The sequence below is a fragment of the Trichomycterus rosablanca genome, chromosome 2 (genome assembly GCF_030014385.1).
Source record: "Trichomycterus rosablanca isolate fTriRos1 chromosome 2, fTriRos1.hap1, whole genome shotgun sequence".
NCBI classification, from domain to species: Eukaryota; Metazoa; Chordata; class Actinopteri; order Siluriformes; family Trichomycteridae; genus Trichomycterus; species Trichomycterus rosablanca.
In genome coordinates this window covers 41,087,997-41,209,434 of record NC_085989.1, presented here as the reverse complement: position 1 = coordinate 41,209,434, position 121,438 = coordinate 41,087,997, and the positions used below count along the sequence as shown (strand labels likewise).

Genomic DNA, 121,438 nt, shown 5'->3' with positions numbered 1-121,438 from the left:
TCCAGAAGATTGGTGGCTGTTATAGCTGTGGGAAGAAGGAGGGGTTGAAGGGCAACTGCATTTCATAATAGTTTTGGAATGGGATGCCCATAAAGCTCATGGTCAGGTGTTCACATATATACAGATGTAAGTTTACACTTTACAGTTATGGCCTAATATAAGGTTTAGGTTCTTGCTCAGGGGCCCAACAGTGGCATGTTGGTGGGACTCAAACCAGCAACCTATTTATTACTAGTTCAGTACCTTAACTGACCAAACTTTTAAAATAAGATGTCCTTTTATTATCCCACAGGTCAAAATTTGCATTGTTACAGCAGTAAGACTGGCAAAAGTATAGAAATCTAAAAAATATGTGTACAAAAAAAATATATATACAGTGCCATCAGAGAGTATTCACACCCCTTCACTTCTTCCACATTTTGTTACGTTACAGACATATTTGAAAACCGATTTGAGTATAGTTTTCTTTTTAAAAATCTACATGAAATAGCCCATAATGACAAAGTGAAAACATGTTTTCAGACATTTTTGTAAATTTATTACAAATGTAAACATTTAAACATAATAGGTACATCAGTATTCACACCCATGGCTTAATATTTTGTTGAAGCACCTTTGGCAGCAATCACAGCCTCAAGTCTTCTTGGGTATGTCTGTACAAGCTTGGCACAAAAAAAAGGTTTTTGGGCATTTTCTCCCATTCTTCTCTGCAGATCCTCTCAAGCTCAGTCAGGTTGAATGGGCAGCGTCTGTAGACAGCCATTTTTAGGTCTTTCCAGAGATGTTCAATTGGATTCAAGTCCGGGCTCTGGCTGGGCCACTCAAGGACATTCTATTTTGGTTTCATCAGACCAGAGAATTTTGATTCCTCTGGTCTGAGAATCCTTAAGCGGGCTGCCACATGCCTTTTAGTGAGGAGTGGCTTCCATCTGGCCACTCTACCATAAAGTCCTGATTGGTGGAGTGTGTTAGCAATGGTTGACCTACTGGATGGTTGTCCTATCTCCACAAGGGAACACTGGAGCTCTGCCTTAGTGACCATTGGGTTCTTGGTCACCTCTTTGACCAAGGCCCTTCTTCCCCCGATTACTCAGTTTAGTCGGGCGGCCAGATCTAGGGAGGGTTCTGGTGGTTCCAAACTTCTTCCAATTCCGAATAATGGAGACTACAGTGCTTTTCGGGACCTTCAATGCTGCCGAAATTTTTTTGTATCCTTCCCCAGATTTGTGCCTTGACACAATCCGGTCTCGGAGGTCTAAAGACAATTCCTCTGACTTCATTGCTTGGTTTCTGCTCTACACTGTCAACTGTGAGACCTTTTATAGACAAGTGTGTGCCAGTCCAAATTATGTTCAATCAACTGAATTTACCACAGGTGGTCTCCAATCAAGTTGTAGAAGCATCTCAGGGATGATCAGTGTAAACTGGATGCACCTGAGCTCAATTTTGAGCGTCATAGCAAAGGGTGTAAATACATATGTACCTATTATGTTGAAATGTTTACATTTTTAAAAGATTTATAAAAATGTCTGAAAACATGTTTTCACTTTGTAATTATGGGCTATTTCATGTAGATTTTTTAAAAGAAAACTATACTCAAATCGCATTTCGAATATGTCTGTAACATAAAATGTGGAAAAAGTGAAGGGGTGTGAATACTTTCTGATGGCACTGTAAGTACAACAATACAGTAGACCCTTGAGTTACGAACGGTTTACCATACGAACATTTCGGGTTACGAACGATCTTTTTAAACTTAACGTACGAACAAATTTCGGATTACGAACTGAAATTTGTGAAACACGTGACGTCATGAACAAGTTCACTCCGAGTGTCTCTCTCTATGTATATATATACAATGAGCTAACATTCGGACAGCGGACAGTGTTTTTCCGGTGTTTTCTTTATATTTTGTAAAATTCTATATTAAAATGTCCCCAAAGAATGTGCAGAGAAAGTGTAGTGGTGAGAAAATGAACAAATCCATTACATTTGTTGTTGTATAATTACTCCTGCCAGTAGCTGTCACTGTGTATCGGACAGTGAGTGAGAGAGAAGAAGGAATTTATTTTTTCGTGCAATTTCACCTACAAAATACAACACTATTAAAATAAAGAAGGAAATAATAGAGACATATGAGAGTTATTGTTGTTTCTGGTAGATACATTTTATAAAAAAAAAGAAGAAAAGTTATTATGGTGTATGGTACGTGCGGTACTGAAATGTGGTATGTGTTTTTTATGTACAGTACAGTACTACTGTGTATTGTTGTTTATTATTGTTTATTACAGTAATGTCTATTCTATAATTTAAGATTAATGGAAAATATACTTGTATTTATAACAAAAAATAAATTCTATTTACATTATTTCTTATGGGAAAATAGGTTTAACTAATGAACATTTTGACTTAAGAACATCCCTTCAGAACCAATTAAATTCGTAAGTCAAGGGTCTACTGTATATAAAAAGATATACAAAACGTTACAAAAATATACAAAATTTAACAAACATCACAATCAGCAAGTAATGCATGTTTCAGTGAGTTTTTACCTCAACTGTACATTTTCAAAAAGTCTCCAAACTTTTTGAAATGGTCATTTTTAGTCTTGTGCAAAGCCACAATAATGATTTAAACTAACTAAAGGTGGAGAGGAAACAAACAGAAATGCAATGCAACTGTAGAGAAGTAGTTTTTTTTCTGGGCCACATACAGATGTCATTTGTTAGTAAACCATAAGAGTGGAGTTAAATGTTGTTATGGGTACCATGAAACCATTAATTGAGGTTAAAAAACACCAAATGTCCATAGAAGATGATGCTTTAAAGTGCAACTTTTGAATTATAAATATTATTGTAAAAGTCATTCCGTATGGCTTTATGCCGTAAAGATGTACAGAAGAATATCTGTTTTTAAATTCCAGCTAGGCTATCTATTCCATTACGATTTATATTTACGATTTAGAATTTCAGTAGCAGCGAGTTATACCTTTTCATTACCTTCCAATACAAATAGGTTGCTGTTGAGTTGTAGCAAGCAGTAGCGCACTCAATCCTTAGATGTTTTTTTCCAGACTTCAAACCAACCAAGTACCTCACCAACACCACTCGACTATCATGCTTGATACATGTCGAATGATTTAACACAGAACAAACCATGCTTTTACTTTCATTTTCACAGATTCTGCTGATAGCAGCTTACTTGTTATTACATGTATTGTGCCATACATGTTAAAGCAGAAGTGCCTAATTTGGTTGTTTAATGCACTGATTTCCCTAAAATGACTTACAAATAGTCATTAAATTTTACCAAGCAAATTTTAAGATGTTGGATTACTACAACCCCAAATCAGAAAACGTTGGGACAGCATGGAAAACACAGGGTTTCTTACATTTACTTTATTTGATTGCAGACAGGATGAACCTGAGATATTTCATGTTTTGTCTGCTCAACATTTCATTTATTAATAAACATCCATTCCTGCATTTCAGGCCTGCAACACATTCCAAAAAAAGTTGGGACAGTAAAGCATTTACCATGTAATGTAATGTTGCCATTCCTTTTCACTACACGTGAAAGACGTTTTGGCACCGAGGAGACCAAGTGAATTAGTGTTTCAGGTTTAATTTTGTCCCATTCTTCCTGCAAACACGTCTTAAGATGTGCAACAGTACGGGGTCGTCGTTGTTGCATTCTTCATTTCAAAATTCTCCACACATTCTCTACTGGGGACAGGTCAGGAGTGCAAGCAGGCCAGTCCAGTACCCGTACCCTCTTCTTCTGCAGCCATGCCTTTGTAATGTGTGCAGCATGTGGTTTTGCACTGTCTTGTTGAAAAATGCATGAACGTCCCTGGAAAAGATGACGTCTTGAAGGCAGCAGATGTTGCTCTAAGATCTCAATGTACTTTTCTGCATTGATGCTGCCATCACAGAAGTGTTAATGACCTTTACCAAGGGCACTGACAAGACCCCACACCATGACAGACCCTGGCTTCTGGACTTGTCACTGATAACAGTCTGGATGGTCCTTTTTGTCTTTGGTTTGGAGCACCCAGCATCCATATTTTCCAAAAAAGACCTGGAATGCTGATTCATCTGACCACAATACACATTTCCAGTATGTGATGGTCCATCCTAGATGCCTCCGAGCCAGAGAGGTTGATGCCGCTTCTGGACATGGTTAACATAAGGCTTCTTTTTTGCACAGTAAAGTTTTAAGTGGCATTTGTGCATGTAACTCTGTATTGTAGTGCTTGATAAAGGTTTGCCAAAGTAATCCCTCACCCATGTGGATCTATCAGCTATTGTTGAGTGGCGGTTCTTGATGCAGTGCCGTCTGAGGGATCGAAGATCACGGGTGTTCAGCTTAAGCTTGCACACTAATATTCTACCCGATTCATTCAATTGTTTAAAGATATTATGCACTGTAGAGGGAGAAATATGCAAATCCCTTCCAATCTTTCTTTGACGTACATTGTTTTTAAACATGTCAATAATTCACGTATTTGTTGACAAACTGGAGATCCTCTGATCATCTTTGCTCATCAAAGACTCAGCCTTTCCTGGATGCTGCTTTTGTACCAAACCATGATTACAATCACCTGTTGACATCACCTGTTTGGAATCACATCATTATTTAGTTTTTTTACCTCATTACTATCTCTAAATTGCCTCTGTCCCAACTTTTTTTGGAATGTGTTGCAGGCGTGAAATGCAGTAATGGAGGTGTATTAATACATGAAATGAAGTTGAGCAGATGAAACATGAAATATTTTGGGTTCAAACTGTCTGCAATCAAATAAAAGTCAAAGTAAATGTAAAAAACACTGTATTTTTTATTTTATTTGCATTTTCCATACTGTCCCAACATTTTCTGATTTGGGGTTGTAGATTATTATGCAAAACATGACCAAAAGAACCTGGATATCTGACCATAAGCTTTTTGCACATCTAATTCCAGAACCATGTGCATCAATATACTGTAAATCCCACAGCTTAGTGGCTATAAACTCTTTTGAAAAAACTTTCCACATTGTTATGGAGTGCTGATGACAATGTGTGGCCCTTCAATTACTATGATTTTTAGGGCCATGTACCAATGTTGGATGAAAAAAAGTTGTTGTCCAGTCAGCTTTTTACTTGTTATAAAGCTGTTCAGTGGGTTTGATCTGAGGGTTTTGTGCAGGCCACTGGTCCTCCACAGCAGACTTGTCAAACCATGTCTTTATGGACCTTGCTTTTTCAACCATGCTAGAACAGGAAAAGGCCTTCTCCAAACTATTCCTTCTAGTGCTGGGTGTGGCTGAAACACCTAAACTTAATAAATAGCCCTGGTGTTCACACACATTTAGTGTACGTACACTGTCAATCACGTACACCCATACATGCTGATTGTCTTCCCTGGGACGGTTGGGATCTTCCAGCAACACAATGCGACATGTCAAACGACTAGTAATGTCCGACATTGGTTGGAAAAGCATGACCAAGACTACCAAGTACTACCCTGGCCCTCCCCAGACTTGAACCCAAGTGAGCATCTGTGGTAGGGCTGACTCAATACCACTTTTTTATGTCTGATACCAATACTGAAACTGCAAATGAGTAAGCAAAGATCCCTAACCAGGGATCTTAGTGACTGAGTAGTAAAGTGAGCTAAAGTGTGCTAACCAAGTACCCACATGTATGAAACTGTAAAATAGTGAGTGTTTTAAACCATTCTGTATGTACTATTCATTATAGTAAAGTGATTTTAAAAAGTATTTTGGGGGGGAATTCATTTTATTAATAGACTTTTACAGTGATTAAATGACATGCCTTAGTTTACCAATAAAATACATAAACCAGACAGAAAGTTACAGCAACAGATATGCATTATTATCCCAATGGTCTACTGTTTTCTTTACTAATGATGCACAATTAAAGCTGATCTGTACAGAAACTGCAGGTGCAAAATCATGGTGAGGTGCTCACATACTTTTGGCCGTATGAAATACCTTGCACAGGGTTACAATTAGGCATATTTATAAAGTCATCGCAGGGCTTTGGCTTTCCTCCTTCGTAGGTGCTCGCCAGGCCATTAGCATCATTTAAAAAGCACAAATGAAAATAAATAATTCTGAATAAATTCATTTTTATACCACCAAGGGTTTTAATCATTCTACAGCTGACTGTGTGCTAAATATAACTAAAAGCTGTTTTTTTTTTTGCATTTCCCCCAATTTTCCTCTCAATGTATTTGTATCCAATTACCCAATTGCATTATGCTTCCCCACTACTGAAGTTGACCTCCACTCCTGACTGAGAAGAGCTGTGACTGACACATGCCCCCTCCGACACATGTGCAGTAGCCAACTGTATCTTTTCACCAGCACGAGGCAAGTTCATATGTGGATCAGCTTCGCACACTGACAGTTACATCCTGTTCCCATTATTCTCTATGCAGGTTGCATCAATGAGCCAGCAGAGGTCATAATTGCACCAATTATGAGGAATCCCCTCCGGCGCCCAGCCTGCCAGTAGCTAAAATTTGAACCAACTAGTTTGAGATGTCAACTCTGGTGTGCTAGCGTGTTTTACCGCTGCACCACCTGAGCACCCCTGAAAGCTGTTTAAATGTTAATTGAGTTCTGTTGAGAACATTTTAAAAACATATTCTGTCCCCTTTAGTTTAAATGTCACTGATGAGCAAAGACATGCTTAGGTCTTGATATTGCATCTACCATGGAAGAGTGGACGAAATACCAGGATCTTTATAGGAGATATGGGCGTGTCTGAAAGAAGATCATTTAATACAGTTTAATAATCAATACATTAACAACATCTAACTAATTCCTATCACATGATTCTTTTACAACCTTACTAAAATCAGTTACTTATTAGTAAAAAAAAAAAAAAAAATATTTGACATTTTTTTTGTAATAATCCAGAAGGCTTCTCAGGTCCTGCACACTGGATCTCTCATACTGAACTGCAGCTGCAACGTTGTGGATGTTAAGGATCACCACTGGTTCTGCCGAGGTGCTGGACGTCTGTTTAGGAACAATTAGTAAGAAAACTCAAGTAAGAAAAACGTTATAAAGACATCTTGTGCAACTCTGCTGGACTGATAACAGCTTGAAATATTTCAGGTCTTTCAGACTTATTAAAACTGGTTAAAGTTTAGTGTTAAAACTGCTTTTTTATTATATCTGTGTATGATTTTAAAAATAGAAAATTCACATGGAATTGCAATTAAGAAACCTTAAAAACAAACCCTATAAATGTATACATAGAGTACAAACAGTAAAGGCTGTAGTCGAGACCACCTTCATTAAATCCAAGAAAATTCCAAAGCCACAGAAAGCTAGGGTTAAGTCTATGTGGAATAAATTTTAAGAACAGACTAAGTCCAGACCAAGGCAACTTTAACCATTTCTTGTCAAAATATTTGTTAATAAGGTACATGCATGTATGACTCCTATTGTAGTAGTGCAAAGTTTAATACACCTGCACAGTCTTTCTGATTTGAAACATTTAAAGCAATATTAGCAGTGGTTGAGTGGTTAGCATTTAACTACCACATTTTATTATTTCATAATAAAGCAAATGTCAAAAATAGGTCAAAATCAATAATTAGGGCTGCTCAGGTGGCGCAGCGGTAAAAACACACACCGGAACCAGAGCTGGGATCTCAAATACATCGTATCAAATCTCAGCTCTGCCTGCCATCTAAGGCTGCGCGGCCACATGAACAACGATTGGCCTGTTGTTCATATGGGCGGATGGGGTCTCTCTCTCTCATGACTGGTGCAATTACGACCTCTGCTGGCTGATTGATGGCGCCCGCACAGAGATGAGAAAAGAGTGCTCTCAGGGTGTGTCTCTTCGTAGACAACGCTGAGCTGCACTGCACTCGTCGAAGTGTAGGTGATAAGATGCATATGGCATGCTGCCCATGTGTCGGAGGGGGCTTGCTTCGTTCTCCCCAATCAGAGCTGGGATCGGCATTGGTGGAGAGGAAGCATGACGCAATCAGGCAATTGGACGCGCTAAAAAAGGGAGAAAAAGGGGAGAAAATGTATAGACTATTCTGCTGCATATAAAGGTAAAAATTCTAATTCTTGTTTTTAACACATTCTTGAGGCTGTAAAGTATCACAGGAAGTGTGTTTGGGATGCGTTTTTGTGACAGAACTGTTGCTGTAAGAGTTAGAACTACAGCCTAAGAAGGCGGGCGGATCCAAAAGCTGTATACAAGCAGTCCATTCCTCAATGGGCCAGACGATTTACAGTTGGAACGGGGTCGAAATTTTGAAAACTGCAGACGAAGAAAGCCGGACAAAAAAACGGGTAGAATTATATATATATATATATATATATATATATATATATATATATATATATATATATATATATATATATATATATATATATATATATATGCTTAAACGACAGCTTGGACACAAACTGCAGCTCTTCTATACACACATGCACCCCCACCTGCCACGCCCGTTCACCTGTTGCACTGCAATCACACTCACATTTTCTTCAGGAAATGCACCTCTCTAATTGTACTATTGTACTTTTTTTTTTCTAAATGATCTGGGTTTTTTTTTTTTTTTTAAAGTGTTTCTACATTTTGTCATAGTTATGTACTTATTTATTGAATAAATAAGAGGTTGAATTTGTGCTGAAAAGAAAATATAAAACATGCATACAGTAAAATTATTATACAGTTAAGAATAACGTCCAGTCGCCACTTTTTGATCAGTGGTAGCTCAGCTTTTACCTTTAAAGAAATGTTTAAACCAATGGCCAAGTTTCCATTCATCAGTATGGATAAATGAAATAAACACAACTGTTGTGTTAATACTAATAAATAAAACACAAAACAGCTAAAGTAAAAATGGGAAATAAAGTCAAGTTTTACTGCTTCAGCAGACACAATGATGTAATTTTCTTTATCATTTTTTCAGATTTTTTTCTTCCATGGTGGTCTTCAATTACTCAAAAACTTTTTGATATTTAAAATTAGCCAAACATGACTTTCCTGCTAACCGCACCATAACTACTGATACAGATGACAAAAAAAATCTGCATTTTATGTTTCAGTAGATAACTGATTAAAACAAAGAAATGTTGACATTGTGAGGTTTATCTAGGCTAAAATCTGACAATGCTATCTTTAATTTTATTTCTTGCTATCAAAACCATTTCCATTTGTGTGATTTTATTTTTAACTGGTACTGGACTAGTAGACAAATTCTTCAGGACTGTCTGAAATCAAAGTTCAATGCACTAATTTAATTCAGATTTGTGTGGAGAAAAACTTGTTTCTTATATAAATAAAACAATATAAATGTAATGTAATATAAACAATAAAACAGCTTCCCTTGTGTCAGGTTCTGTTTACTGATCTGAATTTATTCAGTGTGACATAAGCAAAAACAAAGGAAATCTAAAGGAGGCCATTTTTTTTTTTCAACTTGAATCTTTTGTGATTTTTTCCCCCCCCAATTTTTCCCCTAATCTAGTCGTGTCCTGATTATGTCCTCTATACTGATTCGACCCCTTACCGCTGACTAAGGACGCCTCTCAACAGACATACGCCCCCTCCGGCACGTACAGTCAGTACAGACTGCATTTTTCACCTGCATGAGTCGAGTTCATACTCCGACGGGCACTGTGTACGGAGGGCCACACCCCCATCAGCATTATTCCTCAGCCCCGCGCAGGCGCCATCAGGGGCCGCAGTTGCACCAGTTATGAGGACCTATGATCCGACTTTTTACCCCTAACCCTGTAAACAACAGCCAATCGTTGTTTATGCAGCTGCCCAGCCCAGTCGGAAGGCAGAGCTGAGATTCGATACAATGTATTCGAAACCCCAACTCTGGTGTGCTAGTGTACTTTACCGCTGCGCCACCTGAACGGCCCTGATGTGTGATTTAGGTGTTCCCTTTATTTTTGTGTACCATAGCAGTGTTCCTTAAAATTATATTAAAGTGTAAATCCAGTAATGGAAGATTACAGCACTGATTATTTTCTACAGTAAGGCACTTTGGGGACATTGCTAAGCAGTGCAGTGGTTATAAGTCACCTGGAACACTATGTCCATTCAAAACCATATGTTTGTCATTTTAGATGTGTGCATAATAGATGTGATTTTAGATATGATTTCAATGACCCACTCAAATGACTGTTATGAAGAAAAATGAAAGACCTACTGGACTACTGCTAGTGTGAGGAGAATGACATGCAAGTAGAGACGGCGAGAAAAAAAGAAAACACAGAAACACCAATCACCACTTTGAGTCCCTTTTATTGTACACAATAGCTCTTTATTAGCTCAGATTTCCAAATCTCACCATATCATTTACTCAGAATGAATTAATAGCTACAGAGGCACTTGACAAAGATTCATGATTTCAAAAGAAATACAAATACGTGAACTATACAGGTGATCAGCTGTCTTCCCCCTTTACCCCAATTCTATGAGAGGAAACGGAGAAATGTGGAGGAAAGATAACACGCTAGGGTTTCAACTCCAGTCCTGCAGACCTACTACCGTGCAGAGGTTTAAACCTGACCTGACAGGCTTGGTAATCAGCTGATCAGCTAAATTAGGATGGAGGCAGAGAGAGTTTAAATCATGCAGGGTAGTGTGTCTTTAGTTCTGGAGTTGAGAGATCCTGCATTGAGACGTGGCTACAATTCTAGATCAGCTGGTAGTGTTGAGTCAGAACGTTCTACCAGGTATCATTTTCATCTTCATGTAGCCACACCATGTAGAGGAGAGGAAGAGGATGGATTTTGCCTAGAGAATCTGATCATGAACTAAACATCTGTTTGGGCTTTTTTATGGATTGAAGTACTTCTGGTCAGTTGGTATGTTGGTATGCTTAACAGATTCCCTGGACAGTCCAACCCGCCTTTGTCTCCATGGTAGTCTAACCGCGAATCATCTGAAGCAAAAACACAAATCACCACCCATCCCCTTTCCCAGTCATTAAATAAAAGCTAATACCAAATTTTCTGCAATCAGCTTAAAGAAAGACCCACAGAAAATGTTAGGAAGAAAGAAAAGGGCTCTACAAGTAATCAAGAAACACAGATGAAAACTGGAAATCAAAACGTCAATATCAAATGCCCGGTTATAAATAATACACTTAAATCTCTGCATGTGCATTCGCTAATCTACCCCGCCCAACTTCCCAGTTAATGCATTTATTAGTACACTAGGTTAAAATCTCTACTATTTGGTTATTACAGTTCTTCACTTCCACTTTACAGGACACTGCAGTCCCTATACATCTGCATGAGCCCAAGTTTGTGACCCTGTCCATAACCTTTGGAAATAAAATCCTTTACTGAAAATATAGAGTAAGACAGATCTTTAGATTGCTAAAGGGATCGCTGATAGCATTGTATGGCAAAAGTACCCCTTTAAAAGAGTACTCCAGCATTTTCCAACCCAATCTCTATCTACTGTTTATGTGGTGCACCAGAATTTCGACAGGTTTTGCTGCGAAAAAGCTGAAGCAGCATTGATGAATATTTAACAAAACCCTAAAGCCACAATATGTAACTTCTGGGAAATTTCAGATGGAAGTTCCTCTATGAGAGAAATGAAATCGTAAGCAACTTGTTAAAAAAATAAACAAACAAACATTCTGTTCTGGACACTCATCCTGTCCTGAGTGCATTGAAACAATTGGTCAATTTTGTATCTCCAATTCACCTCACTTGTACCACTTGTACGTCTTTGGACACAAGGAGAACATGTAAACTCCACACAGAAAGGACCTGGGCCGCCCCACCTGGAAATCGAACCCAGGACCTTCTTGCTATGAGACGACAGTGCTACCCACCGAGCCGCTTACTCGCTTCCTCACTACATTTAAGTTAACAGTTCTAAGGTTATTATTTGGTAAAGACTAGGGTCGCACAGTCAAGTGGTTTCAAGACTTGCTATATGTTTGTTTGTTTGTTTATTAGGATTTTAACGTCATGTTTTACACTTTGGTTACATTCATGACAGGAACGGTAGTTATTACACAAGGTTATATCAAACACAGTTGTGGACAATTTTGTATCTCCAATTCACCTCACTTGCATGTCTTTGGACTGTGGGAGGAAACCAGAGCGCCCAGAGGACACCCATGCAGACACAGGGAGAACATGCAAACTCCACCCCACCTGCAGATCGAACCCAGGACCTTCTTGCTATGAGGCGACAGTGCTACCCACTTAGCCACCGTGCCACCCGCTTGCTATATGTTGTGGCATAAATCCATTATAAGGTACAAGTCAACCAAACTGGTGCCAAATCCCTCCAAAAAGCTCTGACTTTGTTACTTTTGGCTTTACAGGGGCATTTAAGCTGCATGAACGCCAGTAATGCTACTTCAATATTTTTTACTGCAGCATTAACAAAACACACAAGTAACCAGAACAGATTTTTACTGATTCATTCTGTGGGGGGGGCATGGTGGCTTAGTGGGTAGCACTGTCGCCTTACAGCAAGAAGGTCCTGTGTTCGATCCCCAGACGGGGCGGTCCGGGTCCTTTCTGTGCGGAGTTGCATGTTCTCCCTGTGTCTGCGTGGGTTTCCTCCGACAGTCCAGAAACATGCAGCCAGGTTAATTGGAGACACTGAATTGCCCTATAAGTGAATGGGTGTGTGTATATGTGTGTGTCTGCCCTGCGATGGACTGGCATCCCATCCAGGGTGTTACTGTGTGCCTTGCGCCTACTGAAAAACTGGGATGGGCTCCAGCACCCCCCCCGGATCCTAATTGAATAAGCGGATAAGAAAATGAATTAATGAATGAATGATTCATTCTGTGCAGGAATTTGCATCATTTAACCACAGGGCTTAAACTTCTGTCGCTTAAATGTACAAATATCACTTGTGTTTTGTGTCCATAATTTACTGATGACAGAAATAACATCTGCAGAACAGAGATAGACATTAGGTTGGAACATCTGGACTATTTCTTTAAGTTTTGCTCCCCACCAATTGTTAATATTAAGGCATCTAACACCCTCCCTAAACAGTAAAGTAAGGAGTAATGCTTTAACAAAACTATTTAACTGAAATCAATTGAACGTATCTAGAGGTCTAATTTAAGTGAAACTGTTTACCAAACCAGGACTGTAAAACATGGGTGTCACCTGAGGTGCTAGAAACCAGGAGTGGTTATTGTGCTTGCAGGATTAATTTCATATACACAGATTAATATGTATAAACAGAAATCATTACAGAGGTGCAGCTGGAAGCGCACCACAGTTACACCGAACCTTTCCCACAAGGCTAAAAATCTAAGTGCTACTAAAGAATCGAGATTTACACACAAGTAACTGGATTTGGAAAAACTAAAGAGAAAAATAAAGTTTTAGGGAATGCAGGATGGCTGGAGGAGGGGAGAACAGCATCGTATCAGTTAGTAAAGAGAATGGAAAAAATCTCAGTGTATTAAAACTGAGCTCAGAGGCTATGAACGTCGACCCATTAGCTTTGACGGTTTTAAGTTCACTCACTAAACATTCAGAATAGAGAACCAATCCCGCACTCAAAGCCAAACCAGAAAGAGAAAATGCTGGATGCTGGATTATACACCCCGGTCTAAGTGCATCGCCCCAAGAGGTCGACAGAGTAACCAGCACATAGGAAAACTAGAGTTTGCATACAGAGTTAAATTTAGTTCCCAGAGCTTTAAAAAAAAAATAAATAAAGAAGAAAGTTAGCAGCGTTCATTAAAGAACAGACTGAATGAACTAGACAGGTCTATTGGTCAGGCTGGATGTAAAGACACAGACAAAAAGGTTTGAGCCCTGCATCCCCTCCCTCCCTCTCATACACTCTTTCTATATAGACCCATATTCACAGAAGTGTGTGTATACAGCAAGGGCCTAGTCTCCTAGTCTAGAAGAGAGGGCTCGGCGGGGCGAATTATGGTCGGCCTGGTGGGCGCGCCGGGAGGTCTTCGGCTGCAGGGAGAGAAGAGCGAGACAAGAGTGAGACATTCCCCATAAAAAATGAAAATAGGGAGAAGGAAAGCACACATGAAAGTAAGATCAAGAGATTGGAATAAGAATGAGTGTACTGTTTGTAAAAGATGCTAAAGTGTGCTAATTGTGGAGCAAGTTGAGATATAAAAACAAGGCAGCAGAGAGGATAAGTGACAGCATTAATAACTGAGAGCAAATGAAATGCCTTTATTTGTCATATATACACATGTACAGTACGATGAAATTTGGAAGCTGGGGTCAGAGCCCAGGGTCAGTAATTGTACGACACCCCTGTAGTCAAAAGGGTTGTTTGTTTATTAGGATTTTAACATCATGTTTTACACTTTGGTTACATTCATGACAGGAACGGTAGTTACTCATTACACAAGATTCATCAGTTCACAAGGTTATATCGAACACAGTCATGGACAATTTAGTATCTCCAATTCACCTCACTTGCACGTCTTTGGACTGTGGGAGGAAACCGGAGCACCAGGAAGAAACCCACGTGGACACGGGGAGAACATGCAAACTCCACACAGAAAGAACCCGGACCACCCAACCTGGGGATCTATCCCAGGACCTTCTTGCTGTGAGGCGACAGTGCTACCCACTTAGCCACCGTGCCGCCCCGGCAGATGTAGCCTAGCGGCTAAGGTACTGGACTAGTAATCTAAGGGTCGCAGGTTCAAGCCTCACCACTGCCAGGTTGCCACTTTTGGGCCCATGAGCAAGACTCTTAACCTTCAATTGCTTAGACAGTATACTATCACAGTACTGTAAGTCGCTTTGGATAAAAGCGTCTGCTAAATGCCAAAAATGTAAAAGTGAAAGAGTTGAGGGCCTTGCTAATGGGTTTAAAAGTGGCCACAATGAAAGTGGGGATTCAAAAACCAGGACCTTCTAGCTGAAAGTCTAAAGCTCTACCCAGTTGGCTACCAAAGTCCCCATTTGTATACAACTGTGATAGACCTGTTTGGACTATGACAGATTAGACTGCACTGTGATGGGTTGACCTGAGGTAGATTAAACTGGCACAGACTGGGTTGGACTTTGATGGATTACATTGGGGTGGACTGGACTGGATTTGGTAGACTGAAGGTCTGGATTGAGAAGGACCAGACTTGACTGTAAATGGACTGAACTAGGATAGTTTGTTAGGCATCATCAACCCTAAATGCAACAAAGATGTAAATAAGTAATTACTAAATGCTACAATACAACATAAAAGAAAAGTTGTGTTTCTTTGTAAACAGTGATATATTTTAGCCTAAAGTCGTACTTCATGTGCTATGAATATCATTTATTTTGATCAGCCCTTGAAACAAGGCCCAGAGGAAAAAGTGAGAACAGCTAGAGGTGAAAGTGACAAGACAAAATGTGAGAAAGCAATGACAAAGAGAAAGAAAAGAGAGAGAGAGAGAGAGAGAGAGAGAGAGGTGACTTAGTTGTGACGTTATGGAAAATATGCTGAGAGGAGGTTGTAGAGAGTGGTAATGATTTGCTCATACATAGTAGTGTGAGACAAAGGAATAAGCAGTGATCACACTAGATCCTAGCTGAGATCCTGAAGTGATCAGTCTGTCCTCAATATTTACAGAGCTCTGCAGGATAGAAGTGTTTTAGCAAGAGTATTCAGGGTTCAAAGCTACTCAGTCATAAGCCTAAAAACAACTCATTCAAATATAGTGTATTGTGTGTGTATTTATGTATGATTTTACAGTTTTAATGGAAAATATTCAACTCCTAAAGAAAATAAGGATTTATAACAACACTTTTCTGCAGTGGTAATGGATTTGCTTTAATCAGATTTAACATCTTTATCAGTTGAATGATACAGCAAATAAATGAAGAAAACGAATAGCAGAATATTTAGTTAATACTACCATGTCATGTTTATTTAACTCCTACACAGTATTGCTTAAAACCTACTGCTAGTCTGTATGACCTAAAGTTAGGTTACAACATGATTAAACCATTGGGAACTTAATAATGATCCTTAATGTGCTGAGTGTTCCCAGAGATTCAAGTGTTCAATGTGTGTTGCAACCATGGTAAAAGCTAAGGAGGTGTAACTAAAGCTGACAGAAAGGATCATTTTACTGCACCCAAAAAAGGCAGTGGGTCTAAGAACACTTCCAAGACCTTGAACATTCCTTAAGACATTTTTCAAACTTATGTCCTGGCTGTGGTAAAAAGCCCAAAAAATTTCACTCCAAGGCCACAGTACTCTCATCAGAACAATAAAGTAAAACCTTTGTCTTATTGGATGACCTGATAAAGGCTGGAACAAATGTGTCAGTGGCAACCGTAAGATCACTTAACAAATAAGAACTTCATAGCCAGACTCCATGACGCAAGGTATTTTTGAACTGGAAGGAATGCGGATAGGTCTTCAGAGTTCTGAGACACAGGTCTATGAAGTGACGAATCAAAACTGGAACCGTTTGGCCGTATGTGTCAGCTGTTCCTGGCACAAGAAAGGTGAAACTTATGACCAGAAGAATGCTATCCTATGTGAAACATTTACATTTACATTTTCTGCATTTAGCAGACACTCTTATTCAGAGCGACTTACAGAAATGCTTCCATAGTAAACATTTCATTTCTCTAGTTTAAGTAAACAACAGTCGAAGAACACAAATTTGCTGAAACCCGTTAGAACCAGTGGTTTTTTATGGAAATGGAAAAAAATTGTTAGTAAGTAAGTACAAGTCAGCTTAAGTACTTAATAAAAAGGTGATGAATCGTTTTTTAAAGACAGCAAGAGACTCAGATGTTTGGACAGACAGAGGAAGTTCATTCCACCACTTGGGTGCCAGAACAGAGAAGAGCTTTGATGCTTGTCTTCCTCTAGTCCTGGGTGGAGGATCAAGTCGAGCAAAACTGGTGGCTCGGAGGTTGCGCGGTACAGAGCGGGGTTTGATTAGACCGCGAAGGTAGCTTGAGGCTGGTCCATTTTTGGTTTTGTAGGCGAGCATCAGTGTTTTAAACTGAATGCGTGCAGCTACAGGAAGCCAGTGAAGAGAACGCAGCAGTGGGGTGATGTGGCAGTGTTTGGGCTGGTTAAAAACCAGACGGGCAGCTGCGTTTTGAATGAGCTGCAAGGGTTTAATAGTGGACATAGGAGCACCTTCCAGGAGGGAGTTGCAGTAGTCCAACCGTGAGATTATAAGTGACTGAACCAGAATCTGGGTAGCTTCCCTGGAGAGAAACATGGAGTGATGATGTGGAGATGTTTGCAATCGTGGACGAGTTACTGGCATCATGGATTAACAGAAATACCAAGACCTCCTGAGAAAGAATGCTATGCTTTCTGTGATGAAACTGAAGTTTTTGCACAATTTCAAGTCAAGCTTTGTTTGAAATCAGTCCAGGTATATCCTGGATTGGCCTTTTAAGTCTCCATATTTAAATTGCATAGAAAATCTTTGGTTGGATATAAAGAAAGCAACTGTAGCACAAAAGCAATCAAATGTCCATGAGCTTGAAGCTTGTGCATAAGAGGAACGGATAAAGATTCCACAAGAGAGAGTCAGAAGCTTGTTAGGACTTGCTGAAATCACTTATTAGAGGTTATCAAAGTAAATGGATGTTCCACCAAGTATTGAGACTGAACTTATGTTCTCAGAGCAGCAACAAATCCTCCTTTTCTGTGTACTAAGATGACTTCTGGAATAATTTCATTTAATTCTAAACACACAAACATCATCCTCTAAAAGCCTGAGCTTTGATATTCATGCATTTTTCTTCTTGTTTTACCTCATTTACTGTCTATTACTTTTGCTGCTACTACTAGATGGCAGACAAAAGTGTCTACTAATGAGGACAACAGGTCTAAGTTAAGCAGAACGAGGTATAAGGCATTAAGCCGAAATGTAACGTCCCCATATGTGACTGCAGGGTCTCGGGAGTCTAAACCTTGTAAGGTGAGTGGGGTTGAATATTTCCGTTTGCAGCTGTATATACAGTGTATCACAAAAGTGAATACACCCCTCACATTTCTGCAGATATTTAAGTATATCTTTTTATGGGACAACACTGACAAAATGACACTTTGACGCAATGAAAAGTAGTCTGTGTGCAGCTTATATAACAGTGTAAATTTATTCTTCCCTCAAAATAACTCAATATACAGCCATTAATGTCTAAACCACCGGCAACAAAAGTGAGTACACCCCTAAGAGACTACACCCCTAAATGTCCAAATTGAGCACTGCTTGTCATTTTCCCTCCAAAATGTCATGTGATTTGTTAGTGTTACTAGGTCTCAGGTGTGCATAGGGAGCAGGTGTGTTCAATTTAGTAGTACAGCTCTCACACTCTCTCATACTGGTCACTGAAAGTTCCAACATGGCACCTCATGGCAAAGAACTCTCTGAGGATCTTAAAAGACGAATTGTTGCGCTACATGAAGATGGCCAAGGCTACAAGAAGATTGCCAACACCCTGAAACTGAGCTGCAGCACAGTGGCCAAGATCATCCAGCGTTTTAAAAGAGCAGGGTCCACTCAGAACAGACCTCGCGTTGGTCGTCCAAAGTAGCTGAGTGCACGTGCTCAGCGTCACATCCAACTGCTGTCTTTGAAAGATAGGTGCAGGAGTGCTGTCAGCATTGCTGCAGAGATTGAAAAGGTGGGGGGTCAGCCTGTCAGTGCTCAGACCATACGCCGCACACTACATCAAATTGGTCTGCATGGCTGTCACCCCAGAAGGAAGCCTCTTCTGAAGTCTCTACACAAGAAAGCCCGCAAACAGTTTGCTGAAGACATGTCAACAAAGGACATGGATTACTGGAACCATGTCCTATGGTCTGATGAGACCAAGATTAATTTGTTTGGTTCAGATGGTCTCAAGCATGTGTGGCGGCAATCAGGTGAGGAGTACAAAGATAAGTGTGTCATGCCTACAGTCAAGCATGGTGGTGGGAATGCCATGGTCTGGGGCTGCATGAGTGCAGCAGGTGTTGGGGAGTTACATTTCATTGAGGGACACATGAACTCCAATATGTACTGTGAAATACTGAAGCAGAGCATGATCCCCTCCCTCCGGAAACTGGGTCGCAGGGCAGTGTTCCAGCATGATAATGACCCCAAACACACCTCTAAGACGACCACTGCTTTATTGAAGAGGCTGAGGGTAAAGGTGATGGACTGGCCAAGCATGTCTCCAGACCTAAACCCAATAGAACATCTATGGGGCATCCTCAAGCGGAAGGTGGAGGAGCGCAAAGTCTCGAATATCCGCCAGCTCTGTGATGTCGTCATGGAGGAGTGGAAAAGCATTCCAGTGGCAACCTGTGAAGCTCTGGTAAACTCCATGCCCAGGAGAGTTAAGGCAGTTCTGGGAAATAAAGGTGGCCACACAAAATATTGACACTTCAGGAACTTTCACTAAGGGGTGTACTCACTTTTGTTGCCGGTGGTTTAGACATTAATGGCTGTATATTGAGTTATTTTGAGGGAAGAATAAATTTACACTTTTATATAAGCTGCACACAGACTACTTTTCATTGTGTCAAAGTGTCATTTTGTCAGTGTTGTCCCATGAAAAGATATACTTAAATATCTGCAGAAATGTGAGGGGTGTACTCACTTTTGTGATACACTGTATATATACAGCATTTCTCAGCCTCATACACTAATCGAATATCAATCAAAAGATAGTGTTAAGGTAAAAAGCAGCATCACTCTAAATGCAGTGTGCAAGACTGAGAAATGCAGAGAGGAGGCTCACTAGCCTTTCTCTCTGTGAATGCGTAGAGGTGAGTGTTTACCTTGGCACACCAGGGGGCACACGTGCAGGGCGGGAGGGCACTAGAGGAGGTGCGCTGAACGGATCCATGATGCTGTTGTTAAAGGCGTTTATAGGCTGTCCAGGTCGTGATGGGATAGGTGGGGCACCAAAAGCAGGGGAGGGGTTTAGAGGAGGAGGTCCTGGTGTAGGGCCTCTCACTGCTGGAGGCCTGCTGGGGGGAGGAGCCTGTGCAGGTGGTCTTCGCTGAGGGGTGGGGCTATAGACAAGAGAGAGAGAACACAAATAATTGTAATTATTTTATTGTATTAAAATAACGACCGAGTCCTGTAGCCCTACAGGGAATAGTAAGTGATGCTGACCTGACTTCTGGGATCCAGCTGTCATTAACCGGGGGTGGAACCGGTGTAGAAATGGTGGAGGTGCTGATGTCACCGATGATGGTGAGTGCCTCCTTGAGGGCGTGATACATGCGCAGCATCTCGTCCCTCCTCTGAGCCTGATCGGCTGACTCCTCCATAAGAGTGTTCTGATCGCCTGAGGAGTACAGGTACGCCAGCAGCTCGGAGTGGATGAAGTCCTTAGCCTGTAAAGAGAAAATAAAAATCGTAACATTTTTAAAGATGCTTTGCAAACATAACAGCTCTCTAATAAACACACACACTGTAACATTGTGGACTAATAAAATAAAGAAAAGAACTAACTTTTTTAACCTCCGTTCACTTACTTTAATGGTCAGGACCACTACAGAGCAGGTATTATTTAGGTGGTGGGTCATTCTCAGCACTGCAGTGACACTGACATGGTGGTGGTGTGTTAGTGTGTGTTGTGCTGGCATGAGTGGATCAGACACAGCAACGCTGATGGAGTTTTTAAACACCTCACTGTCACTGCTGGACTGAGAATAGTCCACCAACCAAAAACATATCCAGCCAACAGCGCCCCATGGGCTGCGTCCTGTGACCACTGATGAAGGTCTAGAAGATGACCAACTCAAACAGCAGCAATAGATGAGCGATCGTCTCTGACTTTACATCTACAAGGTGGACCAACTAGGTAGGATTGTCTAATAGAGTGGACAATGAGTGGACACCGTATTTAAAAGCTCCAGCAGCGCTGCTGTGTCTGATCCACTCATACCAGCACAACACACACTAACACACCACCACCATCATGTCAGTGTCACTGAAGTGCTGAGAATGATCCACCACTTAAATAATACCTGCTTTGTTGTGGTCCTGACCATTAAAGAACAGAGTAAAAGGAGGTTAAAAACAGCATGTAGGTGAAACAGATGGACTACAGTCAGTAATTGTAGAGCTACAAAGTGCTTCTATATGGTAAGTGGAGCTGATAAAATAAACAGAATATATTTTTCCAAAATTCTTTTTGTGAATTCTGAAGCCCTCTGCTGCCTGCAAGATGAACTGCAAAAAAAAAAAAAAACGTTTTCATCCAAAATGACTTCATCCATTAATTCATGAAACACCCGATTTTGCCGCTACATGTGAGAAGAAATGACTAACCATACCTAAACCCACACAGAGTTGTGATGTTCATCCTGGTCTGGTTTCTGTTTCTCCACCTTGTCTTTGAAGCTAAATCGGTTTTGGTAAACTAATCCTCTAACCACTTTCAGAAACATGGTAAAAACGCAACAACGTAAATCAGAAGAACCAGATGAATGTTGATCATGTGCATTAAGAGGGCAGAGTTTTGGAAATGAGCAAGCATTTATGTTTCCATGCATGTCATTCTGAAAGCTTACTCAGTCAAACTGAAACTGAAACCGAGCGAATTTGTGCATGCCAGCGGTTGACTGTAAACCATTGTCTGATCTGGCATACACACTATATTGCCAAAAGTATTCGCTCGTCTGCCTTCACACACATATTAACTTGAGTGACATCCCATTCTTAATCCATAGGGTTTAATATGATGCCGATCCCCCCTTTGCAACTATAACAGCTTCAACTCTTCTGGGAAGGCTTTCCATGAGGTTTAGGAGTGTGTTTATGGGAATTTTTGACCATTCTTCCAGAAGCGCATTTGTGAGGTCAGACACTGATGTTGGACGAGAAGCCCTGGCTCGCAGTCTCCGCTCTAATTCATCCCAAAGGTGTTCTATCAGGTTGAGGTCAGGACTCTGTGCAGGCCAGTCAAGTTCTTCCACACCAAACTCGCTCATCCATGTCTTTATGGACCTTGCTTTGTGCACTGGTGCGCAGTCATGTTGGAACAGGAAGGGGCCATCCCCAAACTGTTCTCAGAAAGATAGGAGCATGAAATTGTCCAAAATCTCTTGGTATGCTGAAGCATTAAGAGTTCCTTTCACTGGAACTAAGGGGCCGAGCACAACTCCTGAAAAACAACCCCACACCATAATCCCCCCTCCACCAAACTTTACACTCGGCACAATGCAGTCAGACAAGTACCGTTCTCCTGGCAACCGCCAAACCCAGACTCGTCCATCGGATTGCCAGACAGAGAAGCGTGATTCATCACCACAGAGAACACGTCTCCACTGCTCTAGAGTCCAGTGGCGGCGTGCTTTACACCACTGCATCCGACGCTTTGCATTGCGCTTGGTGATGTAAGTCTTGGATGCAGCTGCTCGGCCATGGAAACCCATTCCATGAAGCTCTACACACTGTTCTTGAGCTAATCTGAAGGCCACATAGTTTGGAGGTCTGTAGCGATTAACTCTGCAGAAAGTTGGTGGTGACCTCTACGCGCTATACGCCTCAGCATTCGCTGACCTCACTCTGTCATTTTACATGGCCTACCACTTCGTGGCTGAGTTGCTGTCGTTCCCAATCACTTCCACTTTGTTATAATACCACTTACAGTCGACTGTGGAATATTTAGTAGTGAGGAAATTTCACGACTGGACTTGTTGCACAGGTGGCATCCTATCACGGTACCATGCTGGAATTCACTGAGCTCCTGAGAGTGACACATTCTTTCACTAATGTTTGTAGAAGCAGTCTGCATGCCTAGGTGCTCGGTTTTATACACCTGTGGCCATGGAAGTGATTGGAACACCTGAATTCAATTATTTGGATGGGTGAGTGAATACTTTTGGCAATATAGTGTATGTGCATAACACATTCATAATAACGGCAATTCACTTACATTATTAATCATCAGGTGCATGATGGTTTTAGGCATGAGGTCTCGGATGGTCTTGTTGACGATGCCGATGTAGGAATCCACCAGATTGCGGATCGTTTCCACCTGCCGCTCCAGCTGAGGGTCCATAGAGAAGGTGTCTACTGGGGCACCTTCATCTTCATCAACCTACACCAAGGACACACACACACACACAATATATGAAATCCAAATCTTAACTGTCATAATGGATTTATTGACATATTTGTTTCTTACATTTATGGCCGAAAATATGTGGACACCTGAGCATGGGCATCAATATGACATAACTCCCACTTTTCAGTTACGCCAGCTTATACTTTTCTAGAAATGTTTCTGTGGGAATTTTTGCATTCTCAGTCAAAAATTTCTTTCTGCGATTAGGCACCAAGGTCTTGCTTAGAATTAGCATTGGCAATTTATTTTTATATTTTAAATGGGGTTGTAATCAGGGCTCTGTGCAGGCTGGGGCTTCCTCCACATTCAACTCATCAAACAAGGGGTCTGTCCGAAAACCTAGTGATCTCTCTACATATACGCATTTTACTTCATCCTACACGAAAAAGGCATGTCTAAATTCTTAAATACCTTAAAATGCTGCCTACTAAGGTGCCTTATTTCTAAGCTATAATCTGACTGAATAATGAGGGAGCATCCGATGCTTCCAGAGCGTTGAAGGCAATCCCAGCATTCAATACAACACAACTTTTCTCACAAAAAATTACAAATATGTCGGACGAATATGGAGTTCTTTTCAAATGTAAATAAATTCTCATAGATATTTAATTTGTATAAAGGTGTACAAGTGTCATTTATTTGCAAATTTGGGCCCGTCAGTAAAAGTTTAACTGTTTTTGGTACGCAGAGGGAGGGTTGCGCCGCTTCAGCCCATTGGATTGAAAGGCCTGAGGCTAACTGTATTATCTTAGCAAGCAAAAACTGTGGTGCTGTCTAAGTAGTGCGTCTAAATATGCCTTATACGTTGTATGAATTGTTAGTATCCAGGGTGTCCAATTGTTTTTGGCCAGTGTTACACAGGTCCCTCTTATGTGCGATTTCAAAACATCTATAATAATTCAATTGTAAAAAACGTAAACACATCATAGTGGTCCTGTTGACAGGTCTTGCTGAACAGCCTAGCTTTGGAAGGTGCACTTTTCAGTGCGCTCTCAGTGCCAGTACCAAGTCCGCACTTGTAATTAATCAGTGGTTCATTTTTACTAACCGCCTTATCCCACTCAGGCTAGAAGTGGGTTCTACATCTGGCAAAGGACAGGAATACACCCTAAACTGGGCACCAATCCAACCTTTACTGAGTTTTACTTGCACTTTGGAGCAGCCAATAAACCCTCTACAAGTTTTATTGCATGTTAGTACAACCCCTGGCAAAAATTATGGAATCACCACTCTTGGAAGATGTTCTGTCAATTGTTTAATTTTGTAGAAAAAAAAAAAATCACAGACATGCCACAAAACTATCATTTTTCAAAATGTCAACCTTCTGGCATTAAGAAACAAAAAAAAAAAGAAACAAATATAATAGTTGTGGTCAGTCACAATTGCTTTTTTTAGATCAAGTAGAGGAAAAAAATATGGAATCACTCAAATCTGAGGAAAAAATTATGGAATCACTCTGTAATTTGCAGTTTAAAAACAAAACATCTGCAGCAGATTAGATTTGCTTATTATTCTTCAGTTTAAAAAGAGTGCTTACACCTCGGAGAGCTGTTGCACAAAGCAGATTGTCATGAATCATGGTTCCAACACAAGATATGTCAGTTGAAACAAATGAGAGGATTATAAAACTCCTTCAAGAAGATAAATCATTGTGGAATGTCGCAAAAGATGTTGGTTGTTCCCAGTAAGCTGTGTTTAAAATCTGGACCAAGTCCAAACAAAATGGGAAGGTTGTAAAAGGGAAGCACTGGTAGACCAAGTAAGACATCAAAGCATCAAGATAGAAAACTTAAAGCAATATGTCTTGAAAACAGAAAATGCACAACAAAACAAATGAGAAACAAGTGGCCGGAAAGTGGAGTCAATGTCTGTGACTGAACTGTAAGAAATCACCTAAAAGAAATGGGATTTACATACAGAAAAGCCAAACAAAAGCCACCATTAACACCTAAAAAGAAAAGAACAAGGTTAAAGTAGGCTAAAGAAAAGCAATCGTGGACTGTGGGTGACTGGATAAAAGTGATCTTCAGTGATGAATCGCGAATCTGCATTGGGCAAGGTGATGATGCTGGAACTTTTGTTTGGTGTCTGTCCAATGAAATTTATGAAGATAACTGCCTAAAGAAAACATGTTAATTTCCACAGTTGTTGATGATATGGGCCTGCATGTCGGGTAAAGGCACAGGGGAGATGGTCTTCAATAAATGCCAAAGTCCACATTGAAATTTTGGACGCTTTTCTTATTCCATCAGTTGAAAGGATGTTTGGTGATGATGACTTCATTTTTCAAGATGATAATGCATCTTGCCATAGGGCAAAGGACGTGAAAACTTTCCTTCAAGAAAACATATAATGTCAATGGCATGGCCTGCAAATAGTCCAGATCTCAATCCATTTGAAAATCTCTGGTGGAAATTGAAGAAAATGGTCAATGACAAGGTTCCAACCTGCAAAGCTGATCTGGCAACAGCAAGAGACAGTTGAAGGCAGATTGATGAAGAATACTGTTTGTCATTAGTTAACTCCATGCCTCAGAGAGTTTAAACCATTATAAAAGCCAGAGGTGGTGCAACAAAGTAATAATGGTGCAGTGTTTTCTAATGATTCCATAATTTTTTCCTCAGATTTGAGTGATTCCATATTTTTTTCCTCTACTTGATCTAAAAAAAAAGCAATTGTGACTGACCACAACTATTATATTTGTTTCTTTTTTTATTGTTTCTTAATGCCAGAGGGTTGACAGTTTGAGAAATGATAGTTTTGTGGCATGTCTGTGATTTATTTTTTTTCTACAAAATTAAACAATTGAAAGAACATCTTCCAAGAGTGGTGATTCCATAATTTTTGCCAGGGGTTGTAGAAAACCCATGCCACAGCAGTAAGAACAGAGGGAAAGACTCCCCTCAAACATTAGCCAGTAATGTCCATATGGACTCTCCACACCAGAAATGCAGACTAGTTGATGCTTGTTGATGCCTTATGAGCAACCCTATGTTGATGCCTTATGAGCAACCCTAAAAGAATATTTCTCTGAGATGGAGGGGGAATACAAAATAAATAATGAAACATGGAGATAGTGCCCGGCTGGTGCAGCGTTAAGTTACACTTGCCTAATGCTGAGATCTAGGGTTTGAATCCCCAGCGGTGCAATCAGCCGTGATTGGCTATGCATGAAAGTAGCAGCCTAGCGGTTAAGGTACTGGACTAGTAATGAAAAGGAAGTTGGTTTAAGCCCCAACACTACCAGGTTGCCACTGTTGGGCCCTTAAGCAAGGCCCTTAAACCTAAAGTGCTTAGATAATATACAGTGGGGTCAAAAAGTATTTAGTCAGCCACTGATTGTGCAGGTTCTCCTACTTAGAAAGATGAGAGAGGTCTGTAATTTTCATCATAGGTACACTTCAACTATGAGAGACAAAATGAGAAAAAAAATCCAGGAAATCACATTGTAGGATTTTTAAAGAATTTATTTGTAAATTATGGTGGAAAACAAGTATTTGGTCAATAACAAACAAGCAAGATTTCTGGCTCTCACAGACCTGTAACTTCTTCTTTAAGAAGCTCTTCTGTCCTCCATGTATTAATGCCACCTGTTTGACCTCGTTATCTGTATAAAAGACACCTGTCCACAGCCTCAAACAGTCAGACTCCAAACTCAACCATGGTTAAGACCAAAGAGCTGTCGAAGGACACCAGGAAGAAAATTGTAGACCTGCACCAGGCTGGGAAGAGTGAATCTACAATAGGCAAGCAGGTTGGTGTGAATAAATCAACTGTGGGAGCAATTGTAAGAAAATGGAAGACATACAAGACCATTGATAATCTCCCTTGGGGTCAAGATCTCATCCCGTGGGGTCAAAATGATCATGAGAACGGTGAGCAAAAATCCCAGAACTACACGGAGGGACCTGATGAATGACCTGCAGAGAGCTGGGACCAAAGTAACAAAGGCTACCATCAGTAACACACTACGCCGAGAGGGACTCAAATCCTGCAGTGTCCCCCTGCTTAAGCCAGTACATGTCCAGGCCTGTCTGATGTTTGCCAGAGAGCATATGGATGATCCAGAAGAGGATTGGGAGAATATCATGTGGTCAGATGAAACCAAAATGGAACTTTTTGGTAAAAACTCAACTCGTCGTGTTTGGAGGAAGAAGAATGCTGAAGAACACCATACCTACTGTGAAGCATGGGGGTGGAAACATCATGCTTTGGGGCTCTTTTTCTGCAAAGGGGACAGGACGACTGATCCGTGTTAAGGGAAGAATGAACGGGGCCATGTATCGTGAGATTTTAAGCCAAAACCTCCCTCCATCAGTGAGAGCATTGAAGATGGAACGTGGCTGGGTCTTCCAGCATGACAATGATCCCAAACACACCACTCGGGCAACGATGGAGTGGCTCCGTAAAAAGCATTTAAAGGTCCTGGAGTGGCCTAGCCAGTCTCCAGACCTCAACCCCATAGAAAATTTGTGAAGTCCATGTTGCCCAGCGACAGCCCCAAAACATCACTGCTCTAGAGGAGATCTGCATGGAGGAATGGGCCAAAATACCAGCTACAGTGTGTGCAAACCTGGTGAAGACTTACAGGAAACGTTTGACCTCTGGCATTGCCAACAAAGGTTATGTTACAAAGTATTGAGTTGAACTTTTGTTATTGACCAAATACTTATTTTCCACCATAATTTACAAAAAAAATCTTTAAAAATCCTACAATGTGATTTCCTGGATTTTTTTTTCTCATTTTGTCTCTCATAGTTGAAGTGTACCTATGATGAAAATTACAGACCTCTCTCATCTTTCTAAGTAGGAGAACCTGCACAATCAGTGGCTGACTAAATACTTTTTGGCCCCACTGTACTGTCACAGTATATTATGGATAAAAGCATCTGCTAAGTGCCAAAAATGTAAATGAAAGAAAGAAGAGGGGGGGGAGGGGGGGGGGGGGGGTGTTCCTGCATTGTGTTGGGTATGTTCTTGCATTGTGTTTGGTATGTTCCTGAATTGCACCGAGTGATTCTGGGGTAATGGGACCCACAGCCACTCTGACCAGGATAATGTGGTAGTAAAAGATAAACCCACCCAGAAACGGGGGGAACTCTGCACAGAAAGAACCAGGACCGCTCCACCTGGGGATCAAACCCAGGACCTTGTTGCTGTGAGGCGACAGTGCTACCCACTGAGCCACTGTGCCGCCTATTTGATACAGATAAATCACTAGGTTGTGGACTGAATCAAGCCTGCAGCTTTATCCATAATGCCACAAAAACTGGAACTCTTGAGGTGTATCTGTGGAAAGAACATACGGGTGCAGTACCTGATCCTTCTCAGGGTAAACACCTGCTCGGAGGAACGAGGCCTTCCAACTGTCCACGTCCTCCGGAGTATCGCACGCCAGGTCGATCTGACGCAGATCTTTATAGACATTTCTGCATGAACAAACACGTGGACATAAGAACACCGATAGCATAAACACACACACAAAACACACACACACACAGTGTGTGCTGAACTGTGCTGGCCGACCTTTGCTCTGTGTTGAAGATACTAAAGGTGTGTTTAGTAGACATGAAACCTTTCTCCACATCTCGGATCTTTAGGTTGTCCAGAGGAAGCATGTATTTTTTCTCCTTCTCCTACAAGAGAGCATAAAAGGGAAAGAGAGATAAGGTGACGCAGTGTGAGGGCGACCACAGAGAAACACACACCTACTTCCTGTGTTTTAAGTAAATAAAGTTCGAAATGAAAAATGAGGCTGGTCTTCACTGTGCGATTTTCGGGGTTTAATTAGATAATTACTCCCCTCCCCACTGCTGGGATCCTGGGTTCGAAGCCAGGGTGTTTCTGCCTTGTGCCTAGAGTTTGACAGTGTTAGCTGGACTAAATGCGACCCTGACCAGGACAAAGTAGTTCATGAAAATGAAATGAATAAACTATTTAAGATTATTTTAACAAATCCTCAGTTATGTTGTGATGTGTACTCAACGCCTGATTAGATTATTCAATACGATTCAAGTCAGACAGAAATAACAATAGCATAACCGCTCCTCACGCAACACTGTTTAAGGGTTTGAAAGTCACACACATTCAACAGGTTAAGGTCAGTAGTAATTAAAATCAGACTTAAATAAGTGTACATCTTACATGCAATACAATGGCATTATTTTTAAAGGGACTGCTATTTTTTTTGCATGTCAGCTTTACCGTAATGTGTTGGTGAACAGAACTGTGAGTGTGACTGATAGCAAAGGTAGAGTTTTTAACAAGGACGTCCAGGAAGTTATTTACTGAAGTCAGATGTAAAGCCATTTAAGGATCACAATTTAAATCACCATTACGGTACTAAACACACAGAGAAATATAAGTGAACTTGAACTTCGCAGAGCAGTACATATGAAGCTCTGCTAGCTACACGTCCAGGACTATAGCAGTCCATGGCTCCATTTTAGGCTTATGTTTGTTTGTTTGTTTATTAGGATTTTAACGTCATGTTTTACACTTTGGTTACATTCATGACAGAAACGGTAGTTACTCATTACACAAGATACATCAGTTCACAAGGTTATATCGAACACAGTCATGGACAATTTAGTATCTCCAATTCACCTCACTTGCACATCTTTGGACTGTGGGAGGAAACCGGAGCACCCGGAGAAACCCACGCAGACACGGGGAGAACATGCAAACTCCACACAGAAAGTACTCGGACCACCCCACCTGGGGATCGAACTCAGGACCTTCTTGCTGTGAGGCGACAGTGCTACCCACTTAGCCACCGTGCCGCCCTAGGCCTATGTAAAATAACAAGGTTGTTTTTGACACTTATACACTGAAAATAACACAAATATAATATAAAAACACTGAAATAAAAAAACTGATCCTCACAATCTCTAAGAACACCGAGCTGTAACACATGTTTAAAAGTGAAACAGGTACACACATACATGTGGAGCTTTCCGAGTGAATCTGACAATTGTTCCACACACATGCAGTTTCGTCTCATATGATAACGTATTACAGCACTGCTCAAGCCGAGCGCTGAACAAAGCAACTGTTCATTGTTAATTTAAAATTAAATAAATACATTTTTAAAAAACACGTTGAGTTTAAGAGAAATGTTGAGTTTAAGGGTACACATTTCCCGACAAAGGGCGTTGAGTTTCAAAGATTTTGAGTTTAGGGGATGTTGAGTTACAAGGTACCAGTGTAGTTTGTTCACACCTGTTTTTGTGGAAGCTGATTAAATAGTGAAATAATGTTGATGTTTTTACTCTGGCTGCTTCTCATTTTTATTGCCTGATTGTAACATCCATTCTTAACAGTAACAGCTTATCAGAGCTGTACAATTTACTGCTTTTATATAAAAGATAAAATTATTATTGAGCAGAATTAAGTTCAGCAAATTGGTCCGGCCCTCCTATCTCAGTTTGTCATGTGTCCCCTTGGACTTTTTAATTGCCCACTATTGGCCTATTGTTGCCAATTTACCTGCTTTAACTGTCCCAACTTTGTGTGTGTGTTACAGCTATCAAATTCAAAATTTACTCATAATACTTACAATTACAAAATGCTATTAAGTTGGTCAGCCAAATATTAACCCCAATTTTTTGGGAAATGGGGTTTGTACAATAATAGACCACCTTTATGCCAACAAACTATTTCTAAGGCTTGTCAGATTAAAAAAAGCCTTTTTTGATTTAAATCTAACCACAAAATTTAGTGTCTGAAGTTTGTCAGCGTAAAAATAAGGGCTGTACAGAAAAGAACCTCATTTTTAAACACAAAGCTGCTGTCCTCTTAACCAGGCCTACGAACATTAAATAATTAAATAAAGCCAGTAAAACTTAGATCTACGCTCCTGAAGTACTAAAGTAAAGGCAGGGAAAAAAATCAAGGCACAGGAATCCACTGCTTTAGAGCGGTATTAACACTGGACCACCAGTGTGGCATGGTGGGCAGGAGGGTGATGGGCGAGAGAGATAGAAAGTATATGTGAGTGAGTGAGTCTTGGTGTGCTATGTAGAAGTGGGGGTTGCCAGCGCTCTGTTAAGCAGAAGCATCTGGAAACATTTATGCACTCACAGAAAGAGACCTAACGGTTACATCACTCAGATGAACACAAAACCTCCCTCCCCCAACACACACACACACGCACGCCACCCCCAGTACGCGTAACCCAGTACGATTTCCTGCAAATTCCAAAGTCAGATCCCGGCTGGAACATCTCAGCCCGCCTGCCACGTCACTCTCGTCCCGCCGTGTACCACCGCTCTGCTCTCTTCGTTCTCTTTTTCTTTATTTCTTTCTGCCTCTGCCACAGAGAAGTGCACAAGGGGACACGGCATGCGCCGTTCTTGGGAAATTCGTGGCGAGGGGCGACGGAAAAAGTCCCGGTCCAGGACTGGGCGACAAACTTCTCTGTACTAACAGCAACTGGTAAGCGAAGAGCATGTGTGCTTTACTTCAGTATGTAGCAACAATCGAAAGCTTGTATGTGCTATTTTAAGTGCAACTGATTGCAAAATACTTGTTTTTATGCATGACTATTATTAGATTATACATAGGGCAAGGATCAGAGATCAGAAGAAAAAAAACTCATTTATGTACAAACAGATTACAAGAATAAATTTAATTTCTAATTTATAATCTTATCTGTGGTACAAGAAGTATTTTATTGGGTTTTTTCCCCCAGCTTAAGTTCAGATTTATGAAAAACACAAACCCATGCTTAGATAAGAGAATCTGGCCTCTGTTGATAAAGTGCGGTGTAGATTCATTAGAACTAAGACAAAAACTAAATCTAATTCTGTTCCAGTCTTGCTAATAGTCATGACCGTTCAGCTTTATCAGTGTGTCTGATTTGAATGTTTACTTTCTTCTTTCCCCCTCCACACTCCAGGCCAGTGACCTGCGGCATAACTGAACCCTCCGTCCATGCATCCCACCCCCCCGCCTGCCCAGTGTTCAGACTACCTGTTCATCATGCTGCAGCTGAACAGTAGTCCGCACATTGGTTAGGCTGGGCCGGGACACACACACACACGAGCGAGAGGATGACTCTACGGATGTTGTATTACGGTGGTTTTGGAGTGGGACATCATGTAAAGTTGATGTGCTATAGCAGGTTTGCAGGTCCTGATAAACTTAACTAGCTCCTTCTGCACCATGCCAAGAACACATTTTCATTTAATTTAACATTAGCAAACTCCTTAATCCAAATAAAGCAGGATACATTTCAAATCACAATGGGTTTAAAGCCATGCACAAGGCCCCAATGTTGGCAGCTTGGCAGTGGTGGAGTGTAAACCTTTAAACTTCATACTAATCTTATCTAAACCAGTGAGAAAGGACTGCCTATATGGTGTAGAGCTTTTTGTAAAGTGACAAAGAACTTTGGGACCACACCGTTATACCACAGGCCTTTTACTACTACAATCCATCTGTTTAGAAATATGTAAGATAATTCCATTCCTGGAGTCCACTTCCCTTGTGACATTTACGCCTTTTATCCAAAGCGACTTACAGTACTGTGACAGTATATTGTCTGAGCAATTGAGGGTTAAGGGCCTTGTTTAAGGGCCCAACAGCGACAACCTGGCAGTAGTGAGGCTTGAACCAGCGACTTTCCGATTACTAGTCCACTACCTTAACCACTAGGTTACAACTGCCCTAGGCTACAACTGTGACATCTCAGACAATCCCTAAAACTTTTTGGCTTTGCACAACATCTGTAACATAGAAAATTAAAGAACATGCAATAATAATTTAGTAATGTTAAAGTGGGGAGGGTGGGGGTGTTGGGGGAAGACTGGACTTATTACATAATATACCTGTATATATTATATACATAATATGGACGCTCAGGTGGCGCAGCAGTAAAACACCAGAGCTGACATTACAAACTCATCGGTTCGAATCTCAGCTCTGCCATCCGCCTGGGCTGGGCACCTACATGAACAACGATTGGCTTGTTGTTCATACAGGGTGGAAGCCAGATAGGGACTCTCTCATGGCTGATGCAATTACGACCTCTGCTGGCTGACAGATGGTGCCTGCACAGAGTCTGGGAATACTGCGTTGATCAGGGTGTGGCTCGAGGAGCGGGGATCAGCATCAGTAGAGAGGAAGGATAAGGCAATCTGGTAACTGGACGCGCTGAAGTCGGCAGAAAAAAATATATATACATAAATAATATGGGTTTCCCAGTGTTTCCCGGCTTTACCCTGGTCAGGGTTGATGGAGAATAAAAAAAAAAACTAATGATACCACAGAACTGTAAAAACAATGTGTTTAAAGTGAAAGCGTCAAAGAGAAAACTGCAAAACAATCCTTTAATTGTTTTGGCTTTGCACAACAGCTGTAATATAGAGGACTTATGACCACACGATATTATTACATGCAATCTTAAGAGGGTAAGGGGGGGGTCTGGAGAGTGTGTCTTGTCCTAATCCTGTCATTTTACATGTGAAAACCTCAATAAACTAATTTAAAAACAAAACCTTGTTTGAGTAGTAATAGTCTACAATACAGCTTATAAGAAATGAGGTCTTGCTAGCAGGACTATATTACATATGGTGTTCATACTGTGTCTTGAATTTTAGGAATTAAGCCTCTCCTGCTTGTAAACACTGCTCATGTGCTTATCAAACTCATGATTAGCATAAAGAAAGCTTAGACACGACAGTTACAATCCAACGACTAAAAAAAAAAACTAAAAATTGAACTTAAAAGGATATAAACCGATCAGCCATAACATTAAAACCACCTCCTTGTTTCTACACACACTGTCTATTTTATCAGCTCCACTTACCATATAGAAGCACTTTGTAGTTCTACAATTACTGACTGCAGTCCATCTGTTTCTCTGAATACTTTGTTAGCCCCCTTTCATGCTGTTCTTCAATGGTCACCACAGAGCAGGTATTATTTGGGTGGTGGATGATTCTCAGCACTGCAGTGACACTGACATGGTGGTGGTGTGTTAGTGTTAGCAGCACTGCTGGAGTTTTTAAACACCTCACTGTCACTGCTGGACTGAGAATAGTCCACCAACCAAAATATCCAGCCACCAGCGCCCCGTGGGCAGCGTCCTGTGAGCACTGATGAAGGTCTAGAAGATGACCAACTCAAACAGCAGCAATAGATGAGCGATCATCTCTGATTTTACATCTACAAGGTGGACCAACTAGGTAGGAATGTCTAATAGAGTGGACAGTGAGTGGACACGGTATTTAAAAACTCCAGCAGCGTTGCTGTGTCTGATCCACTCATACCAGCACAACACACACTAACACACCACCACCATGTCAGTGTCACTGCAGTGCTGAGAATGATCCACCATCTAAATAATACCTACTCTGTAGTGGTCCTGTCGGGGTCCTGACCATTAAAGAACAGGATGAAAGCAGGCTAAAAAAAAGTATGTAGAGAAACAGATGGACTACAGTCAGTAATTGTAGAACTACAAAGTGCTTCTATATGGTAAGTGGAGCTGATAATATGGACAGTAAGTGTAGAAAGAAGGAGGTGGTTATGTTACGGCCGATCGGTGTATATACACACTCAAACTTACATGCACATACACTCACTCACACGCACTTACACATGCACACAACCAACACAGTCTAGTTCCCTGGACTCTGACAACTTCAACACATACAACTACTTAGTGACTGTATTACTTGCAATTTGCACAATATTGCATCTTGCACCTTCTCTGCTGCGAAATGTACTTGTATACAGCTGAAATGACAATGAAGCATCTCTTGAACTCTTGATGGGTGGGTGCTTTGATAATTTTATGGTAATACAAAGCTTTTAAAAATTAAAATTGAGGCATTTCTAGCAGAATTTTAGCAAAGTCAACATGACACACTATTACTATCACACTATCAGCTCTTGGCTCACCACCTGCAATCAACTGACTCACCTCTTCATCCTTGTACCAGGACAGGGACTCGGCCGTCAGGACAAACCAGTACTCCTTGGATCCTCCCTTCATGAAGCTGATGTTAATGGTCAGCCATCCTTTGCGGATCACCTGTGGAGAGGAAATTTAAGCGTGCAATGATCAAAAGGTCATCAGGGCACACTTCTCCACACGAGCACGGCGGTGTGTGAACATGTCTAGCCTGGCAGTGAGAACTGCTCACACTTACCTGTTGAGGAAAGCAGGGCTGAACTGTATGACACACAAGATGAAATCCTAACCTTAACATCTTTATATAGACTATAAAACACACCTACATGTGGAGTGCATTTACATGTGCAAAATGATCAACAGGATTCTGGCAACATTCTGGTTTGGTCTGATTAATTAGATTATAGACTAAAAAGGAAGGAGTTCACGAGTACATCAACAAACAGATTTGTTTCAGTGAAGTGACTCAAATGACTAAATCTGTTACTTTAATAATCAGTGCATGTACACTGACATGACTGGCTATGTCTGAGGGTGAGGGAGTGGTCGAACAGCCTAGTCATTGGAAGATGCACTTATCCGTGTGCTCTCAGTACCAGTGCTCCACATATTGTAATTGTTATTATTTATTTATTAGGATTTTAACGTCATGTTTACACACTATGGTTATATTCATAACAGGACAGGTAATTAGTGGTTACACAAGATTCATCAGTTTAAGTTTTTTTTTTTTTTTTATGTCAAACACAGTCATGGACAATTTTGCGTAAGCCACCATGCCGATATAAAATGCAGCCACATAATGGAAAACGATTGTGCTAGCCTGTTGTACCTTATCAGTATAGGGGTTATTCAAATAACTGTTCAGTTAAAATCCAGAAAATTAGGGGGGGGGAAATCAGAGAAAAAGAGAAATAAAAAAAACAATAAACTCTAATTCACCCCACTTTCATGTCTTTGGACTGTGGGAGGAAACCGAAGCTCCCGGAGGAAAAATAAGATGGCCGGTGCAAGATAAAATCCTGCTGTCTGGTCGAGGAGCGAAAAAAGAGAGTAAAGCGGTCCTTCATATGTGCTGAAACTCTGTGAATGAGTTTGCTGCTGGCCAATATCATGTATTTATTTATTCATTAGGATTTTAACATCATGTTTTACATACTATGGTCACATTCATGACAGGAGAGGTAGTTACTGGTCACAGAAGATTCATCAGTTCACAAGTTGTATCTCTAATTCACCTCACCTGCATTTCTTTAGACTGTGGGAGGAAACCAGAGCTTCCGAAGGAAACCCACACAGAGAGGACCCGGACCGCTCCACCTGGGGATCGAACCCAGGACCTTTTTGCAGTGAGGTGACAATGCTACCCACTGACTGGCTGATATAAAATGCAGCCACATAATGGAGGATGAGTGTGCTTGGCTGTGGCACCTTATCAGTAAGGGGGTTGTTCAACTAGCTGTTCAGCTAAAATCCAGGTGTCTATTAAATTCTTAAAAACTCTACTGGTTTTACTATCATTTAGAACAACAGTTTGTTTGTTTATTAGGATTTTAATGTCATGTTTTTCACTCTTTGGTTACATTCATTTAGTATTTCCAATTCACCTCACTTGCATGTCTTTGGACTGTGGGAGGAAACCGGAGCTCCCGGAGGAAACCCACGCAGACACGAAGAGAACATGCAAACTCCACACAGAAAGGACCCAGACCGCCCCACCTGGGGATCGAATTCAGGACCTTTTTGCTGTGAAGCGACAGTTCTACCCACTTAGCCACATGACTCGTGCCATTTAGAACAACAGAGCATGCATCAATCAGATTAAAGTGCCAAAATCCAATAATGATTATTATTGCACATGTAAACACAATCAATACTGTAAAATGTGTAAAAAGCTAAACTACAAGTGCACACGCTGACTTAGTCTAAGAAAGATCTGCGATGGTCTCATCCTGAAGAAAAAGAGCAAAAAAACAACAACATGCAAAGAGGTCTGTGTCATCAGATTCAACAGAACTTTAAAGGAGTGAAGGTCAGGGGTCGGCGGTGGTGCGTGTTAGAGTGGTCAGTACAAACAAGAATGGACAAAGCTGCTAGCAAGATTACTTGTTATTGATTAATGGATTAGGAGGAAGTGAACATGTTCTATTGTACGTGTTAGAGGTCTAGAACAAACCTATAAGGGAAACAAAGTTAAGCAGAAGTTAAAGTTAAGAGAAGACGGTAGGCATTTGGGTTTCAGTGGAATAAAAGGTGGGAGGGAACTTGGAGAGGAAGGTACAATTCTTGATTAAAAGAGTGAAGTGTGAGAGGAGGAGAGCTAGTGATCCTACAATGTTACTGCTATTAATAAAGGAAGCTGGAAGCTTGATTGGACAGGTTTTGGACAGATTTAAAAATTCACATTCTTCACACTTGGTGCCAAAAAATGAATAAAGCAAAATCCTCAACACCAAATTCTTACTGCTAGACCATTTAACAGCAAATTAAGTCAATGCTGAGGTAGACCACCACCTCTCCCAGCTCTTCCCTTTAAAGGACGAGTTCAGCATAAAATCAAATACACAATTTTTTCTTACCTACAGCAAATACACCGACCAGCCATAAAATTATGACCACTGACAGGTGAAGTGAACAACACTGATTATTTCTTCATCACTGCACCTATTAGTGGGTGGGATATATTAGGCAGCAGGGGAACATTTTATGCTTAAAGTTGATGTGTTAGAAGCAGGAAAATGAACAAGCGTAAGGATTTGAGCGAGTTTGACGAGGGCCAAATTGTGATGGCTAGATGACTGGGTCAGAGCATCTCCAAAACTGCAGCTCTTGTGGGGTGTTCCTGGTCTGCAGTTGTCAGTATCTATCAAAAGTGGTCCAAGGAAGGAACAGTGGTAAACCGGTGACAGGGTCATGGGCAGCCAAGGCTCACTGATGCACGTGGGGAGCGAAGGCTGGCTCGTGTGGTCCGATCCAACAGACGAGCTAGTGTAACTCGAATTGCTGAAGAAGTTAATGCTGGTTCTGATAGAGAGGTGTCAGAATACACAGTGCATCACAGTTTGTTGCTTGTAGGGCAGTAAAATGGGGACAAACACAATATTAGGAAGGTGGTCAAAATGTTATGCCTGATCGATGTATAATCCTTGCACATGTTCTGCTGATAAACTGTATTTGGTTAAAGTGGAAAAATGTGTGTCTTTGATTTCTGGCTGAACCGTTTCTTCAATCCTTCGCTTTCCAAAAAACTTGTGTGAGTCATAGAAGGAAAATATTAGTCAGAACAAGCTCTTCCAAATGAGAAGCAGGAGAGAAGCAGGACACAGAAACGGTTTGCCTTGTTGGAGAAAGGCTTTAAACCCTCTAAACTGGAGCATCAAATGTGGAGGACCCAAAAAGCACAGTAGATAAAGACAAGCAGAGTAATGAAATAAACTCGATGATGGGCTGTATACGTTTTGTGTTATCACGTTGCAGCGCATGGAGATACGGACTTCCTGTTCGAGCACATAGCTGTGGTCAGTCTGGCCCCCATCTGTAAGGATCCACTTTCAGTTTCCGCTCTACACTACACTGACTCATCGTACAGTCCTAACCGAGTACTCATGCTTTACATCTGTTACTGACTTCAACAGTGACCAGGGAATCAACTAAACAAATCACAAGAAATGCACATAAAGTACACAAACACAAACCTTAACAACAAAAAAGATGTCAATTGTTGATGCAGTATTAAAAAGAAGGATGAAGCACGGCTGGACAAACTGATCAGCCGCGCTGGGGCAGTGGTCGGCATTGAACTGGAATCTCTGGTGAGTGTGGCTGAAAGAAGGACACTAAGCAATCTTCACTCCATCATGGACAATGTGAACCACCCCTTGCACACTGTTGTTGTAAAACAGAGGAGTATGTTCAGTGACAGACTTTTGTCACTGAGCTGCTCCACGGACAGATTAAAAAGGTCATTCGTCCCCAGAGCCATTAGGCTCTATAACTCCAGCATTTGTGGACAACGGGTGATCACTAAGGACTGAGTGTATATACATGTATATACAGCGGGGGAAATAAGTATTGAACGCATTAACATTTTTCTCAGTAAATATATTTCTGATGGGGTTATTGACATAACATTTTCACCGGATGTCAGTAACAACCCAAATAATCAACACACACAAAGAAATCATAACAAATAGGTGGTGCAAAAAGGCATGGAAAGCCAAAGCACCAGCTGAAATCTGTCCATATTTAAAAAGCAATCCTGCCCCTATCAGTGCAAATTAATATTAGCTGCTTTAGTCCTAACTGATGGCCTATCAAAACAGTTTCTCATCACCAAGTTGTCACACAAGAAGCATCTGTTGATGGGTAAGAGCAAAGAGCTCTCTCAAGACCTTTGCAACCTTATTGTTGCAAAACATACTGATGGTATTGGTTACAGACGTATTTCTAAACTTCTGAATGTTCCAGTGAGCACCGTTGGAGCCATTATTCGGAAGTGGAAAGAACATCATTTCACCATAAACCGGCCATGACCAGGTGCTCCTCGCAATATTTCTGACAGAGGAGTCAAAACAATAATCAGAAGAGTTGTCCAAGAGTCAAGGACCACTCATGGAGAGCTTCAGAAAGACCTGGAATTAGCAGATACTGTTGTTACAAAGAAACAATGAGTAATGCACTTAACCATCATGGTCTCTATGCACGCTCACCGCGCAAGACTCCATTTCTGAAGAAAAAGCTTGTTTAATGTTTGCTGCACAACATTTGGGCAAGCCTATAAAATACTGGGAAAATATAGTCTGGTCAAATAAGACCAAAATTGAACTCTTTGGGTTTCATAGCACACACCATGTTTGGAGGAGAAATGAAACCCCAATAACACCATACCAACAGTGAAGTTTAGAGGTGGGAACATCATGGTGTGGGGCTGTTTCTCAGCATATGGTACTGGTAGACTTCATTTAATTAAAGAAAGGATGAATGGAGAAATGCACCGAGACATTCTTGATAAGAATCTGCTGCCATCTACCAGGATGCTGAAGATGAAACGAGGGTGGACATTTCAACTAGACAATGATCCCAAACACACAGCCAAGGAAACTCTCAAGTGGTTTCAGAGAAAGAAAATAAAGCTGCTAGAATGTCCTAGTCAATCACCCGACTTGAATCTAATTGAAAATCTATGGAAAGAACTGAAGATCAGAGTTCATAGAAGACACCCCCAAAACCTTCAAGATTTGAAGACAGTTTTTCTGGAAGAACGGGCCAAAAATACACCTGAACAATACATGCAACTACTTTCTCTATACAGAAGGCCTCTTAAAGCTGTCCTTACCAACAAAGGCTTTTTCTTCTATGTATTAAAATAAATTTCAGTAAGTGTGTTCAATACTTTTTCCCTGTGTCATTCCACTTTATTGAACATAACTTAATTTATGGATTTATTTGTTTTGATTTCTTTGTATGTGTGGATTATTTGGGTTGTTACCGACATCCGGAGAAAATTTAATGTCAATAACCCCATCAGAAATATATTTACTGAGAAAAATGTTAATGCGTTCAATACTTATTTCCCCCGCTGTATGTGTACCTAAGTATATTCATACAAATGCATATGTATGCTAATGTACATATAGTTATGGCTATATTGGCCCAATCCAATGTGCAATACTTGTCACTTTATATTTAATATTTAATCTATATTTAACCTGGACCGTGTACTGTATACTTGGAACTGCAACTTCCTGCACTTTTAATTCCATTCGGTTATTTTGTTTATTACACTCAATCCATCCTCATCATTAATAACCGCTCTGTAGCTATGCAGTATATGTAAAACTCAGGTTACACTCAATCTGTCAAAAGTTTTTGTACTTTCTCGAATTTATATTGTTGTAATTTGTCTTCTTTAAAGTGTGTATTTGATTTGATTTAATGTAGAATGCTACTGGGACTCTAATTTCCTTCGGGATCAATAAAGTATCTATCTATCTATCTATCTATCTATCTATCTATCTATCTATCTATCTATCTATCTATCTATCTATCTATCTATCTATCTATCTATCTATCTATCTATCTATCTATCTATCTATCTATCTATCTATCTATCTATCTATCTGTTTAAAATGTTAGTCATTCACCAAAATGAGGTGAAAACCAGGTACAGTTTTAGTTGGTCAGATGGAGGGTCAATAAATGTTAGTCATCAATAATAATACAGTTATGAATTGCAGTCAATCATTTAGAGGTTTATTATTAATATTATTTCTACAGCAGTAAACATTTAAGATGCAATTATTAGTCAGATTTCACTCCTAATCACACATATTGAAACATAATCGACTGCAATACTGGTGAATTAGTATTAAGTTAGACGTGATTAACATTAGAATCAGAATTAGTTCATATCAGAAAAGATCCTCACTTTTGCCAGATAATGTGAACAGACTTGTCATTGTAAATAACTGACTGAAAGATGGGTAGCTGTTAACAACTCTATATAGGCATTGGCTGGCTTTCTAAAAATAATTTATATTTAATAATTTCATCATCATTTTATTAATGTTTTATTGGTAAAAATGTTCTTGCAATAAAAATGTGCATAACTGTTAAAATTTTGCTTAGTAATTTTTTAAGTCGATTAATCTCCATTTAAAATTTTAATCGTGTAACAGCCCTAATATAAACATATATAATTGATTTAAATTATAATATTTTGTTGTAGCTACAGTTTTGTTTCAACAGGGTTTCAGCAGATTTGTATTATTGGACTGTTGTATTTTGTACTAAAGTACGGAAAAGTTTACCGAGGAAACTCTTTTGTAAGTCGCTCTGGATAAGATCATCCTATTTATTAATTTTTTTATTTCTTTACTTTTATGTACTTCTGTAATTACTGACTTTAAATTTTGAGTTCATAATTTGACTAAGAAATGACACGTACCTACAGTGTATCACAAAAGTGAGTACACCCCTCACATTTCTGCAAATATTTCATTATATCTTTTCATGGGACAACACTATAGACATGAAACTTGGATACAACTTAGAGTAGTCAGTGTACAACTTGTATAGCAGTGTAGATTTACTGTCTTCTGAAAATAACTCAACACACAGCCATTAATGTCTAAATGGCTGGCAACATAAGTGAGTACACCCCACAGTGAACATGTCCAAATTGTGCCCAAAGTGTCAATATTTTGTGTGACCACCATTATTATCCAGCACTGCCTTAACCCTCCTGGGCATGGAATTCACCAGAGCTGCACAGGTTGCTACTGGAATCCTCTTCCACTCCTCCATGATGACATCACGGAGCTGGTGGATGTTAGACACCTTGAACTCCTCCACCTTCCACTTGAGGATGCGCCACAGGTGCTCAATTGGGTTTAGTCCATCACCTTTACCTTCAGCTTCCTCAGCAAGGCAGTTGTCATCTTGGAGGTTGTGTTTGGGGTCGTTATCCTGTTGGAAAACTGCCATGAGGCCCAGTTTTCGAAGGGAGGGGATCATGCTCTGTTTCAGAATGTCACAGTACATGTTGGAATTCATGTTTCCCTCAATGAACTGCAGCTCCCCAGTGCCAGCAACACTCATGCAGCCCAAGACCATGATGCTACCACCACCATGCTTGACTGTAGGCAAGATACAGTTGTCTTGGTACTTCTCACCAGGGCGCCGCCACACATGCTGGACACCATCTGAGCCAAACAAGTTTATCTTGGTCTCGTCAGACCACAGGGCATTCCAGTAATCCATGTTCTTGGACTGCTTGTCTTCAGCAAACTGTTTGCGGGCTTTCTTGTGCGTCAGCTTCCTTCTGGGATGACGACCATGCAGACCGAGTTGATGCAGTGTGCGGCGTATGGTCTGAGCACTGACAGGCTGACCTCCCACGTCTTCAACCTCTGCAGCAATGCTGGCAGCACTCATGTGTCTATTTTTTAAAGCCAACCTCTGGATATGACGCCGAACACGTGGACTCAACTTCTTTGGTCGACCCTGGCGAAGCCTGTTCCGAGTGGAACCTGTCCTGGAAAACCGCTGTATGACCTTGGCCACCATGCTGTAGCTCAGTTTCAGGGTGTTAGCAATCTTCTTATAGCCCAGGCCATCTTTGTGGAGAGCAAGAATTCTATTTCTCACATCCTCAGAGAGTTCTTTGCCATGAGGTGCCATGTAGAATATCCAGTGGCCAGTATGAGAGAATTGTACCCAAAACACCAAATTTAACAGCCCTGCTCCCCATTTACACCTGGGACCTTGACACATGACACCAGGGAGGGACAACGACACATTTGGGCACAATTTGGACATGTTCACTGTGGGGTGTACTCACTTATGTTGCCAGCTATTTAGACATTAATGGCTGTGTGTTGAGTTATTTTCAGAAGACAGTAAATCTACACTGCTATACAAGCTGTACACTGACTACTCTAAATTATATCCAAGTTTCATGTCTATAGTGTTGTCCCATGAAAAGATATAATGAAATATTTGCAGAAATGTGAGGGGTGTACTCACTTTTGTGATACACTGTATATAAAACCTTGATTTGATTGATTAAGAGATTCAATTATTAATTACTGTATTTGATTAAGTACATTTTATTCTATTTAAAACATTAATTAAGGACATCTACTAATTTTAAATAACATGAATAAAAACAGTATGATATCAGGTAGATTTATATATGCTAGCATGAGCTTTTGATAAAAACTGTTCTTTTTATTTTAGATTATTTTTAAATAAAATAAGTTTAGAATTATTTTTATTAATATGCAATTATAATGCAGCTCAGATCAGTATTTCATTAATTGTTAATAATTAGTAGTAATTATCTGTAGTAGTTAATCATTCAAGTCATTAAGAGGGATCCCACAATCTCCGTCTCACTGGTAAGTAAACAGAGTAAATAAATCAATAGAAATAAAAGTAAATAAATCAATAGAAATAAAAGTAAATAAATCAATAGAAACAAATAAAGAGACAGAAATTCAGAAACTGAACACACATACATAAGCACAGAGGATCAGACGCACATTATTTCGGCGGGAGGTTTGTCCGTGGTTTGTGATTTAGTCGTTTTGGCCCTCAACCCCTCCCACCCCAAAGCCGATTCCTCCACAAGGCAAACTCGGCGCCCCCTGGAGGAGCTGCCAGAACTCAGCCACTTTACAGGACAAATGAGTGCTCAACATATGTTTTTCCCTTTACCCTGTTAAAAAAACAGCTGACCGAAGTACATACAACAGTACATCACATCAAGTGTATGAACAGTAAATGTTAGTATCATGTTTTTTTATTTCTTCAATTACGGGAACTGTTTGTGGGTTAGTTAGTGCCGCTAATTGAAGGGCACTTTCAAAAGGTGGCTACCGATTACTGATAACCAAGATGCCAATTTGATTTTCCCAGTTCCACCATTCGCTGAATGAGAACCAGAATACCTGTTCCAGGTTGCTTTCGGTTAGTCCAGTGACTCGCTGCAGGATAAAAGAAAAGGCATTAATTCTGAACAGCCTGCCCATGGTGTGTGCTATACGGGAATAAACAAAGGGGCCGATTAGCTAACAGAGCAGTCAGTGCCTCAGTTCTCCTGATTGGCTGAGTCCTGGTGAGCCCTGACTAGGCGGGGCTGGTTTGTGCGGGGTACTTACCAGTATTTCACCCTGCAGTGATGGATATAGGTTGGGGTGGGGTTAGGAGAGGGGGAAATCAGAGGAATTACACAAGACAAGCAAAGCAATAGAGGAAATGGAGAGGCAAAAGAGGAGAAGTGATACGACACGTAGTGGGGTTACAAGACACAAGGACACAGACGAACAGAAAAGATAGAAAACAGAAAAGAGAGAGAGAAAGAGAGAGGTAGATTGACAGAGAGAGAGCAACAGACATGCAATTAGATTTTCTTGAAATACCAAAAACTTTATCATAAATGCAGCTTCATCGTCACAGCCGCAATCCATGCACATTTTTAATTCTTCTAAAAGAAACAAAAGTAGCTTTAGTTTATTAAGGTACAGTCTCACAGGGCCAGCTGTCGTCTCTAACAAGACCTAACGTCTAGAGAAACTAGTGAGGGAAGATAAGTGGCTTAAAGATGGGTGCGATTGAAGTCTTATGAGGATGGGACCAAACTCAACGTCAATTTTCGATGGTCTCACCAAAAAAAAAAAAATTAAAAATGTATTTATTTGCATTTCTAAGTTTATTGTGATTATACCAACAACAGACAAATAGTATTTTTTTACCAGTGCACACAGTATTTTTTTATGAGACTCTACCAAAGTTGGGATGATCACAAAAATGATGCAACTTGATTGGATGATTTTTCAGCTGCTAGCTTAAAGTTGACACATACACGGATCAGCCATAACATTAAAACCACCTCCTTGTTTCTACACTCACTGTCCATTTTATCAGCTCCACTGACCATATAGAAGCACTTTGTAGTTCTACAATTACTGACTGTAGTCCATCTGTTTCTCTGCATGCTTTGTTAGCCCCCTGTCATGCTGTTCTTTAATGGTCAGGACCCCCACAGGACCACTACAGAGTAGGTATTATTTGGGTGGTGGATCATTCTCAGCACTGCAGTGACACTGACATGGTGGTGGTGTGTTAGTGTGTGTTGTGCTGGTATAAGTGGATAAGACACAGCAAAGCTGATGGAGTTTTTAAACACCTCACTGTCACTGCTGGACTGAGCATAGTCCACCAACCAAAAATATCCAGCCAACAGCGTCCCGTAGGGAGCTTCCTCTGACCACTGATGAAGGTCTAGATGATGACCATCTCAAACAGCAGATAGATGAGCGATCGTCTCTTTACATCTACAAGGTGGACCAACTAGGTAGGAGTGTCTAATAGAGCGGACACAATATTTAAAAACTCCAGCAGCGCTGCTGTGTCTGATCCACTCATACCAGCACAACACACACTAACAAAGCTCCACCATGCCATTGTTCCCACGGTGCTGAGAATGAATAATACCCTTATTCACCCCCTGAATAATACCTACTCTGTGGGGGTCCTGACCATTTCTCTACATAAAAAAGTAAGTAGAGAAACAGATGGACTACAGTCAGTAATTGTAGAACTACAAAGTGCTTCTATATGGTAAGTGGAGTTGATAAAATGGACAATGAGTGTAGAAACAAGGAGGTGGTTTTAATGTTATGGCTGATCAGTGTACGTAGGTTAGAAAGGCTCTTTTCTTAAAACCATCTACCAATTAATTTATATTTTTACCCAAGTATTTAGACTCAAATAGACTCAAACCAAATGGTTGAGGAGACCATTAAAGGGTTAAGTATACAACCAGGGCCAGATCATGTGTAGAATAAACAGTTAACTGCGTAGAGACCCAGACAATTAGGGGAACCAGTCTCCATGTTAGGGATCAGAAGCATACCGCCAAGAACCAGGTCTTGAATCTCATGTTTGTGCGTCAACATTGCCATCAGCCTAACAGGGTACTCAACAGACCTGGTATGAGGTAGGAAATTTGGTAATAATTTAATGCTGGTGTAAAATTTATGTGACGTTTCCAGTGTTACAAGGATGAATAGTAGGTGGCAACTCCCACTTTGATTACTACATGTCAATGTAGTGTAGTTCCAAATGGTATAGTTATACACCATGTGGCACAAAGGGTGTGGTTCTAGGGTGTGAACACCAGTGCTGTGCCTCTGTTGCTCGTTAATGAGACTACTGTATACAGCCAGAATGACTAGATGCTTAAAGAACTGAGACTTGCTGGCATGAACAGATAAAGGCTAGAATTTGCAGTACGTTGGCAAAGTCGTCGGAGAGAACGAAATCAAATGGTAAGCCTATTTATTTTAGCACTATCCATACTCAACCTTGGCTTTCCCCAGGTATCCAGTGTTATTAGAAATGACGACTGGCATTGCGAGACAAATCAACTATACTACAACATACTAGGATGCAGACAAACCTAACAAGGTTTTTCTTGGTGCATATTCATGCCTGTTAGGTGTCACATGCTGTTACACAATGCAGTGGTAGCAGTGACCCACAGTCAGTGAAAGCTGGAAGAGGGAAAAGGGGGCACTCATCTGATTTTTCTGCAAACGGAAATACAGCATGCCACTATGCTATGACTTTATATTGTGTTATATAAGCTACAGGACTCAAATACAGCAGTGATGTCTCCCGTGCTTAGAGGGCTTATAGGGTTATGAACAGAACATGGGAGGAATTTCAGGTAGCATAACATGTTTAGAGGAGTTACACAGTTTCTGATCATCATTAGTCAAATGTAGTCGATCAGTCAAGACTCCCATGTTTCTTTTGTTTAGTTTTGCACTGAAACAACAAAAATGCAAACATTATTTAAAGCCACCAGATTTTCATATTTACATTTAAGCTTTTCCCAGCTTACGGTCAGTATTGCTGGACCGGATATTCATCCGTAGAAAATTGCTACTAGCCCATAGCAATCAGTTGCACAAAGAGTGTGGTAAGTGGTAACTTATTGGGATTTCTGTGTGTTTGTGTAATAATTTTTGTTGAATGGATAACAGCTAATTGAATAAGGTTAAGTATTTAATATCTATTGATGTGGCGATTAAGCAGCATTTTATATACACTGATCAGCCATAACATCAAAACCACCTCCTTGTTTCTACACTCACTGTCCAGTTTATCAGCTCCACTTATATAGAAGCACTTTGTAGTTCTACAATTACTGACTGTACTACATCTGTTTCTCTACATACTTTGTTAGCCCCCTTTCATGCTGTTATTCAATGGTCAGGACCACCACAGAGCAGGTATTATTTAGATGGTGGATCATTCTCAGCATTGCAGTGACACTAACATGGTGGTGGTGTGTTAGTGTGTGTTGTGCTGGTATGAGTGGATCAGACACAGCAGCGCTGCTGGAGTTTTTGAACACCTCACTGTCACTGCTGGAATGAGAACCAACCAAAAACATCCAGCCAACAGCGCCCCATGGGCAGCGTTCTGTGACCGCTGATGAAGGTATAGCAGATGACCAACTCAAACAGCAGCAATAGATGAGCGATCGTCTCTGACTTTACATCTCCAAGGTGGACCAACTAGGTAGGAGTGTCTAATAGAGTGGACAGTGAGTGGACACGGTATTTAAAAACTCCAGCAGCACAACACACACTAACACACCATCACCGTGTCATTGTCTCTGCAGTGCTGAGAATGAAACAGATGGACTACAGTCAGTAGTTGTAGGACTACAAATTGCTTCTATATGGTAAGTGGAGCTGATAAAATGGACAGTGAGTGTAGAAACAAGGAGGTGGTTTTAATGTTATGGCTGATCAGTGTGTGTGTGTGTATATATATATATATATATATATATGTTTTACCACATTCTTATGCTTGTCAGGTTCATGGTGGATCTGACTCATAGGTCTAAAGGCAAGAAACACCCCAGACAGGTTGCCAGTCCATCACAGGCCAGACACACACTCATATTTATGGTACTGTTTTGTATCTCCAATAGCCCTGACTGCATGTCTTCGGACTTCTGAGAGAAATCCGGAGCCCTCAGAGGAAACCCACATGAACACAGGGAGAACATTCAAATTACACACAGAAAGGACCCTGGTTAGGCAGCAGGGGAATCAAACCTAGGCTGCCGTGAGGTTACCCCACTGTGCCACCATGCTATAAAGAAGAAATCCTAATGCATATTTTTTCCACAAGGTCATGTGATTAAGGATCGGATAACGGGCAGGAGTAATGAAAGCTTCAGTGCAAAACTAAACACGCAAACGTCACACCTGAAACATGTGTTCAGCTGGACGATTACATTTGGGGTTGAGGTAATGTCATTTGTTCATTTATTCACACCTTTTAGAGGGGTATGGGAGGGGAGGTGGAACAAACTGTAATTTGGGAGTAAGTTCATGGGTTGGGTTTTTTTAAAAATGAAAATAGAATCTTAGTCTGTAGTAAATGGGGTATAGAAGGTACACTGGTGAGAATCTATTATCTAGGTGATAAAGCAAGGGTGAGAACAACATGGGTTCTAAATTGACAAAAATAATTGAAGAGCCCTCAGTGAGTGGAGTGTGTACCTGGTTTGGAATGGGCCTTTTCTTGTTGGCGTTTGTCCTCTGCTGCGCACTGAAAAAAGAAGGTGAAGAGAAAAAGAGAGAAAGAACAAACCCAGACTCATTATTTCACTATTTCAGTTCTCTCTGTACTACAGAAATAAAAGCAAAGTAAACACAGCCTGAGCTAAACCTGCAGTGGTGGATAATGAGCCTGTGAGAAGCGGCACACGGCTGAACAGTATATGGGTGTGTATTTGCCCACCTGTTGTTGCCGTACCCAGGAATGGTACCGTCATCCAGCCTTCGGTAGTCGAGACTGAAATGTGACGTCATGATAATTGTTAAATTGGCTAGTGAGGGCGCTAGTACTACCAGATGCACACGCTGCATGCAGACGAGGGTCACGTGCTGTCGACAAGTGTCAAACCCACTCCACCCTACAGGCAACCACCTAAACTGGTCAGCTGTCTCTCACATACATGCAATTAACATGTTTTAACGAGCTGTGGTTTGCTAGTGGTGACCGACAATCATGCAATGTATTTTGAAGAAATCTTGTTAGCCAACATGCTAATGTTAACACGACTTTCCTACTTTGATCCAGGTCTGGTTAAGAACAAATGCTAACAAATGATTGAGATTTACCCCTTGCTTGTCTTCTCTGTTCACTTCATGACACTGTTCTCATTGAAATTATATAATCCACAGCTAGTTAGCTAGTATATAAAATATACAAGTCATGTAGGGCTGGGCGATACGACTAAAAAACTCATATCTCGATATGCTTTAAAAAAGTAGCGATATACAATACGATACGATATAATGTAAACTTAAAGTACAATGGCAAGTCACTGCTATTTTACTTAAAATAACAGCAGCACCGCAACCCAGATCAACCACACAGCAGCATAAAATCATAACCACTGCTTACCTGAGCTTCTCTTCTTTAAATTGAGACCAAATGTATACTTGTTCCATTACAGATAAAATCCACTTTTTTGTAAATGTTTTCCTTCATGTTTCCAGAATATATAAATTCATATATATATATGCACTATATTGCCAAAAGTATTCACCCACCCATCCAAATCATTGAATTCAGTTGTTCCAATCACTTCCATGGCCACAGGTGTATAAAACCAAGCACCTAGGCATGCAGACTGCTTCTACAAGCATTAGTGAAAGAATGGGTCTCTCTCATGAGCTCAGTGAATTCCAGCGTGGTACCGTAATAGGATGCCACCTGTGCAACAAGTCCAGTCGTGAAATTTCCTCACTACTAAATATTCCACAGTCAACTGTCAGTGGTATTATAACAAAGTGAAAGCGATTGGGAACGACAGCAAATCAGCCACAAAATGATAGCCACTTAAAATTACAGAGCAGGGTCAGCGGATGCTGAGGCACATAGTGCGCAGAGGTTGCCAACTTTCTGCAGTCAATCTCTACAGACCTCCAAACTTCATGTGGCCTTCAGATTAGCTCAAGAACAGTGTGTAGAGAGCTTCATGGAATGGGTTCCCATGGCCGAGCAGCTGCATCCAAGCCTTACAGCACCAAGCGCAATGCAAAGCGTCGGATGCAGTGGTGTAAAGCACGCCGCCACTGGACTCTAGAGCAGTGGAGACGTGTTCTCTGGAGTGACGAATCACGCTTCTCTGTCTGGCAATCCGATGGACGAGTCTGGGTTTGGCGGTTGCCAGGAGAACGGTACTTCTCTGACTGCATTGTGCCGAGTGTAAAGCTTGGTGGAGGGGGGATTATGGTGTGGGGTTGTTTTTCAGGAGTTGGGCTCGGCACCTTAGTTCCAGTGAAAGGAATTCTTAATGCTTCAGCATACCAAGAGATTTTGAACAATTTCATGCTCCCAACTTTGTGAGAACAGTTTGGGGATGGCCCCTTCCTGTTCCAACATGACTGCACACCAGTGCACAAAGAAAAGTCCATAAAGACATGGATGAGCGAGTTTGGTGTGGAAGAACTTGACTGGCCTGCACAGAGTCCTGACCTCAACCTGATAGAACACCTTTGGGATGAATTAGAGCGGAGACTGCGAGCCAGGCCTTCTCGTCCTACATCAGTGTCTGACCTCACAAATGCGCTTCTGGAAGAATGGTTACAAATTCCCATAAACACACTCCTAAACCCTGTGGAAAGCCTTCCCAGAAGAGTTGAAGCTGTTATAGCTGCAAAGGGTGGGCCGACATCATATTAAACCCTATGGATTAAGAATGGGATGTCACTCAGGTTCATACAGTGAGGAAAATAAGTATTTGATCCCCTGCTGATTTTGTAAGTTTACCCCCTTACAAAGACTTGACCAGTCTATAATTTTTATGGAAGGTTTATTTTAACAGAGAGAGACAGAATATCAACAAAAAATCCAGAAAAAAAACATTAAATAAAAGTTATAAATTAATTTGTATTTAATTAAGGGAAATAAGTATTTGATCCCCTATCAACCAGCAAGAATTCTGACCCCCACAGACCGGTTATGTGCCCATGAGGCACACAAATTAGTCCTGTCCCTGTATAAAAGACTCCTGTCACAGAATCAGTTTCTTCCATTCAAATCTCTCGACCACCATGGGCAAGACCAAAGAGCTATCAAAGGACATCAGGGACAAGATTGTAGACCTGCACAAGGCTGGAATGGGCTACAAGACCATCAGCAAGAAGCTTGGTGAGAAAGAGACCACTGTTGGTGCGATAATTCGAAAATGGAAGAAATACAAGATCACAGTCAATCACCCTCACTCTGGAGCTCCATGCAAGATCTCACCTGGTGGGGTAAGAATGATTCTGAGAAAGGTGAGGTCAGTCCAGAATTACACGGGAGGAGCTTGTCAATGATCTCAAGGGAGCTGGGAGCACAGTCACCAAGAAAACCATTAGTAACACACTTTGCCGTAATGGATTGAGATCCTGCAGTGCCCGCAAAGTCCCTTTGCTCAAGAAGGCTCATGTACAGGCCCGTCTGAAGTTTGCCAATGAACACCTGAATTCATTCTCTAAGCTGTCACTTTTACCTCTACAACCAATAAAGAGAGACTTTTTCATTACCAGCTCACCCGAATGATACACATACTGTATATTGCTTTGGATTAGAGGAACAACTGAAATTCCACCCAAAATCTGAACTCGGAAGCTCTGATTGGTTTATACAGCTGTTTATCAAGGCCTGAACCATGACTGAATCTGTGTTACATATGCGCACTGATTCATGGAGTCATTTACGCACAACACAATAATGAAAACAAACGAACCTGATTTGATTACAATGAATAATTAGTTTGAGAAGAGTCGTTCTCTGACTTGTTTTTATTGCTCATGCATGAAAGAGAGTATGCAGCACAGCACTTTTTTGCTCTGTTTGAAACATTCTTAATTGGTAACCTGTGTATCCTAGGCATACTCAATATAACAAATATGGTCATTTTCAGCATTGTGTAAAAAGTAATATCAAATATATCGATATTTGTGATACTCTGCTCAGCCCTACCTCCAACACGTGTCTAATTTGTGCCCACTTTTTAGTACCTGACAGTGTTGGGTTCCCACACAGAGCTGTATCACTTCAAAGAGCCATGCTATGCTCCTTGTGACCGCCACCCCCCTTCACACACACACACATACATACATACTTCGCGCAGGCACCCATGCATTTCCGAGATTCAAACTCACAAGTTCGAACACTCCACAGTGGTGTGCTAGTGCGTTACATTAAATGTATCCACTTTAAAGGCATCCCATAGTTCTGACTGACAGACCAAGTTCCAAAATGGAAATACGCTCATGTCAGTCATTTGTCCGTTTATCACCAGAAGCAATTTTAAGGTATGAATATAAAGCCAGCATAAAACATCCAATACTGGTCAGATACTGGTTTGATGTCACTGCTAAATCACTTAGTAAGCACCTGAGTACTGTGCACTACTCTATTATTACAAGATGCACATTACAAGCCAATAACACCTGCACAATGCACAGTGCTGTTAGTCTGCCATTTTTTCAAGTTGTGTACTAGGCTTTGAGGTCTAGTCCAGACTACATGGATTAGTACCTAACCCTGACACACACAGTCAAAGATCAAGACAAACTTCAACGCAATAAAAGGAAACATTTAAGAGTGTTTATGTACTTGGCAAATCCGATGAAGTCCTCATGGTTTGTGTTAACGTAGGACAGCTCAATGTCAATCAGCAACAGAACCTGAAACAAAGAGGGGGGGAAAAAGATAAGACCATGAGTGCTGTAGAGTTCATCAGCCTGATTACTATTTACTGCATTTAGTGTATGCCTGGATGATCATTTAACATTTCTTTTCACTGTACAGGAAGCAGAGAAACTGTTTCTCTAAACACTGAGTCACATCTCAAATACATTTAAAATGAAACTCTGAATGTAAGCATTCTAACCAAGCTGCAACTACGACCTCAGAGGAAAGAATCTGTGGTAAGTCGTGTGGTGCTGATCTGATCTGGGTAACACAGAATAACAAATATAGCTGCAATCGAAAGTATCCAACCCTCTTTAGGTCATACAGACCTTGCAGTAGGTTTTAAAATCAGAAATAGCCGCTCAGGTGGCGCAGCGGTAAAAAGAAACGCGCTGCAACCAGGGCTGGATTCTGAGAAGCGTGGTATCGAATCCAGCCTTGCTTTACCGGTTCGAAGCTGAGTGGCTATATGAGCAACGATTGGCCAGTTGCTCATGTGGGGGGTGGGACAAAGAACCGGATGTGGGTCTCTCTCTGTCAGAATGCGATTGCGTTCTCTGCCGGCTGATTGGAGGCGCTTACACAGAGATGGGAGAGGGTGCCCTTAGGGTGTGTCTCTCCGCATGCAACGCTAGGTGGCGCCAAACTCGTCAATGTGTGGGTGGCAAAGATGCATCTGGCTGCTGCTCGTGTTTCGGAGGGGATACGGGTTAGCTTCAATCACCTCCGTCAGGGCAGGGTTCGGCATAGACAGAGAGGAAGCACGATGCTAATTGAACAATTGGATGCGCTAAAAAGGGGAGAAAAAGGGGTAAAAAAAAATTTTTATAAAATAATACGTAGGGGTTGAATAGTTGTGATATCGGAGTATTACCAAATTATCCTGCTGCTCTAAAATACTATCATTCACTTTCTTTGGTTATTTGCTGCATTACAGTGAGTAGAGCTTTAGGCCAGCGTTTCCCAACCTTTTTTGCACCACGGACCGGTTTCATATAAGATATAATTTCAAGGACCGACGGGGAAGGGAGAATTTAATAATATTGCTCACAAATGATTTTTTTCGCTGCAACGAGACGCTGCTTCCACCTAGGGGAGACAATAACACCTGAAATTGAAGCAGTGAAAACTGCTTTTTTAGCAATATCTAATAATTTATTCTTTCTGTGCGGCCCGATAATAAATGACCCGGTTGAAGACCATTGCTTTAGGCTATCTATTGGAAGATTGTTGATTCAAATCCAGGCTCTGCAATGCAGCCACTGTTGGGTCCTTGAGCAAGGCCCTTAACCCTATCTGCTCTAGGTGTGCCGTACAATGTTTGACCCTGCCTTTTGACCCCTGCTTCCAAACAAGCTGGGATATCTGAATAAGTCTTCCACTGCTGGGGATCCCTGATATTTTGCAGTCGAGGTGGGTATATTGCTGTTCACACCTCCTCCGACCTTTCCACCCATGCACTCTCAACATGTGCCTCTATCCACCAATCAGGGTCGTTGCCCCATCAACATATTCCAATCATCCCTCACTTTAGGCACTGCCAATTATGCCCACTAGATGGCGCCCAGCCGACCGGTGGCGATGCAGAGTTTCGAACCGAGGAGTTCAGAATCTCAGCGCTGGTGTGCTAGCGGAATATCACGCTGCACCACCTGGGCGCATAAAGGCATCCTTTATTCTTCTATTGCAGTGGTCCCCAGCCACCCGGCCACACAGAAAGAATAAATCATTAGAGATTGCTACAAAAGCAATGAAAACACTGCTTTTATTCCTAACATCCTATCTTTGTGAAGTGAAGCAAAACAAAGTTACAGAGTAGACTGGACATAAGGAACACACTTTGGGTGTTATTGTCTCCCATCACCCCTAGGTGGGAGTGTCTCGTTGCAACGAAAAAAGCTCAGGGTTACCACTGATTTTCCATCACTGGTGGGTAGTATCATTATGCACTTTGTGTTTTTCATTATGCTCGTCGTATCATTTTACAACCCCAAATCAGAAAAAGTTGGGACAGTATGGAAAATGCAAATAAAATAAAAATGCAGTGTTCCTTACATTTACTTAGATTTTTATTTGATTACAGACAGGATGAACCCAAAATATTGTCTGCTCAACTTCATTTCATTTATTAATATACCTCCATTCCTGCATTTTAGGCCTGAAACACATTCCAAAAAAAGTTGGGACGGGGGCAATTTAGGGCTGGTAATAAGGTGAAAAAAATTAATAATGATGTGATTTCAGGTGATTGTAATCATGGTTTGGTACAAAAGCAGCATCAAGGACAGTACGGACAAAAGATGAAAAGGACCATCCAGACTGTTATCAACAAAGTCCAAAAGCCAGGGTCTGTCATGGTATGGGGTCGTGTCAGTGCCTTTGGCAAAGGTCATTTACACTTCTGTGATGGCAGCATTAATGCAGAAAAGTACATTGAGATCTTGATTATCCTAACCCTAACCCTAACCCTAACTATTACAACCCAAATATTCAAACATTTTTAAAAAAAATAGTACACAGCATTAAATTGGTTGTAAGTGTAGTTAAGGCCCTGGACTAGTAATCAGAAGGTCACTAGTTTAAGCCCCACCACCACCCTTGAGTGGGACTTTAATTTCTCAATTCTCTGAAATGCTTTCAGACACAAACTTAAGTACTTTTAAATGAAAGTGTATGTTAAATAAGGTAAATCTACATGTAAGAATGAAAGTATGAATCACCTGGTCCTTGGTCCTGCCCTCTCTCTCTCTGACATACGTCGTGACAATTCTCTCCGTTTCCTCTCGGAGTCTGGGGTAAGAGTTCAGCTGCGAACACAAATGCCACAACACTGCAGACTACAGCATGTACTGTCCACACTAACACACACAAGCAATGCTAGACTATGTGAAAGTGTCACACAACCGAATCAAGCACAAGCGAGTGTTAGTTCTCCAGCCCCACCAAGCAATAAATCATTTTTCATTTGTAATTTTCAAACTGATGTAATCTGTGTGCACACAAGCTTGCATGAACACCAGCACGCCTGCACGCACACAAGTCATGCACCATCAGCTTGCACAGAGTCTTGCAGAGCTGAGAGTGATGACTGTGCTCGATTGGTGTTAGAAAGGTCACACAAATTCACATACAGATGAAAAGAGAAATGAAGGAAGCTGCTAGTTTAAAGCGAGAGCTAGAAACTAGGGCATGAGGAGTACGGTTGGGAGATGTAAAAGCATAAACGAGACAACACTGCACGTCAGCTAGTGGATATATCGTTTCCTGCGCAGTTCAGAAAAATTCAAAGGCAAATAATAAACATACATTACGACGCTCTTGATTACTGGTCATGAACTGCTATATAACATCTATGACATGATGGAGAACAATCTATTCAAACCTTACAGCTGGTTTATACTGTCCACAATGAGTGTAGCACCTCCACGATAGAAAGAGCAGCATAGTACCAGAACTAAAAAGTTAGAGTTATTTAATAAATGCTTGGATGCTGATGGTTTTTGATGTAGCATCTTCTATCAATGTTTTTAAATGTAAATTCATATACATGTTTTACCACCAATTTATCCTATTTCAGGGTCACGTTGGGTCTGGTTTCACCAGAATCCTCAGACGCAATCCACTGAGGGGCCTTGGCCAAGGAGATTCAAGCCCTGGATCCAAGCAGTAGTGGGACAGCATAATGTACTGCTGCACCGTGTAATGTTTGAATGGTTTAAAGGTTATTTTTAGGAAGATTTAGATAATATTGATTATTAGCACTTGGGTGGCACAGAGATGAAATATAATTTGACAGCCCACTACCACTGAGATTCAGTGTTTTAATACACATATACATACACATCTATTTTCAACTAATTCACCTTAAGCCAGTTATTTGACTTTAATATTATTATAATAATTTTTTTCAAATATAAATGCATAGGAAATATTACATGTTCAAAATACACCCATTTAAAAAATATATAAATGTGTGTATATGTATATGTTTATATATAAATATAATTTGTTCTATATATTTGTTCTATATATTTATGTTTGTGTTTTTTAGCCTTTTTTAGACTAATACACCATAACTAATACACCACTAGCACTAATTATTTTATTACTTATTAATTATTTAATTAATATACTTATATAATAAGTTATATAATATATATATATAATAATATATATTTAATACTATATACACCAACTAGGCATAACATTATGACCACTGACAGGTGAAGTGAATAACACTGATTATCTCTTCATCACGGCACCTGTTAGTGGGTGGGACATATTAGGGTGGGACATATCAATATTAGACATATTGATGTTAGAAACAGGAAAAATGGACAAGCGTAAGGATTTGAGCGAGTTTGACAAGGAACAAATTGTGATGGCTAGACGACTGGGTCAGAGCATCTCCAAAACTGCAGCTCTTGTGGGGTGTTCTCGGTCTGCAGTGGTCAGTATCTATCAAAAGTGGTCCAAGGAAGGAACAGTGATGAACAGGCGACCAAGGCACATTGATGCACACGGGGAGCGAAGGCTGGCCCGTGTGGTCCAATCCAACAGACGACCTACTGTCGCTTAAATTGCTGAAGATGTTAATGCTGGTTCTGACAGAAAGGTGTCAGAATACACAGTGCATCACAGTTTGTTGCGTATGGAGCAACAAGTGGGACCGAGACAATATTAGGAAGGTGGTCATAATGTTATGCCTCATCGGTGTTTATATAATTTAATTTTAAGCGGCTTTTTTTTTATAACTAATAAATCTTAAGCCACTAGCACTAACTATTTTATTTTATTGTTATTCATTTATTATTATAATTATTATTATGAGCGTTATTTATAGGAAATATTAGATGGCGTGACAATATTTTAGCTGTATTGTTCACTGATACAAACGGTTTAAATGCAGATGGTATGGGATGCAGTTTCTAAATCTTCCACAAGGTGGTACATGCGCCACTTTGCATCAATGACCAGAAAGAAAACAAGGCTTCAATAAACAAACCTACAAGCCGGGATCAGGTTTCTACTACAATTAATTCCACGTTTTGGAATGGGCAGAAGGAAAGTCAGGCTGGTGCTTTTCTAGTGGAAAACAGTGCTGTCAACTCATCGGGAGGAACTGAGGAGGATCATGGATTGTGACTGGATGAAGAAATGGCTGAACTCAGGACTGCCACAAGCACAGTCCAAACGTAAAAGATGGACATGGCTAAAGGAGGAGCGGGGACTGATCTCATACGGACAGGTGCTGATCAGGTGACAGGGTGGCACAGACAAGCGTGAAGGCGTTGTGAACAAAAACCAGGAGGCCGGGGGCGGGTCCTGTTTCCGATCCCCTCCTGGTATACCTTGTCGGCACACTTCATGACGAGCGTGGTGAGCTCGGTCACCACCATGTCCACGCACTTCAGACTGGGAGCTTTCAGTTTGAGGATCTGCTTTTTCACAATGGCCTCAAACGCCAGGTCAGGGGTGAATAGCCCAGTTCTGAGGGGACGTTCAGAGAGGGACGTCGAGGCATTGGTGGCAAAGGCGAGGCAGGAAAGAGAGAGAGAGACAGAAAGAGCAGAACACGAGGAGGAAAGAAGAAAAGAACTTGTTTAGTTTGTTAATCACTGCTAATCTACAGACACTTAAATCAGTCCAAAAAGGGGCAGGCCGTGGTTTCCACATCCTTACTTGCCATCAAGATTACCCACAAATCCCTCTGTAAGCCAAACATCTTGAATGCATTGCAACACTGTTTTTAATGCACGCTTGTCAACATCCTTTTATTGGGTAAATAGCAGCTGCAGATGTTTAACAGTTTGGTATTGATGTATAAGGTCAAATACACATTACATGCATCATACTATTAAATACGCCAGTCCACTATCAACCAATCGGGCAACTACACAGACATGATTGGGTCGAACAGCCAAGCCAGTTGGAAGATGCACTTATCAGTGTGCTTACAGTGCTGGTCCCAAGCCTGGATAAAAATAAGGAGGGTTGCGTCAGGTAGGGCATCTAACAAAAACCTCGTGCCAAATCAGGTTTGCGGGCCATAATTACTTGCTGTGGCAACCTCGTAATTATGGGACCAGCCAAACAAGCCAAAACAACTAAATTAATCCTGATCAATATAAATATTGGAATGCTTATTCCAAACTATTGGAGAACCAAGACCTTAAATAAAGCCAATCATACAGTACAGCAGTCAAATTTATATTAATACATAAATATTGGAAAATGAAATACCAGATGTATTAGCAGAAGACTATTAACTATTGTAAGGCTATTATAAGACTATTTCCTTTGTGCAGTTAAGGTATTTTGTATCTAATCTACACATCTATAAAGCAATAACTGCTTTTTGAATAACACTAAGGCTGTCCAGCCAAGCAGCCAACAAGCCACATAATTAGCCAGCTATACTGACATTGCAAATCGTTAAAAAAATATTAATGACAAAATATTTACCAGAGAGCAATTGGCAATAAAGTGTTTTTCATGTTTGTAAATTTGGAAACACTTCCGTCCCCCGCCACACTACACACTCTTAAGCCGTTAGGGAAAGTTGAAGAGAATGCATTAAAAACAGTGTTGGAACATGTTAGCAGAAGATGATAAGCCTGCGGTTTGCTCCTTTTGGACCGGAGACGAGCGGGTAACGAGCGGCATTCTCTGTCCGTTCGTCTCGGCCGCACAAGACCAGCACAAAACCCCAACACACGACAGCAGAACCCATACACAGGGCGGTCGGCGGGCTCAGGGGTCACACCGCCACGTCGTACGCAGATCCGGCATAAGCATGAGGTGTATGATGCTGCGCTGTTTTAGATATTCACTTCTGGACCACATGCAATTGATTTCCCTACGTAGTGTTTGGTCTCTGATGGTTGTTTACTGGATCTACAAACCTATAAAGCTAACAAGTCATGAAAGAGTGTCACCCAATATGCGAACACACAGGGTCTGTCCGAAAACCTAGTGATCTCTCTACATAGACACATTTAATGACATTCTACGCGCTCCTGTCTAAATGCTTAGATACCATAAAATGCTGCGTACTGAGGCACCTTATTTCAAAGTTGTAAACTGACTGAATAATAGCAATGAAGGCAATCCCAGCATTCAGTGCGGCACAACTTTTCTCAGAAAAAAATTCCAAATATGCCGGACAAATGCTGAGCAACCGAGTTATTTTCAGATGTAAATAAATTGTCATTGATTTTTAATTTGTATAAAGGTGTACAAACGTAAATTATGCCAAGTTCACACTACACGACGTTCCAAGTCATCAGGTCGCTGTACAGTTCACACTAGGGCTGCACGATATTTCGTTTCAGCATCGTCATCGCGATGTGTGCATGCGCGATAGTCACATCGCAGGACGTGCGATGTTTCTTAATGCAAATTACAGTGTATCACAAAAGTGAGTACACCCCTCACATTTCTGCAAATATTTCATTATATCTTTTCATGGGACAACACTATAGACATGAAACTTGGATATAACTTAGAGTAGTCAGTGTACAGCTTGTATAGCAGTGTAGATTTACTGTCTTCTGAAAATAACTCAACACACAGCCATTAATGTCTAAATGGCTGGCAACATAAGTGAGTACACCCCACAGTGAACATGTCCAAATTGTGCCCAAATGTGTCGTTGTCCCTCCCTGGTGTCATGTGTCAAGGTCCCAGGTGTAAATGGGGAGCAGGGCTGTTAAATTTGGTGTTTTGGGTACAATTCTCTCATACTGGCCACTGGATATTCAATATGGCACCTCATGGCAAAGAACTCTCTGAGGATGTGAGAAATAGAATTGTTGCTCTCCACAAAGATGGCCTGGGCTATAAGAAGATTGCTAACACCCTGAAACTGAGCTACAGCATGGTGGCCAAGGTCATACAGCGGTTTTCCAGGACAGGTTCCACTCGGAACAGGCTTCGCCAGGGTCGACCAAAGAAGTTGAGTCCACGTGTTCGGCGTCATATCCAGAGGTTGGCTTTAAAAAATAGACACATGAGTGCTGCCAGCATTGCTGTAGAGGTTGAAGACGTGGGAGGTCAGCCTGTCAGTGCTCAGACCATACGCCGCACACTGCATCAACTCGGTCTGCATGGTCGTCATCCCAGAAGGAAGCTGACGCACAAGAAAGCCCGCAAACAGTTTGCTGAAGACAAGCAGTCCAAGAACATGGATTACTGGAATGCCCTGTGGTCTGACGAGACCAAGATAAACTTGTTTGGCTCAGATGGTGTCCAGCATGTGTGGCGGCGCCCTGGTGAGAAGTACCAAGACAACTGTATCTTGCCTACAGTCAAGCATGGTGGTGGTAGCATCATGGTCTTGGGCTGCATGAGTGTTGCTGGCACTGGGGAGCTGCAGTTCATTGAGGGAAACATGAATTCCAACATGTACTGTGACATTCTGAAACAGAGCATGATCCCCTCCCTTCGAAAACTGGGCCTCATGGCAGTTTTCCAACAGGATAACGACCCCAAACACAACCTCCAAGATGACAACTGCCTTGCTGAGGAAGCTGAAGGTAAAGGTGATGGACTAAACCCAATTGAGCACCTGTGGCGCATCCTCAAGTGGAAGGTGGAGGAGTTCAAGGTGTCTAACATCCACCAGCTCCGTGATGTCATCATGGAGGAGTGGAAGAGGATTCCAGTAGCAACCTGTGCAGCTCTGGTGAATTCCATGCCCAGGAGGGTTAAGGCAGTGCTGTATAATAATGGTGGTCACACAAAATATTGACACTTTGGGCACAATTTGGACATGTTCACTGTGGGGTGTACTCACTTATGTTGCCAGCCATTTAGACATTAATGGCTGTGTGTTGAGTTACTTTCAGAAGACAGTAAATCTACACTGCTATACAAGTTGTACACTGACTACTCTAAGTTATATCCAAGTTTCATGTCTATAGTGTTGTCCCATGAAAAGATATAATGAAATATTTGCAGAAATGTGAGGGGTGTACTCACTTTTGTGATACACTGTATATGAAATACGTCATGCTACAACTTTTTTGCTGCTTGACACAAAACGAAAATTCACACCGTTCTCATTATCAATGACGGCTCACACGCCTTGTGTACTGAGCAGCAGCCAGTCAGAGGACTCATAGGATCCGAGTTCATTGAGATTTCGGACTCGTGATTCCTGATTCAGTACAAAGATTCGAATCATTAACCCGGTTGATTCAGGAACCGCCCAGCTCTAGTATTGAACAGTCTAATCTGCAGCATTTCACTCCCATTGATAAAAATACGGAACAAAGCGCGTCCCGTATCAGTTCAATACGGAACGCGACGTTTAGTTTTCAAATACGGAACGATTCCGTATTTTGCGGGACGGTTGGCAACCCTAGTCACAGCGCTAACATGTCAATATAACATCTCGATTTGTTTACAGAAAAAGCTGACAAGCCCAAACTTGCTAATAAAAACACTCGTTAAAAATCAATAATTGTTTATTCATGTTTGAAAATAACTTTGTCCGCTTCGTCAGCCATGTTTATTTTTCTGTGAGAGAAGAAATATTGAAGCTTTCTTAGTTTAATGCTCAGTTTCAACCAAGTACAAAGATGTAGCTTGTCATAATCTTTTGTATCCCTTGTAGGCACCACCCTTTTTCACAGATGAGCCCCTTATTTAGAGTAAGATACATACATGCATTATTAATATTATTAATAATGTGGTGAAAATTCCTTCATTCCTTCATTTTTTTAATATCGCAATATATATCGCAGGGGGAAAAAAAAATCGCAATGTCAGTTTTTTCCAATATCGTGCAGCCCTAGTTCACACTACACGACTCTTGTAATCGGGAGTCTTTCAAGTCGGTGTATATTTCACACTACACGACTGATCGGTGATAGGGGGCTTCACACTACACCATCTATCACCAACTGGAATTGCAGACGAGCTTCTCAGGTCTCCCAAACTATGTTTCAGCCTCCCCTGCGTGTCCCCCTCACACCGCATCTTGCGTTCTCACTGGCTGTTCGACACCGCACTCATTGCCAGTTGGGCGACTCATATCCGGATATTTGACACGCTAGATATATTTCTTCAGTCGCCGAGTGCTCGGCGAGCCGCTCGGATCGAGTTGTTGAGTAGTTCACACAGCGACTGAGAGCCGAGTTTCGAAAGCCGAGTTTCGATCACGGAGTTGCTCCCGAGCCGGCAAATCTAGCGCTGACCAGTCGGTGAGTGAAAATCTGGGCAAAAATCATGTAGTGTGAACTTGGCATAATTAGCAAACTCTGTCTCGCTGTCTAAGTAGTGCGTCTAAACAATCTGCCTTAAAAGATTGATGTCTTATTAGAATCCTCTCTACTTAGGCAGGTAGGTGGTAGGCAGCAAATTAGCTCACTAGGTTTTCGGACAGACCCCATATGACTAATGTAATCTATTGATCTGAGTCATAACAGGTAAACATCTCAGACAACTGATTGTAGGTTTGTCCCTTGCACAATCTGATATTATTCCACTCTTGGTAGCTTTACTTAAATTTGGAAATAAAAGCTAATGAAGGCTTTAAGTAACATGGATTTCAATGACTTGTTAGCTTTTAATCTGAAAGAAAAGCTAATAAAACAAGCACACAACAAAAGTGGCATGCTGTAAAAAAGTGGTGTGACCCCTGGCAGAGCGCCCTCCCTGTGTTCGGGCAGGGTGGCACCGCGGTACCTTGTTGGTGCACTGCCTGACTGTGTTGATGAGCTCCTGAATCACCAGATCGATACATTTGAGACAGGGCTCTTTCAGCTTTACAATCTGCTTTTTCACGATAGCTTCGAACGCCAGGTCGGGAGTGAACAGGCCAGTTCTGAGAACATACAGGGTGGGGAGAGACAGACAGACAGCCGGGATGACAAAAACGCACAGATGTGGAGAGCCAGACAGGTAGAATAACCAAAAAAATAAAATAAAAAATAATAAAAATAAATAAATAAATAAAAGCATAAAGACAGACACAGAATAAAAACGCATGGATACGGACAGAAATGAATTGTAAAACAATGCATTAGAGTTAAGACAGTGTTTAGACAGGTCAGAAAAAGATCAGATCATGGTACAAGGCACAAAACAAATACTTGATAGAGTTTCCATCCACACTAACAATCTGAGCATGTTTGAAAATCTGATTTATCAAATATCATGTAACAAACAATCTGAAATCAGAGTAAGGACTGGACTCTGGGGTCTGGATTCCAGGGACTATGATATTTATTTATTTATTAGGATTTTAACATTATGTTTTACACTTTGGTTACATTCATGACAGGAACGGTAGTTACTCATTACACAAGATTCATCAGTACAAGTTTATATCAAACACAGTGATGGACAATTTTGTATCTCCTATTAACCTCACTTGCATGTCTTTGGACTGTGGGAGGAAACCGGAGCACCCAGAGTAAACCCACGCAGACACGGGGAGAACATGCAAACTCCACACAGAAAGGAGGTTACATTCATGACGGGACAGGTAATTACTAGTTACAAAAGATTCATCAGTTCAAGTTTAATGTCAAACACAGTCATGGACAATTTTGTATCTCCAATTCAACTCACTTGCACGTCTTTGGACTGTGGGAGGAAACCGGAGCTCCCGGAGCAAACCCACACATACACAGGGAGAACATGCAAACACCATACAAAAAGGACCCGGATTGCTCTGCCTGGGAATTGAACCCAGGACCTTCTTGCTGTGAGGCGACAGTGCTATTCACTGAGCCACCGTGCCGCCCCCAGGGACTTTGATAAAGGACAGTGACTATTTTGCAGATTGGGTATTGAATTATTGAAGTCCCACCACTGACAACAAACAAAAGGGCATCAACTCTCAATGCTTGGATTGTATCCTGTCTCAATTGCAAACTGACACCCAATCAAATAAAGCCAGCTTGATGTTATTCAATAAGCTATTACATCTCTGTAATACCTGGGCTGTGTTCCAAAAAACACAGGCTTTAAAACCATTGTGACATGAATCAATAATGTCATGACTGCTGACATCCTAGGTATTCACAACCCTGCTGTAGTCGAGCAGTAGCTTGAAGCAGTCCTCAGTACCCAATTACTGAACGTCATGTGATCAGGTGTGTTCGGATTACTGCCGAAACCTGGTTCACTGCCGTTTTTTAATGGTTCTGTGCATGTAAACTCATCACAGATCATACAGTATGTAGGAGCAGAAGCAAAAATGTGAACAACTGATGTTTGTTTGTTTGTTTGATTCTTAACACCATTTCAGGTGCTTTGGCTATTATCATGGCTGAATAAAGTCAAAGTGGGGGTTAATATGTCCGATAAGTAACTGTGAGGGTATAAAGTCGATTTTTTAATTTTAGATTTTAATAGTGTTATTAATTTTTTGGCATTAATTAATGTGTTTAACAGAGGTTCTTGCTTCACAGAGGGGTCAAGTGGGGGCCTGGTCTCCCTTTAGCAGGTATTTATAAGTGAGTTTGGTGTGTCCAATATGGCATCTTGTGTAAATTATTTGTTTATTAGGATTTTAACATGTTTTACACTCTTTGGTTACATTCATGACAGGAACGGTAGTTACTCATTACACAAGGTTCATCAGTTCTCAAGTTTATATCGAACACAGTCATGGACAATTTAGTATCTCCAATTCACTTCATTCTTTGGACTGTGGGAGGAAACCAGAGCACCCGAAGGAAACCCATTTGGACAGAACATGCAAACTCCACACAGAAAGGACCCGGACCGCCCCACCTGGAGATCGAACCCGGGACCTTCCTGCTGTGAGGCGACAGTGCTACCCACTTAGCCACTGTCCCGCCCCGGGGGGTTGATATGTCCATTTAAGTAACTGTGAGGGTATAGTTGATTTTTAAATTTTGATTTAATTTTAGATATTAATAGTGTTATAAATTTTTTGGCATTAATTAATGTGTTTAACAGAGGTTCTTTCTCCACAGAGGGGGCAAGTGGGGGCCTGGTCTCTCTTTAGCGGGTATTTATAATTGTGTTTTGTGTGCCCAATATGGCATCTTGTGTAAATGATTTGTTCCCATCGTTTTTTGGGGTATTGAATTCTAGCAAGTGAGGTAAAAACAAATCCAATTTATAATTGTATTTATAAAATCGAAATGTAGTTTATTAGGGGTAAAGACTTAGAAAGTTCAGAGTCAAATAACAAGAATTTTTTACATACAAAAGAATCAAAAACAGGTGCTCGGGTGGCACAGCGGTCTAACTCCACCACTGAGATCTTGAGCTTTTAAGTTAAAACCCCAGGTGTGCTATTGACCAGCAGGGTGTGTACATGGACACACAATAGACTGTGAATCTGTAGAAAGGCGGGGACAATGGTCAAAGCAGGGCTTCTAGTTACTGCTAGTCGAGGCGACTGCGGCTGATCACGGATGTCAGCACGCGGCTGTCCGCTGGTAATACTGTGCTCTGAGAGACAGCCGTGACAGAGGGGACGCGTGGCAACCATGGCCCTCCTGGATCGAGGGGTGGGCGCATGGGAGAGGGTGGCAGCATTGGCGAGAGAGAGATAGGCTCCAATCAAACATGACTGGACTGGATGAAAAAGTGAGAAATATGTGGATACGTAGAACAAGAAAAAGTGTCAGACTCAGAGACAGACAGACAGTTAGTAGAGGTGAGAGACTGTCAAAATACGTGGTCATGATGAGCAGAAGAAAAAAGAGAGAACTGTATAGGCCTGGTAAACACAAGTGTTCCTATTTAACATAAAACACACAGGACTAGAGTTTCAGGTTAAGCTTTATGCATGTTTAAATGAAATGAATCTTAAGAATGTGGACGGGGCAGAAACTTGCTAATTGAAGATCAGAGATGCAGTGGCAAACAAAGTCTTACTTTTAGACTGAGGCATGATGCAAACTCTATCTAAACTTGTTTTACGACCAGCAATTATTCACTGTTTAACAAATAGTTTGACCCCCTCCCCACATTTAGGGTTTAAATGACTACCTAACAGCTCCATCTTTTCTGATTAAAATAATAGAACTGCATTAACGTTTTCCTGTCAAGCTTAGAATTGCAGTGCACTCTTCCTAGTATACCCCCATATCAAGTCGTATTCATTCTTTCCCCAGCTGTATCTTTAGGAAGAGCCTCAGGGATCAAGAGCCTTTAGGATCTATACCATGTGGCACACTGCACATTGCCAGCCTGGATCTGACTTCTTTCATAAAGTATTGATTAAGCTTGGATTAGTCCTTCATGAATGGTGTCAATCAGTCAGCGTTTATTAGTTTTTAAAACACAGCAGCATGTCTGAAACTTGGCTAATTCAAATGGGTTAAGACTGGATTATACTGGGGTGCTCAGGTGGCACAGCAATGTTTTTATTTATTTATTTATTTATTAGGATTTTAACGTCATGTTTTACACTTTGGTTACATTCATGACAGGAACGGTAGTTACTCATTACACAAGATTCATCAGTTCACAAGTTTAATATCAAACACGGTCATGGACAATTTAGTATCTCCAATTCACCTCACTTGCACGTCTTTGTACTGTCTGAGGAAACCGGAGCTCCTGGAGGAAACCCACGCAGACACAGGGAGAACATGCAAACTCTACACAGAAAGGACCCGGACCGCCCCACCTGGGGATCAAAGCCAGGACCTTCTTGCTGTGAGGCGACAGTGCTACTCACTGAGCCACCGTACCACCCGCGCAGCAATGCAACGTTAAGTGTTTGAACTTGCGTGTTTAGATTTCAGCAGAGCCACCGACCTGGCTGAGCGTCCACACAAACACAACTGGCCGTTGTGTCCAGGTCATGAGGTCTCTTCCTGCTGCAAAATGCAAAAAATATTGGGGAGTGGCCTGGGTTCCTGTGCAATGGGGGGTGGGTATCTGTATGGGAACCCAACCCTCCAATACTGAAAGGTAATCCGGCTCTCCTTGATCACATTGAGGATTGCACAAGCATGACTGGATTGAGATATAAAGGAGGGGGAATACAGAGAAAAAAAAAATAGATTATACAGACCCTAATTAGTGGATTATCTGATAAGATAACTGGAGAACTGGAGAGCATTCTGACTCAAAATTGGCTAGACCTTGCTTAAGTGTTTAATGCCTGGTTTACATTGAACTAACGGAAGATGTGTGTATGTGTGTGTGGTGAAGAAGAAAAGGTGAAGAAGCAGCTGCCAAATGCAGGCTATCAGTGCTGGTCGACTTGCCTGACACCATGGACGTTCTTGATGGCATGACTGATCTCTCGCCGGAGCTCCTTTTCATCAAACACAATCTAAGAGACGAAGAGAGAGGAGAAAAGCAGGAGGGGGAGTCATTTATTTGGTAAATTCAGCATGGTGTGGCACAAGGTAATGCTAGAATGTCTTGAGTTTCTTAATCTGCAACAAATAAAGGTGTGGCTCACATGTCTATGCTAACAATGTTAACACATGTTCGGCTGGCTTTCGGTCACTGATGCGACTCATTTTGGCCTGGCTGATCAAAAGTTTGAGAACAACCCAAAAATTACTTATGTATTGCACATGTAATTACATCACAAAAGTACTCATGTAAATAGTTAGTGATGTGCCAATGTCAGATTTTAGTTTAATAACAAGGCTTTAATAAAAAAATATGCACAACAAATCACCTACATCAAAATAAAAACAATTACTATTCATATTAATACTATTAACAGTTTACTTATTCGACAAAGTAAATTAAGTATGCAGAAAACAATAAGTGTTGCATGTTATGGTTTCAAGCACCTAAAAAATGCCAGCACCAGGTCCGAGATTCTGAACACCCCGGTTCGAATCTCAGCTCTGCTAACAGTCGGCTGGGCGCCACTAGCGGGCACGACTGGCAGTTCCCGCAGCAGACACAATACATTAAAAGACATTAGCCACCGTGTCTGCTGGGTGGGGAAATGACCAGACCAAGTGGGTGGGGACTTCAAATGCTGTACAAGGACCCTGGTTAGCAGACCGAGGCACCCGTGCAATAGCAGGGGTGTAAAAGAAGGGGGTTTGCTAGCAATACACCCTCCTCGAAAGCAATCAGGGATCCACAGCAGCGGAGGACAAATTGACTACACTAAATCAGGAGATAAAGGGAGAAAATGCATACACATGAATAGAAAAAAGAAAACCAGGTGTTCACCTTGACCAGCTCAAAGGGGAAGCGCTCGTGGAAGATGCGGTTGATTCTGGCACCTCCAGACAGCTCCACGGTGTCCACCTGATCCCCTGAACCCTCAATACACTTCTCAAAGTCCACACCGAACTGCTGCACCATCCTGAAAAGTGTCACACAAACAATCATAATTACAGCAACTACATGTAGCTCTTACAATACAAGATTTGTTAGATCAGTGCAGACTATGGATGCAAGTTCTACCAGTTTCTTACATTGTCCCATTACAACATGAAACACACCAGCCAGTTGAACGGTAGAAACAGTTTGTAAGGGCACTCTTGTGGCGCAGCAGTCTAATAAACAAAAGCTGAATGCCATAAATGTAAATGTTAATGAGGGTGGTTAGGGGTCTTAGATCACAGATCAAGTGTAAGCTGTTGGTAATTAATTACAATTACTTTTTCAACCAAAAAATGTCTTACGTTCACAGTAGTACAGGGTGGTATATTGGTTTATTCGGTATACTGGCTTTAATTCCCCGTAGGGTATGGATTTTTTTATATACCACCATACCGTAGCATCGGTGGCTTCAATAGGCAGCAAATTAAATAATATTGTTCACCGCTAAAAGCGCTGTGGAGATTAAGACGAGCTAGACTCGACACTTGAAGGGTACGTGGCACAAAACACGATTCGATTACTTCATTGGGGCTGGTCAATTTTTGGCTTATTTGTCAGTTCTCATTTAATCAGATAATCATTAACCTGCCTGGAATCCTGTACACAATATATGTACTTTGTAGACCAGTCAATTGTGCAATTCATGGTTTCACTGTCAGAAGGGCTGATAGCACCTGGTTAAATCACAATACTGCAAGTAGAGTGACTTCTTTACATTTGGCAACTGTAGTACCATGGCAAATAAAACATTGCTGCCTTTTATCTGTAGCCAAGTGGGGAAATAACTGCAACAACATTGCATGGTCATATTTTTTATCAAGAAACTACCCTGGGAATGTGTACCAGCACATTTAAAAACAGATGCAGTTTAAAAGCTCTTACTCAACAGCAATCAAAACATTTATAAAAAAAGAAATGGTTCTGTCCTGCTAAGACCTTTATTTTACAGACACTGAAATTACAGCATAAAACTCCTGTTAACTCTCCAGGAATGTAGACAATATTTATCAGATATCATTTAAGAGCTAATGTAATTGGCAAGCTGTCAGATCCTAATTGGATGCCAGAGCTTTATTAAATTAAACAAATTGCATTTAGTTAATGCAGGTTCACTTGAAGGGCAAACCAGATACCTCTGTAAATAAGACACCGAAACAGTGTTGGCATCGATAATAAGACAGACTTTGTTTGCTACATGTGTCAAACTACACTGATCAAATTTACATATCAACAATCTAAACCCTTTCTTATTAGATATAGAAATAGATATTTCCCATTGGGCACTTGGGTGGCGCAGCGGTCTAAAGCACTAGCACGCCACTGCAGAGTGTTCAAAATTCAGAATTGGAATCTCAGCAGAGACATCAACGTAGCCGTGCATTCACACAAACAATACACTGTGTTTGAGGGAGGGAAGGACGGACGAGGTCTCTCCATGCTACCGCTGTGATATGTGATCTTCGGGAACGCCTGCACAGTTGAGGGAATTTTCACGTGGAGCTGAGCGTGGCTCTTCATATGTTATACGGCTCTGTGTAGGAACCAAACACTCGCAGGTAATAAGAAGCGGCAGCAGATTGGACACGTGTCAGAAGGGTTGTGTGATGATCTGATCAGTAGGTGTGCAAGTGGTAGCGGATTCACAATTGTGACATTAAAAATGACTTGGATGAAATATAACGCCAGCAGGTAAACACAACATACTGCAGCAGAGCCTTGGTCTTGCGTGTAGGATCATCAGGACGGAAGTTCTTGTACTCCTCGACCTCCTTCTCCAGAGAGAGGAGCTGGGACTGAAGCTTATTGCGTAAGCCTGGCAACGTGTCTCTGATGTGGTTTGTCAGTTGCTGCATAAAAGAAAAGAATAGCGTGTAAGTTAGTGATCGCTTATTAGTAGGGCCCTATTAAATTCACGGTAAAATGTGCTTAATTTCCCAGACCCCGTTTAAAAATTTTTCTTTTTCTTTTTCTTTTTTAAATCACAGATTTCAGGTGCCACATTTCACGGCGCCCAGGTGGCACAGCAGGATATTCCACTAGCACACCAGAGGTGAGATTCTGAACTCCTTGGTTCAAAACTCTGCGTCGACATCGGTCTGTTGGGCGCCATCTGGCGGGCATAATTGGCAGTGCCTGCAGCAGATACTAATTGGCCACCATATCTGCAGGGTGGGGGCCGGACTATGTGTGGGTGGGATTCTCATACGCTGTGTAAGGACCCTGACTGGCGGAAAAGACGCCTGTGCAGAATTCAGGGGCGAGAAGAGGAGGGCCGTGCACGTGTTGGAAGAGGCGTGTACAGTGACGTGATCTCCTCGGATGCAATCGGGTATCCCTCAGCAGCAGAAGACAAACTGACCGCATGCATTAATGCATAAAAAAAAAAAATAACACTCATAAATTAAATGATGTCCGTGTTTTGACATGCCCCCACTGCGTCCACAGAATTGGTTGGGAGTTTTCCAAACTCAGTTACCCGAGTCATGTTTTTAGCTGCTTTACACTTCGACATCTTGGACATTTTGTTTATGAAGTAAAAAATAAACTTTATATCGGGAGCAAAAAACTTTACTGGCTTGTTTTGTTGACTACAGAGAGATGATCACATCTGTAGAGAAGCACACTTCCATTGGTTATGAAATCCACAAAGGGACAAAGGATTTCCATGCTTAAATGATTGCCTTTTGACTGTTCTATACAATCTTATTCTACCTTTTTGAATACAGCAATACTTGAAGTAGCTGGGTGACTTTCTGATTTCTATGAGTGTTTCGGTTAGTCCCGAGAGGAGAACGGGTTAGGCGGTGATTAGTAGATGAGGTTAGACTGGTAGCAGGGGTATTCAGGTACAGCAGGACTAACCTGATTAAGGGTCTTCTGCAGGTGCGGCGTTCCCATTCGCTCAGCCAAGTGTCTATAAGCAGGATGAGACAGGAAGAACTTCCTCTCAGCAGCCAAAGCCACACGGATGTCCTTTCTGCCATCGATGTCCTTCTGACTGCGGTTTACCACGCCGATGTATCCTAAAACCAAGACACACCATCACTTTACCTCTCCAAACATATATTAAAAACCAGTATATTAAAACCAAGTCTGTCTGTTACATAAGGCGCACCTCTGCGCAGTGGTAGGAGTTTGTTCTCCAGGATATCTCGAGCGTCTGTGCCCTCGTCCATCAGGTCCAGTTTAGTAATCACACCGATAGTCCGCAGACCTGCAAAAACACAAACAACCGAGTCAGGAGAGAGAGAAAATGGTAAGTATTGGTTGTGATATTCGTGTAATACTGGTGCCTAAACTATACATTGAATTGCTTTATCCTGGTCATAATACAGAAACACACCCCAGACAGGACGCCAATCCATTGGGAAGAAACCTGACTACCCGGTATCCAGAGAAATCCAAACTGAACCTTGGGAGAATGTTATATTTCTCACCGGCAGTGACTAAAAGGCCAGGACTGAACACAGTTCCTGTAGGACCCATGCTGTTATGTGGTACCCACTCTGCCAGCTGAAAAACGGTGCCATCATTGTGTCATTATAGTTGCTTGTTATTTGAAAAACTTCGGTGCCCATCAGCCCTACTAAACGACATGTGGTCCTAGTGACTGACAGTTTCTGATTTGTTGCCATGTGACAGTCAATTAAAGTAAGTGTGAAGCATATGCTAGACATTCCTGATGAGGATGCCATGACTATGATGGCTGGGAATTTGGCCGTTGTGCCAGTCAGCAGGCATGAACTCTGTACTAGAAGTAAATAGTCTTGGGTAATAAGGCATAGCCACTGTGCTCAACAGCACCCGTCAAAAAGTGTGGACGCCTGTCAGTAACAGCGAGGCGGCCACAATGCCGGTCTGTTAGTAAATGCGATGTGGAAACGGACCTCATCAGTGCTAGAAAAACTGTGGCCACAGCGCTTGTCAGTACAAGTGGAAAAAAAGTGAGCACACTGTCTGTCAGTGCCACCAACAGAGGCATGTTTTTGTGATTGTTATCCTGATTCAGGTGCTGTGTCCTTCTAAATAGAACCCCCAGTCTTAATTGCCAGATTGCGTCATGCTTCCTCTCCACCAATGCCGATCCCCGCTCTGATTAAGGAGAACAAAGCTAACCCACGCCCCCTCCGACACGTGTGCAGCACCTGTGTATCTGTCTGCTCAGTGAAACGGGTGTGGCCTTTATCTGAAAATTCTGATAAACGAGATGTGGCCCTTGTTTAGTCGCAATAAAGAAAACGTGGTCTCAATACTCCAGTCTTGAGCATAAGTCCCATCTCTTAATGCTAAGTTCACACTACACAATGTTATAAAAAAAAAAATATATATATATACAGTGTATCACAAAAGTGAGTACACCCCTCACATTTCTGCAGATATTTAAGTATATCTTTTCATGGGACAACACTGACAAAATGACACTTTGACACAATGAAAAGTAGTCTGTGTGCAGCTTATATAACAGTGTAAATTTATTCTTCCCTCAAAATAACTCAATATACAGCCATTAATGTCTAAACCACCGGCAACAAAAATGAGTACACCCCTAAGAGACTACACCCCTAAATGTCCAAATTGAGCACTGCTTGTCATTTTCCCTCCAAAATGTCATGTGATTTGTTAGTGTTACTAGGTCTCAGGTGTGCATAGGGAGCAGGTGTGTTCAATTTAGTAGTACAGCTCTCACACTCTCTCATACTGGTCACTGAAAGTTCCAACATGGCACCTCATGGCAAAGAACTCTCTGAGGATCTTAAAAGACGAATTGTTGCACTACATGAAGATGGCCAAGGCTACAAGAAGATTGCCAACACCCTGAAACTGAGCTGCAGCACAGTGGCCAAGATCATCCAGCGTTTTAAAAGAGCAGGGTCCACTCAGAACAGACCTCGCGTTGGTCGTCCAAAGAAGCTGAGTGCACGTGCTCAGCGTCACATCCAACTGCTGTCTTTGAAAGATAGGCGCAGGAGTGCTGTCAGCATTGCTGCAGAGATTGAAAAGGTGGGGGGTCAGCCTGTCAGTGCTCAGACCATACGCCGCACACTACATCAAATTGGTCTGCATGGCTGTCACCCCAGAAGGAAGCCTCTTCTGAAGCCTCTACACAAGAAAGCCCGCAAACAGTTTGCTGAAGACATGTCAACAAAGGACATGGATTACTGGAACCATGTCCTATGGTCTGATGAGACCAAGATTAATTTGTTTGGTTCAGATGGTCTCAAGCATGTGTGGCGGCAATCAGGTGAGGAGTACAAAGATAAGTGTGTCATGCCTACAGTCAAGCATGGTGGTGGGAATGCCATGGTCTGGGGCTGCATGAGTGCAGCAGGTGTTGGGGAGTTACATTTCATTGAGGGACACATGAACTCCTATATGTACTGTGAAATACTGAAGCAGAGCATGATCCCCTCCCTCCGGAAACTGGGTTGCAGGGCAGTGTTCCAGCATGATAATGACCCCAAACACACCTCTAAGACGACCACTGCTTTATTGAAGAGGCTGAGGGTAAAGGTGATGTACTGGCCAAGCATGTCTCCAGACCTAAACCCAATAGAACATCTTTGGGGCATCCTCAAGCGGAAGGTGGAGGAGCGCAAAGTCTCGAATATCCGCCAGCTCCGTGATGTCGTCATGGAGGAGTGGAAAAGCATTCCAGTGGCAACCTGTGAAGCTCTGGTAAACTCCATGCCCAGGAGAGTTAAGGCAGTTCTGGGAAATAATGGTGGCCACACAAAATATTGACACTTCAGGAACTTTCACTAAGGGGTGTACTCACTTTTGTTGCCGGTGGTTTAGACATTAATGGCTGTATATTGAGTTATTTTGAGGGAAGAATAAATTTACACTGTTATATAAGCTGCACACAGACTACTTTTCATTGTGTCAAAGTGTCATTTTGTCAGTGTTGTCCCATGAAAAGATATACTTAAATATCTGCAGAAATGTGAGGGGTGTACTCACTTTTGTGATACACTGTATATATATATAGGAGAACGAAGCTAACCCACGACACGTGTGCAGCAATCGTATGCATTTTGTCACCTACACTTTGACGAGTGCAGTGCAGATCAGCACTGTGTACAGAGAGACACACCCTGACAGCACTCTTTTCCTGTCTCTGTGAAGGCGCCATCAATCAGCCAGCAGAGGTCGTAACTGCATTAGTTATGAGAGAGAAACCCTAGCCGACTTTTTATATGCCACCCCTATCTGAATAACAGGCCAATCGTTGTTCATGTGGCCGCTCAGCCCAGCCGGCAGACAGAGATAAGATTCGATACAAAGTATTCGAGATCCCATCTCTGGTGTTCAGCGTGTGTTTTACCGCTGCACCACCTGAGCTTCACTACACAATTTTTAAGAGTTTAGTTCGCTGAACAGTTCTCACTACATAATTTGATCTCTTGTAATCAGGAGTCTTTTATTTATTTATTTATTTATTTATTTATTTATTTATTTGAGTTTTACACCAATTTATACACATAATTCTGTTATTTATGGTATGATCAGTGTTATGTGCAAGTCATTTTGTCCTTGTTTCTATCTGTCCATTTATATTTGAGAGTCTTTTGAGTCTTTGTGGTTTTACACTACATGATTGATCGGTCATGGCGGGTCACACACTACAACATCTATCACTCAGAGAAATCTCAGACGAGCCTGTCCGGTCTCCCATACTATGTTTGTCATGACAAGTGGTATAATGATATCCAAACAAGAAGTAAACGATCAAAGTTGTTTGTGCACTGATATGTAGTGTTAAAGCAAGAAGGAAAAATAAATAAAACTGGGTAAGGGAGTGGATATGGCTATGTGGCCAGCAGGGATCGCCTGTTCTGTAGTGAGTTGGAGGTTAATAAATATGTTTTGCAATGAATTGTTGGTATTACGGTTTGGCATGGACGATAAGATCATAAGTACTGTAAAGCTTGTGTGTGCTCATGTATTCTGATAGAAACTATACTATGCCCCTGCCACATACATTTACAACTTCTCCCCGAGGGTTTACCATCACTCCTTATCTTGCGTTCACAACAATTACAACCTGATTGCAACACTTCACACTACATGATTTTGAGTCACAGACGAGTCCAGATATTTAGCATGCTAAAGTCCGCAAGTGATCGGCGAGCCGCTCGGATCAAGTCATTGAACAGTTCTCATGTAGCGAACGAGAGGCATTTTTTGAGCCCCGAGTAAACGCAGATTTGCCTCCGAGCTGGCACATCTAGCAGCAAAAATCATGTAGTGTGAACTAGGCATAAGTCGACCGGAATAAAGTGCCCTACCCTGTGGGTCCACCTCCTTGGCGATCTTAAGGGCGTCGGAGTTGGCCAAGTCGGTGTTGGCTGGCGTAACAGCCAGAATCAGGCAGCTCTCTTTAGTGATGAACTGCAGAAGCATGTCACGGATCTGGTGCTCAATATCTACTGGCTGATCGCCCACAGCAACCTTGGTCATCCCGGGCAGGTCAATGAGAGTCAGGTTCATTACTGCCAAGATAAGAGAGAGAGACAGAGGGAGGGAAAAAGAACAGTACGTCATAAGCAGAGTGATCACAGTAACAGTGACTTGTATTTGCATGTGTGTTACCATTAGGTGAGTAGACTCTCAGGTTGATGGGTATGGGAGAGATGCCCTTATTCGAACCCGTAATCCTGTCAGTTTCCGCCTCAATCTCCATCCGCACTTCATCAAAGTCCACAAACTTCCTCCCTTTACAATGCAGGAACTCTGCATATTCTAAACACACAAAAAAACACGGGCGTTGTTAAATCGGCACTCATGAGTGGTGCTCAGGTAAACGGTGCATTTTGGAAGCCACGCTCACCTGCTTTGTTGTTGACTAGTTGCAGAATGAGAGGCCTGCGAGTCACGATTCCTGATCCACGGGGCAGAAAATCCCTGCAGAGACACAAAAAACGTTAATACCTTGACACACTGGCCATTTTATTAGAAACAGCATAACACAGTTAGATAGGAGACCCGACCTCCCCCGCTCGGCTCTACAAACAGCATCATGGCTTTTTTTTTTTTTTTTTTTTTTGATGACATGGATACCACAAGGTGCTGAGAACATTCCATTGAGATTTTTGACAATTTTTAGAAGATGACTGCATTATGTAATCAATAAACTCTCCAGGTATCCAACTACTGACTGTACTTCAATTCTTGCTAAAAACATTTCGTCACCTTTCTTTACCTTGTACTTGCACTAGGAGTAGCTTATTAGATGACTACGATTTGCAGTGGTGGTACTGGGCTAGTAATCAGAAGGTCACTGGTTCAAGCGAAGTAGCCAAGGTTGGGCCCCTTGACCCTCAATTGCCTGCAATGTAGCTCCTACAGGTGTAAGTTATTTTGGACTAATCCATCTGCTAAATGCTAAAAATGCAAATGTTGTCTATTAATGGAACAAACACAAGGTCGTAATTATTTGGATAGTGGTACAATCGTGTTGTACAATAGTGTGGGTGGTGCTGGTACTAATGTCACTGCTGGCTTTATAATAGTCCAACATGTGCACACACAGCAGATACAAACAAAAGCCTGGGTGTCACAGTGGTCTAATGTGCTAGCCCACAACCTCTGAGATCTCGACTTTGTATCTCAGGTGTGCTATCGACCAGCCGGGTGTCCACAGAGGTCAAAAGTAGCAGCTGGAGATTGTGCACATCTGTGGCTTTTTTCAGTCAGGACAGAAGTCTGCAGTGGCTGAGGAGGTTACAATTGGAAAACTGGACCAATACCGCCACTGATTGTATAGAGATAAAAAGGCATAGTATTTTTGTGTGTGTGTGTGTGTGTGTGTGTGTGTGTGTGTGTCTGTGATTGGTTATCTGTTAACTGGTCAATGTTTGATAAACGCTGTAGTTCAAAATGGTCATTTAGATTCATTTGCACCAGCTGGCTCTTTATTTGAACTAAAAGCAAAGCTACACATGAGATCTCAGACCACAGATTTGAAGCTCAACCTCAGTGTGCATGGAGCATGCACCAGTTTCTTTCAGAGAAGCGATGTTGTTGAGCAGAAAGACTTTCGGTGTTACGTAAATCATGAACAACTAAACTATTACGAAAGGTGTTGTGTGTGTATGTTAGTTTTTTTTTGTAAAGAAATGATGTGAATATTTTGCATCGTGTGTGTTTAGTTAGCTCTTGTAATGCATTGTTCACTACAGGCTCTGTAAAAAAAACTGTACATTCTGAATGCTGAACTGGTTAATAGACCACTGAAGTGGTGTCGTCATTTTGTAGTACATGCCATGTTGTTATGCCCATATTTGGTAACCTGGGTCTAAGAGAAATTTTGAATGGGGGAAAAATGAATAGAGATTTCGAAAATTGCCTCTCTCGCATCCTGTAGTCATAAAAAATGTTCCAAAGCTGTTACGTTTTGTTTTAAGGAGATTCTTCTGTCTATTATCACTGGATCCTCTGAATTCTGAAGTCGTTAAAGAGTCAAAACATGAATATTGCTACATGTAGACACAAATTGCCATGGTGATGGTGGACGCTGGCGCATTTGGCTGCCGCTACCGTTACCGTATTTTACCGTATTTTACCGTATTTTATTGTATTTTTATCGTTTTTCGTTTTCATCTTTTTACACACCTTGTGGATCTATTTCTTTTAAGTTACTTTTGATACTTTTATTTGTGCTTTTGATACTTTTTGTTCTTTCTACTGTACATCGCGTCTGCGGCCGGTGGTGAACGGTGGATGAGTTTTCCTGGGATCGGCACGATGTTGAACTATTCCGTTGACCAGCTGAGGAAGTTCAACAACTGCACTACTCCATCGTGTATTCCGGTCATCAAACAGCTTGGACTCCTTCGCCGGCCTCGTTATATTCACAGGGGCTCCCGGAGAAAGCTTGTTTATTTTCGAAACGGTAACGCTATTCCATCCTTCTGGTCAGCCGTGCGCACTGTCGCTCCGCAAACACGTCATCAGAGCGCTGCTGCCTTGCACACCAGTAGCGGTGTAGTCTCCATGACAACGCTGTCCACGGAGTGGGATAGGAAACGCGGAGTGGACTTTGCAAATCTCCGTTCTCTTCCTCGTTCCTCACAGCCAACTACACAACAATACCACTTGAAAATGGCATTGCTTAATGTTCGTTCACTCAACACAAAAAGTACTGTACTCAGTGAATTTATATCTGACAGTGAACTAGACTTTTTCTGTCTCACTGAAACTTGGCATAAACCCTTGGATTATTTTACGTTAAATCAGACCACGCCAATGGGATACTCGTATATTGATGAACCTCGTATGGAAGGGCGAGGTGGTGGTGTTGCTGCAGTCTATAGGGATGATATTAAAATAACCACTTTGTCTTTTCCTGCTGCTCTTTCTTTTGAACACCTGGCTTTCAAGTTGTCAGGGTCTACTCCTCTGGTCACTGCTGTAGTTTATCGTCCGCCAAAGCCAAACGCTTCCTTTCTCTCTGATTTTTCAGATTTTTTAACCCAGCTTAGTGCCCTCTCATCCTCTGTACTGCTTATGGGTGATTTTAACATCCATATTGATGACAACAACTGTAAATTTGCCAGGGAATTTTTGGAATTGTTACAGTGTTTTAATTTCACACAACATATACATTTTCCAACTCATAAAAAAGGTCATACTCTTGACCTTGTCTGCTCTACTGGTGTCCTAGTTCATCAGCCGTCCAGCCATGACCTTACTGTCTCTGATCATTTGACAATCATCATGGACATTGAGGTCACTAGGCCCATCACTAGAGCTAAACGTAAAATATCCTTCAGGAATCTTCAATATATCTCTCCCTCTGCTTTCTCAGATTCTCTTGTTAAAAAGATGTCTGTCTGTCCTGTACTGTCTAGTAATTCATCTGATCTTGTCGATTACTATAATGACATACTCGCCTCATGTCTTGATGAGCTGGCTCCTTTGAGAACCAAATTTGTTTCATTTAGTCATTCTGCACCATGGTACACAATTGAGCTTCACCAAATGAAATCCCGTAAACGCCAGCTTGAAAGACTTTATAAGAAAACCGGTCTAACAGTACATTATCAGATTTATTCTGATTATCTTCAACATTACAAAGACGCTCTTACGGCAGCCCGATCCACTTACTATTCCGAACTCATACATGCTGGATCAACAAATCCTAAGACTCTCTTTTCCACAATAAATAAACTTCTCAAACCAGTTGACAATACTACCAATTCCTTTACAGTTGACAAGTGTAACTCTTACCTCTCATTTTTTCAAACAAAAGTTGAGAATATCCACAATTTTCTGACAGTTTCCCCTGTCATCTCTGTTTCTCCGCCTATCTCATCTCAATTTATTACCCAGCCTCTGTCTCAGTTCTCACCTGTGTCTCTTTTGGACCTATCTGAGATCTTAACAGGGATGCGAAGCTCCACTTGTGTTTTGGATCCTGCTCCATCCAAACTTGTTAAGGGTTGTTTTCCAGTTATCTCATCACTTATCACAGAGATAATCAATTCCTCTCTTAGTTCTGGCTCAGTCCCTCAATCACTCAAATTGGCTGCTGTTACTCCCATACTTAAAAAACCTGGACTTGACTCTAACATTATGAGTAACTTTCGGCCCATTTCCAATCTTCCATTTCTGTCGAAAATACTGGAACGTGTTGTTGCCTCACAGCTCAAAGATCACCTAAATTCCAATAATCTATTTGAATCATTTCAGTCTGGTTTCCGCCCCCAGCACAGCACTGAGTCAGCCCTCCTCAAAGTCACAAATGACCTTCTTCTTTCCTCAGACTCTGGACAAATTAATATTCTCGTCCTCCTTGATCTTACTGCAGCTTTTGACACCATTAATCACTCCATTCTTCTGTCCCGCCTTGAATCCTCTGTCAACATCACTGGTACTGCCCTTTTGTGGTTAAGGTCATATCTCATAAACAGACAACAGTTTGTTAATATCAACAATTGTAGTTCTGCCATTGCTCCACTGTCCCAAGGCGTTCCCCAAGGCTCAGTGTTAGGTCCCCTTTTGTTTATTCTTTATATGCTCCCCCTTGGTGACATCATACGTCGGCATGGTTTACATTTCCACTGCTATGCTGATGATATTCAGCTTTACATCTCCTCCAAATCCATTAATACTGAACTTCACTCCACTCTGACAAATTGCATCACTGAAATGAAATTGTGGATGAAAGCTAATTTCCTCAAATTAAACTGTGAAAAATCAGATATGATCATCGTAGGTCCTACAACCCTGGCAAAAACCACAAAAAATTTTCAAATTACCATTGATAATGACACTTTGTCTCCGTCTTCTAACATCCGAAATCTTGGTGTAATTTTTGATAGCAACCTCTCTTTTGACCGCCATGTAAATCACATCACCAAAACTGCTTTCTTTCATCTAAAAAACATAGCACGTCTACGTCCATCACTCTCCTTTTCTGCCGCCGAAACCTTGATTCATGCTTTTATTACATCCAGAATTGATTATTGCAATAGCATCCTTTATGGTACATCTAACAAAATCCTAAAAAAACTTCAGTATATCCAGAATTCAGCTGCTCGCCTCCTTACTCATACTCGCTCCCGTGATCATATTACACCTGTTCTACAAAAACTTCATTGGCTTCCCGTTGCTCAACGCATTCAATTCAAAATTCTTCTATTCACTCACAAAGCTCTCCATAATCAGGCCCCATCCTACCTCACCGACCTGCTCCATCAGCACATTCCCTCCCGTAGCCTTCGCTCTTCTGAGGCTAACCTACTGTCCATACCCTCTAGGACCAAGCACCGGACCTGGGGTGACAGGGCCTTTTCCATAGCTGCTCCATCTTTATGGAATGCTCTCCCCAAACACCTACGAGATTGTCCTGACCTGTCCAAATTCAAGTCACTTCTCAAAACTCATCTATTCAGAGTGGCATTTAACTTGTAACAACACAAAATAAATGCTTTTATTTTTGCTATTCTTTTTAATAGTTTTTATACTTAGATCACGACAGAAATGTGAAGTCCTAGATCCTAAAACTTGTAAAGTTTTCAGTTTCCTGATTGCATGTAAATCTGTCCTGTTTCTGTCTAATTTTAAGGAATTGTTCTATATTTGTTGTTCTCTCTCATAATTTAGCTAATTTTTAATGAACTGTCTTATGCTGCTCTCTTTGTTTTTATCTTAATTATTCTTGATGTTGATGTACTATTTTGATTTTGTACTATGATTTGTATGGTGTATGTACGTATTTGTTTTGATTATTTGTCTTATGTAAAGCGTCTTTGAGTATCTTGAAAAGCGCTATATAAATAAAATGTATTATTATTATTATTATGTAAGCTAATGCTACTGCGCACTGATTTGACGTCACTAGACTGGAAGCCTCTTAAATAACCGCACGAGGCAGCGCGATTCACCAGTGTAACAGTGGTTAGTTTATATTTTTAGTAGCTAGCTACTTTTGTAATCATCCTTGAAAAAGGAGGACGAACCACAAAGCGATACGACCACCATAGTACGCCTTGCTTTGGTATAGTTCAGTGACGTCTAATTAATGTGCAGTAGCATTAACTTTCGTGTAGCACTATTAGTATTACGACCCTTTAACAACCTCGTAATGCAGAGGATCCAGTGATGTACAGGAGAAAAATGTACACAGGACAAAACGTATAGGGTTATGTTCATTTTTGCCATAGGAAATCAGGCTTAGACCCAGGTCTCCAAATATGGGCATAACGAAGACTACAGAATGACGCACGACGTCAGTGGTCTATATGGAGATCAGTGCGTGACTATTGATTATACAGTAGAATAAGCCACAGACATAAAAAATACCGTAATACAAATTTTTGGTCATACCGCCCAGTCCTAAAATGTTCATTAAAGTAACACTGTGAAAAACAGACACAACACGACTTGGATTGTGAAGAGAAAAGACAATAGTTGCATGGCGAGGAATGAGGACTGCATGACGGTCACTCAGAAATGATTCCTGACATACTTGATTTCGTTCTGTCCCATGTGCATCAAATTATTCACGAGGAAGGGAAACAAATTGATGCAGTCCCTCATCTCATGAGCATTCATTCCTCTATTAAAGCAAACATACCCACACACAGCCAACACAAACAGATGGTGTCTGCCACGTGCATGAGTTCTTTTTTAAATCTGGTCATTAGGGACCTGTGTGCTATCCGTCTCTGGCGCACATGCACGTCAAAAACCTCAACAGCCAACAACAGCACTGAAATGTAGAAATCTCCCCACAGGGTCAGAATGGCACAGTGAAATACACTGTCCGTTTTATTCCTTCCTGTGGCAGCACTAGGTGTTATCCAAGGAGGACAGGAGCAAAACAGGAGAAGCTCTCACATCCTTCAGACAGAACTGCACTCGACTGAAATAGGGACACATTTCACCCACTGGGTATAGAGGTTTTAAAAAAGCAAGGACATGCCCAGCCTACAGACAGAGATCTAGGGGCTCAATTCTTAACCTGTCTTACAGAGCACAGAGCACAATACACCATCCTGAACGCACAACCTTGTACCCTTAAACTCGACACAAGTGCGACTGTCACTTTGTTCAGCGCTCGGCTTGAGCGGTGTGGTAAAACCGTCATAAAAGTGTGAATATGAGATGAATCTGCATTTGTGTGAAATAACCGTCAAATTCACTCTGAACGTTCCACATGAATCTGTGTTTAGCTGGATTTTCCTTACTGTTTCACTTTTAAACTTGTGTTATAGCTCAGGGTGCTCAGAAATTGTGAGAATCAGCTTTTCTGAAAGAGACTAAAACACTTATCAATAAAAAAGAAAAAAAACCTCAATGTGGGTGCCCAGGTGCCACAGCGGGAAATTCCGCGAACACACCAGCACCGAGATTCTGAACTCCTCGGTTCGAAACTCTGCGTTGCCACCAGTTAGCTGGGCGCCATTTAGCGGGCATAATTGGCAGTGCCTGCAGGGAGGGCTGACCGGAATATGTGGGCGGGGTCTTCAAAACGCAGTGTAAGGACTCTGATTGGCGAATAGAGGCACCTGTGCAGAGTGCATGGGTGGAAAAGAGTTTCATTAAGTGCTGCGTGCGGGTCGGCGGAGGCGTGAGCAGCAGTATACCCACCTCGACTGCAAAAAATCAGGGATTTCCCAGCAGCGGAAGACAAATTGACTACACTTAATTGGGAGAAAATGGGAGGGAAAAAAAAACTTAATGTGACAATGTATTAAAAGACTGACATAGAAACACTAAACTTCTCTTAATTATTACTGCTCATAAGTTCTTTCCACTAATGAAATTCCTCGCTCGTTGTTTACTACAATAAGTCACGTTAAGCTTTGTGCACCAACACACTCCACGCCGCTTCTAATGTGAATGTAACTTTACTGAACTCGGTAAGGAATACGGTATTCCAAAATCAAGCATCTCCACGATTAAGAAGTATGAAGGAACAATAAAGAAGTAAAGGTAAAGTGCAGGGCTTATTGTATTTTTTTGTTAATATTTAACTGTTTTTTAATTGTATTTCAGTGTTTTTTATATTACATTATATTAGTCTTATTTTCAGTGTATAAGCGTCAAAAACAACCCCATTTTTTTACATTAGCCTAAAATATATGCAGTTCCATTAAACCATGGAACGCATTAACAGGTTTCCTATACATCCTCATGGAAAAAATACCTTGAAACTCAACACCATTCCCAGAACCAATTGACGTGGATTTTCAAGGTACCGCTGTATAGATAACAGATCAGATCAGAGTTTTTTTTTTTTTGTCTTTATGTGTGTGTTTTCAGTTTGAGTACTGTTCCAGCTTTAACACTTTTGAAAATGTATTCATTCAAATCATTGTTTGGGGAAAAGCGAGTCTATGCCACTCCTGAAAATACTCCTGAATCTGCCTGATGTAGACTGGCAGGTGTCACATAATTGAGCCTCTTCTTCTCTTATTACGCGGGAATGTGTTTAAACAGTATATCTGATTCGGCACCTAGTGTATGCCACCTGATCGCTGTGTTTTTCTAACAGGATTAGTTGTTGGGTGTTAACGTTTAGACAATTACGTGATTCAACTACGTGTATTGCTACGTAGTTGAACCACTACGTAGCAATTGCTACGTGTATAAATTGCTACGTGTAAAAAATCAAATATATAAAATACGAAATATTCTTGCTGCTCCACCCCAGCACCCTTCTCTGGAATTAATTTTTATCCCCCCCTCTGCACGTGTTTCTACACTCACTGTCCATTTTATCAGCTCCACTTACCATATAGAAGCACTTTGTAGTTCTACAATTAGGTGTTGGTGTCATGGTGATGGTGGACGCTGGCGCATTTGGCTGCCGCTACCGTATTTTATCGTATTTTTATTGTATTTTTCATTCTTTTTCATATTTTTATACACTCCTGTGATCACTACCGCTCCTGTCGCTCTATTTATTTATTTTTAATCAGAAAATATCTGATATACCTTGAGTTAGCATTGGAGTTATCATCTGCTACCGGTACTTTTGTTTATATCCTGCTTCATCGCCCTTCTTCACTCTGCTCTGCCCCCACTGTGGACATCTCTCGTCTGGCTTTCGCTTTTTGCTCCCATCTTACAACAAACGATGTCCACTCTAAAATATACAGCTATGGAACTTCTCCAACTCCGTTACCGGATCCCGTCCCTCAAGCCATCATCATCTTTGTTTACACACCTGGATATTGCTCACCTTCCACGTCGTAAATATATCCATCGTGGCTCTCATCGAAATTACAAATTTGACGATAGCAAACCGATAAGGTCTCTTTGGTCAACTCTACCCCGTTCACCCAGCAGACGCCGTACTCGGTCTGTTAACCGGGATGTGCTGGCTACCTTGGCTAGGTCGCCAAGCACCGTACACAGTCTGAACTTTCTTCACATTGGTCTACTGAATATCCGTTCGCTCTCTGACAAGAGTTCTTTGGTCTATGATTTACTAACCGATCATAAATTTGATTTTCTCTGCCTGACCGAGACATGGCAACAACCTGGTGAGTTTTCTCAATTAAATCAATGCATTCCACCCGGGTTTGCCTTTACCTGTGAACCTCGCACCACTGGGCGAGGAGGCGGTATTGCTACCCTCTACAGTAAGAAATGGAAAGTGACCTCAGTGTCTGTTCCTCCTCATATTTCATTTGAATCAACTATTATCCAAATTAATGGACCAATACCTACTATTTTGGCCACAATCTACCGACCACCTAAGCATAATACTGATTTTATAAATGATTTTTCCACTTTCCTAACTTCACTCTGCTCTATGTCACCGAACACAATAGTTCTCGGAGACTTCAACATCCACATTGACAACAAAAACAATACATTTACAAAAGATTTCTTGTCATGCATCGATGGTTTTGGCCTGCAGCAACATGTGGACTTTCCAACCCATTGCAAGGGGCATACTCTAGATCTCATCTGCTGTTCTGGAGTAACCCCTCTGAATTGTACTGCTTCAGATCTTCCTATCTCTGATCACCACCTGATTTCTTTTACTGTGACACTGCCATCAGCTAAAACGAGTCCTCGGGCCATCTCATTCTGTAATATCAAGAACATCAATCATACTGACCTATCATCGGGAGTCAGTGCTCTCCATTGGAACTATGGATCTGCTTCTACCCAAGACCTCATCTCTCATTACAACACAGAGCTGCATAATCTCTTGGATAATCTTGCCCCATTAAAAACACGAACTGTTTCATTTACTCGCACTGCACCATGGTACACTACTGAACTACGACAACTAAAATCAAGGGCACGACAGCTCGAACGCCTGTATAGGAAAAGTGGACTTACTGTGCACAAGGAAATGTATAATAACCACCTACTGCATTATAAAGATGCTATCTCGGCTTCCAAATCTACCTACTATGGATCACTATTTAGGGCGTTTGAGGGTAACACCCGTGCACTTTTTTCTACTGTGAATAACATTTTGCAGCCATTTACCTAACCACATGTACTCAACTGAACTGTGTGACAAGTTTATGTCATTCTTCAATTCCAAAATCCAAAATATTTACCAGCAGCTGTACTCTCCACCTGTTAATACTATAAGCTATGACTGTACAACTGCTCATGTACTATGTTCTTGTTCCCTATCTACTTTTGAACTTCCTACTATAACTGAAATAACCCGCCTTATCCAAAAATCTAAACCTTCAACCTGCATTCTTGATCCTCTCCCTACAAACCTTGTCAAATCTTGCGTTTCCTCTCTGTGTACTCCTATTACTGCCATTGTTCAATCATCTCTTCTTTTTGGTTCTCTTCCTGCCCCTCTCAAGATGGCAACTATTACACCCATACTTAAGAAACCTGGCTTGGATCCCAATGACCTAAATAACTTTCGTCCTATTTCTAATCTACCTTTTATTTCGAAAGTTATTGAGAAAGTTGTTTTTGCTCAAGTTCATAAATATCTAATAGACAACGATTTATATGAGGCTTTCCAGTCTGGTTTTCGCCCTCTACATAGCACAGAAACGGCACTTCTTAAAATAACGAATGACCTTCTAGTGGCAGCTGACTCTAGTTTGCTAACCATTCTCATTCTTCTAGATCTGAAGGTGGCCTTCGATACTATCTCACACAAAATCTTGCTGGACCGCCTCAAATCAATTGGACTTACTGATACTGTTTTTGCATGGTTTTTCTCCTATATTAATGGTCGTAGCCAGTTCGTTCAACTCAAACATTTTCAGTCTCACCCATCTGAAGTTGTTTGTGGTGTCCCACAGGGCTCTGTTCTAGGACCTCTCTTATTTATTATTTACCTTCTACCTGTTGGTCAAATATTTAGGAAACATAAAATCCAATTCCACTGTTATGCTGATGACACCCAACTATACTTATCCACTAAACCTAATGCCTTGCTCCCACCTTCTACCCTATCTGACTGCTTAGACGAAACTAAAAACTGGTTCTCTAAAAACTTCCTGATGGTTAATACAGATAAAACCCAAATTCTCCTTGTGGGAACTAAGACCACTCTCGCCAAAACCAAATCGTTTACTTTGAACTTTGAAAACTCTGTCATTTCGCCTTCTTCCCAGGTTAAAAGCCTGGGTGTTGTTCTTGACAGTCATCTTTCTTTCAAAGCACACATCAATAACATTACACGATCTGCCTACTTCCACTTAAGGAATATCAACCGCCTACGCCCGTTCCTAAGTCAAACAAGTACTGCCATTCTCGTCCATGCGCTGGTAACATCCCGAATTGACTACTGTAATTCAATCCTATTCGGCTTACCTCATAAATCATTACAAAAACTCCAACTAGTCCAAAACTCCGCTGCACGGATTATCTCTAGCTCACCCTCAACTAATCACATCACTCCAGTTCTCAGACAGCTTCACTGGCTCCCCGTAAATTATCGCATACACTTTAAGATCTTGTTATTCACATTCAAAGCTCTACATGGTCTAGCACCCTCTTACATCTCCGATTTACTCCAATTCTACAATCCCACCCGCACTCTTAGGTCTTCCTCAGCCTTCCAGCTTTCTATTCCTTCTGTCCGCCTGTCGACTATGGGTGCGAGGGCTTTTAGTCACTCTGCCCCTTCTCTCTGGAACACCCTCCCAATCCATATCCGTACTATCGATTGTTTCTCTACTTTTAAATCCCAACTTAAAACTCACCTCTTCAAGCTAGCCTACTACTAATCTTTCAAACTTGATTGGTACTACTACCCCAATATTTGTTTAATAGTGATTACATTTGACTGTTTAGAGATTGTATTGATTTTATTGTATTTATCTTTATTGATTTTTCTATTAGATTTTAATGGTTTATTGATGTCTGTTACTTTCTTGCTTTTGTAAGGTGTCCTTGAGTGTTTTGAAAGGCGCCATAAATAAAATGGATTATTATTTATTATTAATTACTGACTGTAGTCCATCTGTTTCTTTACATACTTTTTTAGCCTGCTTTCACCCTGTTCTTCAATGGTCAGGACCCCCACAGAGCAGGTATTATTTGGGTGGAGGATCATTCTCAGCCCTGCAGTGACACTGACATGGTGGTGGTGTGTTAGTGTGTGTTGTGCTGGTATGAGCGGATAACACACAGCAATGCTGATGGAGTTTTAAAAAACACCTCACCGTCACTGCTGGACTGAGAATAGTCCACCAACCAAAAACATCCAGCCAACAGCACCCCGTGGGCAGCGTCCTGTGACCACCGATGAAGGTCTAAAAGATCTAAAAGATGATCAACTCAAACAGCAGCAATAGATGAGCAATCATCTCTGACTTTCACATCTACAAGGTGGACCAACTAGGTAGGCGTGTCTAATAGAGTGGACAGTGAGTGGACCTGGTATTTAAAAACTCCAGCAGCACTGCTGTGTCTGATCCACTCATACCAGCACAACACACACTAACACACCACCACCATGTCAGTGTCACTGCAGTGCTGAGAATGATCCACCACCTAAATAATACCTACTCTGTGGTGGTCCTGTGGGGGTCCTGACCATTGAAGAACAGGGTGAAAGCAGGCTAAAAAGTTATGTAGAGAAACAGATGGACTACAGTCAGTAATTGTAAAGTGGAGCTGATAAAATGGACAGTGAGTGTAGAAACAAGGAGGTGGTTTTAATATTATGGCTGATCGGTTTATATTCACTGTATGGCCAATAGTACTGGGAAACACATTCTAATTATGGAATTAATGTGTTTCAGCCATAACAATTGTCAACAGGTATAAAAAATAAATTATATAAAGAAAATTGTGCTTCCAACTTTGTACATTTACATTTGCAGCATTTAGCAGACGCCTTTATCCAAAGCGACTTACAGTACTGTGACAGTATAGAGTCTGAGCAATTGAAGGTTAAGGGCTTTGCTCAAGGGCCCAACAGTGGCAACCGGGCAGTGGTGGGGCTTGAACCGGTGACCTTCTGATTACTAGTCCAGCACCTTAACCGCTAGGCTGCAAGTGGCTTTGTAGCAACAGTTTGGGGAAGGCCCGTTCTGTTTCGGTGGCCTTCAGAAAGCCCTGACATTTTTTGAGTAACATAAGTGTCCAGCTATACAAAGGCTCTTTTGATTGAATGGGCACAAATTCCCACAGACATACTTCAAAAGTTCGTGAGAAGCCTTGTCAAAAGAGTGGCTGTTGTTCTAGCTGAATAGATGACATAGAGGTCACTCTATTTTAATACAATTTGTTTTTGAAATAGGACATTCAACAAACTTGAGGTCTGTGTTTAAATACTTTTGGCCATATAGTGTGTGTGTGTGTGTGTGTGTGTGTGTGTGTGTGTGTGTGTGTGTGTGTGTGTGTGTGTGTGTGTGTGTGTGTGTGTGTGTGTTTAATGAAATGCTGTGAATCAAAAGCTTTTTTGTAATAGAGCTATGTATTAATCTAGCATATTTTATATTGAGTTGGCTATGTTTGATTTAACGTGCTTGACAGGCAGCCGCATGTATAATTTTGATGATGTGGATGATATTGTATCCGCTTTATCAGCACAGACACTGTATACCTCTATAAAACCTCTATAAAAGTGGACTAAAGAACAGCACAGTTATTATCAGTTATACAGTAGGTTGTAACTCTGCACAAGCATTATACTGGAGGGTGGAAGGTGTGGAACAAAGGTCAATGTTGGACATTAGAAGTAGGTGTGACAAAAATATATGATTATCCAAAGCGACTTACAATTATGATCGAACACAATTTTTGAGCAATTGAGGAAGAAGGGCCGTGCTCAGGGGCCCAACAGTGGCAGCTTGGTGGTGGTGAGGCTTAAACCGGCAACCTGTTGATCACTAGTCCAGTACCTTAACCACTGAGCTATCACTGCCCAATAAGTGCAAGGCACACAGTAACACCCTGGACGGGGCGCCAGTCCATCGCAAGGCAGATACACACACACACACACACACACACATTCACCTATAGGGCAATTCAGTGTCTCCAATTAACCTGACCGCATGTTTTTGGACTAACCGCATGTCTTTGGACTTCCACATTTCCACATCTGCATTATGGTGGCCCTCAAAGGGCTGATTGTAACGTATCCTGCTGTTTGGTGTCAAAATACCAAATTTATACCATATATTTATAATGTATATCTACATTTATATTGTCCTCCTTTACCACAGACACGGCCTCATAACACAAGAGACGTACCGGTTTGTCTTCTTGAGGCACAAGCTTGTATTCACTTTCCCACCTTTCATTAAATTCTCTTCCTTCTGTTTCAATTTTCTCTTCTTGTATTGTATTGATTTTGGAATTATTTGTAAATATTTCTCAACATCACTTGATAGATTTAGGAGTTAAACGCTGATGTGGAAACACTGCTATCTAGTGGCGGGATGAAGTCACTTTGTGGGTCACAAAATCGGCATGCATTGTGGGAGATGCAGTTTATGTACGATTTTACAGTGTATTTTAATACAATCATACGTCTTTTAAGCTCTCATTGGCCACATAAAGCCTTGAGTTTGTCACACGTGCTATAAACTGACTGAATGACGAGGGAACATCAAATTTAAACTGAATTCTTTTCAAATGTAAATAAATTCTCATTGACTTTAATTTGTACAGACGTAATTGTGAGTGATTATACAGCTTTGAGATTTTTCTTTTCATTTTTGGTAAGTCATCTCCATTCCATCTGGTACTAACTATTGCAATGCCAACCTAACCCACATTTCAATGAGGACATTCATCCCACAATATGCAAAATGCCCAAGGGTAGAGATTGTTGGAAAGGGGGGGGGGGGGGGTATACACAAAGCCTTCAATAAAAGGCTGACAATGAGTGACACAATGACGCATGTGCTGTTATGCTGTTGCATAGTCGTTTGACATGAACTGATACACGTACACATATAGACCCAAAAGGAAAACTGTGGCATTTTCTACACGTTACAGACACACACAGAGACACACAAAAACTGCGAGGCCTTCATGTCTATAATTCATAGGCTGTAAATGATGAAGGAGGTTGAGCAGATTGGGTATCATTGTATTCATTATGCATGGATGAGCAGAGAGTACGAGACTGAAAGAGGAAACCACAAAGACAGCTCTGGTCTGTTCCTTTCCACTCGGCATGAGCTTCTATTAATAACGAATAAATAAAGAAGCAGCTTCCTTATTATTGCTCCTCTCATCAGGCCAAACACAAATGCACCGCTGGAGCATGCCAACAGATTAATCATATGCCGATAAAAAAGAGACTTCCTAACTGTTCCTGACACATTTTACGGGAAAAAGAAACTTAAAAAAGGAAGCTTGGTCTGAGTATGACAGGGAAGTTGTAGACTAGTGGTTAAGGTACTGGACTAGTAATTGAAATGTTGCTGGTTCAAGCCCCACCACTACCAGGTTGGCAACTGCACCTGTCGGACGAGAAGTGTGTTAGGTACGGGCCTAGTCAGGGCAGGAGTCTGCAGCAATAATGGAGATGCAGTGCTGGCCAAAAGTATTGGCACCCCTGCAATTCTGTCAGATAATACTCAATTTCTTCCAGAAAATGATTGCAATTACAAATGCTTTGATATTAAAATGTTCATTTAATTTGTCTTCAATGGAAAACCACAAAAAGAATTGTCAAAAAGCCAAATTGGATATAATTCCACACCAAACATAAAAAAGGGGGTGGACAAAAGTATTGGCACCCTTTGAAAAATCATGTGATGCTTCTCTAATTTGTGTAATTAACAGCACCTGTTACTTACCTGTGGCACATAACAGGTGGTGGCAATAACTAAATCACACTTGCAGCCAGTTAAAATGGATTAAAGTTGACTCAACCTCTGTCCTGTGTCCTTGTGTGTACCACATTGAGCATGGAGAAAAGAAAGAAGACCAAAGAACTGTCTGAGGACTTGAGAAGCAAAATTGTCAGGAAGCATGGGCAATCTCAAGGCTACAAGTCCATCTCCAAAGACCTGAATGTTCCTGTGTCTACCGTGCGCAGTGTCATCAAGAAGTTTAAAGCCCATGGCACTGTGGCTAACCTCCCTAGATGTGGACGGAAAAGAAAAATTGACGAGAGATTTCAACGAAAGATTGTGCGGATGGTGGATAAAGAACCTCGACTAACATCCAAACAAGTTCAAGTTGCCCTGCAGTCCGAGGGTACAACAGTGTCAACCCGTACTATCCGTCGGCGTCTGAATGAAAAGGGACTCTATGGTAGAATACCCAGGAAGACCCCACTTCTGACCCAGAGACATAAAAAAGCCAGGCTGGAGTTTGCCAAAACTTACCTGAGAAAGCCAAAAACGTTTTGGAAGAATGTTCTCTGGTCAGATGAGACAAAAGTAGAGCTTTTTGGGAAAAGGCATCAACTTAAGAGTTTACAGGAAAAAAAACGAGGCCTTCAAAGAAAAGAACACGGTCCCTACAGTCAAACATGGCGGAGGTTCCCTGATGTTTTGGGGTTGCTTTGCTGCCTCTGGCACTGGACTGCTTGACCGTGTGCATGGCATTATGAAGTCTGAAGACTACCAACAAATTTTGCAGCATAATGTAGGGCCCAGTGTGAGAAAGCTGGGTCTCCCTCAGAGGTCATGGGTCTTCCAGCAGGACAATGACCCAAAACACACTTCAAAAAGCACTAGAAAATGGTTTGAGAGAAAGCACTGGAGACTTCTAAAGTGGCCAGCAATGAGTCCAGACCTGAATCCCATAGAACACCTGTGGAGAGATCTCAAAATGGCAGTTTGGAGAAGGCACCCTTCAAATCTCAGGGACCTGGAGCAGTTTGCCAAAGAAGAATGGTCTAAAATTCCAGCAGGGCATTGTAAGACCCTCATTGATGGTTACCGGAAGCGGTTATACCAAGTATTAGGCTGAGGGTGCCAATACTTTTGTCCGGCCCATTTTTGGAGTTTTGTGTAAAATGATAATTGATTTGACTTTTTTTTTCATTCTCTTTTGTGTTTTTTCATTGCAAGCAAAATAAATGAAGATATTAATACCAAAGCATTTGTGATTGCAATCATTTTCTGGAAGAAATTGAGTATTATCTGACAGAATTGCAGGGGTGCCAATACTTTTGGCCAGCACTGTATAACCAGGGTAACTGGATGTGACTAGATTGAGACAAAAAGAAAAAGAAATGTATAAATAGTGGTTAAGGTTCTGGACTAGTAATTGAAATGTTGCTGGTTTAAGCCCCACCTCTACCAGGATTGCCACTGTTGGGCCCTTGAGCAAGGCCCTTATCCCTTAATTGCTTAGACAGTATACTGTCACAGTACTGGATAAAAGCTTTGGATAAAAGCGTCTACTAAATGCTGAAAAAGTAAATGTAAAGTATGAGGAACTCCATACTAACTAATCAATGTATTTATTTAATTCATATTACACTAAAATTATAACTCTGGCTATTGTGTGATACCTTATTTCCAGGCAAGACAAAATAATACATTTACAGGTGGCCCACAATGTCCACATTGTAAGCATTTTGCACCTTATTCACTGCAGCTTACGGTAGCGTTTAAGCCGTTCATACGGTGCACAAGAAAAACGCTTTCTGTTGGCTGTACCACTGAGCGGTGAGCGTGAAAACAATACACAGTACTGACTGGTAGTATTGACTGTTTATTCACATGCAGTTAAGTGGGAATTAAATCTTAATAAAGAGCAACAAACCCACAACAAACAATTTATGGATTAGTAGATGCAGAACTGCTATCTAAAATACAAACCCAGTCTAGACATTTCTCAGCTTACTAATGTCAATGTTGTATTTTTCCCCACAATGCCATGGTCCTGATTTAAAATGCAAACCAACAGTACAGGGTTTGGTTAAACGGTGAGAATCGGTTTCTCTCCGTTGTGCCTGTTCTTTAGTTCTGTCTACGTCATATACACAATTTGTCTTAATGGTGGCGCTTAAATAAGATCAGCGACAAATTGGGTCAAACATCAAACAGATTGAATGTTGAGCGCAGCAACAAACGGTAACACAGGTAAGGTAAGGTAAGCAACATCACTTCACTTTAGACTGACATTAATAATTTATTAGGATTGTAATGTCATGTTTTACATACTGGTTACATTCATGACTGGATGGGTAGTTACTGGTTACACAAGATTCATCAGTTCAAGGTTTTACTGTCAAAGACAGCCATAAACAATTTTGTATCACCAATTCACCTCACTTGCATGTCTTTGGACTGTGGGAGGAAACCAGAGCTCCCCCCTGGACTGATCCATCTGAGAATCAAACCCAGGACCTTCTTGCTGTAAGGTGACAGTGCTACCCTCCGAGCCACAATGCCACTTACATTAATAAAGTCACTGATAATTAGTCTGGTGTTTATTAATGAATGAAAATGTGCAACCTAGGTGTGAAAGAAAATGTTAGATTAAAAGTATATACATGTTTAAAATGATTTCTATTGGGTGCTCAGGTGGCACAGCAGTAAAACATGTTAGCCCACCAGTGCTGAAATCTCAGGCTCTTGAGTCTATCTCTCAGCTATGCTGTCGGCTGGCCGAGCACCTAAAAGGACACGATTGGCTATGTTCAGGAAAGGGCGGACCAAAGAAATTCCTTATCGCTGCTGCAACTGCGGCCTCTCCTGGCTGGATGACGATGCCTACACAAAGACCAGGAATAACGGAGATCATTGCATGACTCTCTATACAGGATACAGACCCTTAGGTGAAGCCAACTCATGCAGGTAAAAAGAAGTGGTTGGCAACTACACACAAGTCAAAGGAGTTAGGTACGGGTCTAGTCAGGGTAGAAGTCTGCAGCAATAACGGAGATATTACCAGGGTAATTGGAATTTTTGGAATAATTGGTAATTATGACTAAAATTTTCAAAAAAAAAAATGCAACCAGGCAAATAATTATGGTCAATATAAATCAACCTAATAATCTCAAATGATTGCAATTATTTATTTTATTAGAATTTTGTCATGTTTTACACTTTGGTTACATTCAAGACAGGACAGGTAATTACTGGTTACACAAGATGCATCAGTTCAAGTTTAATGTGAAACACAGTCCTAGACAATTTTGTATCTCCAATTTACCACCCTTGCATGTCTTTGGACTGTGGGAGGAAACCGGAGCTCCCGGGACCACTTCACCTGGGAATCAAGCCCAGGACCTTCTTACTGTGAGGCAACAGTGCTACCCAACGAACCACAGTGCACCCCAAAAAATAGCAATTAAATGATCATATAATAACTGTTAACTGTTCCAAAATTAATTGCCATGCAAGCATCCCAGGCTGTGTCCCAAATCACATTACTTCTAAATGTGTAGAAGTGTTGATATGATAAATACTGTTTGTTGTTTGCAGATTAATAAGTGGTGCCAAGAAATCAGGTTAAGGGAATTATATTATATTATAGAGATGGAAGGATCGATCGGCTATGTATCGAAATCGGCCGATTTTTAATCAAAATATGCGATCGGTCGATATTTCCTAAATTCAGCAGATCCGATCGCGTGATATATAAAGATTAGAGATGGGACGATCGATCGGCTACGAATCGGTATCGGCCGATTTTTAATCAAAATATCCTATCGGCGATCGGCGATATTTCCTAAAAGTAGCCGATCCGATCGTGTGATATATAAAGACCATGTTAAGTTAACAGCTCAGTGGATTGATCCAGACTTTGAGCTACGAAGCACCAACCATCACATCACCATTCATCAACAATCGTACAGAAACCATCGTGAAAGCTCTTACGATGTAATTTTGCTGATTGAAATATTTACTTTAAAAAGATAAATTAACCCGGTCACATCTGAGTCGATTCTATCAGCACGTTATATAAACTCCTGGTTCACTTTGGTAAATCGTAAGCGGTTCTTACTTGTGATGTAGATGAGAACAGAAAACGTTACAGAGCCAATCCGAGGCAAAAGTTTATTCTTTACCAAATTCGTTAGTTCAGGATCATCTGCTGAACTTTTAGCTCCTTAGACGGAACGAGTCTGACGGTCGGTTACAGATCTGTGGTAATAGCAGTTCAATTAAGCTTTTTAATGAAGCTTTTTAATGTAAGAGAGTCACACAAAATGTTCTGTAGTAGTTGGTGTTTATTTAAAACCACGACATTTAATTAATAACAGTAAACACGGAGAGATAACTGAGAAGAGAAACTTACGCTTCACATAAAAACGAATCAACTCATGAATCAATGAATCACTTATAGCGATACTGTGAACTCTGCCTCTCTGTAACTCTGTAACTGCGTCTCTTCTAAAGGCACAACACACACACACACACACACACACACACACACACACACACACACACACACACACACACACACACACACACACACACACACACGCTGCTCCGGTTTATCTTTACTGTGAGGCTCATTTTAAGTTTATTTACTGCTAATCCCCCCCACGATCGGAATCGGCTATCGGCCGATGTCCCTGAAAGGAGATCGGAGATCGGAATCGGTGCCAAAAACCCCGATCGGTCCATCTCTAATAAAGATCACCTCCATGTTAAGCTTAACAGCTCAGTGAATTGATCCAGACTTTGAGCTACAAAGCGCCAACCATCGCATCACCATTCGTTAACCCATCGCATTTCACAATCTAAAATAACATAATTAACGTTGTGCATCATACATACGATGTAATTTTGCTGATTGTAATATTTACTTTAAAAAGATAATTCAACACGACCCCATCTGAGTCGATTCTATCAGCACGTTATATAAACTCCTGGTTCACTTTGGTAAATCGTGAGCGGTTCTTACTTTTGATGTAGATGAGAGCAGAAAACGTTACAGAGCCAATCAGAGGCAAAAGTTTATTCATTACTAAATTCGTTAGTTCAGGATCATCTGCTCTGACTGACAGAAAACTTTTAGCTCCACAGACGGAAACGAGTCTGACTCGGCTACCTCTCTGTGGTAATAACAGTTTAATTAAGCTTTTTAATGAAGCTTTTTAATGTAAGAGAGTCACACAAAATGTTCTGTAGTAGCTGGTGTGTATTTAAACCACGACATTAATGAATAACAGTAAACACGGAGAGATAACTGAGAAGAGAAACTTACACTTCGCATAAAATGAATCATGAATCACTTATATCGATACTGTGAACAGAGCGTCTCTCTTAAAGACACACACACACACGTCAACGCTTCTGTCACCAGTTTATCTTCACTGTTAGACCTATTTTTAAGGTTTTTTTCAGACTGAACTGTATAACATAAACCTGCGTGTGTGTGTGTATGGTCAGTTAGACTAATGAAATATGTCTCCTGTGGGTGAAAAAATGAATTGCTTTAGTTTTAGAAGTACCCCCCCCCCCATCCCGATCGGAATTGGCTATCGGCCGATCGCCCTGAAAGGAGATCGGAGATCGAAATTGGTGCCAAAAACCTCGATCGGTACATCTCTATTATATTATATGACACTTCAGTGGAAGAGGGCAGAATATACTGTATGCTGTAGACATACTGTTAATCATGCTATGCCAACACAGCTCAAATATTGCAGTGCATTAGGCTATTAATAAGTCATCACAGTTTTTTGGAGTATTTATGATCACTCCTTATATCAATAGATGAATAAAGTCACACTGGAAAAAGTGTGTATGTGTGCTGAAGCTTGTATGTTGACAATGCCCGCATTAACTGGTCTAATTAGGGCGATTCTTACAGGATTTCCAAACACACACAGTGTTTTATACTCCGCTGCGCCTTTCTCCCGCAATCTATAGCCGATTCATTCCCCTTTCTTAAGCAATGTGTCACAGTAAAGCGCTGAGCAACACCAGTTAAACCGTGCAGTCAGATAAAAGATCTCCAGCTGCAGTCTCAACCCATGATGTGCATGGCAAATGAGATAGTGGCCTCGCCCGAACCGGCCTGCAAAATACGATATGACAATAATACACAGCGCCCACTCCCTGTGGACAGTGACATCACTCCTGCCATAAACAGCAAAGATGGAGGTGTGTGTTCTTTACAGTCAGGGTTGGGAGTGAGCCAGAAGTAGGGCTGCAACTATCGATTATTTTTGTAATCGAGTATTCTATTGATTATTCCAGCGATTAATCGAGTAATCGGATAAGAAATACTTTTGTTTATAATATATATATATATATATATATATAGGTATTTACATCTGGATCTGATACACAGTTCAGAAGATTTTTGTCTTTTGTCAGCACCTTTTGTCTAAACCCACCCATTTTTCTTGTGAGCATAGACAATCAGCGCTATTTATTGTTTAAATAATCAGTGTAACAGGACACACCTGGGCAACAAAACACACCTGACAGTCACCTGTTCCAATACTTTTGCTCACAAGAAAAATGGGTGGGTTCAGACAAAAGGTGCTATCTTCTGAACTGTGTATCAGATCCAGATGTAAATACCTGGAAATAAAAGCTGAAATGTTGATCTTTTGTCTCATATTCATCTTTTGATGTCAAACCCAAATGTTTTCAGTCTACAGCAAAAATAAAGGGATTGGCCTCACTGTTCCAATACTTTTGGAGGGGACTGTATATATATATATGTATATATATATACACACACATACAGTATATATATATATATATATATATATATATATATATATATATATATAATAAACAATAATACATAAACATTGCCTCTAATTTGTGCAACTGATCTCAAACTTTCAGTCGTTTTCTCTGTTCCTCTCTGCTCATCTCTCTCTCTCTCTCTCTCTCTCTCTCTGTCTCTGTCTCTGTCTCTGTCTCTGTCTCTGTCTCTGTCTCTGTCTCTCTCTCTCAAATCTTGGCTCCGTTTCAAATCGCTACTACATACTGAACAGTACGAGTGTGTACAAACAGGTGAAAAGTACCCGGATTAAGTCCTGTTAGGTACTGTTTAATTGAGAGATTTGGGACGCAGCCCTGGGGCTTCCTCGCGTCACCTGAACACAGCGTAAACGCGTGTCCCGTGCGGAACACCGTGAGCTAGGTATCGGTGTGTGGAATAAACGATTCCTCGATGCGAAAAATTTGAATCGATCATTTTTAGTAATCGAATTACTCGAGGAATCGTTTCAGCCCTAGCCAGAAGGCCATAACAAAGTCAGGTGGAATTGGTTACTGATTAACTACCTATAATGATGATCACCTGTAGCTTTATTAAGCATGAAGCCTGGAGGTCAGAAGTAGGTTTTAAAATCGAGTGACAAGTTCAAAAATTAGTGAGAATTTTTAACCAACTGAATTATATTTAGTGAGTTATTTATTAGGATTTTAAAGTCATGTTTTATACTTTTTGGTTACATTCATGACAGAAACGGTAGTTACTCATTAATATCCAATAACAAGTTTAATATCCAACACAGTCATGGACAATTTTGTATCTCCAAGTCGCCTCACTTGCATGTCTTTGGACTGTGAGAGGAAACCGGAGCTCCTGGAGAAAATCCATGCAGACACGGGGAGAACATGCAAACTCCACACAGAAAGAACCCGGACCGCCCCACCTTGGGATCGAACCCAGGACCTTCTTGCTGTGACGCGACAGTGCTAGCCACCGAGCCACCGTGCCGTCAACCAAATGAATTGAAGAGTGTACTAGCAGAGTCCCATCTTCTCACACAATTTTATTCATATTAAACACTTTTCTTTACATCTTGGAATATCGGGATTTTTGCATGGACATGGTACTTGACGCTCCCTGTAGATGTTTTTATTTCCAGATAACCTTTTTTAATTTGCTGCGTCTACTTAAATAAAGAAAAATATTTAAAATATACGTCCATCTAATCTTTTACTTCCACCCACTCATTTATCCTGGTCAAGGCCGTGGCAGGACTGGTTTTCACTGGGAAACACTGGCCGCAAGGCAATCCATCACAGGCTTTTGGCTGACTGCATCCCACCCTTACCTCTAACTGTTCTTAACAATGCCATCATCTTTATTTATTCATCCACATAATGTCACCTATCTGCATAGTCATTTTAATGCACTCCCCCCCTCAATTTCCCCCCAATTTAGTCATATCCAATTTCTCAATCGCATTTCGCTTCCTCTGCTGCTGCGAACCTCCACTCCTGACTGAGCAGAGCCACCCCCTTAGACATGTGAACCAGGCAAGTTCATATGGAGATCTGTATCACACACAGAGAGTCGCACACCAATCTCCATTACTCACCATGAGGGACAGTTGTAGCATAGCCTAGCCTAGCTGGTTAAGGTACTGGACTAGTAAGCAGAAGGCTGCTGGTTCAAACCCCACCACTGCCAGGTTGCCACTGTTGGGTTCTTGAAGGCATTTAACCCTCAGTTGCTTAGACAGTGTACTGTAAGTCTCTTTGGATAAAAGCGTCTGCTAGATGCCGAATATGTAAAATGTAAATCTGTGTGCAGACACCATGGACCAGCCAGCAGAGGTCATAACTGCAGCAGTTATGAGAAATTTCCTCCGTCAATCTCTACCCGACAGACGAGTCAATCATTCTCTATATAGGCGCCTGGTCTGCCGGTGCATGGCAATTTTTAACTGAAGGTCAAGACAAGTTCCAAATGACTTAGAGTTTAAAATGACCTAGAATATTAGAAACCTGGGTTGACCGGCAACAGTAAATGTTTACTTTACTTTTATCCAATTATGAAAGCTTTAGTGAGCTTAAGCACTGATAGTGTTGTATACTGATTAAGGCTCACAACCAGCATCTCTAACATGTTTAATGAGCTTGAATTTGGAGCTCTGTGCAGTCCATCCAGATTCTTTTACACCAACCTCACCTCTGCACAATATGTAAAAGTAAAAGTAAAAGTAAAGTACTTCCTCAAACTGTTACCAGAAAGCTGGATGTTGCTTTTTGCTGTAGCATTTAGATTTCTCTTTACTGAAATCAACTTCACTGAGCTTAGTTTTCTCTCTCTTTGTGTGCTGTTGTAGCAAACTGAGATGTGTTTATTAGATGCCAAAACAATGTCTTTTATTGCTCCAGAGTCCAATAGTGGTTTGCATTACAGCACTCAATGTTGATCTCAAGTTTGTGAAGAGCTGTTGGGCAATGAAAAACCATTAAGTAAAGCTCACAATAAAGAGTTTCTACCACATAAATGAATAAATAATATTCAGGAATTGGGAGATGAAATAATATAATAATATAAAAACAAACACATATGGTCCTAAAACACAGATGGTTAAAGACAGTCAAATGCACAGGTAAGCAAAGATACTCTAATAACAGTAGTTTAATAATACATTTGAACCCTCTCACTCTTTAGGTAGGTGTGATGCTTTAGGAAGTTATACACTGATCAGCCATAACATTAAAACCACCTCCTTGTTTCTACACTCACTGTCCATTTTATCAGCTCCACTTACCATATAGAAGCACTTTGTAGTTCTACAATTACTGATTGTAGTCCATCTGTTTCTCTACTTACTTTTTTAACCTGCTTTCACCCTGTTCTTCAATGGTCAGGACCCCCACAGGGCAGGTACTATTTAGGTGGTGGATCATTCTCAGCACTGCAGTGACACTGACATGGTGGTGGTGTGTTAGTGTGTGTTGTGCTGGTACGAGTGGATAAGACACAGCAGCATTGCTGGAGTTTTTAAATATCGTGTCCACTTACTGTCCACTCTATTACACACTCCTACCTAGTTGGTCCACCTTGTAGATGTAAAGTCAGAGACGGTCGCTCATCTATTGCTGCTGTTTGAGTTGATCATCTTCTAGACCTTCATCAGTGCTCACAGGACGCTGCCCATGAGGCGCTGTTGGCTGGATATTTTGGTTGGTGGACTATTCTCAGTCCAGCAGTGACAGTGAGGTGTTTAAAAACTCCATCAGCGCTGCTGTGTCTGATCTACTCATACCAGCACAACACACACTAACACACCACCACCATGTCAGTGTCACTGCAGTGCTGAGAATAACCCACCACCCAAATAATACCTGCTCTGTAGTGGTCCTGTGGGAGTCCTGACCATTGAAGAACAGCATGAAAGTGGGCTAACAAGGCATGCAGAGATACAGATGGACTACGGTCAGTAATTGTAGAACTACAAAGTGCTTCTATATGGTAAGTGGAGGTGATATAAGGACAGTGAGTGTAGAAACAAGGAGGTGGTTTTAATGTTATGGTTGATCGGTGTATATATATTTATTCACTGGCCAACTTTGCTACTTTGGAATAAAAAATCAGTATTAAATCATTTGTGATGCTGGTTCTGGTTTTATGTCTCACAGGAACCATTTCAAACAATAGCACAATGGCTGCATGCATAAACAAATGGAAACTATTCCTGTTTCTTAGTTCTGGATCATATAAAGTACTTCCTCATTTCAACATTTGAATACTATTTTCCTAACAAAACTGTCATCTAAATAGCAAAAAGAAAAACATTAACATGCTCAGCACGTGTCTAGACTATACTATAGACACCCAGTCAGTAGTCTGACTCTGTTGGACCTGGGTGCTGGTTGTATTACGATGGACAGCAGTAACACTGTTTAATGTTTGCTGATCCACGTTTGTGTCTGAGTGAGGCAGGGTGCCATTGTTCGCTAGTCCTCAGTTGTTAAACTGTTACCATTGTGAGGAAATAAAAGGCTGCTGAGTGAAAAGGTGACACCACACCACATCCTGTTGACCAGTTTGCCACTGCTTTATCTGAGTATCTGAGAGATGATCACAAAAAGTCCTAATCAGGCTTCTGGTGTGTTCTGCAACTCTAATAGATTAGATTCAGAGAGAGATAAGAAGCTCTGAACTCAAAGCACAGACACAAAGGTTCTCATTCCCATTGTCCTCCTTGCCCTTTCACTTTCAATCCAGCCCAGTCCTTTGGCCACACCCATTCAGGGAAGAGATGTTCTCCTGTTGAGTCAGAGTTCAGTCACTCTGAAAAACAAGAGCGCCTTACAGACTGCAGGCAGCTTTTCCAGTAAACAGAATACAAATCAACTCCATCTTTATTGATATCCTATCCTATCCATATACCCCGACCAGGCATAACATTATGACTAGGGATGCATCAATACCATTTATTCCCAACTGAGTACGAGTACAAGAACATGTATTTTTGTACTTGCCGATACAGATACCGATACCGATACCTATTTAGAATACCAGGTTTTTTTCGTAAACAAAAACACATGTGAGAAGTGACGAGAAGTTTAATGATACCACGTCCAAAAATGCACGTCAACAAGTAGCGAGTGATCAAAGTGTTTGTGCGCTGATGTGATGAAATCAAGGATGAAAAATAAATGAATCTGAGTGGATTTGGCAACACGAATAGCATGGATTGTTCTGTAGTGAGTTGGAGGTTAATAAATATTCTTTGCAATGTTGGTGTTTTGTTGTTATGTTTTGTAGAGAACGATCAGGTCAGAAATACTGTAAAACGTGTGTGTGCCGGTGTATTCTGATATAAACTATATTATCCCCCTGTCCCACCGGTTTACACTCCTCTCCTGCGTTTCCCCTCACACCGTATCCTGCGTTCTCATTGGCTGTTCGACATGTCACTCACTGCCAGTCGCACATCTCAGATCAGATATCTGACGTGCTAGAAAACTCGAGCGCTCGGTGAGCCGGTCGGATCGAGTTGTTGGATAGTTCACACTTAGCGATCGAGAGCCGAGTTTTGATCGCCGAGCGAACGCCGAGTTGCTCCCGAGCCGGCAAATCTAGCGCCGACCAGTCGCCGAGCGAAAATCAGGGCAACAGTCGTGTAGTGTGAACTAGGCATAACGCAGCAACGTGCACTAGGCACACGGTATCGGATGTTTAGTATCGGAGCCTCGTATGCGAGTACGAGTACAAGTTAATGAGCGCGGTATCGGGCAAATACCTGATACCAGTATCGGTACTCATGCATCTCCAATTATGACCACTGACAGGTGAAGTGAATAACACTGATTATCTCTTCATCACGGCACCTGTTAGTGGGTGGGATATATTAGGCAGCAAGTGAACATTTAATCCTCAAAGTTGATGTGTTAGAAGCAGGAAAAAGGGACAAGTGTAAGGATTTGAGCGAGTTTGACAAGAGCCAAATTGTGATGGCTCAGAGCATCTCCAAAACTGCAGCTCTGCAGTGGTTAGTATCTATCAAAAGTGGTCCAAGGAAGGAACAGTGGTAAACCGGTGACAAGGTCATGGGCGGCCAAGGCTCACTGATGCACGTGAGGAGCGAAGGCTGGCCCGTGTGGTCTGATCCAACAGACGAGCTACTGTAGCTCAGATTGCTGAAGAAGTTAATGCTGGTTCTCACAGAAAGGTGTCAGGATACACAGTGCATCACAGTTTGTTGTGTATGGGGCAGCAAAAGGGGGACCAACACAAAATTAGAAAGGGGTCATAATGTTATGCCTCATCGGTGTAAATATGGAAAGAGAAACTATTTTGCCTCAAGGCTGTTTCTACACTTACACTCACCCTTACGTTCTGGACCTATTTTGACTCTGGTCTGCTTAAAAATGAGACTCTGGGATTTAACCAAGGTTTGGGTGCACAGCGTGGGAAAGCTACCCGCTCCTGAATTCAGGAGTACAAGAGTACTGTCGAGTCATATCAATTTATTTGAAAAATCAAATCCAAAATACCCTAATGAGCAAGCCAAGGGTAACAGTGGCAATGGAAACTACCCCCCCCCCCCACACACACACACAGAGGCAAGGAAGAGGATGGTGTAATCAGTGCACAGAACATATAACCAGAAGCTGTATTTGTATTTATATTTCTTTAGTCTTGTTACATTTTAGCACAATGTGATCAATGCAGCAGCAACGAGGAGAAACAGCATCTGACCTTCTCTTTCTCAGACATGGACAGTTGTTTGTTTGTTTATTTACTGGTTTAACACCATGACAGTCAATTATCATTTAAAAAAATTAAGCAAAATTTGCATCCCAGGCGCCCAGATGGCTGCGAATGATATTCTGCGAGCACACCAGCACCGAGATTCTGAACTCCTCGATTCGAAACTCGGCGCTGCCACCGGTCGGCTTGGCGCCATCTAGCGGGCATAATTGGCAGTGCCTGCAGAGAGGGAATGACCGGAATATGTGGGTGGGGTCTTCTGTGTAAGGACTCTATAATTGGCGGATAGAGGCGCCTGTGCAGAGTGCATGGGTGGAAAAAATTAGGGATGTCCCGATCGGGACCGATCAAGGCATTTTTTAACTGATCGGTATCGGCTTTACTAAGGCTGATCTTAATCCCGATCCTTCGTTTTACGTCAGCATGTCTGTGTGGAAATACTTTAAATTGAAAAGTGAAACAAGTCCAACAGTGAAGTGTAATGTCTGCAATGTGAGTGTTTCACGAGGCGGTGGGAGCAGAGCTGCGTTCATCACTGTAGAATTTTACTATTTATATGGTGTGTGTGAGTCAAGGATCACTCCAGTTTACAAAACAACGTAGTGATGCACTTGCTTAATGAAGAAATAAATACACGGTATATTCACAAATTGTCGGGAGCAAAACACTTTATTAACTTCTTCTGTTGCGGTACTGAATAGCGGACAGCCAGAGTCATTGCGTTAGCCAAGCATGCTATTCCATGCACTATGGAAGCCCCAAAGGGTCAAAACACACTCCATTGTCACAATACAACCACAGAAAAGTTTGTTACAGTTACAACACGCATACAAGTACGGTGGCTCATAAGAAACAAACCAGATATCATTTAACCAAACGATCTACAATTACTACCAATTTGATACGGCATCTAAAAAAATGAACACTCAGCCGAATACAGCGAGTTTATTATTATATGATGAGAAGAGGAACCGGCTGTCCACGAACACGGCAGAGATGCTGATTTTCCTCAGAAATAACCTTCACTTTATTTTGAGTGACCTAGTTTTACTACTACAATGCTGCACTAAGTTTGTTTACTTTTATTTTGTAAAAATTAAAGAACATTAAGCAATAGCTTGGATGCAGGCAATTTTTTTCCTACAGCACTGCAGAGCTATTCAGTTGTTAAACATGTACACTGGATTAATGTGAATAACTGTAATGTACTTGAAGTGTGCACTGTGTGAACAGTATTATCTAGTTCTTATCTAGACAATATCTAGAAAATACAAGTATCGGTTTGAGACTCGGTATCGGATCGGGATCAAAATTAATGATCAGGAACAAAAAAACGTGATCGGGACATTCCTAGAAGAAATATCCGTTAAGGGCTACGCATGGGTCGGAGGAGGCGTGAGCAGCAATATACCCTCCTCAACTGCAAAATATCAGGGATCCCCAGCAGCGCAAGACATTCCTAGTAAGTAGACACAAGGCATAGATTGGCTCTCCATGAAAATCCAGCACTGACTGGTGGAAGAAGAAAAAGCAATCACACACGTGTCAGACGTGGGGCGCAGTGAAACTGTAGTGGGAAGTTAAAAGTGACTAGACTGGGGGAGGAAAAAAAAGCTTGTCATAATATTAGATGGTGACGTATAAACATATCTTAGAGTACTGATTTGAAAACAATAACGTTTTCGAATTAGAATAAATCATATCAAATAAATGACTGCCAGACTGGAAAGATTTACATTCTAGCGCAGCCTTTTACAAGTTCATGATTAGCCAAGGCAAAGTGACTACTGTCTGGAGAGCTGTGTGTGTTATACCAGCAAAAAGCCTTCTTAAAGAGGCCAGTGTCATCCTGACACGTCTTACAGCCCCCCATTACACACACAGCTTCCCATACTGCCATTACAACTGGAACTTTGTCTCTTACACACTACTCATGCCATGTTACCTAACAAAACCTCACCATGTCATGCCACAAAATCAAAGGATGACATAACCGCTCTAAACGGGCACAATCATCTATTGAGGGGAGTCAATTTAAATCAACCCACCATGACTGCAAGGCTACACAGCACAGCTGCGAGGAGGATCCACATTTCAGTTCTGTAACAGCTTTAAAAAAAAAAAACACCTTTTGACTGCCATCACAAAAATCCCTATCAAAGGAATCTTGCAAATTTCAGAAATACAGTTTAAGAAGACAAGAGAAAAGCTTCAGTTTAAAGCTACTAATTATACATTATAATTAGCATAATTTGAGAGTACTTTTCGTACTAAAGAACTGACTTGATTATTTTGCAGCAGCAATGAGGGAAACCACATCCGACTTTCCTTTCCTTAAAAGTGGATGACTGTAACAGTCAGCCAGGAACTCAACAGTTTTTGCTTTGTTCGAATATCTGTTGTTATAGCTGCTGTTGCCTGGTCAGTGGTTTTGTGTAGATAGGTAGATAAGATTAAGATATCCTTTATTTGTCATATATACATATACATGTGTACAGTACAATGAAATTCTTTCTTCGCATATCCCAGCTTGTTTGGAAGCTGGGGTCAGAGCGCCGGGTCAGCCATTGTACGGCGCCCCTGGAGCAGACAGGGTTAAGGGCCTTGCTCAAGGAATAACCGCCAATAATGTGAGCAGTTTCTCAGACTTTGAAGAAAAATTAAGATATACGTTTGGGTGCACATATATATACACTGCCTGGCCAAAAAAAAAAAGGTCACACACTCTAATATTTGGTTGGACCACCTTTAGCTTTGATTACGGCACGCATTCGCTGTGGCATCGTTTCCACAAGCTTCTGCAATGTCACAACATTTATTTCTGTCCAGAGTTGCATTAATTTTTCCCCGAGATCTTGTATTGATGATGGGAGATTTGGACCACTGCGCAAAGTCTTCTCCAGCACATCCCAAAGATTCTCAATGGGGTTCAGGTCTGGACTCTGTGGTGGCCAATCCATGTGTGAAAATGATGTCTCATGCTCCCTGAACCACTCTTTCACAATTTGAGCCTGATGAATCCTGACATTGTCATCTTGGAATATGCCCGAGCCATCAGGGAAGAAAAAATCCATTGATGGAATAACCTGGTGGTTCAGTATATTCAGGTAGTCAGCTGACCTCATTCTTTGGGCACATAACGTTGCTGAACCTAGACCCTGACCGACTGCAGCAATCCCAGATCATAGCACTGCCCCCACAGGCTTGTACGGTAGGCACTAGGCATGATGGGTGCATCGCTTCAGCCGCCTCTCTTCTTACCCTGATGAGCCCATCACTCTGGAACAGGGTAAATCTGGACTCATCAAACCACATGACCTTCCATTGCTCCAGAGTCCAATCTTTATGCTCCCTAGCAAATTGAAGCCGCTTTTGCCGGTTAGCCTCACTGACAAGTGGTTTTCTTAAGGCTACACAGCTGTTTAGTCCCAATCCCTTGAGTTCCCTTCGCATTGTGCGTGTGGAAATGCTTTTACTTTCACTATTAAACATATCCCACAGTTATCCCCCATATAACACAGTTCTACTGTAGTTTTTCTACACCGATCACGATCATTTAAAAAAATTTTCCGACCACATTCCTTCCTGGAAGATGATGTTTCCCCACTGTCCTTCCACTTTTTAATAATGCGTTGGACAGTTCTTAACCCGATTTTAGTAGTTTCAGCTTCTCCTTACATGTTTTCTCTGCTTGATGCCAATAATTAACATCTTTTCCACGACCACGTCTTTCCACATGGTTGTTTAACAAATGAGAAGCTACTCACTGCATCAGTAAGGGTTAAATAACTTGTTGCTAGCTGAAACAATCATCCATGCAGTAATTATCCAATGGGAGGCTCTTACCTACTTGCTTAGTTAAATCCAGGTGGTGACCTTTTTTTTTGGCCAGGCAGTGTATATACAGTGTAACCTCCATTTAACGGATTTCGGCTTTAACGAACAAAATCTGGAAAAGCAAATGTCCGGTCTGATTGTTTAAAATTACCAGGAGAAGCACAACAAAACCAGTAGTTCAGTAATTGTCCGCTAGCCGGCACACGTCTCCGAGTATGAGTGATGTGCTTAATTTTGTTGGGAGGCTCGCTTTGTTTTCGCCTTTTTCTTTGTTTTATTAAGTTCTAGTGCTTAGTTTTGCACCAGAACTGCTCCAGTAGCCACCAACAGTGCTTCAGGCTCAGAATAATAAATGCTCTGAGTCCTCACTTTATGATCGCATCAAAAAACCTCTCTTCCACCACACAAGGTAAATGAAATTTCTCCCCAGTAATACAGAACACCAATTTTAATATTTATTTACAGGTTTTACATTACATATGTACATATATACTTAGGTTGTTCATTTTACTGTTGATCATATGTGCATGTTTAGCAGTTTTGTGGACCTCAGTGCTGTGTTTTCGTATATTTTCGCACCTCCTGGAAAAAAAAAATTCACTGTTTCAGACAATCACATTTTACAGACCAGTGCTCTTTTAGCCCGTTAAATCGAAGTTCCACTGTATATGTATACATTTGATTTTATACAATCGTCAGCAACGGGTGTGACTAAACTCTAAAACTCGGTAACTATGCTGAGTTGGCAATGCAGTGTAGTGATCAAAGCTTTGGATAAGGTAAGAATACTTCCAGAAGTGTCCAACAACTGGCATCTTATTTTATTCAGAATAAACAGAGTAGCCTTTACCAACAATGGAACTGCCATGATCCGTTCATATTAGACAAAGTCCTGTAAAAAATGGCTGATTCAGTGAATGACTGGTACCCCCAGGCGTGTTATAACAGGAAAAAAATTTAAAGTCTACATTTCATAGGTGCCCCTGCCCAGTTTGACTCTCGGGACCTACACATTAACATTATGTCTGGTAATATAGCTGGGCTTCTTAATAAATGCAATAGATGGTCACGCATTAGCTTGTGTTAAAGCGTAAAAAGAATGCATGAAGTGCTTTGAAACGTTGTCCTCTATATTTAATAAAGCATGTTTGTGGTTGCTAGCATATATGAGCTGTGACAGAGTTTTAATCAGGTATGAAAACCTGTTAGACCGGCCAAGCAGCTGACTAGGCTACCAGTTAGTATTTACGTAGGACACAGAGACATGCAGGTCACGCTGGTCATACCGGCTAAAATGGGTGGAGCAATGATTTGCAGTGTTTTGCCGAACATCATGTGAAAGGTGGAAATACCACTGTTAGCGGCAATATGCCTCCAGCTTTCCCCTCTCTCAAACACGGCCAATTGTGTTTGTGTAGACGCCCAGCCAGGTCGGTAGATCTGATGAGATTCAAACACTCAGCAGTAGTGTGTTATCACGTAAGACCCATGCACCACCCGAGTGCCCTAGTGGTTCAAATTGTTAATGGGCCACAATGTTGGTAATGTTGGTTTAAAAGACTTTCCTTCTGCACAGATAATTGAAACTATTAACACAGGTATGAAATGTAACTATTGGACAACACTGTTTGGCTAATGCTGTGTCTTGTATAAGATATGCTACTTTTTTGTGATATGTATGCATATTCCAGTTTTCATTTCTTTATGATTAATACAGCTTGTATTTACTACAAACTGGACAAGCAATACATTCATTTGAAAAACAAAGTGTCAGCCTATTTGTTTGTTTATTAGGTTTTTAAAGTCATGTTTTACACTTTGGTTACATTCATGACGGTACGAGGAACGGTAGTTACAAATTACACAAGATTCATCAGTTCACAAGTTTATATCAAACACAATCTTGGACAATCTAGTGTCTCCAATTCACCTCACTTGCACGTCTTTGGACTGTGGGAGGCAACCGGAGCTCCCGGAGGAAACCCACACAGACACGGGGAGAACGTGCTAACTCCACACAGAAAGAACCCGGACCGCCCCACCTGGGAATCGAAATCAGGACCTTCTTGCTGTAAGGTGACAGTGCTACTCACTTAGCCACCGTGCCGCCCCCTGTGCCTATTTGTATTAGCTACTTTTTTTTATCTACAAAACATCCATATTGTGGTAATGATGCTATTAACTGTGTACTAATTACACATCAGTTAGTATAATTAAGGCCCTACCCAATTCACGGACCATAAAATAAGCCTTTTGCCATGTAAAATTTTAAATGTAAGGTTTGTGTTTAGTGTGTTTATCACGAAGCTTCTCTTTTTAGTGATTTAACATTTTTAATTTGCATAGTGTATGAACTATGAGGCAGTCCTAGCAATCATATAGCAATTAAGTTAGTGTAAGAGACTTTTCTGTGCTGCAGTGTGCTGACAAGGTGTTTCGGTATTGAGTGCATTTTGTCCTCTTGAGGATTCCATAATCAATGAAAAAGTGTGCTTCTCTACACGCATTATCATCTCTCTGTAGTCTGTAGTCAAAAGAACAAGCCAGTAAAGTATTATGCTCCTGATAGTTTGTCAATGTACAGTTTATTTCTTTCTTTATAACTCAACAAACTCTAAAGAAGCTAGGTTACACTAGCAACTGGTCAGACTAAATGTCCAAGATGTTGAGGTCTAAAGCAGCTAACAACGCTACTTAGGTAACTGAGTTTAGAAAGCTCCCAACCTAAGTATTAGTATTAAGTACAAAATAAGGAAGTACCTCTGTGCTCTTTTGCTTGTCTATTGTGTTGCTGGAGTGAATGAAGGTTTAAGCTGCAACAGGTGACCATGGCAAGTTTATTCATCCTGAACAAACAGCTATATGTCATTTAGTAATTAAATCGTGCTGGGTCTGGTTTCCCCGGAAACACTGGGTGCATGGAAGGAATACACCCCAGACAGGGTTTCGTCCTCGCCATAGCCAATCCTGTCTGTGTAGGCACCTGGCTGGCCAAAAGCACCAGTGAGATTTAACACTTAGATATCAGCAGTTTTAATCTACCTGAGCTCTTATATGTGATTTATTAATTGCCTTTTGCTAAACATCAGTATACACTCACTATACAGCCAAAGCTATGTGGACACCTGACCATAAGCTTGTTGGCTTGCAATCACACTTCCAATTTCTTTTGAGCTCAGGGCTTTCTACAAGTCATGGGAGTTCCTTCACATCAAACACATCTAACCATGTCTTTATGACTGATACGATATATATATATATATGTACCGATACTGGTATCGGGTATTTGCCCGATACCGCGCTCATTAACTTGTACTCGTACTCGCATACGAGGCTCCGATACTAAACATCCGATACCGTGTGCCTAGTGCACGTTGCTGCGTTATGCCTAGTTCACACTACACGATTTTTGCCCTGATTTTTGCTTGGCGCTCGGCAACCGGATCGAGTTTTCTAGCACGTCAGATATCTGATCTGAGATCACATCAGTGCACAAACACTTTGATCACTCGCTACTTGTTGACGTGCATTTTTGGACGTGGTATCATTAAAACTTCTCGTCACTTCTCACATGTGTTTTTGTTTAAAAAGAAAACGGTATTCTAAATAGGTATCGGTATCGGCAAGTACAAAAATACATGTACTTGTACTCATACTCGGTATTGACTCGTAAATGGTATTGATGCATCCCTAATATATATATATACAGTATATATACACACACACATAGTGCCATAGCACTGAGGCACAGGCAGGCTGGAGGAGGGGAAAAAGGCCTTGCCCAAACTGTTAACACAACTGGAACGCTTATTTATATAATTACTTAATTAAATATATTTATATTATCATTTAATTATAGGGTTTCTCAAAGAGTTTTGGCCATATAGTGTACAATGTGGCAAAATTCATTAGTAATCTGGTTAAGCAGGAAATCGCTTGATCAGAGAAATGAGACAAGGAAGGGGGAGACAGCAGGGTGCAATGAGACCATAATGCATGACTTCATGTCTGCAGTCGTGTCACTGCTTAAAGATTCTATCAAATACAAAGAGCAGGAGTGATTCAGCATCTCAGCAGGGGAAGGGGAAGTGTAAGTGTAAGTGTGTGTGTGTGTGTGTGTGTGTGTATGTGTATTCTGTATATGGACAAAAGTAGTGGGGTATTCCTTCTAGTTATTGAATCTATGTGTTTCAATCACAACAACTGCAAACAGGTATAATAAACCAATTATATAAAGGAAATTAGCTGCTTCCAACTTTGCAGCAACAGGTTAGGAAAGGTTTTGTGCACAAAGCAAGCTCTTTAAAAACATAAAGAAGAGCTCTGAGTCCTGAGTTCCTAACTTCAGCCACATTAAAACAGCTTTGGAATGAACTGGAACATCAATTAAGGCTTTCTTGACCAATATCAGCGCCCAGCCATACAAATTCTCCTTTGACTGAATAGGCACAAATTCCTACAGACATACTTCAAGGTTTTGTGGGAAGCCCTCTAATGCCAAGTTCACACTACACGACTTTCCAAGTCGTCAGGTCGCTGTACAGTTCACACTACACGACTGAATCTCTTGCACTCGGGAGTCTTTCAGTCGGTGTGTATTTCACACTACACGACTGATCGGCGATAGGGGGTTTCACACTACACGATCCGTCACCAACTGGAATCGCAGGCGAGCTTCTCTGGTCTCCTTTTTTTTTTTTACAAAAACACACGTGAGAAGTGACGAGGGGTTTAATGATACCACGTCCAAAAATGCACGTCAGCAAGTAGCGAGTGATCAAAGTGTTTTTGTGCAGATGTGCAGCGTAAAATCAAGGAGGAAAAATAAATGAATCTGAGTGGATTTGGCAACACAAACAGTATAGATTGTTCTATAGTAAGTTTGAGGTTAATTAATAATTTTGCAATGCAGCGTGGGTATTATGTTTTGTAGAGGACGATCAAATCAGAAATACTGTAAAACGTGTGTGTGCCGGTGTATTCTTATATAAACTCTCCTGCGTTTCCCCTCACACCGTATCCTGCGTTCTCATTGGCTGTTCGACATGTCACTCATTCCCAGTCGCACATCTGAGATCAGATATCTGACGTGCTAGAAAACTCGATCCAGTCGCCGAACGGTCGGTGAGCCGGTCGGGTCGAGTTGTTGGATAGTTCACACATAGCGATCGAGAGCCGAGTTTTGATCGCCGATCGAACGCTGAGTTGCTCCCGAGCCGCAAAATCAAGCGCCAACCAGTCGCCGAGCAAAAATCAGGGCAAAAATCGTGTAGTGTGAACTAGGCATAAGAACACTGGCTGTTGTTATAGCTGCAATAATCACACAGAGGTCACTCTATTTTAATACTATTTGTTTTTAAACTGGGGTGTCTAAATAGCTCATGGTCAGGTGTTCAAATACTTTTGGCTAGAAGGTGTGTGTGTATATATACACACATATATGCATAACCTTTCTGTTTTGCCCGGGTGTGGCCATTGGGGACTGCCTCAAGAGTCCATGCTTTTCAGCTGATAGGGACAGAACAGAGTTGGCATTCCCGAACACCCGCTGTAATTCTGATTTAAGATATCAGATTGCAGACTGAAGGCAAGTCATTACCTGCAATCTGATAAAAATCATTACAAAACTTGAGACTATGGTGCACTTATGAAACACATACATGTAGGCCTTATTGTGTAGAAACCGCTACACACTGTAAGTGCAATTCGTTTCACACTTGCAATGTAACCGGTTGTACAATCCTTGGTCATTTTATAAGCTACAGCTTACATATAGATGCCTTTTGTGGGTGTACAATTACTGACTGTATCCCATTTGTTACCTGGTATACTTGGTCATCCCCCTCAACCGCATTGGAAACCCTATAGAACCCCGGCTGATGAGATGTTATTCGGATGATGAAGCATTCTTAGCACTGCAGTGACACCACTGTGTCATGACATGCTTTTGTTTGCTGTTCCGATTATTATTAGTGTATCTTGTTCTTTAAGACTGATTAGATTTAGGGCAGCACGATGGCTCAGTGGGTAGCACTGTCACCTCACAGCGAGGTGGTCCTGGGTTTGCATGCTCTCCTTGTGTATGCATGGGTTTCCTCCGGGAGCTCCGGTTTCCTCCCACAACTCCAAATACATGCCAGTTGGGTGAATTGGTGCTACTAAAAAGTGCCCTGAGTGTGAGTATGTATACATGTGTGTGGGTGTACGTCCACCCTGTGATGGACAGGCAGTCTGTCCGGGGCGTTTTTTACATTTGACCCAATTAATCAGACCCACCGTGACCTTGACCTTGGTCTGTGACTCTGATGAGATTCGAACTTGAAAGTTCCAAAGCTGCAGTGATGTGCTAGCATGTTACAGTGCTGCACCACCCAAGTGTCCTAAACTTTCACTTTTGTTTTTGCATTCATGAAAACGGTTTAAAACCACAATACACCTCAGTGGAGGTGGGCTAGCATAATAGACCGCTGCGACCCCCAAGCGCCTTCCTTCATTAACATTTCCAGAAAAGTTGGGACATTTTGTAAAATGTCATAAAAAGATGAATGTGATTTGTTAATTCTTTTAAAACCATATTTAACTGACAAAAGGAGAAAGATTTCCAATAAAATCTTGGAAAATATTTGTATTGATCAATTTCATTGTATTTTGTAAATATAAACACATTTAGAATTTCGATGTCTGTGACAAAAAAAAGTTGGGACAGCTGTTCCATCAGCTTACCCACTAATGAGACTTTTTAACTGAGGATGCTAATTGTTGCAGTTTTACAAAGCTTGCTTTATAGAGATTTCAGTTGCTTGTCGTCTGATTTTACACTTTGTATATGCGTGTATATATATATATATATATATATCCCGACTTTTTAGCCTGATTGCGTCACGCTTCCTCTCCACTAATGCTGACCCCCGCTTTGATTTGAGGAGAACGAAGCTAACCCACACCCATATGCATTTTGTCACCCACACTAGGCGAGTGCATATATGCGAATCAGCCTTGTGTATGGACAGACACACCCTGATCCGCACTCTTTGCCCGCCTCTGTGCAGGCACCATCAATCAGTCAGCAGAGGTCATAGTGCATCAGTTAGTGATTTGTTAATTATTCATGTGGCCGCTCAGCCCAGCCGGACGACAGAGCTGAGATTCAGTACGATGTATTCGAAATCCCGGCTCTGGTGCGCTAGCGTGTGTTTTTACCGCTGCGCTACCTGAGCGGCCCTGATTCTACACTTCATGCTGCACCGTCTATTTTCAATAGGAGACAGATTGGTACTGCAGGCAGGCCAGTCAAGTACACACATTCTTTGTCTACAAAGCCACACCGTTGTAGCATGTGCAGAATGAGGCCTGGCAGTCGTCCTGCTAAAATAACCATTAACTACACAGGAAAAGACGTCTTCTTGATGTCTCAATATACACCTTGGTATTATTAGAACCTTCACACATATGCAGGTCACTCATGCTGTGGGCACTGATGCACCCCCATGCGACAGCTTTTGCACCTTTCGCTGATAACAGTCTGGATGGGTCTTTTTCTGTTTTGGTATAGAGAACATGACAACCATGAGCTCAACATGCATGGGCTCAAAGCTCACATACATTCAAAAGTGGTTTCCGACCTCACCCTACATGGACTAAAATTTAAGCGGTTTCCCTGAAATTTTAACAATATTATGTACACCAGATAGTAAAGGATCTAAATAAGGATTTAAATCATTTGACCTGAGCCACAACCCATCTTTGCTTGCAAAAACTGAACCTTTAGTGGATCCTCCTTATATACCCAATTCCAACCTACCTGATTATTGCAGAATGCTTCAAAATGCTGTAACAAATATTCTATACTTTTCATTCTTATTTTGCCCAGTCCCAACTTTTTTGAGTATGTTCCAGGCATCAAATTTAAAATTTGTTTATATTAATAAATAGTGTGGTTGATCATTGAAAAACATTGGAAATCTGTTATTCCAGAGTGTTAACAAAGCACAAATTCTTGTTTTTATTGAACTCTACATAACTTTAAAAGATGTACTGACTGAATGAAAACAAATTTAGTGTTTTAAGGTGTTGGGCCACCACAAACTACCAGAACAGCTAGGACAGGAGAGTTTTTGTTTCTTTATTAGTGTTATCATGTTTTACATTTTACATGACAGGAACTGTAGTTACTCATTACACAAGATTCATCACTTCTCAAGGTCATATCTGCAATTTCCCTCTGGGATCAATAAAGTATTCGGATTCTGATTCTGAAACACAGTAATGGACAATTTAGTGTCTCCAGTTCACCTCACCTGCACGTCTTTGGACTGTGGAAGGAACCCGGAGAATGGGAAGAAACCCACGCAGACACTGGGAGAAAATGCAAACTCCACACAGAAAGAAGCCGGACCGTCCCACCTGGGGATCGAACCCAGGACCTTCTTGCTGTGAGGCGACAGTGCTACCCACTAGGACAGAGGACACACCATTGTTTGAAATGATATTCCCTTAAATACTATGGTAGCCTAGTAGGTAGGGCTTTGGGCTATCAACTGAAAGGTTGAGTGTTCAAATCCCAGCTCTGCCATGCAGCCACTGGTGGGCCCTTGAGCAAGACCCTTAACTCTCTCTGCTCCAGGGCCGCCTTACAATGACTGACCCTGCGCTCTGTATGTGAATAAAACATTTTGTTGTACTGTACACCTGTATTTGTATAAATGACAAATAAAGGCTTTCTATTAAATGGTATTCCAATCATGCCAACATAAATCTTAAGTCTATCATATTTGTTCAGCTGTGACTTAAACAGCCATAACAAAATAATTTACACCCTATTTAAAACAAATTAAACAATTTAGTGACACCAAGCCATGTTGGTGGGGGCATTGTCACCCTGGATAACACAATTTCTCATATTTCTAATCTAGTGATTAGTAAGTAAATATTCTACAATGGAATCAAATTATATGAGCAAACAGATCCACAGGACTCTCTCACAGTAGTAGCATTTAGGCCTATACCGTCCTCTTGGTGTACTAGACAACCTCTTATCTGCATGCACATAAAAGTGACAAATTATGTGTCAATATTAATACTAGCTTTTTTATTTTAAGCACGTATAGCAGACAGTAGCTATATCTAGATAACACAAAAGCAAGCCATACTAGCAAGTTTTACAGCTATGCTGCTAGCACTTACTCGCAATACAGGTAGCACTACAAGTACTATAAGTGTAACATTACACCTCTAAAGAAGTCTCTAAAGAAATAAAAGCTTTTATTATAATTATAATGGGAATGAGATCACATTTCAGGTTTAGTATGGAGACAGCCCCCTCAAGTTTCACTTAGTCGCTTTACTTCCACAGTTGGCTCTCTACGCTGTTTTTTTCGTGATACGCACTTTACGTACTCCGGACTCCAACGTATTACAGGCTTAGGGGTTTCAGTTACGCTAATTGCGTAACTAGTGTCTGTGCATGCCCTAACGTACAAAAACTAAAGAGTGAAAACCGATTCAACAGCAATTCATGAATACACTGACAAATTAACTGCTAAAACTATATTGTGCTGGTTTATCATAAGTTCTTTTAAATATGTTTCTTGAAAATAATCAAAGCAAAACCAACCTGCCGACGAAATTTTCCAAAACGGAGCTTTTTCCAGCGCTCTGACCTCCTACCACGGCGATCTGAGGCAAATCCAAGTTGCAGCTCTGCCCGATGGAACTAAAAGCATCCTGAAGTTTATTAATCAGGGGAATCAAGTCCTCCATCCCCCGGTTCCCCATGGCTTCGGTTGGGATTCAGCTCGGCTCGACTCGGCTGGACTCGGAAAAGGTTCGACTCGGCTCGCGCTTCACTACTTCCAACCGTTCAGTTCCACCCTTCAAACGCTTTCAGTCATCCGTCTGTCACTCGACGAATAATTTAAAACATCGTAGAAATGTCCATATATCGCTGGATAATTAAATATTACAATATTCGCCGTTACATAAGGCAATATGTGAAGAGGCAACAGCGTTAAAACTCACAAAACGAAAACTTCCTTCCAAGCGACTATCCGGTCAGGCGACATCCCACCCTCCGCCGGTGACTGCAAGCCCCGCCTCCCGTCACATCCTGAAACTCTATTGGTCCTGACTAGGTTTTTTTTCCTTCTCGCGATTGGCTCACTGCTCGGTTATGCGCAAAACTATTGGTTAAATTAAGTGTCAGTCACAGATTACCGTTCAAGCTCACCCACTTGTATTTTTGTATAGGCTGTGTTTCAAACCGCTTAATGAACTACAGTACTGAGGTTATTCCCAATTTTTTAAATAACCTCAGAGAGACAATCTGGACAATTCTGGTCTTTGTTTGACGAGACAAATCTTTAAATCTACCGATGTTTTCCAGTTTCTTCATTCTTGTTCTGACAAGTGCCAGTCTGTGCTGTTAACAAGTGATTCAAGCAGGCAAAAGCTGTCTGCTACTTTTATCTTTTCCATCAATAATAAAGTTAATGGTATGTCCTTCTACATGTGCTGAAGATACATATTTTCACTTTGTTCTTTAACTTTCTGTATAAGTGCATTCATCCATTAACAATGAATAAAACTTATAAAACCATTATAAATGGGGTCATATTTTGACAAACTCATTTGCATCTTAAAATTAATGATCAAACTCATTGTGTACCTGCCCAAAGCAAACTTGTTTGTTTCATTTGTATGTTGGTTATTCTGTACAGGTAATACGTTTAAGATAAATATTTTCATAAATTTTTTTGAAACTAATAGTCTGAATCCTCTCAGAAAAACACTGGGGAAAAGGCATAAATATGCACAGTAAACAGTCCACAAAGCATCACAAACTCAAGTCATTTGGAATAGCAAATTGAACTACTGACATTTTAGAAAGTGAGAGGTAACCAAAGTAAGCCAAGAAGTTCCACACAGACAAATATGGAACAGTCTAAATTAAACACAGTAACTATACTGTATAACTACGGAGCCCCTAAGGTGACATCCCCCCCCCAAAAAATAATGCGTGGCCACGCCTTATTAACTCGCTCGAGATAATTAAGTCGTGGCCACCACTTAATAAGGCGTGGGAACGAGATAGTTAAGTCGTGGCCACCACTTAGTAAGGTGTGGTAACAAGATCCTTTTATTTTTACAGCTTACACAAATCATACAGAATCGGATATATGCTGTAGGGGAATTCATGTACATGGCCATAGATGATCACACCATATTTAACTGTTTCAACCTTTTTA

General features: G+C 41.2%; 1 protein-coding gene across 7 annotated transcripts; it reads right to left on the bottom strand.

The window, feature by feature from the left end:
* Positions 1 to 5,771: 5,771 nt before the first annotated feature.
* dnm2a (dynamin 2a) lies at positions 5,772 to 120,257 on the bottom strand. 7 transcript variants are annotated; one of them, XM_063015847.1, is made up of 21 exons: positions 119,809 to 120,257; positions 77,419 to 77,492; positions 77,181 to 77,330; positions 76,877 to 77,080; positions 72,703 to 72,801; positions 72,450 to 72,610; positions 71,292 to 71,434; positions 69,432 to 69,567; positions 68,495 to 68,562; positions 63,975 to 64,113; positions 56,003 to 56,089; positions 53,205 to 53,275; positions 49,085 to 49,133; positions 44,447 to 44,482; positions 35,004 to 35,114; positions 28,601 to 28,710; positions 28,392 to 28,503; positions 22,883 to 23,047; positions 20,110 to 20,333; positions 19,770 to 20,006; positions 5,772 to 7,030 (listed from the first exon to the last, which is right to left on the bottom strand). In XM_063015847.1, the coding sequence occupies exons 1-21, from the start codon at positions 119,967 to 119,969 to the stop codon at positions 7,000 to 7,002; spliced, it is 2,568 nt and encodes an 855-aa protein (XP_062871917.1). In that variant the 5' UTR covers positions 119,970 to 120,257; the 3' UTR covers positions 5,772 to 6,999. The 7 variants fall into 7 exon arrangements, with proteins under 7 accessions (XP_062871917.1, XP_062871904.1, XP_062871897.1 ...); XM_063015834.1 differs by lacking the exons at positions 5,772 to 7,030; positions 44,447 to 44,482 and adding exons at positions 10,286 to 13,972; positions 44,657 to 44,668; XM_063015827.1 differs by lacking the exon at positions 5,772 to 7,030 and adding an exon at positions 10,286 to 13,972.
* Between the last annotated feature and the right edge of the window lie 1,181 nt (positions 120,258 to 121,438).

Excerpts from the sequence above, each read along its gene's own strand:
- dnm2a (XM_063015827.1), bottom strand. The coding sequence starts at position 119,969 with ATGGGGAACCGGGGGATGGAGGACTTGATTCCCCTGATTAATAAACTT. Across the intron at positions 77,081-77,180 it reads GAGAGTCTACTCACCTAATG|TAATGAACCTGACTCTCATT; the intron begins GTAACACACATG and ends TTATCTTGGCAG. Across the intron at positions 13,973-19,769 it reads GTGCCCCCTGGTGTGCCAAG|CCGAAGACCTCCCGGCGCGC; the intron begins GTAAACACTCAC and ends CTCTCCCTGCAG.